Source organism: Coloeus monedula (genome assembly GCF_965178545.1).
Source record: "Coloeus monedula genome assembly, chromosome: 15".
NCBI lineage: Eukaryota > Metazoa > Chordata > Aves > Passeriformes > Corvidae > Coloeus > Coloeus monedula.
In genome coordinates this window covers 8,841,074-8,985,252 of record NC_138795.1, presented here as the reverse complement: position 1 = coordinate 8,985,252, position 144,179 = coordinate 8,841,074, and the positions used below count along the sequence as shown (strand labels likewise).

The following is a 144,179-nucleotide window of genomic DNA, read 5'->3' as shown; positions in this document are numbered from 1 at the left end:
GATAGTACAGAAATACTTCAATTGGTAGTATGAAGAATTGTTTATCTATAAGACTGTAGCAATCTGATTACTGTTGGGAGTGGTTGGGGTTTTTTTTTACCATTGTGGCCAACCATAACATTTTGAAACAATTCATCATGTCTGAATGTGTCGAGCTTTGAACTGCTGACCAACAGCCTTTCAATGAATTGAAGGCTGCTCAGATATCTCTTGTAACTCAGTGCTCCTGCAACAAAATGTAAATTTAGAAGTTCAGTGAACTTATTTTTAAAGATTGAAGGGAAGAAAACTTTACCCTTGTTTACCAAGATACTGCAGAAATAGAGGTTGAAAAGTGCTGTGCATATGTTAAATCTTTTTTGGACAGAGTGAGTACAAAACCCCTGAATCCCAGTTCTGCAATGACAAATGATTTCTTTAGTATAAAAGTGCAATGAAAATGTTGATACGACTTTATCTTGTCTGGGCTTCCTGCTTTGGGATTTAATTTTACCAGCAGACTGCCACCTACAGTATCACTCTGAAATTCTGTCATTTTCTCAGTCATAAGAGCTTTTTTCCTCTGAATGTGATAATCCAATCACTCAGGTAAAAAATTATTTTTTTAATTAATCTCTTGTTACTGTTTTATATCAGTGTCTCCTCTAGTGTTTTGATGGGTTTGCTTCCAAAACAATGATTGCCATGAAAATCCCCAGGAGATACACTGTAATAGTGTTACACAGATGATACAGTCTAGTTTGTGAGCAAGATCCAGATTAAGTTTCAGTGGCTTACTGGCTTTTCAGAAGCTTTGTGTGCATTTTTTTGAACAGCTTTATAAGTAAAAAGCAAGCAACCAAAATACCTTGATTATTAAAAAAGTTTTAAATAATTTTGTAGAAATGAAGGGGTTTTTTTTAAATCTTACTGGTCTTTCTGGGACATTTGGAGGTACAGTAACAACTCTGAAAAGTAACCTCTGAAATTTTTCATTCATGGGATTTTCACAGAGGGAAAAAACGCTTTGGGTGAAACACCTCTCTTCCACTCCCTCTCCAACCTACATTGTGTGTCAAATAAGTCAGAGACTATTTCTGTTCACTGCTATGTGAAAAGCAAGTATCTCACTGTCATTTAAAGTAAGGTGTCCCATACCCTGTGACAAGAGAGAGCTTTCTTGTCCTGGAGTGCAGAGCAGGTTTCTGCCAGGTCAGTCAGTTCCATATTTAATTGATGAACTCGCTGTTTGATTTGCCTGTGCTCTGCTGGAGGGAGAGCTGCAGGACAGAAGCAGTGGGCAGCACATCCAGAGGTGTCACGGGCAGCTGTGTCACTGTCATCACCTGGAGCCCCCTGCCTCAGGCAGGAGTTGGTTTTGGCTGCCACCAAAGGGATGCTGAGTTAGCAGAGACTGAGCTGCTGCTCTGCAGGTGGGAGTTGCACAAACAGGGACTATGCCATGGAAATGTTCCTGCTACAGGTGATGTGGGACTGCAAGGGCAAGGTAAAAGTCTCATAAAGGCAAAATGACAGGTGGTATTTATACACACCAGCAGATTAATGTGGAATCAATTTTTTTGTCAGACTTAAGTCTTGAAAATAAGCTTCTAACTTGTGTTCAGATATAAGTGTACTTAGATAACGTTTCCCCTCCCAAAGACAAACCCTGTAAATTTACTTCACTCCCACGGAGATGGGAGGTGAGGGGGTTGAAGGGTGAGGTTCTGGGGGGTGGAGCTGTTGGGTCATCTCCAGACATTCTGTATTCCTGCTTCCTACAGGACTCCTTTTTTCCATAAGACATTGGAAGAAAAACCCCACACTTCTTAAATTAGCAGCTTTTCTGTTCTAAGGCCAGTTTTAATTTGTTTATAAATACCTTTTTTCCTATTTTTTTTGAGGAATAACTTTGTTGTTTGCAATAACAGAATTTATTTCCAGGACTAAATTAGAAGTGCTGTGTAACCCAGTCACTCCTGCAAATTCTGATTTTCTGAAGTCTCTTAGAGAAACTGCTGACAGCAAACTCAGGAGCCACTTGAGACAGCTTTGTGCTGTGTGTGTGACTTTGACTTCAGACACAAAACAGACAAAATGGGCTCTGTTCTGTAAAAGCCAAATGCAGACTATTTTTTCGGAGATTTCAGGTCTCTAGCATTCTCACTGAAAGATTTTTATAGAAGGAATTCATAAGTTTCCTCGAAGAAATTAAGGTAAATACAATATATTAAACCTAGAAGTGCAAACTTAGGACTGAACAGGTTGTGTCCATGAATAGAATTCACCAGTGGTACTCTATGCAGATGCTTGGCCCTGCAGGGAGGAATTTGATGATACCAGGAGGGCAAAGAGGAGGGAAAAAAACTTGAAAAGATGTGACTGTGTACCTTGTTGCCTGGGAGACTTTCTGTATGGATTATTGGATATAAAGCAAATTTCTCTATTATACCTGTAGTTTCTGGAAGAAAGAACCTCCTAAAGACAAATGTGCTGTGAACACAATCCAGGTCTTTCTTCCTTTCACCGTCTCAGTCTGACATGTCTTAAATGTTTCAAATATCAGGTAGGTAAAGCTCCTTGCCCTCAAAATGGGCAGAGCAGCATTCAGTGGGGACACTGCCTTGCAGAGCTGAACTGAGCCTTTTGATCCGCTGGGATCGGGTCTGGCCAGACTCTGCTGTGTGGGAGCGAGGCAGCCGCTTGTCACCAGGAAATTGGGGCTTGCACCTGCTAGAGGAAATCTCCTGAAAGTGAGTTACAAATTGCTGTGGCTCCAGTGCTTTGATACAGGTTTGGAGTGTGATCATGCAATGCAGCCTTGCCATGCAGCACTGGGCTATTCACCAGGCTGAGACACCCCAAACAGACGTGGGATATTTAGCTCTTAGGGTTTATTCTTAGCCTTTTGTCTTGCTGTGCAGTTTGACTGACTTGTTAGTCCCATGGGTGAGCTCTTTCCAGGCAGAAGTTGTGATGGCCATGTGGCAAGGGGTATAGAAAACCCTTAGCTCCTGCTTTTTGTTTGGGGAAAGGGAAGTGCAGGAGGACAAATGCTCATGGGGAAGCCCACCTACAGCAGGAAATGTGAGAAGAAAAATGGGTCCTGCTGGGTCCCCAAAATGTTAACAAACCCAGTGTTCAGGCAGAGCAATGGGATGAGTGAGCTCCCAGTTATGGAATGCTCTCACAGAGGAGCACGGAGCTGGTGGTTTCTCCTTGGTTACTCAGTACAGTGCTGTGGCAAACTCCCCGTGGGCACTACCTGTGCCAACAGCTTGGGCAGCTGGATTCAAAACCATCCATGGACTAAGTGGTTGAAGCCAACAGAATGAAATATCACAATAATAATAATATTTATAATAATAATCTATCGAAAGGATGGCATCAGCTTCAAAGCATCTCACTGCTTCCAGGTGGAAGTGATAAGTTGTTTCCCTGGCCCAGAGGGAGAGTTAGAAGCTTGTTTAACACACAGCTCCTGATTGAGTGGAGCACTTAGCCACAGATGTGAAGCGTATGGCTGCTCCTCAGAGTGTTATGGGAGCTGCTCATCTTTTGAAAGCAAAGCCTATAATTAAGAATTCCTCTGAATGGGGACCAGTCTGCTTCTCACAGCCTCGTGCCCCAGATTCCTGGTGTTTCGCTCATCCTTCGTGTAGCAGTGTATTGACCTCCAGTCTGCCTTGAGGAAAAGCCGTCAGGAGGGGGGAGGCTGCTGCAGGGCTGTGTTCAGAGACTCTTTCAAAAGACACATTGAGAAAGTGGGATTTGGTAAAAGACACAGGGAATGGTGTGTTTGTGTCAGGGGCAGGACTGTGACTGGCAGAAGGTGATGGGAAGGAATGGAGAATCCATGTGGGACCCCACAGGTGTCGTACGTCTAATAGAGCAGTTCCAGCAAGGGAAGCAATGCCTATCAGTCCCTCTCTTGTGCTTGTGGTTGGAAAGTGGATTTTTTGGTCAGCTTGAATTCTGAGCCTGGTGAAACAGAATGTTTTCTTACATGCACTTTTCACACATTGGCTAAAATTGTGGTGGTGCCCCATCCCTGGAAGTGCTCAAAGCCAGATCGGAAGGGGCTTGGAGCAACCTGGCATTGAAAGAAGACCCTGCCCATGGCAGGGGGGGTGGTACTGGATGATCTTTAAGGTCCCTTCCAGCCCATATTGTTCTGCGATTTTGTGATTCTGAATATCATTAATACAACTTTCTTCTGCAATAGAAATGATCCTGAATATTGATGAGAGCAACACAGGGCATGCATAAAAGCTTTCCCAGAAAATCAGTTAACACCCTCAGCATGACAGGTTCTTCTGTAGTATTACTTCAACCAGGCTGCAGAGAAAAATAGGATTATTCCAGAGTTATTCTTGAATGTTTAAATAGAGAGTGCAACACAACATGTGCTCTGTCAGGTTCTGAGGCTTTTGCCAGCAGAAATTCTTAGACCCAACTCATTATGGCTGGTAGCTGAAAACAAGCTGTCATTACTTAAAAATAAATAAGAAATGCCTGATTTGATAAAACTTGATTTATTCAAAAAGGGCTGAGAGAAACACACTTGCATTTATTGTTGCTTTCTACATTAGAGTAACTACTTGGAATTACACCAGTTAAATTTGGTTCAGAGGAAATATTGGCCACATATCAAGGAATAAAATATTGAAATCTGTTAAGTAGTAGTTTAGCTTATTTGAGCAAAATAAAACATGGTAACAAAGACAACGACATGGAAGTGTTATCAACTGCGCAATTTTTGGGTTAAAAAAGAAAATGCTTGCAAACAGACTTCCATATATACACATTTTGTCTGTGTGCTCAAGTGCAAGCCTGTATGTGCGTGTAATTGCATTGTAAAATCTCCTCATTTGGATGAAAGAAGTTATGTACACATATATACACACAGTTCCTCTGTTGTACTCTGCTGGTCAAGAACGGGGTTAGGAGTACAGTGTCTGACTCCACTTTGAACCCCATTTCAGATGATCCAATACCCAAAACTGCAGCTAAAATACGATATGGGATGGGACTGGGTGTTTCTGGATAGCTGCAATTCTCCTGTATGTTGAGCCATTGGGGTTATAAAAAAAAAAAAAAAAAAAAAAAAAGCCCTTTGCCCACTGTTTGTGGGAATTATGGACACTCTTCCCGGGTTCATGCAGCTTGATCTGGAATTGTGCTGTAATTGCAAGTTTACAAAAAATCAGCACCACAAAATAGCTTCTCAGCTACCAGTGTTGAGCAGAAGCTTTTAGAACAAAATCAGACAGTTAATAATTTAAAATGGTGGGGGTACCAGTGACCAGTGTTGAATCAAGCCGTTGCCATATTGATAATTCATGCTTCTAATTGGGCTAGATTTAGATGAAGAGCAAGGAGTGGGGATACTGTGCAGTAAAGCAACTATTCCTATAAAGCTGTGTTTTATGGCTTTCAGAACTTATCTACTTTGTGTACTAAACTTGGAGCACTCTGCTCACCCCTTTCATTAGTTTACATAATATTAAATATATTCATTTCCTTTCCCCCCTTCTCCCCATCCTGATTATTTTGGTTTCATGCTGTGGCAAATAATTTCCTTTGTAGCTTATGAAAGCTGAAAACAAATTCCTTGTGTAATAAGTGTTTCACATAAGTAGTAACTTAAAACTTGATCGATGACACATTCAAACATCAAAAACACCCTTAACAGAATGACAATCTAAAGCCTAAATAAACATTTGTCATTTTCTCCTCCTGCCTGGTAGGCCTCCCACGGCATCACCATGCAGTTCCAGCAGCAGTTGGGAGAAATGGGTCTGGAAAGTAAACTCATCTCAGTGTGGAGCTGCTAGGTAAATACACAGGGTTTTTACATTTGATGCTTGGTTTCATAAACACGGGGGAACAAGCTCCACCAGATGCCCAAATCAGAGATTGTTGTTAATACAATTATCCTTATATGGACACTGAATGGGTGGATGATGACATTTGCATACACACAGAGCTTAATCTGGAATCACGGGGCAATTTTTTGCAAAAACTGTATGAATTTGCTAAAGCATTCTCTTCAGTTCATAACAGCTTTTTATTTACAGCTACTCAGATTGGCATACAGCATAATTTTCAGCAATCTCCTGCTGCCCATTACTCTAAACGGGGTCAAATCCATGCACTGGCACATGGCATTAACTCCTTATTGCACAGGGTTTCTGGTGCCTGCTCCTGCCGGAATGAGAAGTGTCAGACAGCTTGTGTCCTCCACGGGTTCCTCGCTTCCCTGAGCGATCTGTCGTAAGGAAGAGTAGCAAAAAAAGAATTTTTCAGCTGGCAGTTTATGAAGAACACAATGAATGTCACAGTCAAGAACAGAAAGAAAAACAGAATGATGTAAGTCACCAGGTCTGGCTTATTTATTTCCCCTTCTTTTAACACCCTGGCTGTCGACGTGTAAAGAGCGGAGGAGCTCACGGGTCTCGGAGTGCTGCTCAGGTAGGGCGTGTTGGTCTGAATGATTAGGTGAGCTTCAGTGGCACTGGTTGAATTGAGCAATTCACTATACATGTTCTTGCTTAAATTTCCTCCACAGTAGAAGTAAAGCAGGAGGGCAAATGCAGTCAGTCTTTGGCATAGGAAAGAAAAAATGTTCCTGCTTGTAAAAGGCTGCAAACCAGCCTCATGTTGTCTAAAACAAATTAATTCACTTGCATGGCTCAGTGACTTTCTTTTAAATCTTCTTGGTTCATATTAACAGCATTTATCCACAAATATTAATCAAAAATGATACGGGTACCTCGTGTCCTGGCCCTTGTTCCCCCAGCACGCCTCGTTTGGGGAAATGCGCTGGTTCATCTGCTGGTCAGCCGGGACGTGCTGGGAGCTCTGGGAATGTGCTGGGAGCTCTGGGGATGCGCTGGGAGCCCCGTGCCACCGCTCCACCTGCATGGGGTTGGAAAGAGCCACTTCCAGCCCCGGTGCTGGCACCAGGCACAGAGCAGCCACGGCTTGGGCTGGCAGCACTCACTGTCCGGGATGGGGAGGCACGATGGATTTCCAGCCGATTTTCAGAAGTGGGATGCACATAAATCCGGAGTTAAACGGCATCTGCATGGAGAGGCAGCTGCTGCCTTGAGATCCTGCTGGATTTGCCGTCGCGGTTCTCTGCCTCGGGAGTCTCCGTGCTGCTGAAATCCTGGTGCTGGGAAGCATTAGTGGACTTTCTTAATCCCAGTTAACGGCGCTCTGTGGAGCCAGTGTTAAGAGGCTGAGCTTTCTTCTTGAGCTTTCCAGGCACTCCTTTCATAGCTTTGAGAAAAATAAATTGAAAAAAGAAATTTAAAAAAAAGAGCAATGTCCCTTTGTTCAAGAAAGAAACACCAAAAAAGCCTCCCTGGGAATGGGAGAGGGTCAGTTCTTTGGAAACCTCCTCCCTGCGCTGGGCTCAGGCGAGCTGCGAGCTGGGACTGTGCAGGGTCTGTCAGACCTGACTTTCCTCTCGACAGCCTCTCCACTTGCTCCGTGGGAAGGGCAGAGCTGCGTGGTGGTGCCGACCAGCTCCGCAGCCCGTGGTGCAGCTGGCAGTGACACGATGCTAAAGAGGAAGAGATCTTCGGATAAATTCCCGTGAGTGCCTGAGGCTCTGGCTGGAGGTTTTGAGCTGGGGGAGGGTAGCAGAGAATGGGACAAAAAAGAAGAAAATTGCCTCAAAACCTTTCTTTCTTCCTCAGTCCTTTATTGTTTAAATCTAGAGTAATCAATGTCTTCTCTTCTCCTTTTTTTTTTTTTTTTTTTTTTTTTTTTTTTTTTTTACTTCTCTCTGATCCCCAGCACCCTCTCCAGCCTGACAATTAGCATGTTAATTCTTTTTTTTCAGCAAATTGCTTTATGCTGCTATTAGCTCCTGGCTGCTTGCCAGCTTGCTCTCACAATCTCCCATGCATCAGATAAGCACTGTTAATACTTTTATTTTAACGCATTGCAACTTGAAAAAGGGACAGGGGACAGAGCTGGAGGCGAAAGAAGCGGGGAAGAGAGGAGTCACTGGGCAGAGGAAAACACCATCTCCGGCCCCAGGGTGCTGATCCCAGCAAATGCTAAAGCTGCTTATGATGAGCTGTTGCAGCCAACAGTGCCAGTGGTTAAACATTTCACTTAGCATAATAAGTGTTTCTGCGGAGAGAGGGTGAATGAAGAGAAGAGAAATCTTCTGGTCAGTCAGATTTTAATAAAATCAAATCGCTGCAACACCCTCTGAGGCCCTGGTCAGTGTGTTCTCACCTCCTGCCAAGCTCCAGGTGCTCCAGTTAAACCCCTTGGTCCTCCAGCAGCTCTGCTGGGGTGGTAGAAAGCTGACACATCTCTGTCACATCCCTGTTCAAACCCTCCTGCAGCCATCCTCAGAAAAGCCATTACCTGTGTATTTACTTACAAGTCCTGGGGATCCTTTCATTCACAAGAAGATCTTCCTCTATGGAAAGTTTTCTTGATTTTTGTTCCTCTCTCTCTCTCTCTTTCTCCCCTTTTTCAGCCCGAGTGTTCTGACTGCCACATGCTGCTCTCCAGGATGGCAGCGGGGGCTTTTCCTGCCTGCCCCCAGTGCTCCTTCTGGGAACACATCTCCTGCCCACAGAGCCACAGGAGTGACACCTGTTTACTCTGTGTGGGTTCAAAGAACAGGACGCCGAGGCAGGCAGCCGTGGGGGTTGGAAAAATCAACAGAGCCACAGAGTTTGCAACTGTCATGTTGCAATGTCTCCTTTCATGTCTCCTTCAAAGCAGGGAGTCTGTGAGCAGCAGCACAGCAAGGCTGAACGGCTTCCCAGCACCATCCCATCCTCAGCTCTCTCCTCTCTGATCTGTTTTTGAGTTTAACCAAGCTTTACATCCTTTTTTATTTATTTCCTTTATTAATATGTAGGAAAAACAAGAAGGCATCTGGGGCTGAATCCTACAAATAGTGTGCACAGCCGTAATGTTTAACATACAGGTTCTCTGCAAATAAACTCTGTAATAGGGGGAAAACACTACAAAAGTTGCATAGGGATGTCATGGTCATTGTGTGTTTTCTTCCTGCACGGAAGTGTGGTGCAGAAGAAAGGGCTCTGCCAGGGGCTCCTTGGCATCTTTCACCTCCCTCCCTCCCTTGAGCCTGTGGGGAGCACTCCCCCACACCAACGGATGTGTCCCTGGAGGTGGATGGGACAGTCCCATGGGTGGGATGGTTCCCCCGCTGCTGGGACAGGGCAGAGGGGCTCTTTACTCTGCCAGGTCAGTGCCTCCAAACGGCCTCGTGGGGCTGTGTCCCTTCCCTGCAAACACGGGGTGCCCCTCTGAGCATCCTCTTTCCACCCCTCTTCACATGCAGGTTGCATGTAGACACAGAACCAGAATCTTTATTTTTCCCTTTTGCTCCTACAAAATGTTCTCTCTCATTCTCGGAAGATGCAGTAGTTCAGCTCCAGTGCCAGCACTGTGGGTTGAGGATTGTTTCCAGTGGTCACAGTCCAGCTGCCCAGCATGGGGATAAATCCTCGGGGTGTTTTACAGCCACTTTGTGTGCATGCAGGGAGTTCAGAACTTCTGCTTTTTGGCTGGCTGGTGCTTATATAGAAGCAAGCCTTGGGAGTAAATCAGATGTATTTTCTGCGGCACTGTATCCAGGCTTAATCTTAAAACAGCTGAATTGCCATAAATAACACCTTAATTGCAAAAATAAGAGGTGATCCTTTCCCTTTGTTCTCTTTAATTTGGAAGAGCATTTAAAGTCTTCAGTTCCTTGTAATTTTTCCTCATTAACTTATTCCTTATTTAGGAGTTTCAATAGGTTTGTTTCTTGGTTTTTGGGATTTTTTTAATTCTTTCCCAAGGCTGTCAGCATTTTGTGGCTTATTTTGTTAGTTTTTATGTGCACTGGCAGTAGCACTGCAAGGACAAACACAGAGCCTCTGACACTGGCTGGAGTTTAATGATAATAAACCTTAGAGTGTTGCAACTTCCTGTCCTGCTTAGAAACTGGGTCAGCATCACTGGCTCCGGTGGCATCATGGGGACAAGCATGGAGCTGGAAAGGCTTCTGCCTCCTCCTGTGTCACTCCCATCTCTAGGTTTGTCTGCCCTCAGCTACATTAAAGAGCAAGAAATGTGCTTCAGATGTGTTGGAGCTGGAGCCCCAGCAGACCTTAAGGAATTTGTTGATGGTTGTGGTGACTCGGTGACAGTTCTGGTCCAGTCTTGCCAAGGTGTGAAATAAATAATGACATAAACTGTCCAGAGATGGAAGGTGGGAGAGCAGAGCCTGTGACCCTCAGCCCCATCCACTGCCACTCTCCAGGCTGGCAGGATGATCCTATTTGCTTTAACAATCCTTCAGCCAAGCTCCCACCAAACACAGCACAAATCTTAGCAGGTGGGAATTGCTGGGCGTTCATCCACACTGTGAAGGCTGGAGCCTTTCCCCTGTTTCAGCCTGGTAAATAATGCATGATCTCTCTCTCATATGCTTACGCAACCCCTACCACGATAAATACCAACCCAGGGAAATGAAAGTGGAAAGAAACATTATCTTTCTCCGTAATGCAACCATTTACAATCTGCGTTACGATCCTTCTGCTCTGCAGAGTGAGCAGCAGTCAGGAGGATGTTTCTATTACCAGACCAGAATGCAACAAATCATGGGCTGTAACTTTCCAGTGCCTCATAAAAGCAGCTTAAAACCATATAAAGGAAAGAAAATAAAAATAATATACAGGGATTATTTCCTTTTTTGTTCAGTCCCAAGGCAAATACTTATTTTCAGGTGTCTGAGATTCATATATTTAGGAACATATTTTCAAGTTCAGGGCCATAAAACTTAGCACTAGACATCTAACGTGGGGATCTTGCCCTTGGTTCTTAAATAAGGGGCAGGATGCCTGAAGAAATTGGCTCAAGTGCAGAGAAGTCTTGAAAATGTTTTGCTTCAGAAGAGCCTCTGTGTATTATTTAAAACTACTTCTACCATTAGGTTTCTGAGGACACGTTTGCACCAGCTAAAGGAGGAGCATTTAGGAAGTTTCCAGAGAAGTCTGAGGCAATGGGGCTGGAACTGGATGATCTTAAGGTCCCTTCCAACCCAAACCATTCTATGATTCTATAAAGGGGAGCTTGTGTGCATTTGGTCAGTGCTGCATCCAGATGCTTTGTTCTTCTCTAGGTTGGGAGGAGCAATGTGACTCATCAAGGCATTGGGTGGGCAATAAGCACCACACACCTCCTGCAAGCCCAGTAAGCTTTGCCACTGCTCCAGTGGATGTAGGGAAAAGGCTCTGGCTGTTACCTGAATGGGAGGAGCATCCCAGCCTCCGTGCCCTGCCTTCACTGGTCCAGCATAGCAGGCAGCTCCACACGGCTTCCAGGGGGTTTCTCAGGGCAAAGAGCTTCACCCATAGTGAAAGGTTGGGTGTGGTCATGCATGGATTCCCCGTGTCCTGACAAAGATTGCCATTGTGCAGTAGCTTTCTTGGTGCATTCAGAAGGCAAAGCACAGCTTGATAGAGCTTCATACAGCCAGGAGCATGTGGGTGGGCATCCAGTGGCGCTCCTGGGGATGCAGCTTCCGTACATCCGCACGTGTAGAACATGAGCAGGAAGGGGTTCTGGAAGTAAAAGCAAAAGGTTTAATTGTAGAGAAAGGTTGTCTTTGGTACCTCCTTTACACTTGAACTGATCTCTAATCAAACAGCACTGGTTTGTCAGCTGAGCTGGGAACAAAAGGGGCTGTGGATGCTGCGCTGGGCTCCGCAGCAGCCCAGCTCTGGGCAGGAGAAAAGCTTCACCCAGGTCAGGGGTGTCAGCTCAGTCCTTGGCTGGACACAGGGGTGCTGCTCTCAGGGCTGCCTGCCTGCACATGTTGGCTCAGGACCATGTTAGTCCGGTCCCTGCAGCACAAGGACTCTCCCTGGGGCTATTTCTGGCCCAGCCTGTTGCTCTCTCAGACAGGGAGACATGTCCGAGAACAGGCATGTGCAGTCACAAGGCTGTGTGCTGTTCACAGGGGCCGTGTTCCCAGTGTTTAACCCCAATTATTGAGGGTTGAAGTTTAGTTTGAGAAAAGATGAAGGGTTACAACTCACTACAAGGTTTCAGTTTTGAATATTATTTGCTTCTGGTGTTAGCAGTCCCTTACCAGCTTGCAACATGAATAAAAGGCAGTATCAGTCCCATCCCGAATAGATCCTCTGGGGATCAGAAGTGGACTTGGGGAGGCTGTGGAAAACTGTGCTTTTCATCTCTCTCCTATTCATGCCTCTTCTCAAAAGGATTAAAAGGAGTCTTTCTCCAGGCTGCCGCACAAAAACATCCCACCTGTGTGTATAACCCTCCTCCTGCCCGTTCCACTGGTATACTGCAAAACTTCCTATTTAACTGTAATGTTAACTTTGTTGTAGGGAATTCAGATCAGGAGTGGCTGGGAGTCCCCATCATCTTTTGAAAAAGCGTTGAACTCTCGGGTACAAATCAGGTAGAAATTGCCCTCCTTCTTCCTACATTAATATTGCCAGCATCAGGTATTTGGGATGAGCCAAGGATTGTTCATGAAGCTATAGATCATCACAGGGTTCTTTTATTACCAGAATCTGTCTTTATTTATAGCTTCTTGCTGGTACAACTCACCTGTCTGGTGTCAGAAATTTTTCCTCCTCTCTTTCTGACCCCTGGGCAGGGTCTGTCAGTGGTGGGCAGCTGTGGCTGTGTCTGTCAGGCAGCAGGTGACAGGCTGGGGAGATGAGGTTCCTCTTTCTTCTCTGGTTATGGATTTTTGCTCTGTTTTTCTTAAGGTTGGTATTCATTATAAATTCCAAGAGGAGTCAACACCAAGTAATAAGGGGAGTTATTAAACCTGGGTGATGCCCTAGACATACAGATGGAAGGTTTTTTTACAGACTGGGGGTGTTCCTGCCTCCCTGCATGCATGCTAAGCCTGGATATCTCTGGTCATGTTCTGTGCAACAAGATGCCTATTTTGCAATATCTTTGTTTTCAAACTCCTCCTTAGTTTGAAAAACAGACTTGGTAATACTTCCTTGCCCTGCAGGGATCCAGAGGATTAATCAGTAAAGGTGGCAAGGTGCTCTGGTATGGTTAAAAAATTTAAAAAAACAGACTAAAGAACCATCTAAAATAGGGTGGAAGATGGAGCTGAACCCTGGGGGTGATGAAGCTGAAATATTAATAAGGTATTGACACTCTGGAAAGTTAAACCATCATCCCACTGAAATACCAATCCCTCAGTGTGGCTGGTTGCTGCTTTAACACATATTTTCATTTATGATTGTGAAAAAATTAAAGGAAAATTGAACACAGTGTTCTCCAGCAGACCAGGGGATTGGAGAATTTAATTGCTTGTGTGCTGCTCAATAAAGAAAAACAGTTTTGTGATTTCTAATTTGTCATTCAGAACAGAGTGAAGAAATCACATTGCTTGTTTTTAACTCCAGGGTCTTTCTGGTGTTGTGATAGAAACCTTCTCTAAATCACACAGAGCACCTCTGAAAACAGGGCCTGCCCATAGCAGGGGATGTTCTGTCCTCAGCAGACACAAGGTTTCCATCAGTTGAAATCTTGTTTGCGTCCAAACTGAAGTGAATTATCTGTAGGATGGCAGAACAAAAACTTTGTTTCGATTTCTTTGTATGAAATCCTTAATTGAGAAAAGCAACCTCTTCCCTATTTTTATGCTCTCTAAAAACACCTGCAGATGTACAAGGAAAGGGTAAATTTGTCATTTCCATTCCTACAGAAGAGCTGATCTGAAAGATTTGTACTGTTCACTGAAGATATTCACCCAAAAAGGGAGACAAAAGGCTCTTAGACCTGTACATCAGGTTTCTGTGTCTGTTTATTCCTTGTTCTGTGGAGTCTGAATCCCAGAGAAGGATTTGCATATTGTCAGCACTTTGTATTTCAGATATATTTTATTGTAGAGATGACAATGCATTGTCCCTGCCTGAGCAGACCCAGCCTTGAATCAGACGAATTTTTTCTGGTGATCAAGATTTCTCAGTCTCTCTGCAAACCTTGGAGCACCCTCTCCTCGTTTCTGTGGGCAGTTACTGGTCAGAGCTTTGGGGAGAGCCAGAAGAAAAGAAAGCCCAGGTGCCAGGGAGGGATGGAAAATGAGATCTGTGAGTGGGAAGCCCACCTGTCAATGTCTGCAGGAGGGGAATCCACCCTTACTCATCCCTGTGGCTGGCACAGCTTCTCCTTGTGAGTCCTCTGCGTCCTCTGCATCCCCTTCCCGGCTCTGACAGCTCCGTGCCTTTGGCTCTCATTGCCTGAGCCCGTAATTAGCAGTGATCAAGGCAAGGTGCCTGCCCACGGCTGTCAGAGGGGATGGGAGTGCAGCGTGCTGGAGCAGCCTGTGCTTTGGGAAGCCTTGGAGAAGAGCTTCATGGCAGGGCCATGTCTCAGCCACGAGCGTGTGGTGTCCTGGTGCTCGCTGGCCACCCCCAGGAAAGCTGGAAGATGCCCTCAGCAAAAATGGTCTGGAACTTGTGCTTATTGAATGTACCCTGAAATAAAATCTATCAGGGTGTGACAAGGGTTATTTTAATAATCTAAAATCTTATTGCTTCTGGAACATCTGCTCTTTCACAGAGCAAGCAAATTGGTTTTAATTTCATTGCCATAATTTCATGGAAATAAGTCTGAAAAACTCAAACCCCACTATCAGTTAGAAAAACAATATTATCTTTTTCACACCTCTAACAGTGCTCATAAAACTGCATGAAATAGAAAGCAAATAAAAATATTTGCAACTAATTTCCCCCATTAGTAAAAACTTCACCTGATTTTTAACTTTGCAGAGAAAAGCAGTTTTATCAAGAGATGGTTCTTTTGAGGTGATGGAAGAAGATGTTACTCAGTCATGTTCCTTGCCTACATAGAGGCAGATACGTTCCTGTTGTATTTTAATTAGTTCTAAACCTATGCAGGTGAGGAGTACAGTACAGCATTATTATTAAAATTCATGCTTTATAATCAGAACAGTTAGTACAGTCTCTGAGAACAGCAAACTAAAGAGCTTTTAGCTTTGGTTAATAGTGGAATTATCTAACTCCTGCTATCATTTAACCCATTGCTAAGTTTTTAAGTAGAGAGAAAGGTTGTGATCATAAAGTTAAATTGTTGCATTAAGATCATCAAGAGAAAATCTGTGATCGTTCTCAAAGGCTACATCAGGCCAGCCATTAATTATGAATGCTCATTAATTATAATGGATTTCTGCCACAAAATCTCTTTAACTGATCTCTTGAACGGAACTTCAGTAGGGCAGCTGTGACAGATGTAGGAGGATTGCCCCTTTTAAAAGGCTGGGAGTTTCTCTCTTGTGGCATCCATACTGAAACAGAAGCAAAACGACTAATGAAGAACCTCATTTTTTAGAAGATCAAAGTCATAAAATTCTGTTAATTCCCTTTGAGATGAAACTATCAATTATAGCAAAGAGATTGTTCCCTGTAACTTTTTATTGCATTTTAAAACTCCCTAATTGTTCCCCAAGACCATCTTCTTTTCTATTTTACTATAATCTAATTTGCTGAAGTGTCAGGAATCTAAAAAAAGTATCTCTAGGACAAAACATCACGTATTCTTTTTAACATATATTCTTCTTAAGAACAGAAGTAACACCCTATTCCTCTTCAGCAGAAGCCAGCACAGGCTGTCTGGTTATCAGAGAGCTCTGCTGGCGCTCGGCTACACAAGGTCCACATTCCTAGGAAAGGGGGAGTAAATTTGGTATTTTTGTTTAGTGTTTATAGTTCTCATCTTCTCCTCTCTGAGCTGCTTCCATCTTCTCTTTTTGGGGTTAAGGACTCTTTGCTGAATTTTTGTAGGGTAAATGTCAGCTGAACTTCTTCAAATCACCCCTCCCGAGTGTATTTTTGTGTCCCCATTCAGTTTTAATGAACCCTGGAAGGTAAGGAGGGACAGAGATGTTTAACTACATGGTGACAACACAACTAAATTTGGCTGTAGTTTTTACCTCTCTTTAACTGCAGTTTTTAACTCCTCCAGTGCCAGATTGTTCCTAGAGCTGCTGCCATGGCTTTCCGCTGTCTAGTGCTGCATTTGGCAGAAATACCCCAGATCTGTGTGGACCCTGCTCTGCAGCCTGCGGGTGCTCATCTCTTCAGTTACTGACAAATTTCTACAGAAGTGTTTTTCTCCTTTGATATTTTAGAAAAAAATCACAGGATAAAAATGTTGCATCAATATTTTTAATGGTTATTTAGAGAATGAGGTGTTGGACATGCTTGAGAATACTGCTGGGCATCTATTTGCATGTGTAGGTGCCTAAATATCTGAGAAAAACAACCATCTGGTGTCTCTGGGCTTGGATCCTCAGGAAACATGTAGGCTACCCAAACAAAGAGAATTTAGGCACATACATTTCTTTTGATGATTTGCTCAACTCTTAATGTTTCCTTCTCTAATGCGCAGAGGAAGAATACACAAAAGGCTTTGAAAGGCTCTGATGCCTTTGTACTGTCTGTATGTACAGATAACATTATGGAAAACTAGCAGGAAAAACCATATATTTTATAGAAGTATTCTGCCCTCCAATTTCAACATCCCTTAGAACTCTTACTTTATGAAATAAATAATTGCCTACCCGGTGCCTAGATAGCATTGCCAATTACTTCAAAGTCAATTAATTTCTGAAATAATTTTGAGCTACTTCAAATTGCTTCTCCTCCTTAAAGACTCATTTTCTTCCATCCTGTTCAAGCAGAATTCCAGATTTCATATTTTAATTTCTGTAGAACTCCTGGGTTGTCTATAAGAGAGGATTTGGCCTCAGCATGCCAGAACACAAAGAATACAAACCATTCTGCTGCCAGAAATCAGCCCTGTTTTGTGCACACCTTAACCTGGTACAGAAGACAGAAGCATGAACACCTGAGTGCAGAATATTTTCTGATCTGTGCATGGTGTCACTGCTGCAAAGCAATACAAAATCCTGTAATTCAGAGCAGAAGACCATATTTTGCCAGATTTGGGTGGAAGTTCTTGCTGACATCAAGGTAACTCCCAGTGGGTGACTGCCAGCAGAGTTTTGGGGGGTTTTATGTTTGGTCACTAGATTAAATGGACACTGAGAAACATTGGTTAAAAACCCCCACTCCTAAACATAGGAATTGCTCCAGCTTCCACAGGGCAAATCCTGGGACAGGGAATTAGTAAAATTATATTAATTTCAATGCTGATTCTTCAGATACAGGGCAACGTCTTGATTCTGAACCTGTTACATGACTTTCTTCCCTCAGTGTTGACAGTATTTAATGACAAAATTAATGAGATACTCATTGATGCTGGGCCAATTCCCTGACTTGCACATTGTCAATCAGGTAGAAATCCAAATGTTCACCCACTCTCTAAACCATTTTATGTCTCTGACTCCATTAGGAGCACATGACACATCTTGTGGATCATGTGGAATAAAATCAGATATTCTTTCTTTTTCACTCTGATGGAAAAGAAAGCACCCCACGATTCTCAACTGTATAATCGTTTCCTATAAAATAAATTACTTTATCTGTCTTAATACTGTCACACTTCTGTTCTCCAGTGATCTACTTCTTCCATCTGTGTGCATAACTGTAATCTTCTCTACACCTACTCTATGTATGCTCAAGTGTCAAAATCCAGCCTCAATCATTCCTGTCATCAGTCTCTTGTTCCTGGTGGGATAGTGGGTAAGACATTACTGCTCCTCAGGCTTCTTTGGGAGATTTCTGGGCTCACTTGGCAGAATTTACATGAGCTATCAGAAATACGGTGTGACAGAGCTTTGCTTTGCTTTTTGTCACTTGAAATTTTCCACTTATGGAACAACAGGGTATTTTCATTGCTGCGTGTGTCTTGTTTCCATCATGACTGATGCTGCAGTGAAGCATAACTTCAGGAGATATCCACATTACCCAAATCCTGTGAAAGTTGACTTGCTGTTTCTTATTGAGTAATTCTAAGTGACTCATCCTTTGTTCTCTGATACAATTTTTTTCACTCGTTTGCAGAATATTGTTCAGACAATTGAGCTTACTTACCCAAATCACCATCTTTTCTGGTGAGGCAGCGCAATCACTTTCCTCTTTCACAAAGCCCTTGTGAGGGAATGAGGTGACCCATAAGTTACCACCATCTTGTTTGCCTTAAAATACAGATTATACTCGGCTAAACGAAACAACTGCAGGAAAAAAGAAACCCTTTGGAAGCTGTGCATCGTCGTAGTTTGACGTGACAACGTGCCTCTCCCGCTGAGCCATGACCTACTTTGCTCACAAAATGCTCTCATTACCTTCCCCCAAACACGAGGCTGCGGGAGCCTCAGGAATTCTGCACCTCGGGATCCGAAGCGTCAGTCACTAACAGTCCTGCAATGGTGAATTTCCGTGAATCAGTGTGTCAGGGGCCGTGCTGCTTATCTCATGTAAATAAAATAACCCCTCTTCTCCTGCTGTTTGTATCATTTCCTGTCTCTGCTCCAGATTCCAGGCTGCCCTCAGCATCCACTCTTCAAACTCACAGCTGGATAAATTTTGCCATCTCATGAAAGATTTTGATACTTTTTGGACTGATTTATTTATCAGCCAGATTAAAATGTTTTGCTCTAGTAGTTCAAAATTTTCCTTTTTTTTTTTCCCTCCTCCGTTTCCTCTTTCATTATTGGAAAGGAATCCTTTCTCTTTACCCAGTCTATTGTGTGCATCAAAACTTGGTAGGATGCCTGCTCATGGAGAAACAAGAGGCAAGAGTTTAAGCATCAACAGCTGTAGGAATGACCTACAACACATGGGACATTTGGTAATTATCCAGTCTGTATTATGTAAGACATAAAATCATGTAGTTCTGCTAAAACTTGAAAGTGGAGAGAAGGAAAATGATGGCAAATGACTGATTGCAAAGATAAAGATTCTTAACTGTACATTCATATTGTTTGGATCTAAAAAAAAAATGCCTAAAGTTTGCTTGTTGAATTCAAGTTTGTCACAGAGCAAAGGCTCGGCTTTGAAGGATGTTTATTGATAAAAGAAGAGATGTTTGAATCATAAATATCCACAGCTGAGAATGATTTACAAATGTATGACTGCAGGGACTGGCTGTAAAAGAAAGCTTGTGCTGGGATTTTTCTGCTCCAGTTGGAGTAGGGAAAATCTCTGATGCATGTCAGAAGACAGAAGGGTAAGCTGTGGACTTTCAAAACCCTCCCACCCCCAGTGCGTGGTATTTGATGTCCAAATGAGGCAGGCATTTATACTTCCAGAGGGTGAAGTCATCAGAGCAGAACCAACTTACAGCAGGGGGAACTGTGAAGTTATGTGCTGAATAGATCTCAGTAATGAAAAATTAAGTCAGTCTGTCCTGCCAATTATGGATGTTGAGTTGGACACTACAGGGAAAGACTGTGTTGGAAAGGCTATCCACTCCTGTGATTTCTACAGGGAATTTTCACACCCCCACATTATTCAATGTTATTGAGCCTAGTAACATACTGGAAAACCAGCTCACACGCAGAGTGTTTAGGGACCCAAAATGAATTTACAAACTCTCTCCAGGAACTGGTCCAGTATGTAATTTCCTCCCTGACACTGGAACTTCGAGTAACATTAAGGAGTCTCACTGCATATTTATCAGCTTGAAATTTGGATACCACCATAATGTTGGGAAGTAGAACTGGTTTATAATAATATGTACCATTATTTTTGAAAATATGTTTCTTTGTAATTAAGATGTGTGCAGAAGTGGCAGAGTGAAGGCCATGGTATTTAGAGGTCCTGTGTTTGACACTACAGCCCAAATGATGAGTCCTGGAAATTCTGTTCCAGTAAGAAACACCTTCCATGTTTTTAATGCTCAGAAGTTGCCATTTGCAGTCGTTCTCAAACTCTTCACTTAGTACTTACAAATTCATTTTGTATTGTGTTTTGCCTGCTTATGGTGTTGCTTTACTTGGATTTACAGAGCCCACCCGTGCATATAGAAAGAAGCTGTTTGTGCTGTATCTTGCAAGAATAAATGCTGTAATCTGTGTATTTGGGTTAATACATCTTTTATTATTCACAATTCCAGACATTCTCCTGGTGAAGCTCAGCAGCTGTGCTTTCTGAAAGCAATGCCTGAATCAAGGATGAAAATTGTCCTCTGAGTTATGAGAAACACACACAGCCCAGCACTGCCCCTCCTCAAGAAACTCCCAAAGAGCTGTTGAACCATGGCTGTGCTGTCCCCTACCCTGTGCCACACACTGTGTTGAGAGAACTTTATAGGAAATAAGTGGCATAGAAAATAACTTCTCTCTGAGCTTGTAGGGGCCTCAGCAACTTCCATGGCAGCAGAGCCAAGGTGATGTCCTGTGCTGTTCTTACCAGCTGGCTGAGGTAAAAAATCTGCTGTGATATGCAAAAATAAAAGAAGGGGAGGACTCTGGTTTATAGCTGAAACCACAGTCTGCCACTGGAGGACATTTATCAGAAGTGGCTCAGACTCTGCTTGCCCTCCTCATTTTGAGTTGTCCCTTACTCTGGAGTGCATTGATTTCATCAGGGCTACTCGCACTCTTAAGTACAAACAGTTCGAAGTGAGGGTGAGAGAACTGTACCCTAATCCCCACACTGTGTTTCAGACCTCTTTGTCTACCCACTAAAATTTTTATGCCACCAGAGTGTAAAAAAATGATTTGCATCAAAAATCTTCATCTTAGATAAAAGATTTGAGTAGCTGTTTAAAAAAAATAAGTGACACTACCTCTCAAAATGCTGCAGATTCACCTTTCAGATATGCAATTTTCGTTCTATTGAATTTTTTGACATATGGTTATGTAAAACATCTAATAGCAAACTCCATCCGTTTACACCTTCCAGAAGGCAGCGACTTCAGGAGTTAATGTGGGATTATTTTTAGCATGTATTCAAGTTTATTCATGCTGAAAGGTAGTACTTATCTTTTGTAATTTTAGAGTAGTTATTTGAATAAAAACATGAGTATAGTTCTATTTTAACTGTCATGTGACATCTGGGAACTGGTTCAAACCTCCCTCTCTTGGAGAGGTGGAAATCTCAGCAGTTTTTCTTTCCAGCATCTCAGTGGTACACACAATACCTGTGTATGTGTTGAGACCTATGTCTGTAAATAATATGAGTAACAAAATATGAGTAATCTTCTATACACTGAGAGAACATTATAGCAGAAACAATGAAAGCACCCATCGACCAGAGAAAGTGCAATTTTCAGTGTTCTTTGTAGGAAAAGCTTGTTGAAGTTAAATTACCCCTTTGAATACAAATTCCATGTTAAACTGTCACTAGAGACACTGTTAGATGAAAATCTGTGGCTGAGTATTTTCCCTCGAGCTGGGTAAATATTTCTGTTAGCCAACTAAGTGAGCCCTTTTTCAAGTTCAGAGATGGTCTGTGCAGAGGTTGCAACTTTCTCACGTTTTGGGGTCACTCTTTATATAAATCTTATTCTGTTTCTACTCTCCAATGGAATAGTGAAAAACAAGGGGTCTGCAAATTCAGTGTGTAATTTTGGTGGAAGGAGTTGAACTGTTTGTCTGAGAGGACACACAGGGATTTGGCTGGGGCAGGCTGATGCAAAGGCAACAGCAGGAGGTCAGCAAAATTTTGCAAAGTTTTATTTGTTCCAAGTTTGATTTACAGGAAGGGGAATATAAACTCTTACTTAGAGATGACTGTGGGTCCAACAGTGGGAAAAGCTTTGCAATAAAAATAATAATTAAGTCACAATGATAATGAGGCTGTAGTTACTCAATGCCAAGTGATCTCTTTGCCTTTGCAGGCAATTCGTGATTGTACATTTTGATATTTGAGATAATCTGGGTTGCTCCTGCCTTGGGGCCTGCATTGATAGGTCTGTGCTTTATCATTCTGCAGAAGAAAATATACCAATATTCACAGAATAATGCCTTTCACAGTCTCTTTCACAAGCAAACAGGCCATAAAAGTATTAGTGACACTGGGTCTGTTGACAGCGACGTTTAAAGAGTCATTTTACAATGTAGTTCTTCTCCTGATCTGTATTTCTATTCAGCGCATTTTGAAAGCATTTTCCAGCTCTGAGTCTCAGTGAACCAGCCCTGAATATGCCACTTCCCTTGACGACAAACTCTGAACCCTCAGGCAGTGTTTGGGAGTTGATGTCACCTAGAGCAGGTTCATGGCAGTGCTTCACGATGTGACCAAGTCACAGAAACAAGAGAGTGTGCTCGACTTTCCCCTAACAGCAGCAGAGAAGTACAACAGACCCATTACTGTGGGACCCCACTGTTTTCTTAGATCATGAGCTGTGTGTGGGGTTGGGGCAGGCCCAGCAGAACTGTGCTCTGACAGGGGAGGTTGGACCCCAGCTCTGCCCAGCTCCTTCCCAAGGGCTGTACCCACCTCCAGCTGGGATCCCAGCCCCCACATGTGCCTTGAGATCTTCTCAGCATCTGGTCTGACCCCCCACAGATGGGCAGAGTGTGTGCCTCCTTCAGCTCCCATAAAACTTGAAACAGCCCTTAATTTCAGCTGGTTGAACCCCCTGCTGGCTGCAGCTTTGGTGGTAGGGTGGAGACGAGATCATAATTTCGTTCCTATGTGCTGCTAATTTTCACACCAAGTGTGTGTATCTTCTCCTAATCCTTTGCCTGAATGGAACATTTCTATCACTTGTTATTGCAACTGATTCCAGAAGACTGTAAAGAGGTCCTGAGCTGAGTGATCTATTGTAATTCACTGAGAAAAGACTCAGCAACCTACATGGATACAAAAAGAACTGAAGTAAATCCCCTTTGTCTCAGTTACAGGCCTCTTCTCTTGAGTTTGGAATTCCTTAGTGAGAAGAAGCTCCAGGAGATGTTCCCTCTCTCCTAGCACTGCTGCTGCATAAGAAATAAACTTCCGTAAAAGAGTTATTTAAATGAAGGAACCGTTTTGCATGGATCCCGTCAGCTTTGTTACCATTTTGATCAAACTGGTCTAGTGGAAGGTGTCCCTGCCCATGACAAGGGGTTGGAACAGGATGATCTTTAAGATCCCTTCCAACCCAAACCATTCTATGATTCTGTGTTCTTTAACACTTCTCTGACCTGCATCTCATTTGGAGAGTGGCCACTTGGGCAGGTTGTTCATGGGAGTGTCAGTATTCAGCCCTCCAAGTTTGGCAGGGATGTGATTTGCCAAGGAGCCTTGGACAAACAGAGGAAACACCTCTGTGCCCCGCTGTCTCATCCCTGCTGCCAAGTCAGGACAAGTGCTCCCCTGGCTATGGAGAGAAATCAGACCATATTTCTTCACCTGCTTTGGAAACACTAGTACAAAAATATTGTGGAGTCTAGTAATTCCTTGATGTGAGAAACAGTTGTTTTGTGTTGTGTCTGTCTTCCTCGGGAAGGTGTCAGTGCCATTACTCCTGCCCCTTCAGTGTCCAAAAATGCCCTTTCATCCTCAGACTGAAAGCATAAACAAGAGGGTCTGTCACTGGTCCACCCTCACCCCAGTGGTTTGGATAAACCAAGAGCCAGAGAAACATCCCAGTTTTTTGAAGAGCTGCACTTTTGATTCCTCCTTGATGGCATCTCTTCTCCTCTACAGCCACCCCTACCCAGCACCCACCTGTGCCTTGCTGAGAGCCCAGCAGCCCTGCAGGACCCGCCAGGGCTGCCACTTGATCCCAGCAGGAACAGCAGAGCTCACCAACAGCCAGAGCATTATTTCTTTACCCCTGAGCCTTCCTCATCTTGTTAATCCATTCACTGCATTAGTAATTGATTAATTGAGGCAATCTCCTTTCTTTTCTTTCCACCTGCATCCTTCTTTTCCCTCAAGGGCTGCATCACTGCTCCTGCATCACTACTCACAGAAGCTGCTCTGCTCCTACTGCTGGTCTCTCTCTTCAGCTTTTCTGCATTTCTGAAGCAGAGTTTTGAGTGGAATTGCCTAAATCTGGAGAAACACCCCCACGAATCAGACCCATTAGTTCCCTGATGTTTTATTCTTTTGTTTGACTTCTCTTTAAATATATTTGGTGGGAAGTGACATGGTGAGACAGATCCAAAAAGCCAGTATTGACATGTCCCCAGGTGAAGCCCTGCTGCAGCATGTGGCTTACACACACACTGGGCTCTGTCAACCCCTCCACTCCTTCCTGCTGACACTTTTAAGTCTGTCAGTAGTGAAAGCAAGGCAGGAGCTTGCTCCTGACCCTGCTACAAAAGTCTTAATACAAAAATTCCTCCTGGGTGGGCTCCAAGCACACGGCGATTGGCAGGAGCTGCTGGCAGCAGGTGGATGGCAGTCTCTTTTGGGGACCTGTGTTACACATTGCTTTGGGTTTTAGCTGCAAGCAAGCAAGAGAACAGCCCAACATCTGCTTTTGCAGGGAAAACGGTAGGAAGCTCCCAGCAGTGCCAGGATGTTTCTAAATTGATTCTTACTCCTTCTGCCTTCTTGTGTGAAATAAATTGGTATATTTTGTTTGTGAATTAACATAAGGTGGCTTTAGGGATACACAAGGTCTTTGCCAGGCTTAATCCGTTTACAGCTTGTGAGAAAATTATTTAATTAGTGGGAAATATTTATACTAAGGCTTTAGCCAGGATCTTATTCCAAGCTATGTGGCAGCCCTGGAGAGCCCAGAATGAGCTGGTACAGGATGAAGGGCCATGATGGGTGATGGCTCAGATCCTTCCTTGGACATTTTCACTCCAAATGAGACCTGGTGTCTGGTATGCCTGACATAGCTCCATATTTCAGAGGTCAAGGTGAAAAGTGATTTTTATCCATCTTTATGGCAGTGTCTGTTCTGCTCTGCAGGAATGACCTGTGAGGCCAGGCTGAGGGCCAGACTGCCTGTGTTGGCTTGTCCAAGGATGGGCAGAGCTGCTCAAGGGATGGCCCTGGCTGGAAGGAACGGGGGCTCTGTGGTTTGGACTGGCCTCAGTGGATCCCAGTCCGGTTTCCCAGGGGCCCTCGGAGCCTGGGCCATACTGGGACATGGAGTGGGCTGGTCCCAGTGCCCTGGGACACCCCAGCTCCATCCCCTCCAGCCTCTTGGCAAGACGGAACACAGTGGGATGTGGTAGGAGAGACCCAAAAGTAGCAAAGCAGATCTGAAGTGATCTTGCAGGTAGTGTCCTTTCTTATGTCTACAAAAGACTCAAAAACCTGAGAAGTTTTAGGGAAAATAGAGCTGTTTTCTTTACTCACTTGCCTCTTTGGTAAACTAAGAAAAATGAGGAAAAAAACTAGCTCTTGCTTTTTTTAATCTCTGTATCTGGCTTTATTTATACAATCCATCAAGAGGCATCTCAGGAACAACATTATTTAAGCTGAAATAGAAGACTCACTATTAGTCTTAAAAATTCATAAAATAAATGGGTTTTGACATTTAATTTGTTGTAGCCAGTGAAAGAATAAATCACAGAGCAAACATTATGCAGAAAATATTTAAGCAAAGAAGAAATCAGTGTTCTTTATATGGGAACTTAAACCAGAACCGTATATTTTGCGTGTTCTGTTTATTTTTGTGTTGGGTAAGATGAAGTGTGCAGTTTGCATTGTTTGCTTAGGGAATAATTTAAGCATGGCTAAGAATGGAGCATCTGTCGAACAACTCTTGGTCAGTAAACAGTATAAGATATTTTTTATTAAACATAGCCCAGCCCTCCCCTTTCCAGGGATGGATGAGAACAGCAGGCACATGAATTATCTCCAGCAGAAGGACCAGGCTGAGCAGTGGAGGAAGAAATGGCTGCTTTGTTTCAGAGCTATGCAGGCATCGAAATGATTTGTACTGTGAAGAAAAGAAATGAGGGGTAGAGCCAACACAGCTGGGCTCCAGAAAAAGTAATGAATGTCAAATAAGTGAATGCCTGAGGTACCATCCTCCAAAAGAAAGCAAAAGTGAGATTGTGCTGCTGGATGATAGGTTTTCCATTCGTTTACCCAGGCTCATCATTTCACTGAGTTGATTTTGTTACAAAAAGGACAATCATGTCTCGTTTAGAGATCTGCTGTGCACCACTACCTGCTGAAATCCATGAATGGCCAATGCAGACAGAGACCCTGCAGAACAAGATATTCCTCAGGGGGAAACACATGGACAAAACCCAGGTGTGGTATCAAAGGGCAGTTTGGGGCTGTTGGGACTTCACCCTGTTCATCAGACAGTGCTTGGAACGGCCCGACTCCAGTGCTGCCTCCTCCTGCCCTGGCCTCCTGCACTGGCTCTTGTGCCAGAAAACACCCTGGCCTCAGTATCTGTGATAAAACAAACATCGTGGTTATGAATTTAAAGGGATCTTCTTTAAAATTTACAAACTGTTGAGAAATTCTGTTATAAAAAACAGGTGAGGATGGAGGTAAACACACTGCTCTGATTATTTGCTTCTGTTTAAATTTCAATAGCTTTTTAAAATGTTAATAATGAAAACCATGCTCATATAAGTGTTATTCAAAGGAGTACATGGCATAAAACATGGAATTTTTGCCTATCTTTCCCTGTTTTGCTTTCCCATCCCTCCATTTATTCAGCTGCATGTCTCACCTTCTTCCGACCTGCAGAGATGAGCTCCCAGGGTGAGCTGGGGCTCCTGGCTTTGCTGCCCTGCAAATAATGAGAAGGCATAGTTAAAAGGTGTTTCCACACAGAGCAGAGCTATTTTGATTATTTCTAACAAAGCATGTGAAACTTCCAAGTTCAGGTACAAATTAATTAATACGTTCTGCATTTGATCTAATGGGAGCTGTGGTACAAACAAGAGAGATGAGGCTGGGACTGAGCAGCCTGTGCTGGGACCCCAGTATGGAACAGCAGATGCTGGAGGTTATGCTGAGAGATTGGATTCAATTTGCTCTTCTGCATCAAGTGCTATAAAATTGGGAGTGGGGTGAGCCAGATCAAAGCAAAGAGGTGGCAGATGGGATGAGGCCAAGATGATTAATAGAAATATACCAAGCAGCCTTGTATGAGCTCCTGCTGCGTGTTTGTGTGATATGTGTGAAATATTGTCTCCTGAAATGTGTGATTGTGAGGATCATCATCTGCTTTAGGGGTAAATCTGCTTCTCTGTGGTAGCAGTCCCATTTTGGCCTTCAGAAGCACTTGACTGTCCACACTGCTTACCAAGCTGGGAAGTGAAACAGGAAGAGAGAGGAAAAGAAAGGAAAAGAAGAAAAGGTTACACAGGAACAGTGTCTCCAATTCCCTGAAGCAGGCTGAAAAAGAGGGACAAGAAATGAGGAGCTGCAGCAGGAAAGCATTAAATAGAGAATCAGACAGGCATAATGATAGAGACAAACTTTTAGATCAGTAGGAAACTGTGAAGACAAGTCAGTTCAATAAAAAATCTGCCAACAGGGAACCACAGGGAGAGTATCCACTAAATGACATCATTTACCACTCTGCTTGTTATCACTCATTATGCTGTAGATCCTATTATGTGCTGCTTAATGGGAATCTGGCCCCTGCTGTGTCAGGCACAACACACAAAAAGAGGGGAAAAAATAATTTCTTGCCCCAAGGAGTTCATGGTGGAGAGTAAGGAGTATTTCTATGAAAGGTTGCATTATCAGTTCAGTGCTGGAGGTTCTGGAAGACAGTGACTGGTGGACAGTGTTTTTCTCAGAGTTCAGAGTTTTATAACAAAAACAAATTATATAAATGTAAAGTAGAAATTACAGTTGGCTGAGTGTACTACAAGAAAACCTTGGAGGTATGGCAGTTTCATTTTGTTGAAGGGAAATGATTCATTTTAGTGGCATAAGGATGCTGGAGATTTCATTAAATCTTAGAAGGCTACAATTTTCACTGTTCTAACTCCTGTGGGATTTGGGCTTTCATCTGGGACTCGACAATCCTTGGTAACCACTCTTGCTTTGATGTGGTTGCTGCTTCTAATAAAGAACCCAAAAGTTCAGCAAGTGATAAGTGCCAGCAAAGAGAAGAATTCAGGCAAAGTCTTGTAATCCAAAGCGATCTCTTTTTAAAGAGCTCCAGGAAGTCTTTATAGCACCACGGCAGCCTGAGTATAAGGGAGGAGCAGGAGTGAGCAAGAAGGATTGGCCAGGAGGAGGCTGTAGTCAGCCCAGCCCAGCAGTACCCACAGGTTGGCTGAACTTAGGATAAATAAGAAACTTGACTTGCTCTTGGTAGGGGGGAGCTTGAAGGTATGCTGTTGGTTTTAAGCAAAAATTGTTTGGCTTTCTTTTGGCAGGGAGCATAATTTTCAGTTATTAGAGGTGTATTTGGTAATAGCTGGGAAGTGAATTTGTGAAGGAATGATTGCTGGCAGATGGCTTGTAGCTACAGAAGGACACATCCCAAGCCTGAGGTGTCCTTAACTACCCCAAATGACAAAATTATCCTGAGACCCAAGAGAAAGGAGCTTTTTTTCTAAATTCATCTACTGTGGTAAGTGGGGTTGGGTGTTCTTTGCAAAAATGGCAGGGTAAGACATAATGTTCAACAAATTTCAGGGTATAAATTAAACTCCACAAAGCCCCACCAGGCTTCTCCATATGTAAATGTATGTTTAATTCATACATTTAATTGAACAAATTTAGGAATGTCTAACAGCACAGGACTAGGCCACCCTGGACTCTGCTACAAACTCCTGAAAGAAAATCCAAGCCTTAGGCTTTGCCATTTGCATGTTAAAATGTATGCTGGAGTCAACCACTGAATGGGTGTGAAAAGGGTGTAAATATTTCAGAGCAAAGGACTTCCATGGGAAATTCATATCAGCACCCTTGGGCCTAGCCAGAAGAAAACACCTGCTCAGGAGACAGAGGCTGAGGCCAGACTAAGCCCCAGTGCTTAGCTCAGTCACAGGGACGTAGCTCTGACTCAGTTTCTTCAATTTAGGGTTAATTGGATTTATTTTGAAGAACACGCCTTATTCCACAGAACTTACCATATTCCATTTATTTCCACAAGTCCCCATCAGCTGCAGAAATTTCCTCCTTTGTTTCACTGCATTTGACAATAGAAGAGAATTTTCCTCTCAGCTGGCAGATTAACCATTGTAGTTAGTGAAAAACACTGTCCAACAGGGTTAAGTCATCCCGCTTAGATGGCTTTGACTTTGCCATGCCAATTACTAATTTCCATTAAATTCAAAATATGTTTTATGGTGATAAAGCTTCTTAAAGCATTTTCTCTAAAGCTGTATTAAAGAAAGTGATGCTTACATAAGTCCTTTGGAATACCTAATGTGCTGTGACTTTTGCTATAAATATGTGCCAGTTCATTATTTTCACTAAAGTTCACAAGTGGGTAGGTATTGATTACTTTACAATTAAAAGGGAAAAATCTTGGATAATTGCACATGGTCTGGATAAGCTTGCAAAGCAATCTGCTGCCTTCAGTCTGGCCATGTGGGTGATTATTTTCCTAGATTTCCTACCTTCTGTTTCCTCCTGGGTTTTCATATTTTTATGCTGGACAGTAATTTGCTGCCTGTTAAAGGTGCTTTACTGATAGGATTCAACTAGAAAACTCTCTCCCCCAAGTCCAAATAGGTTTTTCACACCAGGGAAGAACCTTAAAATAAATGAGGATGGGAAGAGCTTTAGAAAAAATGTGAAGATAGGGTGGTGAGGGAATGTGAATCCTGGCAGCTGGCTGTGGGTAGAGCCGCCTAATCAAAGAGAGGGTAGAGCAAATCCCTCCTCTGCGGGATAGACAGGATTTAATGGATCTATCTGCACAACGGAGCAGCATCTCACACAATTTGCCCAAATTGGTCCTTGTCTCTGACTTCTACCTTAAAGCTCCTGTGGCCTCAGGGTGATGGGTTCCTGGTCCAGCACCCACAGTGGGCTGAGAGTCACTTTGGGGTGTTTGTCCACACTGTTACATACAATTTGATTAGCCTGTCTGCCAGTTGATTGCCTGCTCCTCTCACTAACAGGCCCAATAAAGCAAATGAAGGGCTGTCAGTCTGGTGTGTTTTAGGCACCTTGGAGCAAATACAGCGTGCCTGGCTGCTGATGAAACTGCTGGCAGCTGAAGGACATCATGCACAGTGCTCTGGGGACGAGCCATCAGCTCTGGGGCACTTTGGTTTGCTGCTTTGCTTTTCCCTGTCATTTTCTCACACAGAAATAATTTCCAAGGTCTTGTGTTCTATCATAAAAGTCTATAAAATCATCTTTCTCTGACAAAAATAATTCAACACTGTCCACGGTCTTCTCACCTCTTCCATGGTTCAGGAGATTCACAGCCATGCTGGATGTGACCTCCAGTTAATCCTGAAATTTCAGAGTGTAACATGTCCTTTATTTCTGAATATCAGAAAGGAATTTGCTAATTAGGGGGAAACCAAGGTCTCTCACATGGGGAACATTCTGAGAAATCAGAAGTGTCATTCTTCTGTGACAAATGACACTTAACAATGATAAAATAACACTTCATAGCAGCAGAGGTTATTTGCTGCTGATATTGCAGAAGTCAGAAACTTTGAAGGACTTGAAAAACTTGATCTGTGCTTCCAGCTTCATAAGACAGAAAGAGAGAAAAGTAAAACATGATTCCTTACTTAAAATAAGAGAGGGGGTAGGAACAGAAGGAAGATGACTTTCCTACCTCCAAAGGGAAAGATGTCCAAAGACCCATCTGGAATGTCTGAAGGAGCAGGCAGAGCTGATACTGCCACGTTGCAGCTTTTTACACTAACTTCTATCACCACACCTTCCCTCCACTCTGAAATTACCTTCAGGTCACTGAGCCCAGTTCACTGTGGGAACTGGGTTAGGCTGAATTGGGGGTTATTAATTTTAGGGGGCAGAAGGAGGACTTAAGGCAAATGCTTGTGGCACTGATAATTCCCATCCTGGTAATTCCCATCCTGGCTGTTTCACATTGGTTTCTCAGTGGAGGCAAGCCCTGAGGACGTGACTTTGATTATCTGAATCAGGCAGCTCCAGATTACCGTGATGTGGTGCTGACCTCATCTCACCTGGAGCGCTCGTGCTGAAAGGGTGATTAACCACGCAGTCATTAACCGAGCACAGCCGAGGGCAGCCGCGACCGGATCAGCTCCAGGGGCTTGGTGAAATCCTGCGAAATTGCCTGGTCTGGTTTGACACTGCACCAGAGCAGACTGGAACAGCAGCATCTGCTCTTGATGGATGAGCCCTAATTTATTTCCACTGCACGAGGTTTTGGTGACAAAGTTACCCTATAAATAAAGTTTAAATTGTAATTTTGTTAAATACCCTTCTGCTGTAGGAAAAAAAGAAAAATTGTTGCCTTCTTTGATTATTCCAGATATTCAGTAACCCATCCTCATGTCCAATGCTGTCAGTTATTTTATACAATATGTCTGTATTTTTGTATAATGTGTGAATCTATGTGTACGTGTATTTATATATATATATACACACCATATATGTATATGTATATAGATGTGTTATCAGGAGAAAGATAATTCATGGAGTGATGCTTGATCCACCTAAGATCTGCACAGGTCCATCAGAGCCATGGGCAGCCATCACAGCTATACCTGCTGCAAGGTGACACATGGCACCATCCCCGTGGGACAGCGTGTGCCATCTTCAGGAATGTGTCATCACAGCATTTGCTTCTAAGAGGATTTCCTCTGGCTCACAAGAAATGAGGAGATGCTTTCGTCCTGACAAGCCATGGACAGGAAGTGACTGAAATCAGACATCAGAGACACCAGTGTGGGGAAAGGGAGGCACAGCCCCGGGTGTGTGTCCCACTTTCCAGGGCAGGGTGGAAGCTCAGTGGCACTGTGATCCCTGTCTGAACCTTTTCCTAGAAAGCCTCAAATATGGTTCTGGTTTGCTGTGGAACAGAAGAAACATGGACAGATGACTTCCCATCCTGACTCCCTGATTTATTCTGATTCTCTTCACTGGGGCATAGGGCAAATTAAAAACTGGGGCTGCTGCTGACAGATCCGGTGGCATGTGCAGCACAGCGGCCGCTGTTTCCCAGCACTCTCTGTCATTTGTGTTCTCTCGGCGCTGGTGCTGGCTATGGCTTCATTAATAAGGAACTGACCTTTTCCGAGCAGCTTGTTAGCAGGAGAAGTTTCAGCTTGACAGCTTCTGGCTCCCAAACGTTACCTGGTGCCTGGCTGGGAGAAAGGCAAGCTGCAAACACAGCCTTGGAAAACCTCCTTCCCTGAGGGCATGTGGCAGAGCGGCTGCAAACTTTTCTCGGTTGATGCTTGAGCGTGATAGTTTCCCTGCAAGCAGCTGGGACCTGGCTGGTGTTTGGTTTAAAGGTTTGATTTTTAATAGAAATTTGGCACTTGATTTTGAGAACAGCTCACTCTAAAAAAACTGCATATATTTTAAAATAATTTTTCTACTATAGACCCTTGTTCTTTTTCTGTAGCCTTATTAGGGATGTGTCAGCCAGCAAAAGACCGGCTGATGTCTCAGGTCCAGGCGTTTTGTCTTTAAAAAATGAGAAATATTAACATAAAACCGGGATGTAACAGGTGTGTAATTTAAACAAACTTCGGGGGAAACAAACGGGTATTTGTTTAAATCTGTCTTCAATGCTTTAGCGGACAGCTTAGAAACTTTTCTGCCTGTGAGCAGGTTTGCTGGAGCATGATGTGAGCTTGCAGCAATCCTGCCAAAAGCAGCATCACCTGTTTTACGAGTGGGTGTATTGCAAACACTGTCTGGAAAAACTGCAATGGGTGTCATTGGAGGTGTTTCAGCCAGGATGACACCTGGGGCAGCACGGGCAGGTTTAGTGACACAACCCGGCTCATCCTGGACTCATCCCAGCCATGGCCGCAAGGAACAGCCCAGCCCCCGCTGCCCAGGGGGGTTGGCCCCATTACCAGCGCTCACACAGCACCTCCCCACGTTCGGGCCCTGCCAGGATGGAAGATAAATCTCCGGGGGTCATCTCCCCTCGGGGATTTTGGCAGCTGCAGCACATGGTGCCTTGCAGTGAAGCAAGTCTGTCTGCTTTTCCCAGCTCAGGGCTGTGTCTCCTCTTGGGTCAGATTCAGTCAATGAATCCTGTTTCCCCATCCCCTCAGAGACAAACACGAAGGGCTGGATGGAGATTGCCTGAGGAACACCAGGAACTGGCAGCAGCAATTGCTCAGCATCTCCTCTAGAAGCCTTACCCACTGCTTGGAGGATGTGGAGATGCATGTGGCATGACAAAGGTCACCAGTGGGTATGTGACATGGGGACAGTAAAAGTGAGGCACTCCAGATACCTACCCACCACTGGGATCTTACATTGGGGCATTTATCCAGGCAGAGGGGGAAGGAGTGTGCTGATATTTACAGCCAGTAACTCAATTCACAGTGCAAAATATTATTTACGTATTTACCTCAAAAAATCCCCTTCCAAACAATCTAAAAACCTTCATAGGGGAACCAAGGAATTTATAAGGGCATGTAGTGATGGGACAATGGGGAGTGGCTTCAAACAGAAAGGGAATAGGTCTAGATAAGGTATTAAGAAGAAATTCTTGCTTGTGAAGATGGTGAGGCCCTGGCACAGGTTGCCCAGAGAAGCTGTGACTGCCCTGTCCCTGGAAGTTTGGACAGGGCTCTGAGCAACCTGGGATAGTGGAAGGTGTCCCTGCCCATGGCAGGGGGGTGGGAATGACATGATCTTTCAGGTTCTTTCCAACCCAAATCTCTCTGTGATTCCACAATCCTGTAAAATAATCGAACTGAGAGAAGATGTTTGCAAAGGTCAAACAAGTGAGTTGTTCTGCCCTAGAGTCAGAGAAACTTCACTTGAGTCATAATTGATTTTTGTCCATGGAAGAAGTCTGAGACAGACCCTGACACAGACATTCTGTCTACCCAGACATCAGGGAAGGACTTCTTTCAGTCCCAGGGATGTGACTGCACAGGACTCAGGACTGAGGGCTTGAGCTCCCTGATTCGCTGCAGTTATCTAGTGGGAAGACTAATGTGAAAGGTGAGAAGGGTTCTCAATTATCAATTTACGGAGCTTAAAACTGCATTCCTGCCTCTCTGGAGCACTGCTGCTATGAGACACTCACCAAGGAGCAAAGTGCAGAAGGCTTGGTTCAGCAGGTCCCATCACTGCCAGGTTAGAAGCCTGGACAATCACAGGTTGCAGAAGCAGACTGCCTTAACCTTAACTACAGATGTGCTCCATAATTACAGTGCTGTTTATGTGCAGAGCCAAGTCTGCTGTGGGACACTGTTCTCAGCTGGAATTAATGAAAGAATCCAGCAGCCCCATTGACTGAGCAAATCAGGAGTCAGTTAAGTGCATTCTGTCAGCAGAAGGTGATTTTAATACTAGGTTGTGGTCTATCATTAATTAAAATAAACATCTATTATTTGGTTTTGAGATTTTTCCAAGAAGGAAAATACAGTTTGGAAAAGTTTTCAAAGCTGATTACTTTGCACAGCTAGGGCTGTGCTTGAGACAAGCACGAAGAGGATCTGGGAAAGGAAGACAAGGATCAGGAGGAACAAAAGGTGTTGAAATCAATGTCAGAAATTAGAGAAAGAACAGGCAGGGAGGGAACAGAAAAAGCAGCAGAATAAAACCAAAGAAGACAGATAAATGTGATTGATTGGGAGGGAGGGTGGCAAAAGACGGCTGAGTGAGTGGTGGGGGTGACAGCATAGATATGAAGCTGGGGAGGTGGGTCTGGAGACATTGTCCCTGGGGTCTCTAAGGACAGGCTGGGGAAGCATTTGCCAGGCATGATGTTGGCGTGGTCATTGCTCTCTGAGGTGGAGGTGGATGAGAGGACCCCAGAGGTCTCCTCCAGCTCTGGTTGTGCTCAGGCATCCCATGGAACCCTGTGCCTGCCCATCCCCTCACCCAGAGGGACTGCAGGTGGAGGCTTTACCTGTCAGATCTTCTCCCAGGTCTCTTGCCAGCCCACACAGGAGGTAGCCAGATGCAGGAAAGGCTTGGAGACTCCTGCCTGGCCAGCATCATCACCATCCTGAGCACACACACAGAGCCCAGGGCCAGCTGCAGCATGTGCTGCTCTTGTCCTGCTGTGGTTAACCGGCAGCAGATACCAGGTAAGCACAGCTTTCCTCTGGGAGTGGGGTAGAAATTCCTGGTACCTCCATAAAACATGTCCACAAAACATCTCTGTGTGCAGGGGGTGTCAGGGGAGTGCTCCAACCCCAAACCCACATTCCTCAGAGGCTTCCTTCACTGAGCAGACGAGCTTTTGTGGTGGCTGCTTGTCCTGCAGGGACCTTGAGTCCTCTGTCCTGTGGCTACAGGAGAGGCAAGCCTGCACTTAGCCATAGTTTATACTCTCTGTTTAATTCCCAGCAGAACAGGGCGCTGTTATTTTATGGGAGGCGTGAGGCAGATCTAAGGGCAGAAGGAGGAAAACGTAATAGAGCTTCACACCATCTCTGTAGACAAAAAAAAATAACAGCAACTCCCTAAAATCAGAGGGTTTTTTATTGCTTGATGCTACACCTATAGAAATCAGAGGAGAATCTACGATTGAAACCAGATTAAATGCTGATATTGTCATTTTGCGTTTTATATTGACCAATAATATGTTGACTGTCATTGAGAGTAGACAATATGCAGAGACTGCAAGGTCTGTAGGCAGAGAGAAATTTTTTTTAATTGATCTAGTGTTACTGGAAAGTTAGGAGGGCTTTTCACAATCCAAGTGCTTGTAAGTAGGAATAGCAACCTTCAAAATGAAATAGGAATTGAGAACAGTTGTTAAGAGCTTACCTGGATGTCTGTCCCTCCCATGATGGGAGGGAAAGAAGCAGGTGTAGTACTGATCAGCAATGAGAGCAGCATCTCCTCATCAAGGGCTCCATGTCTTGTGTGCTTTTCTGAAGGTGTCTCAGGCTCCTCTGCCTGCTGCTGCCTGGGAGAGACAGGCAAGGAGGGAAATGGGAAATTCAGGCTCAACCTCAGCTGCCTCTGGACAGTTGAAATAACCCAGAGGGGGATATTCCAGTTAATGGGATGGGCATGGGATTGTGCATTGCATGACTCAGTGGGCACAGGCTGCAGCCTGGACAGTTACGTCCCCCCTGGAGCTGGGTACAAGGTGTCCTGAGAGAGTGCAGGGCTTGGGATGCTCAGATGGTTGGGAGTCTGGAGATCCTGTAGCCAGGTGCAGATTTCAAGGACCTACAACCCCAAAACATCAGGATATTTCATGCCTTTCAACTTCCACCTGCTCATTGTCGTTCCTGAACCCCCATGGACCTTCATGTCCGGGGAATCCCATGTTGTGCACGCATCCATGTCACAACTGAGCACGTTTCCATCGTTTTCCACTGCTGCAGAAAAGCCCTCAGGGATGCCTTGGGATTCCTGGGTGAGTATAGACACAGATGCAGCCTGAGCTGTGTGGCCCACATGCCATTTGATAAATTCTTAGATGAACTCCTTAATAGTATTTAACTCCCATGGGGTTTTTAGTCTTTAATGTTAAAGCTAATGGTCAACAGTAGCAGAGTTGCCACAATATCAAATGTGAGATCAGAGATGTGGCATTGCTTATGTGCTCTACACTAGTGACTACTTTCAGAGCATTTGCTCAGACATCCTGTTGATGGGGGAATGTTTTCCTTCTTCCTGTAACTATTTCACACTTTAGAGAAATCAAAACCTGCTTTCCAAACAGCTACAGACACTGCCTGTTTTCAATAAGGTATTTATGGAAAGATGCTCAGCACTTCCTACGTGGTTCTCTGCTCCCCTTGAGCAACAGCACCGTGCAGGATGAGGCCCCGTGTTGGCATCAATTCCTGAGTAAACTGCCTCTACAGAAATGGAGCATCTGTTTCTATTAGCAACAGCTGCTTCTGCATGTAAGGGTGTGCTAGTGCATTTAAACACCTCATTATTAAATTGTGTTTGTTTGTGGGTTTGGGAAGTTTGGGGGCTAGACGGTGAGGAAGGGGCTGCTACAGGAGAGCAGGTTACTGTCAGTGGGGGAGATGGGAGAGCACGATTCCTACATTCACCTGCGCAAGAGCCAGGCATCCCTCCAAACCCCCTATAAAACCTCCTGTAAAACAGGGTGTTTTGTCAGCCAGGGATGTGCCTGATGGCCAGAGAGGAGCAGAGGTGAGTGTGGCTGAGCCCCGTGCCCAGGGCCTTGCTGTGTGTCCTGCTCCTCCCAGCCAGCCAGGACAGACGGACACGGCAGATAGCAAAGGGGTGAGGTAACATGGGAAAGAATTTGTGGGGCAGTTCTCGTTCAGAATAACAGGATGCTGCCAGCATGTTCCTGTAGCTATTCCCGGTAGGTACAGGGAGACGGAAATGCCTTCTGCCGTGATGACTAAAGCAGCACGAGAAGAGCCGTCGGCTTTACCTTTCCCTGTCACAAGTGCCGGGTTCAGCATCGGCGGGAGGGGTGGGATGGGACCGAAGCCAAGCTGCTCGTTCGCTCAGTGGGCTGGGGGATGAAGCCCAGCATCTGCTGCACCTTCCCGGTATCCGCACGTCTGCAGCCCGCATCCACCGCAGGAAAAGAAATAAACACTACGGAGAGGCTGGATGTGGGAGGCTGGGACGCTGCAAAACAGGAGCAGCTTCAGGTACGAGCAGCTCTTGTTCACAGTGCGACCAGCCCAGCTAAAGGAAAGGCTGGAGAGCAGCCACAAAGCAGCCGTGAACGTTTTTTCCTATTCAGCTGCAGGGATTTTGTTGCATGTCTGAAGGAGACTTTTTCATTTCCTTTGGAAAATAGGCTGCAATCACGCAGAGAAATGGCGTGACAAGATTAGGGCAGGAATCACCAGTGAGATGAACATCCAAAGTGAGCCACAGGCTACATGAGCATGTTTCACTAAAGGTGTGAATATTTTGTTCTGCTGCGCTAAAACTTGTATCTATTGAAGTATCGGCATTTCCGCATCGAAGAAAACAAACCCATGAAACTCAGAGTGCACAAGGTGAAAATTACATTGAAGTTCCTCTCAGGCTCTGACTTCCTTTCATACAAGCTTTGTCCAAGTGGAACTTACCGTTCGTTTTCTGCCATGGAAACGCTAAATTCTTCTGACTCAAAAAGTTGTGCTGGAATGACTAAACAAATCAGACAGGCTTGTTTGGAAGGTTAATGCAAACCTTAAAAGCTGGGCCAAGCTTATAGCAAATTCAGCTAAGCAGATTAACATGTATGAATCTTGCAAGCTGCCAATCCCTTGCACAGGATTTGTATTGGGCACTTTGGACACTCTTGGCGAGTCCCTCCCGGCTGACGCCGCCTGCTCACTCCAGATTCACTGAGCAGGCAAACTTTTCTGTTCTTCTTGGGCTTTTGTACTTCAGCTAGTTTCCCTGAGAAGGGGGAAGGGAAACACATTTACGTATTGCCATGGTTGCAAAACCTGGCATTCCAAAGGCAAATCAGCTCCCTTTGTGTGTTATTGGGTCAGCTGTGATGAAATGAGGGGCAAAGAATGTGTCTGAGCCCTTCAGCTTTTGAATGCTCAATGAGAGAAGCATTTAAAGGGCACCAGCAGGTCGGCTGTGATTTTGCTGCAGCAGCTGCAGAAAACATCTCCACTTGATGCTCACAACTCCTCAGCTGATAATAACCACTGTCACAGCCAAAGTTGACAAAAATTGCATAAAGGCTACTGTTTCTGCACAAAATCAGCTGGTTTATTTTGACAACCTTCATTTGTACAATTAGTGACCAACCCCTGTGAGCTGAGCTAGGATGGGGGGGGGGTGGGAGGGGGAAGGTGTGCAGGCAGCGTCTGCATCTCCAGGTAACAGCAAACAGCCCGAGGGTTGGGGTGGAAGGAGGGCATGCATACAACTTCTTAAATGCCTCCAGGCAAGTTTCCTGGCACAACACGGATGCTTTTAAGGTGTTTAAGTCATCTTTTAAAAACAGCACAATGGTGAATACCTGAAAAGAGCAGCACCTCTGCTGTTTGGGAAGCAGGTGGCAGCTGACTCCTGTGGGTTTCCTGGATCTCCGAGGTTTGCTCAGCAGACAGCTTAGGGAATACTTTCTAGTAGGGCTGCTGAAAGACCTTGCTTTTGCATGATGTTAAAAAAAAAAAAAGAAAAATAGGAAATGCTGCTGAGACTGCTCATTGCACCTCTCACTTACTCTGGCCTCGTTGCTGTTTAAAACTGAGTATTTGCTGGTTTTCTCCTCCAGTGCTAATCTTGTGCCTTATTGCTGCCAGTACGTGATTTTTATCAACCCTCTGATGGATACCGTTGATGCTCTGCCCAGTACAGCAGACGGTAGCCAGGAAAACACATTCCTGTGAGACCCTGCTCCAGAAAAATACATGCCGGGGCTGTATGAATTCCCTGGGTCAGCACTGGAGGTGCTGCCCTCTCTGCTGGCTGTTCACAACCTCCACTGAGGTTGGAAGACAGGGGTTCAGGCTGGGATCATTCCTCCCAGGTATCCATCTCCAATCACCCTCACCTTCCGCAGTAGGAAGGAACTAATGTTGAAACCTATTTGCCTGGAAATGAGCTTTTCCTGAGCAGGCTCATGATTGGCTTCCTAGGTGAATTCCTATAAATGTGTTTATAATTATTTACCTAATTGCAAGTACTTTCACCAATGCTGTTGTTAGCGCTTACTGGGACTAAAGTAAGCTCTGAAGTTATAGTAATGAAAATGTAATGCTACATGAGAGCATGATAACACCACCAAAAGGACTGGTCTGAGTGGGAGTAACATCTCGAGATCCCAGCTGTGGGTGGGTAGTTAGGAGCTCCCAATGCAAGGAGCTGCTCTAAAGTGTGGACAGGCAAGGGGCATGGGGAGAAGGGAGATGGTAGGGATGTAGAAAAGAGGAGAATGTAGGACACCAGGAGACAAGGATCCTTTTTTAGAAGCATTGTCAGGCTATAGGGGTCATGGGCACCAACAGAAAGAAATAATTTTTTTTCAATTGAAAAGTTTGGTTGGTTTGGTTTGGTTTGGATTTTTTGTTTGTTTTTTTTAAAGTGACTGGGGCTCTGAATATGGCATCCTGGTTTTCATTGTCTTTTTCTTCTACAATGATGTGAGAATTGCAGGGTGGTCTTTATTGCTGAAAAAAGACAGTTTCAGTCTAGAATACAGAGCCCATAGAGGGGAGTTCTGTGGAGAAGGTACAGAGGAACCTGTACTGAGTGTGTGCTGAGTATTCAGCATCACTGGTGCAGGGCACAGCCCTTTGCCGACGCCCCTCCCCCGCAGGTAAGACGGATCCAGAGGGACCCCGCAAGGTGCAGAGGTGACATTACCCAGGCCATGAGGACACTTGGCCTCTGCCCGGGAGTACTTTTGTTTATAAATCAGTATCCACTTCCCAGGAAAATATTTTTGATGTTGACTTCAGACATCCTCTCTGGGAGACGGCCCAGCCTCCTGGCTTGCCCAAGAGACAATAGAAGGAAAACAAGCACAATAGGTGCATGTGCTAAACACTTTAATGAGCACTTCCACACCATTCTCCTGCATTTCCCCACATCCCCATGAGTCAATAAGCACCTCATGCAGCTTTCTAGATAGTGTGCAATAAACTGATGCAGCCACAGACCAGCCCGAACATCAGCTCTCATTCACTGAATAATTGATGGAGATGTGAACTGATTTTATGCCGTGTGTATTGTCTCAGTGACTATTCACAGTAATCTCTGTGCCTGTGTAGGCCTCCTACAATGAGATTATGCTTAAAATATTTCAGATACAATTATACTCATTTGTGCAAGAGGGACTGAGACAATTTTTGCACATGCACAAATGCCCAGTTGATTGATCTGCACCTGCAAACAGAAAAGGGCCCTTGAATTTGTTGCCCTGTGGCTCTGGAGGATGTGTGTCTCTTGTTTTCTCTGGTTCATTTTGAATGGTAAGTTAATGATAGAGCACAAATCCCCAGTGATTATGCTCTGGTCTCCATTGTTACCCAACATAATGTCCTCCTCCTGTGGCTCTTTGTGATGATGCTCTGTGATGCGCAGAACAATCAATAAGTGCTGTAAGTTCAGTATTAGAAACTCAGCATTTATAGTAGTTAGTTGGGGCAATTTTATCTCCTGGAGACAGGGCTTTTAAATTATGACTAATACATGGTATCTGGGAGTCTTTCATCTCCAGCTCTCTCTCAGATATTTAGCCCAGATATACTTACATTACTCCCAAACCACTCAGCCTTTCTCTTCCAATGCACACAAGAGAAATTTTTATGATTTATGTAAATGGGAAATTATCAGGCTTCAGAAAATTTATTTATTTTTTAATATTGTTTACATACAACCAGTAAGAGGATCTGGACTGAGGGATGTGGATAACTGAGCTTTGCAAAGAGAAAAGAGATGTGAGCAGAGAGGACTTAATTCTCATTCATTTAGACATAAATTAATAATAAATATGCTGGTTTGGGATGAAATTCTGCCTTCATGTCCACCAAGACCAGCTATTTTAATAAAGTTGGTTTGGCTCTGAGCTCTATGTTGGTTGCACCAGCTCAGGACCTGTTCTGATCATTCCTGCCTCTCTGCTGATTCTCTTTGAAAGTTTACCAACAGCTTTTCAATTATCTGAGCCTGTGAAAGCTCATATAAGTATCTGATTTCATTTAGTGTTTTTCCATCATGCTCTAGGCTACACTCAGTGCTCATTATCTTTGCATTTAGTAGGTGTGTGACTACAAATATAACTTAGTGTGAGTATTCAGAATTGGGGACTGTTGGGAACTTTTCAATGAAATATCTTTGCAGAAGAAAAAGAGTTCTCAAACTGGCAGTGCAGCACTAAACCCAACTACTGTACTAGGAAAGGTGATTGCTCAGGGTATTGGAGAACAGGATCCTTTTTTCATGCTGCCTTCAGTAAATGCTGTAACTCGACCTTTGCACATCTGGGTTGGTATCTGAATCAGCTGAACTTATTGGAACAATTTTAATATCGAAACAGGGATTTTAGCATTAATCTCTCAGACTGTACCCACACTAATATAATCAGCACCCCACTCCAGCAATATACTTTCTCCTCTCCTCTGAGTGTTTGTCTTCTTGCAAAGGCAACCCAAGACTGAGGCAAGAGTTCTTCTGCCCTCAGTGAGTGCATATCACTGAGGGAGTGATGTATGTGCACTCTCAGCCATGTCCCACAGCCTGCTGGCCTGGCCTTGTTCCTCCTGACACAGAGACCTTCCATTAATTTCGGTTGGGGAAAAAGAAAAAAACCCCACATTTTTAGGAAGTTCTTCATTTCATCCCTCTGCCAAATCAGACCTTTCTGAGATCTTTTGATGGCCAGAAGACTGGCAGAATGAGGCTGTTCCTCACTGCCCTTTATAGCTTTAATCACTGTTTTCCCTGTTGTTCATATGATGAACTCCAAACCATAGCTTGGTTGGCAGCTCAGTATCTCTTTAAATCACTACTGGTTTCTCCTATGTCATTAATATTTTATTTATGTTGTATTAAATTTCGCATCAGTCTCCATGCCAACAGTTCATGCCAGCAGCAATGTCTGACAGAATAATTTAAATCCTCAGAGATATGAGCAATTTCTTTTTGAAAAGCATCACAAAGTTGGATTCATTTTGTCCTTGTTTTGCAGTGTCAAGAGTTAGGCCTGGACACAGAGGGGTTTGGGCTGGAAGGGACCTTAAAGCTCATCTCGTTCCAACCCCCTGCCATGGGCAGGGACACCTTTCACTACCCCAGGTTACTCCAAGCCCCATCGAACCTGGCCTTGAACACTTCCAGGGACACTTCCAAGGACAGGGCAGCCACAGCTTCTCTGGGCAATCTGTGCCAGGGCCTCCCCACCCTCACAGGGAAGAATTTATTTGTAATATCCAATCTAAACCTGCTCTTTTTCAGTTTGAAGCCATTCCCCCTTGTCCTAGCACTACAAGCCCTTGTAAACAGCCTCTCTCCAGATTTCCTGTAGCCCCTTCAGATGCTCAAAGGCCACAGAAAGGCCACCCCAGAGCCTTCTCTCTCCCCACTGAACAATCCCAATTCCCTCAGCCCTACGTGTTCCTCCTCTGGCCTGTGTCTGTGGGGACACCAACAGGGGCACCTCTTCACACAGAGAGAGCTGATGACTAACACTCAACCTGGCATCAAATGTCATCTACGACTGACACCAAATCCTTAGGGAAAGGCAGAGCCTTTTGCTAGACCAGATGATAATTCTGGGAAAACAGAAGGTTTTGAATAGAAAGTCCCTTCCTCAGGACACTTACAAACTCTTGCTTGTGGATTGCACCATTCTGGCTACACCTCTGTTACTGCTCTCATTCTCATGGTAAGTGCAATCCATGTAATTATTGTTTCCCTGTTTATATCATTTATCTGAACTGTAGGTTCCTATCTGCTTGGCTGCTGTCAAGCAAATCTCTTTGACACTGGTCTAGAGATAAACACACTGAGAGGGAAAACCAGCAGCCAGCTTAACTCCCCCTTAACCACATACGGTATGGTCTTAATTTGAATTTATTCATTTATTTATTGTTATTCCAGCCCTTAGTAGATCTCCAGTAAAGAACAAGGAATGGTACTTTGTCCCAGAGGTTCAGCAAGAAGGGACAGCTCTACTGGGACTGCATGGCATCCATCCTGTCATCTCTGGGATGTCACACCAGCACCAGAGAAATGCAAAAACCAATAATAAAACAGTGAAAAGTTGAGTAGAAATAAAAAAGGAGAGTAAACTCTTCAGATTCAAATAAGAGAAGAATACGCAAGAGAGTACAGCCAAAAATGGATGGAGTCTCAGGGGAAAGAGCAGCAAAAAAAGCTTGAGTGTGTTTCTTCATATTTAACAAAAAATGCATTCAAGGGACCCCTAAAGAATCGCTATTTGAATGTGAAATCTGGATAAAATAATGTGTAAATGGGGATAATCTAATGCCACACAGGGAAGATTCGACACTTAAAACACTTTAGTCTCCTGGGGCCCAACAAATTCAAATTTTCTCCCACCATATTCTCCAAATCCCAAATCTGCAAGACTTGGGGAATGCCATTAATCACAGGTGTAGCCAGAGGCAGAGATCCAGGAATCACAACTGCCTTCGTAAGCCTCTGCAGCAGAGGGGATTAGGGAGAAATGAGTTTACTCGAGGAACTGTGGAGTTAGCACATATCATCCTGAGGAGCAATTTGTCAATATACAGCAACTCTGAGTGGAGGGGAAGGAAAGAAAGATCCAGGCAACAACTGCAGCTTATCCACATGGCTGTATTGATTTTCCATGCCAATTAATGCCAGCAAAGAATACATCCCTGGAGACCACACAGCACGAACTGTAGGTAAAATTGCCTCTCTTGAGACTGCAACTGCCTTTGCAGCCTCATGGTACCAACCCTCCTTGTTTGCTTCTGCTTCTTTTATTAAAAATCCACAGTGGGAAAGAGGCTGGTGCACCTTCCTGCCCTTGAAATGTAGTTGAGGGAATATCCATCTGTTTCAACGAGCCAAATCTATCCTCTATCTTGTTATTGTTGTGTTTTGCTTTGTTCTTTGTGAAATATAATGAATGGTCTTGCTTCTTTCTCCCAACTAGCAATTACTTTAGAGATCAAATCACAAGCAGCCCTACAACCTTCTGACCGGGCAGGATTGTGAAAGACCTGCAGAAGTGTCATGCAGACTCTGCTGTGAAATCTGACAGTTTAGGAGGTTCCATCTTGGTCTAGGCAGTGATGATTTTTGATACCCTTTTAAAACATCCTGCCTTTTTTTTCTGCTCTGACAGGTATTGGAGAAATAAATGAAATCTGCAATCCTTTCTGCAGATGGGAGGGCATTTGACGATTCACTGGCCTGGAGGGTGCTAACAGCCATCCTTTACATGTCTTGTCTTGGTTTAATAGGTAGTTTGCAGCTGTGGGATCATTGCTATATTTCACACTTTTGTTCTATTATTAGGTATTGGGGGAATATGAGACCATGGACAGTGTTGTGTTAAACTACTGGTTCCTGTATTCATTGGCACCACCTGGGGATTAAAACAGCTGCTGTCACTCTGCAGAGTTATCTTCAAAGCAGGGGAGATATCATGAATACATGATCAAAGCACCCTCACTTTGTCCCATTGTGCAGTAATTACAGATGGAAATGTTCTCTAAAAAGGCAGCGTTGGCTCAGGGGAAACAGCAGACAGAAGCTTTGCCCTGACATGGGAAAGCAAAGCCAGTCATAGAATCATGGAATATCCTGAGCTGGGAAGGACCCACATCGAGTCCATCTCCTGGCCTTGCACAGGACAGCCCCAAAGATCTCACCCTGTGCCTGGCAGGGTTGTCCAAGCACTCACTGAGCTCTGTCAGGCTTGGTGCTGTGACCACTGCCCTGAGGAGCCTGTTCCAATGCCCAGCCACCCTCTGGGTGAAGATACCCAACCAAAACCTTCCCTGACACAGCTTCATGCCAGTCCATGAGAGCTTCAGTGGTTCAAACACAGGAAACACTCAATGGTTGTTTTGGGTCCCTTTGAAGAGGAAGCCACAGCAGGAGAGTCCAGCGGTGCCCTCCAGGGCATGTGAATACCCGGGGGTAGCAAGATGGCTCCTTATTCACAGTGACCAGAACCACACTTATAACAAAAACTCTTTCCATGGCCTTTTGTGATAATTTCAGCTCATTCTGCCATGGTTCCTGGGCTAGATCCTGCCTCTCCAGAAGTTGGTTGGAATCTTTTCACCCAAGGAGAACTCTGCACCCACGGGAAAACATATTTAACTTGAAAATAGCCTGGTAATCTGTCCTTTAGAGGATAATAGGAAGGAAATCTTGGAGCTGGGATGGTGTATGAAACCGGTGGCAGAGCCACTGGCATGTTCCTTGCATGGGCAAAAGGAACTCAATAAATAATGCAGCAAATGCACAATAAATAATTTAGGTACCATGAGGCTTGGATGAGATACACAAGAACCCCTCCTAAATTTAAAGTGGCTCTCCCTTTCTGCATGGCAGGATGGCATCAGCCTCTGGGACCCGTGTTGGTGGCATCCTGAGTGTGCCACTGCCCATCACGGCTCCAGTTCAGCAAGTGACACACACTGAAAGGCAGCAGTTCCAGCAAAGGCCTGAGTGAGTAATTTGAACATTAATTTGCATTTATGTAAAGTGCAGCTCTGTCACATGACTGCAGCCCTGTGCCAGGTGATGTGCTGGAGGTGTGTGGTGGCTCTGGGTCAGTGAGTTTGTGGTGAGTCCTTTCTGGGACCTGCACGGTGTTGCAGTTCAAAGTTTGGTGATAAGAGGGTGTTGTGGTTAATGATAAATGTGATCTTCCTCCTTCAAAAACTGTGGGAACTACTGAGGGGAATGTGAAGCTGGAGGCCAGTGAGAGAAAGGCAGGAGCTGGATCCTGACAGCCCTGTGTTCTAATGGAGCCCTCGGAATAATTATGAATAAAGCACTGTTCTTCCAAATCACTTTCTAAAATAAACCATCCAGATGGCTGTAGGGGAAGACCTAGTCATCAGTCTGAGTAATGCTTATTTTGAGTACATTAACCATGAAATGTGTACAGTTGTGCTGGATTGTGCATAATGAGGCTCAAACGGATGCAGAAGCAGGAATATCCCAAGTGCCAAACAGTGGTGGCCCACGCTGTCATTCTGGGCTTGGTCTGTGGGACAATCCTGAGAGCTGTTTCAGAGTCTCTCACATGTAATGTGTAGAGAGGAATGTCTTTTCTTTCCTACAGCTTTATTGGCTCTTGGATCACTCAGAAATATATATATGAGGAGATATTCAGTGCTAAGAAAAGGTAAATGTTCTTTCTTTCCTTTTTGGGAGAGGTGGAGAGGATAGAGACATTTTCTGATAGTCTGTGTGAACAAGGTTATTTGGCTTTTCAGTCAGTGCTGGGATTCTTGCCCCTCCTTGCTCCAGAGTGTCCAATTCAAACTTGATAAAAATGAAATCTGAAAAGCAACACTCGCACAGAAAGGCAAAACCCTGGTGCTCTGATAGGGCTGCCTGTGTCTGCTGCAGCATAGTAGAGTGAACTAGAAATTCACAGAGGTGTTTTCCAGCTGCTGAGCCCAAGCTAACACCTTGTTTAGTGCTTGTACTGCACTTCCTGGTACGTGCAGAGCCGTGCTTGACTGCTTTTTATGGGGGCACTCAGCAGGATGGCTTCCAGCAGCATTCGTGCATAAGTGGTGAGGTATTGTCACTAGGTCAGCTGGAATTGTCACCAGGCTGAGGAATATTGGAAGGGTCTTGTTGGCTTCTGCCATGCCTCAAACCTTGAGTGAAAAGCTCTCCACAGGGAACACCCCCATCTGGCTGCTGGAAAGTGCTCCCCCAGTGCCAGGACAGGTGGAGGGGCCTTGCAGAGCCCCCACCCCACTGGGTCCCTTTCATTGGGCCCACCTGCACATGGCAGAGCTTCAGCTGAGAAAAATACCTCCTGAAACTCAGTTTGGCCACCACACACTAATTTGCATCACCAGACTTTGTGCTAAAATACAGCCTTAGTAATAGCAACTGCTTTATCTATTTAATTTTCCTGAATGCAATTTTTATTAGCTGTGAAATCAAGCCCTTTCTGGAAGTATGTGAGCAGCCTTCATGTATAGGAAGATTATAATGGTATAGCAAAAAAATCAAACCACTGGAAGCTCCTGAGGCATAAATTCAAACCCTCATTAATCTCTGTGGGCTGCATCTCAAATCTGAATTTTTATAGAACGTGGGTGGTGTTTTCAAAGTGAGTTGCTGGAATTGGTTGGCTGAGAGGATTGACTTAGATAACAATACGTTTCTGAACTGCAGCCTGCTGCCTGAACAAGATGCAGGCTGTGGTTCAGGCTGAGCACGTCATGTACAGGGGGGTGCCTGTGGCGGGGGGTTGGCTCCAGGTCCCCACAGTTCAGGGCTGTGGGAAGCACGGGGAGCAGTGGGACTGACACACAGAGCTGTTGATAGACTCGTTTTGATGTTTCTGATGTTCACTAATTCAGTTACAGCACGCTTTTATGTCTGCTTTATTCTTTTTTACAAGAAACAGTTGAACTTCTTTATCTGGGCCAGCTCAGCTTTTTTACTGTGAATACCCAATTTAAAGTGAGGTGTGGTGGATGTGTCATCCCCATAATTCTGTATCACTCCTGCCTTTCACCCCACCCCCACAGGAGTCCCTTACTACTGACAGAACATCTCAGGTACTGCTGGAGACCTGAACACCAGGAATGAGTGAATGCTGGCTTTGGAGAGCTGCACTTGGCTCCTGAGCTTTCACCTGTCTCTTGTGCTTCTGGGAGCACCAAGGTCGTTGGTTTAAGCATGAAGATTTCTGGCTCGCTTCTGCAAGAAGACTAGCAAGAAATAAACTAGTGCACTTATGGAACTTTAGGTTATGGCTGAAATGCTCTCTTTAGTCAAGGACAGGCTTTGTGCCTAGAAAGGGGAACAAGAAAGAGGCTTAAGGCTCAATTCCAGCTCCAGGAAGGATGAATGTCGGAGGGAATCCCCATCAAATTTTGGAAAAACCTGTCAGTCATTCTGCTATCACAAACATCTTGGTACCTCAGATGTAAGAATTGTCCACATTTTGTTAGAAATACTCCTAAAATTGGAAGAATGGATTAAGGAAACCCTGCATGTGAGATGATAGCAGAAACATGATTTTATTTTCTAATTTAAAGCAGTGTGGTGTTGGCTTATGTAGGTACAGATTGGAAGAGAACCTAACCTTTATATTTTTAAATAAGTTTAAATAGTAGAATCTCTAATTTAGGGAAGCAGCAGTTCTGGCCACAGTGGGTCCTACACACAAAATTCAGCGGAAGAGGGAATTTTCTTCTGGAGCTCTATGTCTATATTTTGTGTAGGTATGAATGAGAGAGAGATATTGAAAGGTGTTGTCCCCTGGGAGCCAGCAGACACTTAAAAAAAAAAAAAAAAAAGAGTAACACAGCAAAAAGCAGAAGACTTCTTTGAGTTCATCAGAGTCAGCTGAAGAAGTATTGACTTTCTAACAAGAAAGCATCAGCTCAACATTTCTTTTTTTTAATAACAGAGTTTAATAAGTGCCAGATCCTTGTGGCTTTATGGGCTGTTAAAACATGCAGGCAGGCTGCTGTAATGAGCTGGAGAAAAACCCTGCAGGAAGAGGAATGTTTTTTTCCTGTAGCTTTGCTTTTACTCCGGAGCATCCCAGAGGCAGAGCTGTGGATTTCTTGTTCATGAGCACAACCTGCTGGCTTCCACCACAATCAGCAGCGAGAGGCACGGGTCCATCTCCCTCCTCTCCCATCCACAGCAGTTTGTGTTTGGGAATGCTCTGGACTGTGTTTTCCCCTCGTGAATGCCCACTGAAATCCCTATGAGACATCCACAGCTTATTCTAAATCATGGAGAAAATATTAAAAAGCCAGGAAAAAGCGCCTGAAAAAAACCCAATCAAACAAACAACAAACAGTTTCTCTCCTCTCAGAACACCAGGTACTTGGGGGTCTTGGGCACTGAGGGCTTACTGCAGGCTGGGGCATCAGCTGACATTACCATGCACAATTATCCCTTACGATGCTCTCTCTGAGTCACAGCCAGTGTCACAGAATCACAGAATGAACTGGGCTGGAAGAGACCTTTGACATCATCAAGTCCAACCTATGACCTAACACCTCCTCATCAACTAAACCATGGCACTGGGGGCCATGTCCAGTCTTTTTCTAAGCATGTCCAGGGATGGTGACTCCACCCCCTCCCTGGGCAGACAATTCTGGTGCCCAATCACTCTTTCAGTGAAGAATTTTTTCCTGATGTCGAACCTAAACTTCCTCTGGCACAGCTTAAGACTGTGTCCTCTCATTTTGTCAGTTGTTACCTGGGAGAAGAGACCAACCCCCACCTGGCTACAACCACCTTTCAGGGAGTTGTAGAGAGTGATAAGGTCTCCCCTGAGCCTCCTTTTTCCCAGGCTAAACAACCCCAGCTCCCTCAGCCATTTTTCACAGGGCTTGTGTTCCAGGCCCTTCACCAGCTTTGTTGCCCTCCTCTGGACACGTTTGAGCATCTCAACATCCTTCCTAAACTGAGGGGCCCAGGATTGGCTTTTGGCAGACTCTGTAGGTGTATCCATGCTCTGTTTATCCCCAGGGGTTAGCTCTGAGCCAGCACAGCTTGGGTAAAGGTGTTCACAAGCAGCAGTTAGTGCTGGTGGCTGTAACTCCAGTTGAGAAAGGGCTATTATTTTCTCCTATGCCTGCTGACACCCACTTTCTCCCCTCACTTAATTATACTTTTAGTTGCACCTTTCCTCCCTCATCATTTTCACTTTAGGCTGGGTGCAGAACATGAGCCCCCACCTTCCCCAATATTCTTCTAAACATTTAAAGAAACCCAGCAGTAAAACTCAGAGACCATGGCCTGTAATTCACCCCAAAGGGTGATGAGGCACAGGCAGGTGATGCACAGCTCAGCCTCCATGCCACAGCTCAGTTGCCACAAGTGCAAATTTCCTCCTTCATTCCCATGCCTCTCCTGCCTGCAGACACCTGCTCCCACTCTGTTCTGCTCTGAAAGCAAAACCTGCTGTAAGTTTGTGGCTCAAGTCTGTAATATCATTGCTTCCCTCCTGCCCTGGAGGAAAGTGGTAGCAGTTTTACCCCCAGACCCTGTTGCTCTCTGCAGCTTCTGTGCCTGTGCCATCACACCCCTCCACTGTATTTCCCACACTGATTCCTGTCACAGCAGGAATGCTGGCTCAGGAGCATCACGACAAAGGTGGCTCTGGTGCGATGCCTAGATGGCAGCAGGGACCGAGCCAGGTGTTACCAGGTACATAATATACACTTAGGAGTGTTTAATAAGCACAAAAGTCTCCCTCTAGTTGTGTCTTATCACTCTGCAGTGAATGCAGAGTGTCTGATGAGGTGTCTGTTATTCATTCCCTGTTGTACTTCCATCTCACTAATGCTTTGCCTGAAAGTTGGGAGCTCTCAGGTGTGCTTAGAGGCTGCCCCTCGAACAAGCCTGCTGGCCTCTTGTCACCTGAAGGCTTGCCTGAGATCTGTGACAAAAATAAAAATCCCTAAGCTGTGGGCTCACTTGGCTGGCTGCAAATGCACAGTTGGGAGGAGGAGTGTGGTCTTCTGAGTATCTTGCTGAAGCCCTGTCTGTCTGTCCCGGCTGGCTGCAGGAATGACTGACAAAACCAGTCAGCGCTGTTTCTAAACACATGAGCCCAACAAGTTTCTTTTCAGGATGAGCTCAATTTTTTAATTGCGTTTGGGAATCATGAGGAAGATTTGGCCCAAAGCATATTATTGTACAGAGAACACTTTTGCATCAAACCAGCTTTTTAATTTCATGGAAGCTTTCATCTTCGAATGAAAACCTTGGAGTGAGTTATTGCAATCCCTGCTGCAGAGCCCTTGCCATCAGAAGGGATGCTGGGTACCAGAGCAATGGGACTGGGAGTCCTGCTCCAAGGGGAGAGCAGTGCAGGATGCTCTCAGCTGACAGGGGACAGGGACAGGTTTCTATCAGCTTGTTTTCAAAAGCAAATTGCTATGGAGTCTGTGTGCCACCCACTTGGATGTGGGAACAACCTTCATCCTACAGAAGATCTCAGCCATCAGTCTGCTCCCTCACCACATGGATGTGCTGTGGTGTCAAAGCTGTGCTCACCACAGGGGCAGTTACTGGAGAAGAGCCTGGAGTCAGGGCAGTGACTCTGCACAGAAATTCATCTCCTCACCAGATCCCCCATGCTCCTGCTGTGTACGCCTAATTAAAACTTTGCAGCACAATAATTAATCATTAGTAAGGGAATTAAATATTAGTCTGTATTATTGTAAACATTAGCTGTATATTAACGGGATCATTAGCTATTCATTAACTCTTTAAGCTCTTCAAAATCCCCTCTGTCACACTGCAGGTTTGTGTTAAATGTCTGTCTCAAATGACCTGAAGCGAGTGCCCTTTCACCTGCTGTTAGAGGCATCACAAATTCCAGAAGCAGTTTAGTTATTTTGCTCCTTTCATTATAATCCATTTGAATTTATTTAAATTCAACTATAGTGAAGACATATCATTGATATAGAGCCACTAAAACGTCCCAGAGATCAAAGGGAATGACTCCCCAAAATTATATATGGCCACTGAGGCAATCATTCTTTTTTTCTTCCCGTTGCTCTTGTGCTGCTGGCATCAGGCATTGGCAGATCTTATCCCTCACTGAGGAGTATATGCCCTACAAAGATGCAGAACAGGGACTAAGAGAGGGCAAAGCTAATGATTATATTTTCATTCTAATAAGATTCAGAACCACAGTCCCATTTTTGGCCCCTTCCTTTCAGGTCGTTAAGGCAAATCACTGAATTTCTCTGCACCTGCCTTCCTTCACTGGAAGCTAAGGTTATTTCATTTTCCCTGTGCAATCTCTATCCTTTCTCAATAAAAATGTAAGTTTTTAAGGCTGTAGTTTGTGCAGGCTGCTGTCCAGCACCAGGTGTGGTACCTGCAGGGTTTACAGCCCAGTCACAGCCAAGGTGAAATGGGAGTAATGGGACCTGCTGCCTGTAGCATCTAACATGGAGTGCGGAGGCCAAAGCAAGGGCAGCACTGTTTTGCAGGTCACAAGGAAAGTATTTATAGTGTCTGGATAGAGGAAACACCTACCCTTCCCATCTGAAAGCCACCCAGCCTTGGCTATGAAGTCATGGCTTTCATTCCCCTGCCAGTTGGTTAGCTGGGGAAGCAAACACAAGCCAACTGAGGAATGAAATTCCCTGTTTGTCAGGTTCTTGTTTGCCAGGCTTGTGCCTGGGAGGCAGCAGAGCTGTTCTGTGGCAGGGTGCTGCCCACCATGCAGGACTGGTCCTGTCTCATCCCTCCCATCTGCAGCCCAGGGCTGCAGCCCAGACCTGGCCATGGCTCAGCAGAGATCTGCTCTCAGCTGGAGATGTGTTTGGAACCCCGTCCACACTGCTCAAGTCTCCTGCCTTTGTGGTGATGGACTGTGTCCTGGCTTGTCCTTACTGAGTGATCATTCATTTCTTGCATCTTTTAATCAGGGCAATTTCTTTTGGCCTGCTGCAAATGCTTTCCTCATGTAGATTAATTAAAAATAAAGCCTAGCTCTGACAATTTAATATGAGCCCTGGTCAGGATGCAGGCAGCCTTTTAAGCCATTATTCATTACACCATTCATATTCTTATTCATATATACTTTTAAACCATGTTTTTGGGAGCTGAGGACAGTATTTGTTAGTCATTCTCCATAAAGTTTCAGGCAGAATTAGTCCAGCTGGAGAGCAAAGATGTGCACGAAGCATCACATCTGCCTTGTGGCTGCACAGCCCATCTCTTGCTGCTGAAAGCAGGGGCATGATGCCAGCTGCCCTTGGACAGCTCCTTTGGTCTGGGGCTTGCACGTCTGGGCAACAGGGCTTAAAACCAGGCTTAAAACCAGGCAGCTCAGCCCCATGAAATATCAAGTGCTGTTAATGCTTACTGCTGTTTGTTCCTCTCTGTTAGCAGCAGCTGACTGCTTTGGCCTTTGCAAGGTGTGAAACAACTGTCTAGAGACTTGGGCAGTCAATAAATCAATACTGGCTAGTGAATGATTTCGTTCTGATTTCCTCAGGGTGTCTATTTAAGTTCTAGTTTGATTGGCCTGGGGGATTTGCAGAATTATGACGATCCCTTGGAGAATATTCACCTTTCTGTGGACGACTTCAGGTTAGTTTCATTTTTGTATGACCTCTCTTATTTCCCATAAAAAGATATAATTCTATCTCTACAAATAATTGGGGTAAAGTTCCATCCCTTCACAGTATGAATTTGTCCAAGGAACATTAAAACCTGTATTACAAAGCCAAAGGTAAGAGGTGTTACAGACTGGACCAAATGCAACTCAGCGGGTGGTTGATGTGCCACTGCACTGCCAGGAGGTCCCCCTGGTGATGGGAAATGGGACAGGGGACCCACATGTCTCAGGTCTAATCCAATCTGGGACTCACCTACCTTGATTCTTCCTCTTCAAACTCTTTAAGTTCTCCAAGGGATCTTTCAGTGAAGCTTCTTAATTTTAACTTCTTATAAACTGACCTTGGAGAATCAACTTTGCTCCTGCTGGCAGCCCAGTAATACACAGGGAGCAGCTCCTTTGGGTGTGCTACTGGGACCAGATGAGGAAAGTGCTCTGAGGAAGTGGGATTTTGCTTGTCATGAATATTTATATAAAGTCTCCATACTTTGATACTTTCAAAAATGTAAATGCAAAAGGGGAGGAAGCAGATTTTTTTAACAGTATTTTTAATACACCTTTTAGTCTACTTTTGAAGTCCTAGAGAATATTGTGCTCTTCCATGGCAGATTCCTGAGTGAGAGCAGAATGCCATTGCACTGCTTCACCTGTACAGATGCTGGAAGGACAGGAGGTGATGGGCACAGCTGTACCTCCACCTGGGACCCAAAAATTCAGCAAAGTTATTCACAGTACAGTGTTATTTGTGCTGACCAGACCATGCATTGATTACAATATTTAGCAGCAGAAGAATATTCCCGTAGGTGTTGCTGTACTGTAGATCAGGCATTTTGCTGAGCTGCATTTAAATATACAAAATATAAGTGCATCATAGCATTTCCACTAATCCTTTTTGCAGGACTTGCATTCAATGTCATGAGAAATTTAAATTATGGTGGTTGTTGTAAGTTCTACCAAGAACAATTTTCCTTAAATCCCTAAAACACTAAATGGGAAGGGTAAAGCAATACTTCGATCAGGAGCCATGTGTAGAGCTGTAATCTGATTAAATTTTAAAACAGTGCCATGACAACAGGGCCATTTTTTCAAATGGAAAAAAAATTTTACACAGTGGCTGGAAAGGTGGGGAGGGGGAAAGCAGTATTGCCATAAAATATATTCCCTCTTCTTATGGGGAAAACTGAACATATATTGGCAGTACTTACTGTGGGAGACAGCCCAAAGTGATGAGTAAATGCTGTTATCTGCAGTGTCTGATTTCTCACACTGATGCTGGGTGTTTCATGCCAACACCACATTGCAGGAACTGTCACACAACAGGACAGATTTCCCACAGCTGCAACAAGGGGTTTGGGGGAGCAAAGCCCCCCTCACCCAGATGGGGTGATCAGGGCAGATGCCCCTTCACTTGTCCTGCCAGCTAAAGTCTATAAAACCTTTGTGACTTGCTTGACTTTAGTTTGCTCACTCAGTACCACCACTATGTTTGCTGAAGCCAGCAGAGCTGAATTTCTCTTTTTAGGTGTTGATTTTACAAATGATACAATAATTTCAAATTAAGCACAAATGAGGAGTCATTTTTGTGGACTGTAGTTGTTCACACAGCCTTTAATTCCCTAGTTTTGTTCATTTAAAATGTATTTTAGTTTAAGTGTTGCATTTTGGCTCTTTCAGGCTTCTTATGCCAGAATTCTTATGGCAAATTTGCTTCATATAATGATTTTATTGTTAACAAACACAGAAAAACAACAACAAAAAAAAGGCCATGTAATAGGTAGTCAAAAGATCAAGCAAATATTTCACTCAGTGTACAACAAAATATTATGAGGTAATTTTATTTTTTTTTCCATTTTTAGGTAAAAATATTACAGTATACAAGATAGTCTTATTAAAGGTAAAAATACAGTATTTTTTTGTCTAAACAGATCTACGTACAGTACACTTTTTTATTTTGTTTTCTTTTATTTTTGTACAAATATAACTATTATTCTATTAGGCTATATGTATTCTCATCTGGCACTTAAGAACTGATCACAGGTCACCTTCTGGCTCTGCTTGTCTCAGCTGAAACCTAAATGTCATGTTCATTTTATAAGTGTCTCTTGTAAACAAACAGTCCAGTTCCACGGTTCCCAAGTAGTAAGGTGTGCTTTAAGAAGTTGAGATCATGTACCCAACCATGAAAACCCAAGCCATCCACTTCTGCAGTTGTGTTGCACAGACTCACAACTTCACTGTTGAAAAAGTGTGATCCTTGTATTACCACAGCCTTAGAACAGTTTGAATCCCTTTCTCACCCTCTGTAAGAGCCAAAAACATTACAATTTCTACAATGATTTTTCCTTTATTTCCTTTTTTTTTTTTTTTTTGGTCACAATGTTCGATTGAAGCCTTTTTGTATTAATTTCAAGGTTGGAAACTACTGGGCAATGTTCTTCATGATTGATCTCTCCTTATGGCTTGCAGTTTGACCTCTGGAATCTGAAAGCTGAGCTCAGTTGCATCGCTGTCTCTGGATTAATGCTGTTCTTTGAACTGAACACTTTAGCACAGGGTGTTTTACCTCTGGGTATTCCTGGGAAGTGAGCTTCACATCATTACGAATATTTCAGTACACTGTTGTCGGAGATGGGATTGACTAAGGATAAAAGAGAGGCTAAGTGCATATAAAGAGACCATATCCATCAGCAGACTAGCTAATACAGCTGGAAAAGGTGGAGAGGAGTGTTTGGCTGGAAATCCTTTCATCAGGTTAAAGGATAATTTACCCCACAAGCTTGATTACATTTTTCCAGTGCTGCCAGTGTCTACTTGTTATTCACTGCCTTGGTCACTTCAACAGATGATTTCTCATTAGTTTTTCACTAGCCACAGTGCTGTTCAAAGTCAGGGTTGCCAATGTAAACATAAAAGGAGCGTACACACCCAAGAATAGGAATTTAAAAAATTTTGCAGGGAATATGCTTGGCATATTATTTCTTCAGACTTCACCCAGTTCTGGTCAGTACAGACTCTGTTGGTATTAATGAGCACAGTTACATTGTCTTCTCTGGCATCAGATGAATGAAGATCTGGCTTTTTTTGCCTTTAATTGGAGGTGCCTTCTGTGTGGTGCATCTATTTCTGATGTCAAGGGGCATAGATTTTTACCATTAAGTCACTTTTGTATCAGAAAAGATTTAACTGGTCTCTCACCAAGTGCAGGAGTAACGCAAAGTGCTCCTACCAACATTTGCTTGTCAGCAAAAGCTGAGTGTGCAGTACCCATCTTTCCCATGGTTTTTGCCCTCCTAAGATGCTGGTTGAGAATGAGCAATGTCCTAAGAACAAGTTGTCTTTCTCTGTATTCACCATCAAATGTCCTTATTTAAGGTCTTCCCAAACTTGTCACTCAGCTGCTGTATTAGTTTTGCCAGCTCACCAGTAGCTTGGGACTTTTCCTCTAAGAGTTCATAGCGGAGACTGGAAATGTCTTGTTTGATTTCTTTAAGTTCTCCTGAAAGAGGAAAATGTTCTTATTAGCAGTACTGAACCAAGTCAGTAATCCCTATGATTTCAAGACCCGAGAGAGCAGTAATTCCAGTGTGTTTGGTCAGGAATGTGTGTGGAGCTGCATTTGATCTCCCTACACTATGCACTTGATACCTGTAGTTATAAAGAATAACCTGTACTCGCAGTAGTGGTACCAATAGCAACAGCAAATATGTGTGGAGAGTTCATGATTTTTCCTCAAGTTTGTTCTCTCTCCACATGTTGATCTCCACCTGCACAGGGTATTTGCAGGAGGGTAGCAGTTAAGAGGTGTTGGAGCCTCTTTTCCATCTGCACACAAATGCCATATGCCAGCATGGCAATATGGATCTGGATCCCGCTCAAAGCAGTGTCCTTGGGGCAGGCCTGGGCAGCACAGTCAGAAAATGCTTTACTTAGACACCAAGGTCAGGTTGGGTGTTGGCAATACCCTGGCTGTTGTAAGGGAAGGAGAGTTAGAGCTACAGGGGTTAGAAGGGCTGTGGAAGATCCTGTGACATGTGTGCTCCACTAAGGAAAAACAAGGACCTGGAGTTTCAAGGGTACAAGGGTGGCTCAGAGTCAGCACTGCTCACCTGAGTGTGAGCACGGGCAAGATCTCTCTACAGAGGATCTTAACTGAGATCAACCCTCGTACTGGCCAGGTCAGCAGCAATAACAGCACATGCTCGTTAGGTGTATCAATTATAAAATTCCACTTGCCTTCATTGACCTCATCATTTTCTCGGTCAACCTGAGCCTTCAGCACATAGCGCTTAATCAGACGCTTCATTATCTTCTGAAAGGAGAACAGAACCACTCCTTTAGTGGGAGACTCCACATTGCCTTCATTCCAGACTTACTATGAGCAATTCAAACATCTGGCTTCACTAGGGGTATTATTGTTATTACTATTATTATTATTATTATTTCTCCTTTATTTTATATTTATATTGTGGACATTGTACTACAGTAGTTGATTGACAGCCATTCGATCATGACCCCACATATGAAGCACTTTGGGGTATTTTGTGGGATGTGTGTGAATGTAGAGCATGTCACACAGACAGAACGAAAACACAGCTGATCCAATAGAAAGCTAAGGAATGGGTTCCAAAGACTTCTTTTGGCATGTCACTGTCTAATAGTAATTTACAGGAAAAAATAAGTGGTTAATTAATAATGTTAGCAAACTCACTCACGATGCAGCTGACCTGAGGTTCACAGAAAGACTGTCAGCCTTGTGACTGGGTTTTTAAGAGAAAATAATTTTAGATGAGGACAGAGAAAAGAGAGTTTGAACAGAGGTGGGAAACTTGGCTTAAGAGAGAAAAGTTCTTTAGGGAAATGGCAGATTTTAAGAGACATATACAGTGAAAAATACAGAGCCACGTAGACTTACAAAATGGAAGATGATTGTTAGTGAGGAAGGGTATGTATGGAAATAGATTATGGTTATGGATATGAGCTTGCAATGTGCTATTGTTCCAAAAATGTCTACGTTCTTTTTATCTAGAAGGAAAGTAACTTTGGCAGTCTTGGGCTGCACACTGGGGTACAGGTGATAGCCTCGTCTTCAATGCAGAAAAGATACTCAGTGGGGAAAAAAATCTCATAATAAAAAGCTATAAGGGGAAAAAAAGGAATAAAAACATCTAAACATAAAAAGAATTGCTCTCTAAGAGACAGAGATTTAGGTACATTCTCTGCAAACATAGGAGAGCTCAGTGCCTTTGATTGACCAGATGTCCAGTGTTAAGGGAGAAGCCTCTCCCAGCATGGACTCACTTCTTAACAGAGCAATCACATCTCTGCTTGGAACATCACTGAAAAATGCTGCAAAGGGTCTGAAATACAGATTAAGAAAACAGTACACCTGCTCTTTTTTTCTGAGCAGCCAAATAAGGCTTATAGCAGTGCAAAAGGCTTGTGAAGATCAAAGAAGGATCCAGTCATTTGTATATGCCATGCAGCCATGGAATATGGGATGTCTAAGACTGTCCTTGTATCTCAGAGGCATCTGGCTAAGCAGGGGAGTCAGTAAGGCAACAGAGATGAGGCACAGTGCACGTACGCTGTGTTGGAGATGGCCAAGGTAGAGGAATCCAGAGGGAGGTAGGGTTGTCACCTGAGAAAACATAAATGGAGTAATGTTTGGGGAAAGTAGGGAAAACCTGGATACAAAAATAATTTTTTTTTCCACAGCAGAAGTCAGAGGAAATTTAGACTAAAACAAGGAGTCAGAACACAGGCTCTTATTACGTGGAAAAAAAAAAAGATAACATACCCTCTCTCTACTCCAGTTCCCATATCCTCTTTAATAAAGGTATCGTTTTTCCTAGACTAGTTTATTCCCAGATCATGGCAGTTGGGTTGACTTGTTCCTCATGTTTTTCGAATTATTGCATGTTCAAATTCTGTATATTTTTGTTATCCCTCCAGAGTACTGTCCATATGTAGTCTTAAGTACACAGACTGCAGGGACTGCAGATGCATCACTCAATAAGCACTGCTAAAGAAAACAGTTCAGCAAAAAGCAACTGCTTCAAAGGTTTTCCCAGTTGTAGAAGAAAAGCTTGCCAGCCAGATTATCACACTGTTCCTTCTTCTTTATTTTTAGATAATGAAGACTATTACACTCTCCTTATATTATTTGGGCAATTTCTTCCTGCAGCAACTGAAATGTTCTAAGATAATTTGAAGACAAACCTAGAATTATTAAAACAAAATAACAGGTACTTATCCTTTTCTATCTATTTTTCACAGTCACCTCTGGCTTTTTCAATATTGGAAATAAGGGTCTAATTTACCATAACTGTTAGGTGGTCTCATGGAGAAATAATAGCTACAGGAAGAGAACCAGTCCAGCACAGGCTGACACATCACCTGTGGGTTTGGATGGGAGGGAAAGTGTCAAAAGTGTTGAAATGCCACTTTGAGCAGGACACAATCTCTCATCCCTTTACCTTTGATGGAATCAAGCCAACTAACTCCAGGTGCCCGAGTGAATGTATCCCATTTCTGACTTAATTTTTAGATACCCCTCCTATTGTGGCAGAAAAGCCTGACAAGTTTTTTAAACCAGTAGAAATTTCTTACTGGTCAGCTGAACAGCTTGGGAGCCATTGCGCTGGATGCTGTACCAACACAAGACAAATCACTTTTAGAGTGGGCATTGCACATTTTAGTCAATTTAACTATTATTTTCCTCATCTGTCTTCAATGTCAGTCCCTTCAGACATATCACTTGCCATCAGATTCCTTTTCACTATATGTTAAAGAAGAAGGCAAAAATCCTGTGGGACACATTCTGTTTATTGTATTGCCCTAGGGACACACTTGTACAAGAAATAACACTTCTGCTGGCACAACACTCTTGCTGGACAGACAGCTGTGGTACCCTGTGCCACCTCTGCAGCCACAAGGAGGTTTCTGAACCATAGCACATTGCAGGTTTAGCTTGCCAGGATGAGCCACTGCCAGAGGAAGCACATGCAAATGTTAATGCAGCAGCCGGAGAGATGACTCTGTGCCGTGGGAAATGAAATGCTGTCAATACAAGATGGGAGGAGCAAAGGTTGGATGACATCTCGTGTATTAAGTTAAACACCCTCGAGTGCAATTAATCAGCATGACAAATGCTAACACCATGCATATTTCCATGGGTGACAGGCAGCCTTTGTCTCCAAAACACCCCAGCCCAGCCCTGTGCCAGTGCCCCAGCCTGGCACATCCCAGGATGGCATCGACTGGGAGAATGCAAACATCACCCCTGCAGGTAAGAGCTGTCCATCGGCAGACCTCTGCCCTGGCTCTTGCTTTCATGCTGTGATTACCTGGTATCTTGTGGGCTTGTTATAAGCGTTCTTCCCAGAAAAACTCTCAGTGTTTTGAATGCTAGAGTGAAAACGAACTTTCTGAAATTATAAAACATCATGATATGATTAAATCAATGATAGCTTCTCATATCCAGACAGCCCCAAACTAAGCAGAGCTTTAGAAAAACAGTAGGAAACGCTTCTACGTACAGTAGAGCAAAAGCCAGAACATTCAGGGCAAACAAGTAAATTTTTGGAAGACAGAAAAGAGAAAAAAAAATATAAATTAATGGAAAAATCTGAATTCTAAATTATCTAGACAGAAATGGTATTCACACACAAGTTTCAGACAAGGTGTTAAGAGGCACAAAATACTTTTATCTTAATGAGGCTGATGCTTATCAATTTAGAACACAACTTGAGAAAGATAACTACTTATATCTGGAAAGAACAAGACTGTGCTATAAAACCTAATTCTGAAACACAATTGATTTTCACTGGTCCTTTTAAAACAGAAGCACATTTTGCTACTTCTTTTGGCTCAAGAAAAATATGTATTTTTTAAATAAACCATTTTATTTTTATCAGAGGCATCCCAACTCTAGAAGCTTCCAAGGAGAATTTTCTGGACTCCACACACAGTATTTGTTAGAGATTTCTCTGACTGTAATCCACCTCTGAGGTTTTTGGTCCAAGTACTAACAAAAAAAAAAAATCACTTATTCAGAGGAATAAATATCATAGACTTCTGCACCTATGTCCAATTGCATGTAGAGGGAAGGCCCTGGATAAAGGTTTTTCTTCCCTGGTTGAACCAGAGATCCTGATTTTTTTTTTTTTTTTTTTTTTTTTCAAATCAGGATGCTTATAATGATTAGATTAAAAATCTGAAGTAATAATGTAATTTTTAAAAAAATTCTTTCTTATTCATCAGGTGTGTCATGAGGTTAAAGAGACTCTTGAAGATGATATGTGAACAAAATCAATAGGCAAGCAAGAAATGACTGATACTCTTAATTGTTTATGCTAAAGCCATGGAAAATATGAATTTTGCATGAGTTCCATGAAAAAGGGCAAGCCAGACACTTTCACCCATGTGGCCTGGGGAAGAAGAGGCTTAGAGAAAATTGTATTACTTTGTTTTAGGCTTTGAAGCAGAAATTAAATTTCAAACAAAGTGAGCTTAATGGGGTTTGATTCAAATAACATTTTAAAAGCATATTTTTAAATCATTATTTGAGGTAGTTGAAGGAGAAACACTTCTTTCATTTTGATACTCCACTGTTCTAGTGGTTCTTTCAGTAACAAACAGCAGTGTTAAATGAATTTGTAGACATGCTTGTCTATCTTTGCAATGCTCACTATGTTGGTAGTTAAATTATTTGGTAATATGGACTAAACCCCATGGATAGACTTCCCCCTTTAATTTAGGGGCTGGCAGAGACTGGGTGAACACCAGACCCGAGCAGTTCTCTCAAACTCCGGAGAGAACCATCCTTTTTGGAGGCTGTGGGCTTTGCCTGGAGCTGGATGGCTCACCCTGGGCTGGATGGCTCACCCTGAGCTGGATGGCTCACCCCCTGAGCTGGATGGCTCACCATGGGCTGGATGGCTCACCCCCTGAGCTGGATGGCTCACCATGGGCTGGATGGCTCACCCCCTGAGCTGGATGGCTCACCATGGGCTGGATGGCTCACCCTGGGCTGGATGGCTCACCCCCTGAGCTGGATGGCTCATCCTGAGCTGGATGGCTTGGCTGTTTGCTCCTCCAAGGAGAGCCAAGAGATCCAGGTAGACCTAAAGCAGTCTACATGTCCCAAAGGCAAATTTTGCAAAGCCTCCTCCAACTTCCCTTTCCTTCTCCTCAGTCTCTCTTTCAAGGTTACAGCTGAGGGCAGGCTGCACACGTCTCAGCTGGAGAGTCCCAGTGTCACTCTGTTCTCCCCTCCCTGGGCAGAGTCACAGAGCTCAGCTGGGAGAGCCTGGACCAATGGGCCTGAGCCAGACAAGCTGTGAGCCTGTCTGTGCCTCTGCTTCTGCCCCTCTCTTTGACCTTGTTTATTTGGCCTTGGAGTGCCTGCTTTTCCAAAAGTTATAAAAGTGCCTGTTCTTATAAAGGTTGCCCTTTCCCTGGTGTGAGGATGGTGCCCAGGACAGTGAGGCCACACCTCTGGGAGGACCCTCTGCTTGCAATGTGATACAAACAACATGCAGTGATGAGGTCCTGTGAGAGGCTGTGCTGTCCCTGATGTCCCTGTGTACCATGCAAGCCCCTCCAGAAGGTCCCTGGCAGGAATCCTTTCCACAAAGAAGCTGAAAAGGGAAGAAAAAACATACCCGTTTTTTGGAATTCAGCATCCCCATCTCAAGGTCATTTTCACAGTTTTTGGCCTTAGATTTGCAGAGTTTTATGAGGCACATTTTTATTCTCAGTATGAGATAATAAAATGATTTAGGGCTTGGCACTAGATTAAAAGGAGCAGGTAAAGTCCTTCCTTCATCAAAGTAGGATAGCCAGAGCTTGGCACGCGCAAACTTCCACTCCACATCCGCATCCTCCTTGGGAAGGGAAGAAGGAAAAACAAATAAACACCCAAATTAATAAATAGGAAGGAGTTTAGCTATGACTAGGACAAACATACAGGTAGGAGTTAACTAGAACCAGATTCTGCCTGCCAGAACAAGGCCCCTGCACAAAATGTGTATTTGTAGGCTTCTCTGTGGTAATCTCAAAACAAGGAAAATTTAAACAAAGTGGTGCATAAACAGAACATATGTGTCTTCCAAATATTAGACTATTTCCCTGTATATCAAAGGGGTTGTCTCAGTAACAATCTGGTGGTTTTGCTATGATGATGAATGAATGTGTCAGAATATAGAGACATGGAAAGCAGGAGAAACTTTTATGAGCACAACAGCAGCAAAGACTGTTGCGATGAACTGCAGTGCTCTGTGTCATCTGTTACCACTGCACTGGCCAGGAATCCCCCATCGGGAGGCTCAGACACTGCATTCTTCTGTCATCCGCTGATTTCCTCATGGATCCTGCCTGCATTCACCACCATGTATCCCTATACACCTTAATCCTCCTACTATTCACCTCCTGCCACTGATGAAGGTGGAGAAAAACTCCATCCTTCAGTGTCTGTGGATCTCCTTTATAAATTGCCAAGGTGGGCCATGATCACTTCCAAGTAATAAGGGCATGGTTAGCAAATATTTTATGGAGGAAACCGTTCACTTGGCATTGATACACGAGGATGGTCAGGGCCATGTACCAGAACCATTTATCAGGCAGAAGAAAGGATGAGATACAGCTGCTGTACAGCTGTGTTCATTGTGGTGTACATGGAGGGCAGAAGCAGCAGTAGAGGTGTGGATCTGCCAGCTCCCCGTACTCGTGTACATCTGTGTTCTGCTGGAATTCATAACCTCTGATTACCCTGTACCTCTGAAACCCGGTCAGGAACTGGGCATGACACAATGGAGATTAATTCTGCCACAGTTACAGCAATGTGTCTTCACCAGAGCAGCAGCATTCACTTTTGCCATTTGCTCTTCTCATGGTTTGGGGTTGCACCTCACAGAATCCTTAAGGTGAATTACAGAATAAACCACTAGTAAGCAGTTCTAATGCCTTTCTGTTAAAGCAGTTAAAAGTACTACTGATGGGAGTAGTTCTGTTTTATGGCTGGCAAAAGGATTTCTTTCCATAAATGCAAATTTGTCAGGAAGCACCAATACTTGAGGCATAAACAGAAGAAAACCTGAAGTAGATGAAGAGGGATATTAAATGGAAGGCTGGAGAACATGGTCTTGTCACTCCAGCTAATGGTAAACCACCTGCCCACTGACCAGAATGGAATTTAATTCCTCAGTAATGTCCATCCTAGGACACTACTGACGTTGCTCTCATCAGACAAACACTTTGGCAGTAGGGACTTTTGCTGCAGTCAGTCACCAACCCTGGGGATATTGAAAGATGTGCAGATGTGGCACTTGGGGACATGGTTTGGCACAGCCTTGGCAAAGCTGAATGAATGGTTGGAGTCCATGATCTCACAGGTTTTTTCCAACCTACGTGACTCTGATTTTACAACTATCTTTAATCTCACTGCTAGTGAGGACTGCAATTAATTAGTATGAGAAGAACTAGTTTTTCCTCAATTAGGAGGATCTGGGCCAAACAGTTCACACTTGTTTTGCTTGCTGATACTTAAAAGTAATCTTTAACAAAATTTTGAAAATTTCCATACAATCAAGAAGAATGACAAAGCATTTTGCCAAGAAAATGGCCATCAGAAAGTTCAGACTGCAAAGTTAATATAGGGCACCTCTTCAGATAGTTTCAGAGATCTTTTTTCTCTCAAAAACTTTCAAGAGCATCTCTGTCTACTACAATAAACTAGAAAATGCAGTAAGAGGCTGAGACCCCTTCTGAAGCAGAGTTTGTTTCAGGTGAATAGAATTCAGGAAATTGCTTGATCTTAAGTGATTACAAACATTTGGAGAAATGACTCTGCTTTCTGCAAGCCTGGAAGATTCTGGGACAGAGAGCATATGTAAGGTCTCTCTGACATTTAGACTCTGTTACAGCATGCACAGGATAGAGTTATACTTGTACTACAGCACATGGATGAATCAGACATTACAGTGAGAAAATATTTTCAGCCCTGGCCATTTTCAATGTCAGGTTCTGAGGGGAGATTAGGACAAGTAATTAATACAAACTGCAGAAGTTTGACATTTAACAAATCAGAAGTAAGAGGTGACTCAACATTAACATTATCCAAATAATGGGGGTTTTTTTTCTGCCTTTATTTAGATTAGCAGGGAGTTGTTTATGTCCAAAGCATTTAGCAAATACACTCTGTAACAGCCATACTACTGAGCAGGGCTGGGTAAACCCTGCAAATTCCTTTCTGCAGAAACCTATTCATATTCCTTGAGGGCTCTGTTTATATGCTTTAAAAGATGGTTTTTGTAAATGTCCACGAAGTCATGTTTTGCACATGCTAGAGACTCCTCAAAAAAAAAAAAAAGTATCAAATTTTATGCCTGGTGATTGGAAAATACAGTATTTCTGAATATTTTCATGGATGCACATGAGCTTCAGATCTACATGGGCTGGAATGTTTAAGCAGTAGAGAACAGGGCAAAAAGTCAGAAGAAATATTACTCTGTCATAAGCAAACAATGCAGCTAAGGCAACACACATTGATAAATTATCATAACCAACACAGGGAATAAAAAATATCACAAGCCACTTTCATTAAATATATGTAAAGGAAATTGGGTTTACTCACAGAGGGTCATTAAAGACAAGGAATCCAAAATTGTTCTAGAAATGATTCACTGTTGATTATTAATTCAGTCATAATCTGGGAACAGACTCAGCCTTAACTCATAATGTGTAAGATCTGTTTTCAGCATTCTAACCTTGGATGTGGAATAAGCTACACTCTCTTTGGGTTTTTACCATTTGCATTATCAGTTACAATTAAGTGCATTGAGTTTATAATCTGATTTCTTATCTTACCTCAATTTCCTGATAGGAGTTGTTGATCATGGCTATTAGCATATTAAGCAGCACAACCACCATAGTCACGTTATATACTCCATAGAGTACATATCCAATATTCTCAATGAATTTATGGTCGTACTTCAGCACCACAGATATCACTTCAGATAAGCCAAATATTGACCAGAATAAGGTTTTAAAACTTTCTTCTACCCTAAAAATAAAACAAACAATCACTTTATAGAGTTGACACCAGGTTAGCCAGGCCACATCCTACTAATAAAAGCAGCAACACACAAATATAAATATGTCTTGGCACAGTTGTTGTAAACCATTATCCATGACCCAGGGAGGTGCCAAATCATATTTCCTAATTTGATAAAGAAATATGATTTCTGGTTAATAGTACAAAGTTCCAGTGTGCCCTGATTTGCTCCATCTGTTATCAGGTGCATTACTTGTCACTTGGATTTTGTGTCCCTAATAGGGATGACAAATCCATGGGCAACTTGCAGTTTGAAACTTTTTATGTAGCGCTTTTCGCTTCTACTCACTCACTCTTTTTTCATCCTGTGAAGATAGAACCAGGTCTGACCTCATTCTATGCAGTTTCCAGGGCAGAAGAGAAGCCTTTTACCCAGGAGAAGGGATTGAAAAGTTCTGCCTTGTGGCATTAATATAAAGAACACAGAGTGCAAATATAGTCACACCATAGTCTGATTCTCTTCCCATACTGCTTTGGGACTGCAAACATGTCAGACACCCAAGCATTTGCAGGAAAAAACTGGGCTTAAGGAGTGGTAGAAGATGTTGCAGAGAGGCATTTTGATTTGTTTATTATCCTTGCTTAAAAGTAGAAAGTAGAAAGGAACAAGTGGAAAATTAAAAGGTTAAAAGATGGGAAAAAGGGGAATAAGCCAATGACAAAGAGAAGTGGGGCTGGAAAGAATGTGGCTGGACTAACATGTCAAAAGGAGAGACTGATCCAAGGAGTCGGGGCTGTAATAGGCGGAAGGGGAGCAGCCACAAGCCACAGCTGAAAAGGATGGAAGGAGGAGGAGGAGGGATGCTGGCACATTTTTAAAGCATTTTGCCTAATAAGTAATTTAGAAGGCATTTTGCCTTTGCCGAGCAATCCTTAGCCATTAGCAGTAAATTTCCTCCTTTCTCCTCTAGTTTTAATTCCCATCATAATTTGTGTTACACCATGTTTCATTTACAAGTAAAACTGCAGTAAATAGAATAGTTACAACGTACTCTTGTGGGGAGTAACCTGGAGCGATGTTTCAAATAAATGTTGCACAGCTTTATTGATCTAGAGCCCCTGACACCACAATCACTGACCCCTGATGCTCTGCGCAACTGCAAAGATACCCTTGTGGGATGATCTCTGCCTGTGCTACACTCAGGTACCAGCACTTTTCCACTTGCTCCACATTTCATGTCCTGTAACACTCTGCTCTTTTCTCCTGCCCTCGTCTGCAGCTGAGCTGACCTAGCATTAATGTGTCAGATTCCCTCCACTGTACAGCAGCAATCTGGCCAGTGCTTCTTCAATAAATGTTGTACTTTCCAGTTAAGGAACACATATTACACCAACGATCTCTGGCATTGAAACCCACCACCTAAGTGATTTCACAAACTAATAAAATCCATAACCCCCAGCCTTGAGCCCAGCTGCGCCCGGCTATTAACTTCCCTTTTAATTTGGAAAGGTTCCCTAAGTTTTCCACCCTGCTGGCAGATTTTAATACAATGTGTCAGCTCTGCTCCTTTTCTGCAGCTTAAACATTAACCTCTACACTTGAGCAGTGCCGAATTCTCCTTGAAAAGTTAAATGAGATCTGCAAGCAGCCTTGACCACCCTGAGCCCCAGAGGTAAGGGCGGGGGTGCTGGGCTCCTCTGTACTGTCCATAAACCTTATTTCCAGTGTTAGGTAAGGGACCAATGCCCGTGGTGGTGGGACTGGGAGGGTGGTGGAGATGTTGACCTAACCTGTAGCGCCAAAGTGATGCTTAGCAGTGTCCCCAGGCAGATACAGTTCTCCCTCTGTCAGAGGAAATGGTTTAAGGAGACCTTGTACTAGTCCATCCCTACCCTTCAAAAAGGCTGGATGACCCCTTCCTTCTCCATTTTAGATTACTGCCAAACTGCACGAGATCTGGCACAGGTTGCAGGGAACATCACTTGGGCTTTTTTTTTAAGAACATGTCACTAAAATGTGAGAGGAGGACCTCAGGAGCCAAGTTCTAAAATACTCCAAGATGCCAATGTGTCTCCTTGTTGCCAGCTAAGCAATTTACCCCCTTCCTGCAAGGTCAGCAGGTGTTTTATCCTTCTCAAAGGCAAACAAATGAAGTCATGGAGGAAGTCAGGAGCCCTGCACAGACTGATAGCTCCTGGCAGCAGGAGGGTCTGGCAGTGACAGATTGGCTGATGCTCCTTGCGGAGGTGGGTACACAGCAATCACCTTCTTTACTGAGTGTTGCAGTGGGGAGACCACAGAGATTTTTTTTTGTTTTTGTTTCATTACACATATTACAGATTATTATTATATTATAATCTGTATATTATGTTAAAGATTTTGCATCGAGGAAGATGATGCTTCCAAACAGACCACAGCCAATCATCTAGTTGCAGATTTTTCTCGCTTTTATAAAGAGCAGTGTGCTGTTCATCAAAAAGGATCATGGCAAGTGTTAAAATTGAACTGATTTAAGTTGGTTTTCATAGCTGAGAGAATAGTTAAGGGTTCTCTGTTAATTGTTAATGAGTTAACCACTTAGTATTGGCTTTGCCAGTTGATTGTTAATTGTTAGGAAATTTGCTGATTAACAATTGTTACAGGGAAGTAGTGTTAGGAGCATTTTCTGTATTAGTGCTAGGATGGTGAGGAGTGTTGCAAGTTGGTAAAGAGGGAAAGTTCTAGAAGCTGTGAGGGTCTGTGCCAGTCATGTCTCCTTAGCATAAGGGGATCAATACCACCTGCTGATAGGACCGAGACCAGCAAATCGCTCGATGCCCAAGAATCACCCCACAGATGAGAACCTATGTCCTAGAGGTGACATCTAAACGAGCCAATTGGACTATGGAAGGTGCAGGGGCCTGGGGTGTAAGAGGGTGGTGCCTCCCTGGGGAATAAAAGGCAGCGTCCCTCAGGGGATGGGGATTTCTCTGCCCGCACACGGCCATGAGTGGGGCTTCCAGTGCGCATCCTTTCCCTCTGACTGTTGGGCTGATTTGCCAAAGAGATTCTTAATCGTCTCAGCTTAAACAGTGAACTCTAAAAAAGGACAACTGGCTGCTGTGGTCACTTCTCTCAGCAAGGCTATGATTTCATATCAGTCTTGTGCCCTCTTCAAGAAAGCTTAAGGCATCTGTTCAGATTTCTTTAAATGAGTTTGAGAACTAACTCTGCCAAAAAAGTAATGCAGTCAATATAATTACAAAATGATCACATTTTGACAAAACAAGTAGAAAAAAGCCTTCAAGCCTCAAAGTAGCTGTGGCACTGAAGAGTGAGTCACATTTCCCTTTGGGAGAGTGAGACAGAAAAGCTTCCCTTGTAGCCTTCAGCCTGATTTCTGATGCAGAAAGCAAGATGAACACAATCAGCCTTGCCTCCATTTCGATTTTGTTTGCATAGCATGTTCTTAATTACAGGCTGTTTCAAGAGCTGTGTGCTGTACACAGCATATGATAAACAGATAAACATAGCTGGCGTAGTGGCAACTGCTGAGGAAATGATCTGCTCTTCAGCATTGAAGAACTTCCAAAAAATTTTGAAAGTATCCCATGGTTAGTTAAATAATCTCAATATTTAACTGTGTGGAGTAAAGACAACTGCATCTTTATTTCCTTTGCTTCCAGAACATCAAAATGAAAGAAATGTCACAAACTTCGTATACTAACTCAAATCAGAGGCCACTGGGGTGCTATGTGCTTGCTTTGTAGATGACAACAGAGGAGAAATTGAGCACACACTTTCAAAAGTACAGTAGCAAGGGAGGGTGAAAGTTAAACTAAACATTCACTAACCATTATCATTAGAACGAAGCAAGCAATTCCATCAGCATACACTCTTTTTTTCTGATTACATGCTGCCCTGGAAAGGTGTGCTTTTCTTAAATGTGTAATTTGGAGTTGTTTTAGTGAGCAGCTGTTTGTCTAAGGGCTCCCACTGAGGTATCCAGGGAGCTGTCAATGCTTTTTGGAACTGGCCACAGTCAATTAAGTACAAATCCAATGGGTCTTTTTCTGTCACAACTGTCCAAGTGACCTCTGAGAATCAGGCCCCACAGTTAAATAGTCATATTTTGGACTACAAAACAGTGTAAAATTTCACCCATTCTCATTAGAATTCACAAACATGCCCCCCAGGAAATGCCTTCTGTGATGTTGCTGAAGTCACAGAAGGGTTAGGAGGACACCAAAGTAAGTATTACCCCTTTTTGGCCCAATGGTTTTTCAGTGAAGGAACAGCTGAGTTCCTTATTCACCTCTAATACTGAAATCTTCCTCCTTTCCATGAGTAAGTTAATGGCAGCAGGAGACCACCACCTACAGCAAGGCCAACAAGCAGCCACAAAAAATAGAGCAGGAAGCATTGCTAGAACTGGTGACTGCCCATCTGCCAAAATAACCTTGTCATTAGCTTATTAAAATTGTTTGAGACTGTCTACCTCAGGGCTTCTAGTTTGCTGAAAGGAATGTCTAAGAAGGATTTTTTGGAATGAATGTAAATCTATTCTCTTTGTTTCACATGATGAAAGCGCTTTTTTTTACTGATCATCATTTGCCACTCTTGTGTGTTTAAATAATCAGAAGAAAGTAAGTATTTTTGAAGTCTTTTCTGAATTCTTAAAAGGAAAATTTATGCTCTTGGAAAATTTGCTTTATAACAACATGAAGTCCCTCCAGGATAAGTAATCAGCAGTCTGAAGTTAAGGAGGATCTCTCCCCAGTCCAAATATACCTGGGGCATTTAAACAATCTTTACTCCAGTGAGCAGTCATCATTTTAGTGAATGTTTGATCATTATTTCAATCAAAGGACAGTAACTGCTGGAAGATCCACTTAGATAATGAGTGCTAATAAGAGAGTTACTGCGCTGAATTGCACCAGCAACTGGAATTTGTCAATGACATTCTCCAGGGATGTGCCTGGGGGATGCTGTAAGTGAGGGCTGCTGTGCCACCAGGCAGTCAGGGATGGTACTGACTTGATTCTCATTACGTCTTGTGCTTCAAGGGCATCTTCTTCTTTTCAAATATGAAGCAAGTCACATCCCACTTACTCAGCTCTCTTCTCCCTGACTACTGAGCACAGATAGATGTAAATGCATCTGGTCTCACAAATCCTTCCATTAAAATGCACCCTGAGGCTACAGGAGAGGTTTAGAAGGCACATTTGGCTCAACAAGGGAAAGTAAACATTATGTTACAGGTTACATGTTGCACAAGAGGGTGTGTGGTAAAACTGGAAGGCAACAGCCCCTTGCAGGACAGAAATGATGCTGAAAAGGTCATTTCTCCAAGAAGAGTGATGAGCTAAGCCCCAGGCTCGCTGTGTAACATGTTCCAGAATTGACACATCAAATGCAGCATCAAGTGTCTGCTGTGCACACTGTAACCACTGTGAGCTCAGGCACTGTGGTTGTGGAGTGGTTTTCTGGAAGTCAGCTCACAGCAAGGGGAAAACACCATGCCAAGCTTCCCACACACACAGGTGTGTGGGAAGGAAAGCCCCCCCTGTGTCCCTAAGGCAGTCAAGGTGGATTTGTGAGACTCAAAACTGACTGTCCCAGTGGTGTGCTGGTGCCACATCGCAGTGCAAGGGAGGAGGCTTTCTCCTGGATGCATGGGACGCATCCCTCATAGTCAGCAGGACTGTCCCCTGCTCTGAAAACTCCTTTAGGACCTCAGCTGTCCCTCACAGGATTGGGACTTGTGCTCCTGGAGTCCTGCAGAATTGAGACTGCATTTTGTCCTGCCACCAAAGGGCTGTAAGTTCAAAAGCAGCCTCACTCTGAACTTCATTCCATTGGTGTTTTTCAACCTCTTTCTCTTCCCAACATCCCTGACAAGGAGGGGGGGGGGACACCTAGCACAGACAGCTGTGCAGGGCTGTGGGTGCTGGCAGGTGAGCATGGCCCAGGCAGACCCACTGTGGAGAAGAGCCTGGTGTGATGCTCTGTGCAGCTTTCAGATGGCTTCTACTGGAAAGTTCCCAGTCAGGACTTAAACCCCACATCCCAGGCACCTTGGTTGGTCTTGCTCTGTTTTGAGCACTATGACCAGCAGCTGGCTCTGCAGAAGGGCACCCAGTAATTACACCTGCACTCAGATGATGTCCTAAAACAGATCACACAATCAGAATATTCTGAGTTGGAAGGAACCCACAAGGATCATCAAAATGAATTATGGCCTCTAATTTTAAATGAATGGCCCCTATTTGTTGGGTTCAGTTCCCCCAACGTTGGCTCTCAGAGAAGCAGAATCCTTTCTTATTTTACATACATTTCATCCTACAGGTTTAGGAACAATAATCTTAGGTTTAACTTATTCTCCACTGCTTCTCTTCACACACTGAACTGAACATCTCACAAAACATGTCCCTGATCTGCTGTTTTGATTTCCAGAGATAACCATTTCTGAACTGTTCCTCTCCCTACCCTCAGGCCTAGAGCTGGCTGCCAGGGCTGCAGGCTGTGGTACAGGTTTCCCTGTCAAAACCTGGGTGTGATTTGCCCACACAGCTGCAGCAGAAGGTACCTGAGCAGACCTTGCATCGGCAGCAGGCTGGAAGGGGCTGAGCCCTGCGAGAGCAGCCTCTTTCCCCCAGGTACTCACGTTGTAAATGCGGGGTTGTACTTTGCACCAAGGTAGTAGGAGTAAAGGTTGAACATCCCAATCATGAAGGCTAGGAACACCATGATGAAGATGACCATGAACTTGAAGATATCCTTCACAGTCCTCCCCAGAGAGATCTGCAGGGGGCCGAAGCTTTCGTTGGCTGGAAGAATGTAAGCAATGCGGGAGAAGCTGAGTACCACAGCTATGGCATACAGGCCTTCTGAAATGATCTGAGGATCCGAGGGGAGCCACTTGTTCCTGGCTAAAACAATACATGTACACTAGGTGTTAGTAACAGAAAGGGTTAGATGGAAGCTACTATGATAAATGACCCTTTTCCAGACTCAGCCTTGCATTTGGCTAGGAGTTGAGAAAAAACAGCTTTGGGGCAATTGTTCACTGGACCTCAGCATGCTGTACAAATAGGGGTGAATTAGTTGTATTTTTCACATGGTAAAGATGGGAAATGACCAAGTCACTGGGATTTACTGAAGCCAGACAGTGAAAACAACCAGCATGGGTTTAAACAAACTCAGTATTTTCTGTTTCCTAGTTGAATATCAACTGGGTTATGCCTTTTCCATTTGAAGCTCTTAAGATGGAGAACCACAACCACAACACAGTGGAGTGTAGCTGTAGATTTGCATACAGGGCACTGTGTCAGTATTTGGAACGGAAGCATTATGGAGACCAAGATCTCTCTCCTCACCATTAGATAAGAAAGTTAGGATTTGTTCGAATAAAGCAAGTATAAACATTAAGTATACCATTTTCATGTTAACTCTAAATTAAAACCAGTTTCTGAAGTCTAGTAACTGTAATATTTTTATTTTAGAAAACTCCAGATATGCATCATTTACCTAATATTCTGAAAATTTAAACATTTATATTAATATGGCTTATAAGTGTCCTTGCATCAACTGAGGTTCTTGGTGGAAAGATTGTGATTCACAGCTAAAACATGCGACATCTTCAGGGCCACAGCAGTAAACTTAGGCATTATTTGCAGTAATGTGAACCAAAGGAAAAGCAGCAGATGGAGGGATTCACAGGATCTCATTGGGATATTCTGTTCTGGACCCTTTGCACCTTTGTATCATGAACTCACTTTAAATGGGTGAGCAGCAAGCCAGAGAGGGAAAAGCCACATTTTCTGTGGCCTCTTGCTTGCGTGGGCAGAGAGGGATGCAAGAGACTGAGCTGGTGGGGCCACGCAGATCCTGTGGCTCTGTGCCCTGCTGTGGGTCAGGCCCGTGGCTCTGGGGCTGTGTGGAGTATGTCTACAAGGGAGGAGGTGCTGCCTCAGCTCTCCGCTGCAGCCCAGCACTACAACAACCACCTCACAGCTCTAGGGAGCAAGTGATGTTCTTGGTGCCCAGCTCTGGAGCTCCTGCAGCCCCTCTGTGAGCAGAAATCCCCATGGATTTTGCCCAGGGTGACATCTAGAGTTTGCAGAGGTGTGCAGTGGATCCAGTCCCCACATGGGTGTGAAGCTCTATTCATTTCCGTAAGCAAAGGAAAACCATTTCAGCCATCCAAAATAACATTTTCAAGGCACTGCTGCTCCTTGCATTTCCAAGTATCAGCACTTATAGGCGATACAGGCTTTACAAAAATGCAGGTTTTGAGGAGCAGCAGCTATTTTTATTTATTTTTATAGAGGTGTTGGATGTAGCAGAAGTACAAACTTACTGCAGCCTCAGTTTACACATCTCCCTCCTCTCACATCTGGAAAATGAAGCAGATTAATTCATCTGTAATTTAAATTATATTCTGCTCACTCCCAGTTCCTGATTATCTGTTGCTCAAGCTACTTTTCCAGGATGTGATTGATCTGAATGGCACAAGAGCAGAGGCTGCATGAGGCTTGGATCCTTTCTTACTGGCTGGGAAGATGGCTGGAATGGGTAGATCTAGGGAAAATAATTCGGTTTAATTAGGAAAAAAACCTATATAAATTCACAAGAAAAAAGCTGCTTTCAGTACTGCCACACATTAACCTAAAAGAACAGGAAGTATTAGATAACAAAAAGCATCTTACCGTAGGTAAAGTAAGCAACTTCAGGGGGAAGGGTGACATTATTGAGGTCATCATCTTGAACGTACTGGTCTACGTACTGTTGTGCCTCAGAGGCTTTGAGAAAAGCCATGAACCTGGCAGTGAATGATGCCACGAAGATGGACAGCATCCCGAAGTCCAGCAGGTTCCAGAGATGCACCACGTATTCACGTGGACCCTCTTCCCAGATCTCCTTGCACTCTGACCATATCATACCTGTGGAGGGATCAGAGCATCTTTAACTGGCAAACACAGAAGGTGTTTTTGTATCCAGACAGATCTGTTTCCTGTTTTCAGTGGCTTCTAAGACCAAAGCAAAAGACTCTTTAATTAAACGACTTTATGGGGAATGGGTCATGTAATCTTTTCTTAAGAATTAATTCAACCTTTTAGTTTGTATGTCCTTTTGTGCTTACAAAGTAGAAATCTCAAAATGTCACTGTTTAAGTCAATGGTAAAGCTGATTTCTGATGATGACAGAAAAAGCACAGTTCAGAAATTCTGATGACATGACAAAATCCTACTGCTGATGTGTTTGGAAAAAATGTAGATTTCCTTTCTTGTCCCCAAAATGACCTTCCTACACTGTGCCACTGAAAATGGCACTGCTTGCTCTGCTGCTCTTTTCCTCCTTCCCTAAGATAGTGGGTGTGTCCATTTTGAGAATGCAAACAGAGCTGTTCAAGAGTAAGTTTAGTATGATTAAAAAAGGGTAGGATAGAAGTTCTGTCCTTCCAATTTCATAAAGCTTTCTGTATTAAATAATGAATTTCCATATATCAAAGGCTGATCTATCACTTTGAAAACACTGAGTTTAGCCCAAATTTAGGATTTCTGAAAACAGGCTTAAAAATAAACCTTAATGCCAAACCCAGTGAATTCAAATATTTAACATCCGTGTCCTACTGGGAAGGACTGGGGTAGACAAGTGAATTCAGTGGGCAAAGAGCTCAGGTCAGATTCACTAATTTGCCCAACTTTCAATCCCAGCAGGGCTCCAGGGCCGAAATCTTGGTCCTGAATAGCTAAAGTGTTGGAATATTTAACCCACTGATAAATATTTCCTGCACTCTATCCAGTCCTGTTTCCATAGCAGCAGCAAAATTCACATTTAATCAAGAAGGAGAGGTGCCTGACAATTTCCATGTGACCTCCTGCAATCTTCTCCTTTCTGTGAACTCCTTTCATTCTCTCTGCTGGAAGCTCTCGTCGTGTGGCATGTAAATGCATTTGCTTGGCTACTTCTGAGACTCCTGGAAGCACAGGGTGTCCCCAGAGCTGCACTCAGAAGCTGGGTTACAGGGAGGGAAACAGGTCAGTGGGAATGTAGCCTGGGGGTAGAGGAGTGGAGAACTGCTGCTGTCAGTCCATGTGCATGGAGAAGGATTTAAAGAGAAAAAGGAAAGCTGAGCTATCCATAGCACCATCAGTCAAGGTCACAGCGAGCCCATGAGCTCCACATCCCTTGAATCTCCCTGGAGATGTACCCTGATATAGGTTATGCCCTGTGTAGATCTGTCTTGGGAGAGAGCCTGAGATCTGCAGAGCACTGAGCAGAGGCAGAGGGAGGGCAGGGGAGGAGCCTCCCAGCTCTCCTCCTCCAGTCTGCAGGTGCTTGGCTGGGTTAAAAGCAGGAGCTTCATCCTGCACTGGCACTCACCGTGAGTGAGATTTAATAATAAATAGCCTAAGGGAGAAGGTGGAAGAATTGGTTTCTCAGGACTTTTCCTGGAGTGAGGATGAAATATTAAAGAAACATTTCTACCTTGAAAAAAAAGCATCCCAGAAGTGATGGATAGGAGCCATTAGCCCTGTGCATTACACACGTGTGCTGTATAAACGTGCTAAAGCACTCAAGGAAATACCACATGCGTGGTAGCATTGCCCAACAAAGCACTTGTTCATTGATCACCAGAAATGACTCCCATCCAAATTTATTTCTAATCTTGCTCACTTAATATACCTAAGTCACAGATTAATGAACAAAGAAGTGTCTAAAACTGAGGAGTCTGACCAAAATTAGAATCGCTATGTGAAAGTAATGTGCCTATAATTTGCACTGGTTTTTTCCCCAACTTTGTGGCAATCATTTTTAAAAAATGTCTATTCAGGACAAGTAGAAAAGTTCCAGTAATTACTTGGTCAGCACTGCTGGGTAATTGTAGATACATTGTGAGATAGTAATTCAAAGCTTCTCCTTAGTAAAAGTATTGAGAAGAGAAAAATCAGCTAAAATTCAGGGGATGGGACATAAGAGGAGGTGTAAGAAATAAGGAAAAAGCAAATAGGCAAAGCAGCTCTGCCAGGATGTAATCACATTTCCGTGTGGTGTTTCTGAGACCCCCAATGGCTCTGACAGGGGGTATTTCCCTGAGTTTGATGTTCAGAGATGTGGGATATGAGCAGCTCCTATGCTCCAGCTTCTGCATGTCTCTTGTTCCCACAGCAGGGATGATCAGAAATGTCACCTTGATGGGCAATTCTGGTTTCAGCAGGGGAAGGAGAGTCAAGATATAGGCAGAGCCCATCTGGAAGAAAAATGGGAGTGTGAAAGAAGTGCTGTTCACCACCTGTGCACACAAAGGAACAGTTTGTCAGATTTTTATATCCTCTGGCCTGGTACATTAATCAAGAGCATCAGCAGATGTTGCAGAGCTGCCTTTGAGCCTTTCTGGGTCCACCAAAGGCTGTTGGACTAAGAGATTAAGACTGCTCAGATTGCATCCACCCAGAGTTTAACTGCTACCCTGGTTGCTCTTGCAGTGGGGATTTTGAAATAAACCCCCCCTGCTTTCAGTGCATGCTTCTGTCCATACTGATCACAAGGAAAATCCCAGCCTTCCTCATTTGAAGGCGAGAGATAGGAAGACCTGGCCACAGGGAAGAGGCATGCAATGAGCCCTGGATGCATGAGCCAAAATTGCTGTGCCCAATGTACAAGGGGATGTTGGTCTTGTTTAACCTCATGGGATCCCCATGGTTCCATTTCTTAAACTTGTCTGGATGATGCATGCCATCCTTCAGGTGTGTCAGCCTCAGGACTCACCATCTGCTGGCTTGCTGAGGGTGCTCTCGAGCCTCCGTCTATGTCATTAATGGTGGTATTAAATAACACTGGTATTAAAAAAAAAATATGCCCTAGGGTATATTATCATGTCCTGCAGCCGTAGGGAGGAGGAGAGAAGATCCAGCAGGCAGGAATTGTGCAGCAAGATTGATTTATTTAATTATTTTACAAACTCTTTTATAGACTTTTTTCTTCATAGTTTAATTGGACAAGGATCAGCCACCCCTTGGGGGTGATTGGCTAAAATCCTAAAACATCCATTGTCAAAATATTTGTCTACTATACTATAAACAAGACTTCTCCAGGTTGCAGGTATTTCATTGTTTACATAACTCTGCTACCTCTTCTGTGAGAGAGAAAAGTCTCTCACGGGCTTAGAAAATAGCAAGAAAATCCTTGCTAGCAGCATTTTTGTATCCACACACTGGTCCCAGTACAGACCCCTGGGGGACACCACTTGTCACTGATGTCCATCACTGGACTCTGAGCCTCTGACCAAGCAACCCTCCAACAGCTTTCTTATCCATCTATCAGTCCACCCATCAAATCTGTCTGTGCTTTAGAGAGAAGGATGTTGTGGGGGTCCATGTCAAAGGCTTTACAGAAGTCTGGTTAAGTGGCATCTGCAGCCCGTCCCTTGTGCACTTACACAGTCACTCCATCAGAGAAGGCCACTAGGTAGGTCTATGTTAGCCACTTTAACTATATTTGTACTTAAAGATATATATTTATAATACCTATAAATTTTAGCACCAAAAGTTGCCACCCTTGGTGCTTTCAGAGTCCTTAAAGTTCAGGGTCACACATGGGGCTCAAGAAGTGCAGGTGTCTGCAGGCCATGTGCACCAAACTTTCACCTCAGTATTGCTGAAACATTATTTGAAGCTTTATGGAGGCAGGCAGGTAAAATGGCCAGAGAAGATTGTCAGTGCAGATGTAGGCAATCATTAGAAAATCTCATTATATTCAGGAGTCTGTACAATGAATCACCTTTCTTATCCCAGAAAAGTGAAAACCTTCAGTTTAAATGAAATGTTTTCTTCTTCATCTCTCAGGAACTCAACAAGCAGACCGATACCTACTGCCTACAAGAAAAGAATGCCTAGTTTAAAATCTAATCATCTTGTCCAACTGCTTTAATATAATTTTAAAAATATATCTTACAGTCTTATTCTATCCAGTCTGGCATCTATTCAGTATTTTCTAGCTTAATATCCTGTATGGGATTCTGATTATCATGGGAACAGGGAACAAAGAAACACTGGACAGGAAGTCATCAGATAGAGCAGCCATATCCTATTTTTTAGGGGAATTTAATGCCATCAGTACTTCTGGAGTAGTAGGAATTATTTGCTGCAAGAAAAGAATCAAAATCATGGTGGTGAGCAAAAATAGATACAGAAGAAGTAGACAAAGATTCTGCAGAGTTGATAAGCTCAATTTCCCAATAAATCTTCCCAAGCTTGTTTAGATTAGTGGTTCAAGCTAAGTGACCTGCCAGGAGTAAATGATGCCTGTAGGAAAAGTGAGACATCTGATTTTGTCTAAAACTCCTTAGAAATTTAACTTGTGCATGTGGCACACTTCTGCACTCAAAGGGTTCACCCACATGAATCTTTACTTTGTAATTGTTGAATAACTTAAATTCCTTTAAAAGATTTGAGCACTGCACTGTCCTCTCACCAGTAAAAATTTCATACTACGAATTTCATAAAATCCAGTGCTTACTTGCCTAGCAGGTTTCATCACTAGATCTTGGAGTGCATTACAAAAAAAGCACATGACATTATACTCATTTTGCAGACTAAGAAACTGAGGTTCAGTGAATTATAGTAGGATCCCATGGCAGGGTAATAAATCAGGCAGACTCACCACATTTCTTTCTGCTCACTTTGTCCTAGAGTGAAGCCACAAGACCTTCTTTAAGATGCAGTGATCAAACCAAGAGAAGTAAATAGGCAACATCTATAGCATTTACCATGGAAAGTGGAAAATCAGGTAAGCGAGAATTTGCTAAGCATCATTCAATGTTTTCAAAAGTGGTGACCATGATCAAAGTCTTCTTTGCTCGTCTTTTAATTAAAACTCTTGACATCAACCTCTAGACTCATAGTGAGTTGTTTAAGTTTCGGGAAGTTGTCTTGGTTTGCGTTTTTTGTTTGTTTAGCTTGGTTTTGGGGTTTTTTTGTTAGTTGGTTGGGTTTTGGGTTTTTTTAAATTTTTCCTTTGTCTTGTCACTGGGTATGATGCTATTCCTAATGAGGTTGAGTTCCCACGGAGAAGTTGTAGACATTTTGGTTTTACTTACCCAATACCCACTTCATGATCAGCAATTCTGTCCATGAGAACTGAGTTGTTTTGACTCTGAATATTTGTTTTGGATGATCCGTGATGGTCTCGTTGGGGAGATTTTTGACTCCTTCAAAGCGGTCTGAAGCGTTCACTACTAACAGTCCAAGGAAGATTGTGAAAGAAACTGCATGAGCCACAAACTTCATGAAAGGACTTCGAAGGGTACGTCCCAGCTGCAATGGAACATACACAATCATAAAGTTTTTATTTACCCACCTCCTAGAAGTTTTTTCACTATAAAAAACCTTTTGAAAGCTTTTGCCCATGGTAAAAAGGATTCAATAATTGATTCTGGATCATTAGCTAAATAGGGTTTAGATTTGTTCAAGTTGTTATTTGCTATTACGAGACATTTTGCATCGGGTAATTTTTATGCGTGCCAATGTCTTACAATGCCCCTTTAAACCCACATGTAATATCTAATTGTCCTGGCCATATGGTGAGTGGAAAATGAAGAGACAGGACATTTAGATGAAAGACATGTTTGTTTGTGTATGTGTTATATGAGTGCACTCTTGTGTCAATATAAATCCTAGTGATGGACACAATTGTCATCCTTAAATCATTGTTATATGTCAGAATCTTTTACTAATGGTGAATTCTTGGTTTGTTATCAATGTGTAAGAAAGAGCCTTCTGTTTAAATATTCTGTGACAATGCTTTTCATATGCTTTGCTATGATAGTCTTCTCTCATAATTAGTACAAAAGCTGGAGAATCACTCCCTGAACACAAGGATTTATTTGAAGACATTAAGCCAAGAACCAGAGCAGCAGGTCTCTTCACTACAGATAATATTTGTTCTGCTCTTCTTGAAAAGCTTTCTTTGTTAATGAATTTAAATATCACTCTTTTAATTTTACATTTTCTGTGAACAAAGAGAACATTACTCCAGAAAGATAGAAAGAGTAGAAGCATTTTCAGGAGCACTAGGGCTGAAGCCTGTAGTGTTGGACACAACAGGGAGCAATGGAAGAGCTGGCCTGGATGGGGCCTTTCCAAACCCCCCACAAAGCAACTTACATATATTTGTTTTTTGGTATATTACTCATTGATTCATTCCCCTTGATGCCAAGGTATCATCCATTTTTTTTTAATATCTATTGATTTGATCATAAAACTTCATAGGAAAAAGGACATTAAAAGGAAAATCCTTGTTTCTTATTTATCTCCAATAGCAGATTAATTCCAAGGAGCCTTGGTCTCTGCTCATGGCAGAACAGGAAATATTTCAAAAGTGGAGGTCTCTAGGTCTAGCAGAAATTCAAAGGAAGTCCTAGGATTCTGGGTTTTATTTCTTTTTCTTAACAGAGTTTTTTAAATGTCAATTAAATCTTTTATAAAGTTGACAGAATAGGAAATCCTACTGGAAAATTTGCATGTTTTTAAATATGGAGAGACTTTCCATTAAAGAAAATGAAAATGTCTGCTCTTTCCCCAGGTCCTGGCTAACATTCCCTGAGGTCAATAAGGACATGTTTAATCGGGTAGATATTGCACTGACTTGAAAGCCAAGTTTCTTTAATCTTGTCTAGGAATAATATGGCAGATGTAGGAGTGGATGAAGTGTGTTAAAAATAGTCTCAACACTTGCAGTTCTGATTCACCCTCAGTGCTGTCACCCTTGGTGTAGTGCTAGTTCTCAACAGTTTTTTATGGTTGGTGTTGTGTAGATTTATGCTTTGTAGTAGAAGTTACAATTCCAGTACTGATGGGATGATGGGATAGGCCTGAAAAATGTCCCACACAGTAATAATCTCAGATGTTTTCCTCCTGTGACCTGAGAGAGTTCAGATTGCAAGAGTAAAGTGGAAAAACAGCCATGGATCCTTAGCAAGAAGTTTTTAAGAAAGTGGATTTGCAATCTGTATGAGATTCATTTCTACCCTGAATTCACTGAAAGAGAAAAATTCAATCTACCTATTGAATCACGAGTCCTCTCCAGATAATGAGAATTTTTCTGCTGTCTATAGAAATGTAAAAAAAGAAAGACCTTAGATTAAAGCAGCATAGTCTCAGTTATGAGAGAAATAATCCCGTGTATTACAGAACGAAATGAATTCTATGGGTAATTTCACTTACTTCTCTCATGATTAAACAGAAATTTGTATTTAGTTAGTGTTACATCAGCCTTTTGTCCCATTTATTACTGCAGAAAGTTTACAATTATTTTCTTGAGCTGAAGCTTTTTCATCTCTTCTCAGAAATCTGATTTTAAGTAAGAGCTACAGAAGATGTTGACTAAAATATCCTGTAAAAAATTAATGAAGTGTCAATTCCTCCAGCCAGTCTAACACTTTATGACTAAAAGATTTTTCAAGCAACATGATACCATTAAACTCAAGGTGTGTAACTGCATGAGGGTATCAATTTCTTGATTTTCTAGAAAATAAAAATACCACTTTCATCAAGCCAGGATTGCAGGGTAGTGTCTGGCTGTACTGCTAAGATAGAAACACTAACAGTGGATGAATACAAAGGTTCATTCTGAAGAGAATAGATCAGTGCATGACTTTAGTATCCTGTCTCTATGATAGGAAAATAATGAAGCATACAGACATGTCAGAACAAAAATATATAGTGTGATATCATTACAAAATTTTGTGAATGCTCAGGCAGGAACAAAAAAGGATAGAAACATCATAAAGAAAAAATCCATTACTGTGCTCTGTGCTATGCTCACAGCAGAAGCATGAAGGATACTGTTGTAGTGATTTCATGTATTTCAGGGTAAAAAGGTACAGATACAGCTTAGGCAGAGTGAGCCATTAAAGTTCCAGTGCTTAAACAATGCAGAGTCCATTGCAGTGGGAGCTGCAGTCCACAATCCCCAGCATGGTTACAGGAAAATGAGACAACAGCCATTGAGGGCTGTGTATGAATGATCTCTCAGTGTTGCAAAGTTTGGCCGTGCACATCAACCAACCCGAGGAGAAAGAGAACACTTCTTGAAGCTCTACAGACAATCCAAACAGTCCCTCTTGCTCTTGTCATTACATTTTTGGGCAACAGACTGTGCAATTTTTCTATCCAATCTCTTTTCTCTTTTGATCACCAATGAAAAAAAAACTTTGGAGACCAACATATAAAGCAATAGTTTATTGCAGATTCATGGCCTCCAGGAGATGGATGAGTGAGCATGGATATTTCAGGATAGGATAGGCTTAAACTTCATGGGTTGTGTCAACAGTCTGTGCATCCAGAAATGAATGAATGACTGACTGACAGTAAAACTGCTTCTAATAAAGGCAGCTTTGTGCAACTGAGTGGAAAAGAATACATAAGGTTGAGGTGCAAACTCCAGGCAATACTATGTACCAAATTTTTGTGGGTAGTATTTGGTATGGTACATTCTAACCTCACAGAGCTTTATTAAAGAAAATTTTCTCTTGGGGAGGATAGGCTCCAAAGTATGTTCCTAGCTAAGATACATCAGTATCTTTGAAGTAATTTTGAATATGAATTCCTTTACTATCCTATGTGAAACTGCAGAATGTGATCAGCATAAGAATATGATACACAGTAGTGTTGATTGGACAGCTCCTATTGCAATATTTCACATTAGAAATTTCCTCCATTTTTATCACTGCCTTGGTCAAGAAATGAGTCCCTGACTCATTCCTGGGCACCTGTGTGTCTTGTAAGACAGGCCTGATTTAAGTTAGATATCATAACTGGTTGTTGCTATGGAAAAAATATTTCATTGCCCAGTTGTGTAATATCAATATTGCTTCCATCAGTAAAAACCAAATAAAACATTCATAAAGTTGACCAGGACAAAACTGGACTGCTCAGAGTGGAAACGCTGCCTATGTAGAATTTTCTGCAGTAACACTGTGAGAGGACACAAGGCTCTTGGATCAACCTGCAGCCCTTGAAATTGAGGCCAGTGATTTTGGGCAAGGTACAAATTTGTGGGGGAAAAATGCATTTGTTATTCAGTTATTTCTATCACAGGCCCCAATCAAAAATCAAGACTACATTGTTCTGATCAAGGCAAATCCGTGCATTAAAAGACAAAACCTGCCTGAAAGAAATTTCAATTGGACTTTGTGCTAGAGGATTACACGTGGTTTTTCACAGTCTAAAGTGGGGTGAAAAGAAAGGAACATTGAAAAATGAGAATGCATGAAAGGTTTAGTGTAATGAAATCAAAGCTGATGAAAAGTTAAGTATCCCCCCCTCCCCCCTTTTTAAATTTTAATACATCAACTTCAAGAAATTAAAACCAAGTAACTTTCTCAATCGTTTCTTACTTCTGCTGTAAAACTGTTTTAGTTTTAGGGGGGTTTTGCCTCAGTTTCTTTCCCCTTAGTTTTTATGCTTTTCTTTTAAATTGTCTGCTTATTTCTAGTCTAATTGTTCTCCCTACCTATTGCTATATTCAAATGTGGCATCTGTAATTCTGAGACTGCACCACAAACGTTGCTGTTGGATGGTGTGCCAACTCCCAACACATTCAACAGAGGTGAAGGAAATTAAACAGCTTCATAAATCCCTGCTAGACTGGGGTCTGACATGAGGGAATCGAGGTGGTAATTCCACACTAATTCCCTCTATGATCCAGCCAAAACCACCTGCAGCACAGCCTGGCTTTCACATGCACTTCTCTGTGAGCACCTCTGGAGTCCTGTCTGGTACCCATGGAAGATGAGGGGCTCTGTGTTGACACAGACCTCGAGGAGATGAAGTTACATCCTCATATACTCTAACACCAAGTACTCCTCTTGGAGCTATTTTGGAGGAGACCAAGGCTCGAGTGTGTTTTATTATCTCAGACATACTGAAGGACTGTTTTTCTGATTGTATTAATGTACGTTTCAAATTTTAATCTCTCCTCAATACTAATTGATGGATCTATAACTACTTGGGTTTGATAAATTTAGAAGGGATTCCTCACTGGTTTTTAGAGGAAATGGGAGAAGATACTTTCAAGACTGAATACTGTACAAAATCACCAGGGGTGATTTTGATCAAATTTAAGTACCTGTGATAAGCCTCCTGCAGAAGACATCTACCTTGGAAGGGATGATGTTGCTGGCTATTGCTGAATGTGAAATGATCTTTTCCCCTGCCACCCATTTTTCTGTGGCAAGAGCAGTGACAAAACTGTTTATCACTCAGCCATACACCTATTTATCTCCCCTTGTTTGAGCAGACTCTTTCAGGATGAACCCTCTACAATTTCATACCACAAACAACTCGAGATTTTACCTAGGCTAATGGTTGGCTCTGGTCCTTTGCCCTTTAGGTCTCAACAAATTCTCCTCCTCCATCTGATCTATATTTAGGTATACAGCAGTATTCCAAGTTTCATCATCTTTTCCCTCAAAACCATAAATATTTTATGATTAAGTCTAGTCTTTGCTGCAACACTAAGGAGTTTCCTGGGGCTTGCCAGAGTATCAGGCCCACGTGTCATAATAATGCTCCACTAACTAAAACCACAATAATGCTCCACTAACTGAAACCACAATAATGCTCCACTAATTAAAACCACAATAATGCTCCACTAACTAAAACCACAATAAAGCTCCACTAATTAAAACCACAAGCTCGGAAAGAAGGAGGAGAGGTAACAAAGGAGCCATGAAGAAGGGAGGAACCCACAATAAAAAGTGCATGAAAGGAACAAGAGTTTATCAGAGTTAACTAAAGAATCTTGTCTTTAGTTTAATTTCCAGTTTTGGTGGCTCTTCTGTTCTTGCTTCACTCCACTCCCATGTTGTTATCTCCTATAAATTTCTTGTTCCTTTCTTGTCACCCACTCTTCACCCTCTTTCCCCACCACCCCACTTTTTTCTCTGTCAAGATGAATCTCAAACCATGCCAGTTTGTTCCATTTGTGCTGTCAAGCGACACCTCCAGCTTGCTCTCCCCCGGGGCAATACTAGAGGGTGCCATTAATCATTTCCCAACAGCATTATGGAAAAATCTGGGGCTTCATTCCAGGCCCTGGGTAGAAATGCCCATAGACCCCACGCACCGTCAGGAGTTTGTACCTTGCTGCAGGGAGCGATCCAGTAGGCTATTGCAAGGAAGGGCAGGCCGATGGAGACTCCAAAGACAGCCAAGAACTTCACAGCTATGGATTGCTGCCTTAAGCCTGAGAGGTTTTCATACCACATGGTGAGCAATTGCTGCTGGCAGTTGGGGTGAGCAACAAACTGTGAGAAAAGCAGAAATAGAGACATCAGTAGCATTGTCTAAGGAGGATGAGATTTCAGGGAATAACCTTCTGAGCTTGCCCATGGAACGTGACAGGTCGTGTCTTTGTCGTCTGACAAACAAACAGAAAACTGCAAAGCAGGCACACAAGACCCCCAGGTACTGGCAGAATGTGCATCACTTCTGCTCCTTGTCTTCCCTAGGGTAGAGCTACCTTTATGTGATTAAAAAGCAGAATGTCAGAGCCAAACCCCAAAATCCATGTGGTCAGCACTGACAAAATGCCTCTGAGCAAGTTACCTCTTGGGGTAAGACAGTCTGCCTGGGATTCAGAAAAGACACAGATGTACTTGGAAGTCAAGCTGAAAAACACCATCATGACTTTGCTAGAGACGGAGGCCCTTGACCCAGCAGCTTAACATGGCACTAATATTATAGTGTTCTATTCACTGTGTAAAGACCAAAAGGGAGCCATTCTGCAGGGCTCTCCTGCAAATTATGAGATCTGGCTGGTATTTTGCTACTTTAAATGCTTTATCTCAGAGTACCTTTCAAAATATGACAGCTCATTCTTTACTGATCAGACAAAAAGACAAATTCAAAAGCAGAAGGAAAAGCTGTGGTGCTCTGGTACAGAAAGTACCTGTTTTGTACCCTGTAACTGAGACTCTTCTGCAGTTTACTGTTCAGAGGTAAAAAAAAAAGAGATAAAAGGAAAGGCGAGCAGCAGAGAAGTGAAAAGGACAATTTCTTAATGGTAAAATTACAGCACCACCAGATCCCACCTAACGGTTTTATAATAAAAGATTAAACTTCTTTATTTCATATTGTTCTTTGAGGTGATTGAATTTAGAATGTGGCTACCTTTAATCACAAAGAAGGATAATTAAAAGGCAAAATAACAGAAAGAAAACATGAAAAATAAATATGTTGCTGATGCAGTTAATTGCATTAGCAGAACTAAGGGTTTCATTTATTAGTTCAGTGGCTGAATGAATGTTCCTAGGAGGGAAATATAAAATGCTCTACTATTTCAATGAGCAGAACTTTCTGGAGGTGAAGGGGAGGATGAAGTGGGTCAAGAAAAAAAGAGAGGAGGAAAGCAGAGGCTGCTGGAGCTTGGTGGCCACTGCTGCTCTGCTTGCCTGGACATGGACCAGGTCTGGCAGCCACTCCTTGCCCTGGATCAGCCCTTTAAGCTGAAAGATTTCAGCCGTTGTCTGTAGTTTTCTTGGGACTGAAAAGCAGCGAAAATGCTAACTCTGCTTTCATCTTCACTATCTGTGAACCATGATCGAATTGGGAACTTAATGGAGTCTTTTTGAGATGTTTGCATAACAAAACTGTTACTGTTCAGAAGGAAATACAGTTGCACAGTAATTAGGATTGCTGTGGAATAGCACTTTTCCTTCATTAAAAGCACATTAGCAGATGTTTAAAATGTGCTCTTGAGATGAATTTGGCTTTTCTCAAAAAGAAAAAAAAAAAAGAAAATGAGACTTTACCCCTTCCACTGAATAAATCAATCAGAACAAAGTAATTTGTAGGTACTTTTAACCTCCTTTGTCTTTAGAATTTTTTCCTGGAAATATTAGCATTTTAATATGCTTTCTTTTAAGCTGCTTTCAAAAAAAAGCAAGATTTTAAAAAAGATAATTATAAATCATGAGTCCTAGTCCTTCTGAGCATTTAAAGTTTGAGGTGATGACAGCAGTATTACACGGAGGCATTTCCTAATGCCCAGTGTTTATGTTTGTACTAATGCTGCTTGGGCTTGTTATCTTTCTGGCAAATTGACAGAAAAATCAAGTGGAAGGAAGCTCGGTAGAGAATTGATCCCTTTTCCAAAATTTATTTTCAGATATCATGAATTCAACAACAATTGTAGAGGCTCATGGAAAGGGAAACTACACTGGTGAATGTGCAGACTTCTGGGATGAAGGGCCCAAGCAACATCCAGACTTCCTCCTCCTCTTGCAATTGCTCACTGCATTATGAGAATTGATTCAAACAAAGAAATTCAGTTGTCCTTGGCAATGAGACAGTCAAAGACTTCTGGTTGGCATTTCAGAGACTTCATCAGACATTTTAATCTGTCCATTTTTTCACTTTGTCTGGGAGCAGCTACAATGAAAATACAAATATAGGAAAATTGAGAAGGAATTGCCATAAAACCCAGTTCAGTGGAACAGTTTATTTTGTACAAGGCAATAAAGACAGGTGGAGTGGCATAGAGCCTTGATGGTGTTCATCTTACTCTGATTATTACAAAAATGAGGGGAAAATAGCTTAAGGATCAGAAAGATCAGTGCATGAATGAGTTTTGATCTGTTATTTGCTTATAGCAAGCAGTACAGTTTTCATTGTTTTCTCTATCAGACATTAATGAAACACACAGTGACCCCTGGGCACTGCCAGCCCTCTCTCTATCAACATTTCAGAAACTCATCTTAGATCTCCTCAGAGATGTTACAGAGCCATTTAACTTTCTCTGTCCCCTGGGAATGGGCACTCACACCAAGTTAAAGATTACACTAATGCTTTGCTTAGTGACTTAGGCACGGAGAAGAACAGAGCTTGAGACAAAAGCTTCAAGGCAGAATGCTTCAAAGCATTATGACAAATGGTGATGTGTGATATTGAATTTCAGAGGACTGAATGCCGCAGTGCTTTTTCAATGTTCCCATTAAATGCTATTTTCCTTTCTTCAGTGCCGGAAAATGAGGCGAGGAGGCTTTTAGGGACAAACTGTGGATGCTCCTGTGCTGCAGACAAGAAAGAGTGGTGTGACCAGGGCTGTGCAGAAGGGCAGGATATCTCTGATTGAAATGGAAGCACTGGCAGTGGAGGGGATTGCCTGGCTCCAAAACCAGCCACTTAAAAGCATTGAGTGCTTTATCTCCTGGGCAGAGGCAGTAAGGTAATGCATCAGGACCTGCGAGCTAAAGCAAAATGTTTTCCAGTGCTTGTGCATTCAGAAACCACGGTGGAAGCTTTTCTGGTCCCATGGCCCTGGGATCCCAGTAGATGGCAGTGCTTTTTGCTGGTACCGTGCATACCTTTTGATATAGAAAGGAAACTGTACTTCCCTCCAGCCTATCAGTCACCCAGCTTTTTAAGTTAAAAAAATGGTAAAATAATTATAATAAAATCACACATCAATCAGCTCAAATAATGAAGCTGCCAAAGCAGCATTTTTGAGAGGCAGTGAAAGACTCAGGAAAGTATTGACAGCTCCAAAAGCCCCTGTCCTGTGCTACAGGGGATTAAATGAGAGAGATTAGTATTTGTCTGGAATATGGAAAAAATTCCTCAGAGACTTCAGTGGGAATTGAAAGGACCTAAAGAAACAGTTTTACATATAGGAATAAAGGGGGTGTTTCAGAGATCACTGTGGATACCACATTGAGTGATAACTTCTCCACATTTCTATCTAATTCGATGTGTGACAGCTCTTTCTGCTAGCTCAGCGTGTATATGCATTGTGGGGAAACACTTTCCAGCCCTTACGACAGAGTGAGAGTCTTTTCCTCAGCATAGCTGTTCAAAACAGGAGTTTCAGTCCACAGATGATAAAGTACCTTTATATTTCTGTGAACATATAGAAAGTTACTTCTGATAGAAAACACTGTAATAGAGAGACTTTTATTTTTTATTTTCTACTATATTGAACAGAGAAAGAGCCTGTGAGAGGAGAGGAGAGGAGAGGAGAGGAGAGGAGAGGAGAGGAGAGGAGAGGAGAGGAGAGGAGAGGAGAGGAGAGGAGAGGAGAGGAGAGGAGAGGAGAGGAGAGGAGAGGAGAGGAGAGGAGAGGAGAGGAGAGGAGAGGAGAGGAGAGGAGAGGAGAGGAGAGGAGAGGAGAGGAGAGGAGAGGAGAGGAGAGGAGAGGAGAAAAATCTCTGTCTTGGACAGAAAAATGGTGTCAGCAGAAATAAGGAAACTTATGGCAAGACAGCTAAAAGACAGAGGTCAGCCTCAGATCATTGGAATTAATCGTGCAGAAACAAACCAGTCTCTCTTTTATTACTGAAATAATTCTATTTCCCTTAAAAGTACAGGCAAAAGAATTAACCACCCAGACAGGATCATCTCACTTTTCTAATGTACCCTACACAGAATAGCCAGGAGCTGTGGTAGGGAGGAAAAACTCATCAGTGAAGCAGTGGAAGCAGTTTAAAACCCTGCATATCAGAACTAACAACATGAACCTGGGACTGTAGAGTCCTGAGGTGCTCCTCTCATGTTCTCTCAGCTTGTCCCTTCTTGTCAGCCTTATGGCAAACCTCAGTGTGTTTAATCACTGAGTGTGAGCTAAAATGGAGCTGCATAAATAGACTTTCAGTAGAACACTGGGGATGTCAAGAGACACTGGCAGGGGCAGGGATGAGCAATTTCTCTTTCCATCATGTAGCTGCATTCATGTCCTTGGAACAACCTTTCTGGGTTCATTATTAAGCATTTATCTTTTGATGTAGCTCTTTGCTTCTGCAAACCTACATTTATTAACACATTTTAGGCTGCAGCACCTGCTCACAGGAACCCTGGGCTGGGTGTGTAAGGCATCAAATGCCAGAGATCTGAGGGAAAATGCTGACTCAAATGAGTCATCCAAAGGGTTTCAATTGTCACCTCGTGCCTCTAAATTACAAGTGAAAAAGAAGGGGACAGCAAATGGGTTGCATACATGGCTTTTCCCATTTTGCCAGCATCCCTGCCCATGGCAGGAGGGTTGGACCTGGGTGATCTTTAAGGTCCCTTCCAACCCAAACCATTCTGTGATTCTGTGTTGCCAGGAACAGAGGAGCAGTGCTCCTTCCGGGATCCACACATTGGAAAAACCGGGTGGGATCTGAACCCCACACACTGTGTGCTCTGGAAAGTTAAAAGTACGTCAGAATTATCACGAAGATTTCCTGACACCTCACAGACAAACACAGCCTGAGCTGATTGAGCTTGCTGTGCTTGTGTTCCCAGCAGGACCAAAGCCAGTGCTGGTCTGGAAAGGTGAGTTGGGGTTTCCTTGGCAGCTTTGCTGTGCTTGAGCAAAACCAGAGGGAGGGAGGGAGGGAAAGCTGAGCTTGCTGCATAGGCAGTGCCGTGTTTCTCCCAGTGAAGCATTCACCAAAGGAGAAGTGAAATCATCCTTTTTCAGCAGGTTGCTGAAGGCTATGGGAGTATCAGCAAACATTGGCAGGGGTGGAAGAAACTCAGGGAAAGGTCAAAGCAGAATATTACTGCTCTTCCCCTGAAGGGTGAAAAATACACTGCCATTTCACCAAAGAGGATCAGATGAATTAAGGGGTATACATATGCCCACATGCAAATGACAGGGGAAAAAAAATCAATGAACGTATTAAAACAAAACATAATTTCTTTGCTTTTATAACACTTTTCCCTTTTGAAGATTCTTTTGATATTTTAAGCATTTTTAAGACTTGAAGCCTAAATAAAGGGTCTGCATTTATACTGAATAAAATACTTTTCTTTGACTGAAAGATACATTTTTGGAGGCTGGAGAAAAGGTGGAAAATGCATCAAAACATTTTTTTTATCCAGTAAAAGACCCATTGCAGAGTCATTTCACCTGATGCAGAGCAGAAGATGACAGAGCTCAGGGGGAATTACTGAAGTTTGCTGGAAAACACACAGTGCAGGGAAAGACCAGCACAAGCAGAAGCCTTTTCTTATCTCCACATTGTACTCTGCTCTGTGAACCTCCAAGTGAACAAAGAGCCCTTTGTTTTGTAGAAACTATTCTGAGACCTTAGCAGAAGCAGGTGGGGTATTCTATATGATACTATGGATTTATTTCATGCTCTGGAGTGTGAAAAGAATTTGCCTTTAGCAAATGCTTCTGCTGTTAAATTCTGATAGGTGAAGTTGTCAGAGGGTAAATATGGCTGGAACTTGGTTCCCTCTTTGCTGTTGTGGCTGCAAGAGAGGCAAATAAAACTGCAGAAAGTTTAAGAAATAAATAGAAAAGTACATGCCCTACTGTTAATGAATTAAAAATAACAAGTGAAGTTCAATTCCAAAGACCCATGCTGTGACACCAGGACCTTTTCACAAAAGAGACTTGCTCTAATTATATTTAAATTCTATCCATGGCCACAGGCCCAGTTTTAAAAACACTTTGCACCAGACTAACCTTATAAGAGAGAGTAAAAGCAGGTCCAAATTCCTTTGTCCAGATGCAAAAGTAAGATTTTCATGGACGAAAGAAAATTCAACTGATCAAGACAAATTTCAATGGGATCTGACCACGGCACAAAAGGAAACACTACGTGACAAAAGATATATATCTGAGATGTTGCTGCAGACACCCAGACAATAAGGAAATGTCCCTGCCCTGAGGATTGCTGCAGCTTTCCCTCTGTCCCTGGGGTTCATTTGACTGTCTAATGGCAGCACACAAATATTCATGAAGATCTTGCTCATCCTGCAGATGAGCTTTGTGACAGGCTTGGTGAATAGTCAGACCTGCTATCTGGAGTCTAACTTCAGTGGTTTTAAACCTGCAGCAAAGGGAAGAGGTTTATATTTGTAAGCAGGGCCCAGATGAGCCAGAATTATCAGGAAAAAAAGCCCCAACTAATTGTGCAACTTCACACTCTGAGTTACTTTTAAGGTGTAAGCCCACAAGTATTTAGTATTAGTAATTAATTGCACCTTTCACAAAACCTTTCACATTGTTTCCTTCTGAACCAAAATCTTTCTTGTTAGAGCCATTTGGCAGAGGGCAAATACATAAAATCCCAGGATACTCATACATTCCCCAGTTTTATTGAAATCCAATACCTGGATCCACTTGCTGGTTGACCTGAGTTATCCAGTACAAAATCATAATTTTGAACAGTTGAAACCTTCACATAGCTCCAGCTTACAAGCCCATCTCCTTCCTGTGACTCATTCTGCTCTATAAAAACAAGAGTGTTTGGGGCAGATCTGCTCCCTGCTAAATCAGTGAGTACGTTAGCAGGACTGGGATCTCACTTTGCAAAGGTGACAAAGGACAGAAGCAGGGCATTGAAGATCATCCCGGTGCTTGTGTGATTGTCCCAAAGGCCCCCTGTGGCTCAGCTCCGTAAAGGCCATGGCACGATCCTGGCAGGATGAGCAACGTGGGTAGAAACAGGCTTTGACCAGACACCATTTAAAACCCAATAAAAACAAATTAGTCTAATAGAAGACAAAAATGATGGGGTAAATAAAACTGCCAAGACCATTGCAAATGCAATTTGCCCATTGACACTAATGCTTTTCAGTGCTGACTGGAAAAGCAAAATTAATAATAATAGTGGAAGGGACTTCTGTTGTTCTCCTGTTAATTTTATACCATATGAAATGAAAAGGTAAGCCTGATATATTTGAGATGTGTAACTAGAAAATGTAGAGTTTACACAAATTCTTTGGTTCAGTTTAAGCCTTGTTTTGCCTTCAATTTCTTTATAATTTGACTTTCCTGAGACAAAGATAGGGCTTTTTCAGGCTCAGCATTCTTCTCTAGGGTAGGGAATAAGGCGGTTGGCTCTTTGGAAAACGTCAGTTTCTTGTTCTAGTGGGCTGCATGTTTGCTGAAGAGATTTATTGTTACTGTCTGATTTCTCCTCTTTTTACATATATGAATAAATATTATCATTGAATTATTTATCTGAAAACAAGAAACTGAATTGCAAGTCCCAGCCTTTAACATTCCAGGATTTTCATATCTGTACAAAATCAAAACCACTTGAAAATCCTTATTATTGAATTATTCATCTGAAAACATGCCATAGTAAAAAACTACCAAGCAACAGTGTCCCTTTGGTATCTCAAAAAACAGCCACAGAGGGCACAGAAGAGATTTAAAACGCCATAGCCTCTTCCTCCCCCAGGAGAGCCAGGAACTATTTTCCCTTGGCCACATGGTGAAGAAACTGGGCTGGTGCTCGAGCTCAGCTGCCTCTAGTGTAGATGGATTTATTCCCAGCAGGGCTGGTGGGGAGACAGACTCGCCCATAGGATGAGACTCCTCTCTCCATCAGGTATAGAGTCCCAAAAATATGCTCAAATGCAGACATCTACAGGAGTGTGACAAGAAGCTCATGCAGGAGAGCCTCACCCTGGGACAGTATCCATGCAGATCCACATTTAAATATCACTTGGGAAAAGACCCTCAATAACTTGAAATACTGGTTTATTTATATTTATTTTAAGGGTTCTATTAATCCATATCTGACTTTTCATCCCAAATGCACCTTTACAGGTCTATTGCCTATGGGGAAATAGGCAAAGTCAAAATTGAAGTCATGTAAGGTCAGATTTGTAGCAAACCATATCAATTGCTCTTTCCTGTGGGAATTTTATTTATTTATTAAAGGTAATTTAAGTCCTTTCATTTGTGAGGTACATCCATGCAATGATTTTGATGTGTTCCTCTGCTCACTTGTCTGTATCTTGATGGACATTTAAGACCCTGACACTTTGCAAATGAAAATAATTAAGTCTGCATATTACAGTAAATTTGGAATATTGCAAACAATATTCAGGATGGAGAAATGATTCATTGAAACCTTAAGAGGATGGATGTATGGGCAGGAAATAACAAAATGAGATTTGTCAAAGAAAAGAAATTAAAACATCTGGGAAAAAGGAAATAATCAGAGTCACAGATTTCAGTGGGAGGAAGGAACCTTGCTAATGAAATACTCAGATATAGAAATGCATTCTGTGGGGAAGGGAAGTAACTCCTTCCCTTTCCAATCTCTGTCAAAACATCTGCAACATGCAATTAAAAGTGTAAAAAGAAAAATTACATGGATAAGCTTTAGAGTCCAGAATGACCACAGCGTTTCCACTGTTCACTTAGATATTAAATTACATTTTACAGTATTCACTGGCTCTCCCCTGATGGAAACAAGAGATACTTTTCTTCCCACCACCACTGTCCAAGACATCAATGACTTCACAAGGCCTCAGTTAAATATTCCTGAAACTAAAAAGTGGGAAAAAAAATTAACGAGGGATTGCAGGAACAAAAATACAACTTCCTGAAAGCCCTTTTGACTGAGGAGTTCTCCTCCTTGAGGCTTCTCATTTGGTGGTAAAACATAGCCCTGTCCTGTTCCAAGCTGTATCTGTGCATGTTACAACCACTGGGGCACTGAAAGATCAATGTTCATCCTATGAGAAATTCCTAAAGTTGTGCATCTGAATAATTTCATTTGTGTTACCAAAATGTAGTTTTCCATTGGTGTTAAGGCTGGTGTGCAGGCTGTGGGCAGTGCCCTGGTGTGCCCTCTCCCCTTTCCCCTGCAGCAGTCCCTCCCCAGGGCACTCCCCACAGGATTCTGCAGGATAACTGCAAATTGAGAGCACTCAGATGTCACCCACCATGGCACGTGGCACAGATACACTCCTTGCTCTCCAAGGGGAGAAGTGTCAGAACTTCTTGTCAGTTTTGGGTTTCTCCTGCCCTCTGTTCTCCACCTTATTTTCCTGTGCTTCCCATGCAAAACCCAAGCTTTCCCAGGTAACCTTCCTAAGGATGCTCTACAGGAGCTGTCCCCCAGCCTGTGGCTGGGACAGTGTCTGTTACTGCATGTTTTGGGGTCAAAACTCTCTCTTCAGCACAGGCAGGGCTGGTTCTTTTGCCCATTCAGGGACTAACCTTCTCCAGCTCCCACTCAGGCTGTGGCAGCAGTTAATGAGAGCTGGGACATCTTATGCCCTCAAGCATCGGAGTCGCGTGACCAACGCAGTGCAAAGTCATAATCTAATGCAGCCACGAGTATTCTGTTCAGATCATCCTCCATATGTTAATTATTAATAATATAGTTATGAAAAAAGTTCCTGTTCCAGCTCTCTCTTAAATAGGATTTACACAGCCATCTGGTGTTCTGTTTAATTTTTTTTTTTCCAACCCAATTTGTGTGTCTTACTGTTAATTAAATTAAAACTCATTAAAGAGAAAGGTGCTCTGGCTTTATGGTGGTTATGAACGGAGCTGCTGAGAAGACAGAGGTGGGCACTCAACATTTGCAATTAAAAGAATAGAGCAATGATAATTCTGCCATTGGGAAAGAAGGAAAATGAATATCACCTCCTACAGAAGAGCAACAGCTTTACACCTACAGAGAAGCAACAGCTTTACACCTAAAGGTAAATGTCAACACAAGTCCCCTGCCAACATTAAAGAGAGGCAAGAAAGGATCATATTGGTACAGACTAAAATGAGAATATAAAATATGAAGGCATCTGTGCAGCTGATATACAGCAGCAAAATGGTTTTGTTGTGAGACATCAAAACTTTAATTTTCTCATCATTGGCTGTCCAAAGGTATTTCCAGCCTCTGCTTCTCAAAAGCAGAAATCATGTGCTGGCTTAATTAAAAATGAGTTCACACACAGAAAAAATGTGTGCTACTCTTACTCTTCAAGTATCTGAGTGAAAACAAATTTGTTTGAATGTTTCAAGAAAAGAAAAAAAAAACATTACTATAAAAATTTCAGTCAAGAACACAGTAAGCTTTCAGATGTTGTAAACCTGCCTGAGGAGCAGCTGAGGGTATCCATGGCCCACAGAGCTCATCGTCCTCGGGATCAGAACTTCCACTAGGCAACTGAAGCCACTTCTGGTTATAATCCACCAAAACCACCTGTTCCACCTTAATGCTGCTTTTTATTTTGCCACTTCTATGAGCAGCTGCTGGACTCCACAGTTTGCTCTCACCATGAGACTTCCCAGCCTGTGCTCCAGTGTCCAGGTTAACACCTGCACAGCCTAGCTGCAGCATCATCAGAGTGCTTGGCTGCTCTTCCTGCACCCAACCTCCCTGTCCCTGAGACCCTGCATGGCTGGAAGAGCAAGAAATCTCTTATTGGCTGAAGTGTGCAAGTGCAAAGCATCACTAAATAAACCAGGGGAGACAATGGTAAATTTGCAGCCATCCCATAACATGGCTAAAAGTCTAGTTCTTGGAAAGAATCCAGGACTCAGTAAATGCTTAAGTGTTTGAAAATTGTTTGTTTTGCTCTTGACAAACTGTTCCCATTTTAATAATTTTCAGGGAATCATTAAGACAGCTGATCTAAACAGAAAAATGCCTCTGAAAAACTTGAGCAGAGGACATTTGAGTGAATTTTTTCCAAAAATCCTGGGGTACAGAGTGATTATTTAGTTCTTTCAAAAAGTGGTAAGAATAACAGCAATACAGCATTTTTATAAACAACTTTGTAAACTACTGTAATTTTGGGTTACTCTTTGGTGCAAAATATGAAAAAGCAGAATTTCCTAATTCTTCAAATATCTTTTATGGAAAGTCCTTTAATTAGAGCCTTAAGCTTCTCACCATCATCTCATATGTGCTAGTAGCATGCTTTGCAAAAGAAAAAAAGGAAAAAAAGGAAAAAAAAGACCAACAAGTGAAGCCTGTAATTTTTGATGCTTTCTTGAATGATTTTACAAGATTCATCTCAAACTTTGTAAATTAGGAAGAAAGATACTGATCAATAAAGCTGTGTCCTTTCACTTGACCAGAGAATTGCTTTTCTGAAGTTGAAAATGAATGAAGTAACAGGGGACTTTAATGGGAAGCAAAAAAGGAAAAATGCAGAGACAGATCATTTAGGGCATGGACAAAAACCTCCTATAGGTACCAGTTACAGGTTTCCTGAGCAGGGAAGGTGTGAAGGCTTCAGCCCTGGTGTGAACACAAGATTTTCCTTAGGCACTGTGGCTGCAGTGACTGCACTGTATGAGGACAGTGAAGGAACAAAGAAATTTAAAAGAACAAGGGAGATTTTAAAAGACCTGATGAAACTCTGGTGAACAATTGCTCTTCTGTCTGAGGGTGGGAGTCCTTGACATCTTTCCCAGACTCTGGAAATAAAAGCGTGATGAAATACAGACTGCATCAGCAGCTGTAAAAGTAAAATAATGGATATTAAATAATAATTTTCAATGTGTTTCATTGTTCTCTGCAATTTTTCATCAAAGAAAGCCTATTGTAGGCACTGAGTGTTAATATGGAAATGTGAATTAGGAAGCTAATGGTAGAAATAGATTTTTTAAACATCAAATATTTCTTAAAATTTCACATGCAAATGCAAATATTTAGTCTGCATATGAACTTAATGAAAAAATAACTCATAACCTCTAACTCCTTTTTTTGGATTTTTTTTTTTTTTTTTCAGACCGTTCTGAAGTCCCTAAAGTTGTCTTGTATAAAACTCCTGTGCAAGCAGGGTCATCCCAGAGCACACGGCACAGGATTATGTTTGGACAGTTCTTGAATATCCCCAGTGAGGGAGACTCCACACGCTCTGGGCAATCTGTTCCAGTACTCGGTCACATGAACAGTAAAGAAATTCTTCCCATATCCAGGTGGAACTTCCTGGGCATCAGTTTCTGTCCGATGCCTCTTGTCCTGTTACCTGGAGCACTGAGCAGAGCCTGGTCCATCCTCTCGACACCTTCCCTGCAGACACTGACAGACATTGATGAACTCTCCTCTCAGTTTTCTTTTCTCAGCTCTGAGCAGGCCCAGCTCCCTCAGCCTTTCCTCATAAGAGAGATGCTCTGGTCCCCTAATTGCCTTTGTTCTCTGCTGGACCCATTACAGGAGCTGCACATATCAGACTCAGGAGCCCAGGACTGGACATGGTTTAGTCATGATGAGCCATTAGCTTTGAAAAAGTGACTTGAAATTTACAGAATCTGTCGAAAAATTGGTCTGTTAAATATCCATAATACTTCACCCTCCCTCTCACCTCTCTCTATTACAGGATTTCCTTAAAATGGAAATGGATTTCAAACCACTGGATTTGTACACATAAACCTAAATATCTCTCAACTGAATAAAAAGCTTGCACCTGAAATGCATTGCCTCTTAAGGAAATAATTACTGTGTTACCATAACACAATGTCTTTGTTCAGCAACTGTGACCAAAACCAGTCTATTATCATGTCACTGCCAAAGCCCAAAACCATTTATCTAAATGTGTCTGTGTCCCACAGATTCAAGATAGCTGCTAAGTACTCATCTTACACATAGACACACACCAGATGCTGAAAAGATTGTGCTGACCTGAGAGTCATCACCAGACTGCTGAATGCTCATGGTCATATCCTGCAATTAGTTTAATGGTTTTTATCAGTGTGCAACAAGTTGCTGTGATCCAGAAAGGATGAAAAGATCAAGTGTACATGACCTCCCACAGGTGCTTTAGGTCAGCATTCATGCACTGTGAAAAGTTCTATGTATAGACAGGGTAAGAAATGGGGGAATGTCCCTCTGGAACCAGGCAAGCCAGGATGGAAGTGCTCAGAGCAGCACAGCAGCTTCAGCTCATGGTCTTGGTATCGAGAGGAGGACACAAATGTTTAGAAGGATAAGTGAGCAAAGTAGCACAGGAGAATTCACACACTGAAAAGGCTCGAGGTTCTGACCAAGGTCCTTTGCAACTCAGAATGTTCCCTGCTTCTGTGACTGATGATTCTCAGGCCATGGATCACTGGGCACTTGTTCCTTGATGAGGTACTATCTGTGTCGTTTAGATTAGTTCATTTTCTGAAAGACCATCAGAGCAAGTTTGCCTGCCTGTTACCAAAGCAACAGCTTCAACAACTAAACTTGACCCAGCTTGTTGAACATCTGACTAAGAGTGAAGTGGGATATTCCACTTGGTTTTGGTGATGGAACAAAGCAGAGACACAACATCCTAGGAGAAAATATTTGGCTCCATACTACATGCTAGTGCATGAAAGCATTTAATTTCAAATATGTTTTAAGATTCTCTTTAATTAATGGCTTTCATAGCAGGAAAGGACTTTCTCCAGCCAGCACAGCAGCGCAGTCAAGAGGCAGAAGGAAGCAGGTGGTGGGTTTGGGAGGGGAAAGAGAGAGCAGATGTTAGCTGGAAAATTTGGAACGCTCTTCGAGTCCTGTAGCAGGAGCCCAGTTTCCATCAATGCATATTGTAGGAGCAATTAGTTGGGACCACCCAGGCCTAGAATTTGCCAGAATAACATTTTCCATTCACACAACACCCTTCTGTAAGGCTGAATCATTGTTTTAAATACTTGTAGAAGAATTTATTTTTCACTTCGCAAATAACCTTCTTCAAATTAAAAGATGTGAGAAAATGCAAATCAAGCCACAAGCTGCTAAAGTTCTAGGGATAGTCCTGGTCCCATTGAAATCTATCTTTTGTTTATTTTTCAGGGGACATCAACGAAGCATAATTAAATGCGACGACATATTCACCAGGGACCCAAAGGGACTTCACATGTACAGGAAACTTATTTTAAGTTTCAAATAGTAAAGAAAATCAATAGAAGTAATAAAAAAGGTTGAGAGTGGACTGATTCTTACCTTTTTGACCTCATATTTAATAGCAAGTTTAATCCTGCTCAGACTTGGCCGGTGGTGCTCAGGGCACAAATGGATGTTCACATCTCCATTCAGAATAGCCTCCACTTCTTCAGTGTCTCTGCACAGGTCCAGCACCCCCACGACAAAGTCCTTGCATTGCATAGATAACTTCCGATAGTCGTTCTGAGGGAGAACAGAAAAAAAGGTCTTTATTTGTGCTGCAAACAGGGAAACGAAAAAAGAAGAGACAGCAATTGTGAGCACGGTTACTTCTGCAAAACTACTGCCTGGAAGACTAAGAAAGCATTTGATTCCACACAGCATGTTGATGGCTTTTCATGAAAGTACAGGAACTCCTCCAGACTTAATTAGCAATGTCTATATCAGCAGCATAGTTTGCATGACAATAGAACAAGTTTTACAGAACAAGTAAATAATTTCTAGAGAAATTTTGATTTTAAGCTATTAGTTGACCTCTCCTCTCTGTGTGGCATATTTCTAGGAATGTAAAAATTTGTCCAAAAAAAAGGTCCTGCTAACTGTATTAAAATAATACAGCAAATTTTTCAGTTTAGGTTCTTTCCTCGTAATTCTTTCTTTAATAACTTTCAAGAAGTTTCAGACTGGTACAACAAGCTGGAGCATCATGCACAGATGTGTTCAAATGAATTATATAGTTGTAATACCAACTTCAGCCTCAAACCTTAGAATTTAGTTAACCATTCCCAAAAGAGCATCCAGATGATCATTGTCATAACACCTCTCCAAGAAATGGGACTTCAGAAACTCAGTATGACTTCCTGTGAAATAATTGGACTTTGCAAACCCAAATTACACTTACAGGAAAAGAGATAGCCTATAGCTGACTTGACAGAGGGGTAGAAGAGCAATTTCCCTGCCTTAAATTAAACTGTGATTGATTTTCACATGCTGACACTTAAGGAAAGTGCCACCTGAGTAAATGTTGTAATTTAGAACACAATTAAGGCTACCATTAATATCATAACAAAATGGTGATATTAAAGGCTCAATGCAACAAATAGAATAATAACCGTAAGACAAGCTCTTACTGACTTGAGAGATCTTTTCAAATTAGGTTTGATGAGTTAATTAAATTCAGTACCTTATGTAATTAAGCCAGCAGCCAAAAGAAGAAGATAGTTAAACCTGGCTTTGCAGAAATGATAAGGGCAACCTGACTTTGTGCTTCTATATTTTCTAAATTATCAATTCTATCATTTACTCATAGCAACATATTAGCCTTCCTTGTTAGACAAAGATCTCAAAGCGCTGTGCAAACATTCATTAATTAAGTAGAACGGCCCTGTCTAAAATATGATGTCATTAGAGGTGGCTTAACTTCTTTGGTCAGTTTTTACCCTTCAGGACCGCGATGATAAGGAGTTTCTAACATCAGGGGGTTTAATGACTTCGTTATAGGTTTGAGGTTGTTTTTACTGTGCATGTGTGTGTGTGTGTGTGTGTGTCCCAACTTTGCTTTCCATGCATGGAAGAGCTGGGAAGAGCACAGAATAATTGAAGAATCACAGGGAACTAGAAAGCCCCTCAGGAGTGGAAGTGGGGCGTTCTCACAGGAAAGGGAAGATGCAGTTTCTGATCTGTGTTTAGGAGAAAGGGCTGAAGACAGCTGGGGAATAGCAGGGATTTTACTGCTGACACCTTCTGCAAGGTGAAACTTGTATGGTTACATCCTCTTAGCTATCAAAAAGGTTTAAATCTGAGTTCCTCTTTTTGTCCTTGAGTGCTGTAATCAGACCGGATGTTCTCATTGTGTTGTTAATAGAGAGGAACAAGAACTTCAAATCTTCATTAAGAGGAGACATAGGAGTCCAACAAGCAGATCTTTATCTGGGTGAATGCCCCATTGCAGAAGCTGGGGCACCAAGACTTCCACAAATGTGCCAAGCTGGAGCACTAAGATTTAAGATGTCCTCATGGCTCAGGCAGAAAACGATGGTCCAATTATATCTAAATCTAGTACCTGAGCATTTTGTGGAGATAGATAGGATCTGTGGAATAAATGTTTTCAAATACAGGGTGAGGTAAGGTCTGAAATGTAAATGAAAGACAGATTGTTCTTTATGGCTTCAAAGTGCTCCTCTCAAATCAGTTCTGTGCTTTTATCTTCCCCACACCAAGATGAATTTCAATAAACAGAAAGCTTGCCTCTTCACTGAGAGAATAGATGGCCAAACAAAAATATCAGCCTCAAAATAACTACAGAAACAGTGAAGGACAGCAAATATAGATAGATTTGAAAGTAGATGTAGAGTGGGAATGAAATGCCTTGCTGCCACAGGTAATGGAGATACTTTATTAGCTCTGCAGCTTTAAAATAACAAGACTGAGAACTCTGCTGAACTTCAATATCATTCTCTATGTACTGTTTGCAAAGTTCACAAGGTTATCTCTTAACCAGCACATTTTAGGAAATTCTCATCACCACTTCCACATCGTCTGAGCAACTAGATTAGGTTTTTTCCCCTCTTCTCTTTTCTTTAAGGAAAGAGTTTAGTTAGCAACTAGAAAAGTGCTTCCAAAACATCTGCAAATGGCAGGTTCCCAGCTGGAAAACGCTATCACGACCCAACTTTATTCACATCTCCAAGCTTAATGTTTTTACTGGTTCTGTACATTTGTAGAGACTATGGACGATTTCCCCATTCAAAGTTTTTTACTCTGATTTTTAAGTAGACACAAGCAGCCATACACCCTATCCAAGATACAGACTGTAGAAAGAACATATAACATAACATACCATATCATACCATACCATAACATAACATAACATAACATGAAGTAAAGTGCCCTCCAGCAATTCTGCAGCCAGGCAAGAGAGCAGATTACATCTCTCAGGAGACTGCTCATCTGTTAAGACATGTCTCAAAGATAACTGAACCTGCTGTGTCTTCTGATGATCCCTTTTATAAACCATTTGTCATTGTTCTGGCTTCCTTAATGCTCACAGACTTCACAGAAAATCCTGATCACCCTGATGGGGAGAACACAGTCAATGACTCTCCTGTCAGTGTATTTCTCTCAAGCACACATTATTCTTTACTTAAAAACTGAGATTAACAGAGGTCTGACAGCCAAGCTTCTCCTGATCCTGGCTTGCAAAGCACAGTTCTGGTGATGCAAGTAGAAATTCTGTACCTGCATCTAAAATCCTGAATTGCGAGTTCTGACGCACAGGAAAAATCCCAAGGAAGCCAAGAAGATTTATTTACAAGCAGCATCCAAGCTCTATCAGTGTTTGTGCCAGCACTGGGTATTTCACACATTTGCCTATATTTCACACATTTGGAAGCATCCAAGATCCTGCTTTCCCTGCAGGAAGGAGTGTGGGACAGTGGATGGAAGGCTGCACCCCAGGGCAAGGATCAGTGAGAGGCGGGAGGAAGAGGTGAAGGAGAGCAAGCACATATTTCCAGATACTCCCAGACACTGGTGAGCAGTGACAGGACCTGAGAGAATGGCCTGAAGTTGTGTCAGGGGAGGTTCAGGTTGGATATTAGAAAAAAGTTCTTCACCCAGAGGGTGGTTGGGCACTGGAAAAAGCTCCCCAGGGCAGTGGTCACAGCACCAATCTGACAGAGCTAAACAAGTGTTTGGACAAGGCTCTCTGGAATATGGTGGGATTCTTGGGGCTGTTCTGTGCAGGGTCAGGAGCTGGACTTTGATGATCCTTGGGGCTCCTTTCGAACTCAGAGTATTCTGTGATTCTCTGTGATACTTGTTACACCAAGGTTTAGAAGATCATAGCCCTGAGGACACCCGTGACTCTGCCAGAACACTGAGGGGCACATGGCCACTGTGTCTTGGGGTGCAAAGGGACAGTTACCACTTCACCACTGCCCTGCCAGCGAGGTTCAACCCCTAAACCAGGCACCTCATGGCCCTCCTGTCTAAATAAGTTTTGTGGAGAACTATCCTGGCTGCAAGCCTGGGCAGGCAGTGGGCGGCAATTGGGGTCAGACTTGTACCACAACAAGAAACTCAGGGCTGGAGACACAAAATCCAGCTCAGTCCTCCTGGCAGTGCAGCAAAAGCAGACACAGGCAATGAAAATAACCCAAACCTTCCCAAGCATCCCAATCAGGTGCCATATTATAGAAGTCTGAGGATTATGAGGTTCATAAACCAGATGGATTTTTACAGTAATGAAAACTGCAAATCACACATGAGAGATGCAGGGGCCTCATCCTGACAGGCTGAGAGCTGTCAAGCCTCAGGGAAGAAGATGAGGGATACAAGTAAGTAGTTAACAGAGCCAGTCTGTTTCAAATAACACATGTAACAGAATTTTATTTCCAATAGAGGCAGTGAGCAGAGAAGGGTCAGGATAATGCCTGAGAATGTTACAATATCATTTTTTAAAAACTAGAATGTAATAAAAGGATTCCAAATTAGTCATTTCCTGCTTCTTGTAACACTGTTGTGCATGTGGAGTTAAAAATGTCTAATTTTGCTGTTTTGAAAAGGCTGATGGTACTTGTCATTCACTGCAATTTCTCCAAGTACCCTATTATTATCTGTTGATTATGTTCTAAATGAACTCTGTCATGTCTCCACATCTGTTCAAAAACAACCAGATTTTTTCAGAAAGGAGCTGTTTCAGGTCAGAGGGATGGAGTTTGAGTAAAAAGTTAAGTGAAATGAGAAAAACTAAAACCAAGAACCTATCTGGAATTACTGGGTAGCATTAAATTTGCTGTGCAAATGAAAGCTGTAGGCACATTGCACAGAGCCTCTTTTCATGTTTCCATGAGCTCTTGGCTCTTTGTATTTAATCTACATCACACATGCACATATATCAAGGGGAGAAATATTGCATTGGTTAGATTAGCATTTTGAGAAGAGGCAGCAGAAAAAAACATGGAGAGGTAATTCTGTAAATATGAACAGAAAACTCCCCCAAGTAAAAATTATTGTGGAAAGAAAACAAAGCTGAGAGAAAGGAGGGGGACAAAAAGCAGAAATATTTCATGCAATATTTGAAATGAAATTGTTAAATAAGCCATCATATCAAATATTCAAAATGCTTATAAATATTTACTGATTAGATATCATATGAAATATGCACAAGCCGGTACAGAAAAGCTGTGGGACAGATTTCCTTCTGGGTATTTACAGTGTTGTTGACTGGCCATACATTTGGGAGTGAAAAGAAGCACAAGGCCTGTGGGAGGGAAGGCAATGAGAGAAGATGCTAAGGAAGGGCTCTGCACTGATCCTGACCATGTAACCTCGTTATCCTCTGAAATGCACTGAGCACCTCTCCCAAAGAGCTTTGCCAGCTGCTGACACTTTTGAATACAGTTGAGTGCATTCCTATTGTTTCCAGACTAAATGCCTACATGCACAGTCTATGTATGCCAAGGCTGTACAGTTAATTTTCCAGAAAGCACATCCAGTTGGTCTATGTTCTCTTGCTTCTTAAGTGGCAGCAGAGAATTATTGGTGCTCTGGGCATACTGTGCCATACCCAGTGGGCATGTCTCTGAGTATAAAGCCAAGTGCTCGTTTAAAACATTTCACTACTCAGGTGCAGGTTACTAAATGTTTCTAGAGGTAGGAACAGATGCTCTGGTTCATTTTTAAAATCATCCAGACCTTGACTTCTTAATCTCCAGCGAGCATAATATAATCAACAATCTGTTCATATACAAGAGTTTGACATTTCAGAAGTGTGACTCTGTTGGTTTCCAAGCAATTTGGACCCTTCTAAATGGATCCAAGAGAAACATGGCCATGGTTTGTCCTCTGAACAGTGCTGCAGCATGGCAGAGCAGAGGGGCCTCCAGGCAAAGGGGGATTAGATCTGTCATGAGACACAAAGAGATGCAGCCAATGTAAGAGCCCAAGGACAAACCACAGTGCTGTCTGTGTTGACATTATTCTTCTCCAAAGAAGCCCAGAAAACAACAGGATGATTTGATAGAGACAAAAAATTTTCTGACTTCCAACAAGCCATGGAAATAACATCCCTTGCATCACTACAGGGATTTCAATGGCAGTTGCACTGGCTGATTTACCGTAAGACTATTTTTTTGTGTGTGTCTTTATTCTCCTCAGCATTCTAGCTGCAATTCATCTCTTCACATGCACTGCAGAAACTCATCTCTAAGAGAGCATATCCCTCCACCAAGGGGATAGAGCAGTAAGGAATCAATCAAACCACTGACTTTGGAATTCACCTTATACCTATTTTCTGGTAGATATATCAAATCCTTAAAGAAGCTCGAGAAGATGGTGGTAGTGATTCCAGATGTGGAGTTGAAAAGCCTTTAAAATTTGTCACCATGCTTTTGCAGCATCATTTGCAGGTGCAGGTATATGTTTAATCTTCAGCAATAACATGCCAAGAACTTTAAAGTGCAAACTGTCAAAGGCAGCAGAAAGGACAGGTTTGCACCTCCCTGTTTTATTTCTACTCTTTTGCACTTTAGCTCTTTTCTGCTCTAGCTCTTACGAATCTACTAACTCTACCAATAATTTCTTCTGGGAAATTATTCATGTTTTTGATAAATGTAGCTTCTGTGTGACCAAAACTAATGAATAAATTTTGGAAGCTATTTTTCCATCAATAAAAACATTAGAAAATGAAAAATACTTTGACTTGCCCTTGGAACAATTCCTTTAAAAGGTGTTTGGTTGTTTTGGTTTTTTTAAATCTAAAATTAATGGATGGATTATTTGGGGAAGCAAAGGCAGGAACTGAACATAATCCTTGAAGAAAATTAAGGATTGAGACTGAGCAGAATTCCTAACTCTTCAACCAAAGTTTTAGATTCCCTAGCATAAGAAATTTCAGAATCAGTCCACTCTCAACCTTTTTTATTACTTCTATTGATTTTCTTTACTATTTGAAACTTAAAATAAGTTTCCTGTACATGTGAACTCCCTCTACACTGAAATTAAAGGATGACTTGACTTATCCAAAGTTCTCACCCTGAACAGAATACAATCTTTCTTTTTTCATACTTAAGGAGTTGCCGGAAAAGCACCTCCATCTCCTCTATTCCTTTCTCCCAAAGTCACCTTCAGCCTGACAGGTGCCATTACTGAGCATCCCTGTGCACGAGTATCAGTGCTATTCAGCAGAGAACTAACAGTCCATTCCAAGTCTCTGAAAATATTTATTTAACCTAGAACAGAAATTATGCTGGTTGACAATTTTTTTTAAATGAGAGAATTTAAAGTCCCAAGGTTGGCATAGCAGCTTTTCAACATAAGATGGCATTTGATGCTTGGTGTACTTCTCTTTCATATCACCACAGCTCGTTTTCAAACACACATCACAAATAAGCCACACGCTTTTGATTCCTCAAGTAAGTGAAAGGTGGTTTTTTTCTTGCAGATTTTCCCGAGCTCATTTGAATTTTTATGCTGAAACACCTGTTTTCTGAAGATAAACTACCAAGTCCCTGGACGTCACAAAAACAGGACAGGCTGTACAGAGGTATTAGTGAAATGTGCATGCCAAATGTAGGGAACACACAAATTCGGCCAAGGAAAGGGTCTGTCTCCTGTGCCCTGTCAACAGCTTCTCCTTAAATGCAATCTATGCATTTCAAAGGAATACTCTGATAATTTTCTTGTTGAAAAAGAGTATAGGATCTGTTCACATTAACAGTAAAGTCAAGAAGCTCATGCTGATGCAGTGCCATGCTCCAAATTCCTCTCCATGACATTCAAATACTTGTTTGCTCCTTGTGTGGGGATATGACACTGAGAATCACTGGTTACCTGGGAGAAAAGGCCAACCCCCCACCCCACCACAACCTCCTTTCAGGTCATTCTGCAGCTCTGACGTGAGAGACGTAATCAAAATACAAAGTTATCTCTGGGTCAAGCTTCTCATTCCTCATGCCATGCATACCTTTTCTCTCTCACATTTTCCCATGTTTATTACATTCTTGATCTCTCTGTGGCAAGCTTCACTGGGGAAGATTTCTATTTTCTATACAATTTGAGAGGAAATAGTTTCCTTGCACTAAAAGAATTAGCTGCTCTCTCTCCCTCAATTGTGTGGCTCTTTTCAGCTCAGCTGCTTGAAATCTCTGTTTCCTGAAAATCAGATGGGAAAAAACTAGGAGAAAATGATGGATTTAAATTCAAAGCAACTATTTGCTCAACACAGCTTCATTTATCCCTTAGGCTGAGGTAAGTGTGGCAGCTTCAACTCACTTAAGGAACACACTTATATGTTCAAAGGTGCTATGAGTCCCTCCTCTCATGGGAATTTTGGCTACAAGCAGCACGTGCATATCAGGACAAAGACTCCTCCTAAATGCATCCTGCAAGTGAATGTTGGTTTAACTGCGAGCCACGGTGCAAATAATATCAATAATTAAAATAACCATATGTCTTCCAGGTCTCAAACAGCCAGCTACCACAGTTCTCAATGTCCGGGAAGAACAACTCCTTATAAAACTGGTCACAAGCATCAATGTGGGTGAAATTCTGGTTCCCACAGCACATAAGCAGCAACCAAGCACTTTGGAAAAATGTGATCCTAGCTGCAGAGTCCTGGCACAGAGCACTCTTGACCATATGGAAATTGTCCTCTCTGTAAAAAGAGCAGACTTAGAAGTCATGCTGCAGAACCTTCTTGAGCAGAAATATGAATATAAAAAGTGCATAATTATATCTCTTTGTTCTGAAATGAGTTCAGATCCTGGGGTTTGGACAGTGAGAATGAAATAACACTCAGTGGGCAATGAGCTCTTTCCATGCTGCACTGGTGACAATTTCCCTGCAACAAATTATATTCCAGAAAAATTCCATTTTTCATCATGTAAATACCAAAACCCCATAGATACTATGGTACCTAGCACCATTTTAAAGCAATATAAAATTGTTTGTATACCATTACTGTTTATCCACAATTGTCTGAATAGTCTGCCTGGGCTCAGTGAGGATAAGTTCATCATAATTATCTACAATAACAACAATTAACAACATAATGAGGGATAAACTAAATCACTTCCCATCTGCATCCTATTTAATGTCAGACTTGAGATCCTCAGAATGTGTTACTTCGTTTACATTCATTAATACGATATTGATTCCCTACTGTGCCTTGGATAAATGTACCTGGCTCCATTCTCCCATCTGCTGATCTAACATCATTATTCTATTCGGAGCAATCGTCCTAATTATGCTCATTTGTAGTTCCAGTAGATATCCCTTCCCAACGTGAACAATGAGCAGCACTCTTTGGAAACCAGTCATCTTGCTCATAATAAACCTCCCGGCTCCTAACTATCCCCAAACCCCCAGTGCTGATACCAGCTGAATGGTTGGCCATTTGGTGTTACTGATTAAATGCAAAGCTTACCAATGTTGTATTGGACTGATATTACAGTAGTGATCACAGCCTTTTCTGTCTGTTTTCCTCAACAAGAATTGGATTTTGGCTTTCTGAAAAACATCTCTGGTGGTCTAAGGTGGACCCCTCTTGGTTCCACTCATTGCTGATGGGAGGAGGACAATAATTGACAATAAATGACATTGCTGTGTCATTTTATATCAGTAAATGCACTGAGAAAATTCTCTTAGATGAATGGTGAGTGTGTAAGGGCAAGGTGAAAGTCAGAGGAGCTCTGTACTCACTGCAGAGGATCCAGTGACTGGCAGGGAAAGAGCCAATAAGTCTTTCCTTTCAAACAGCCAGCTCTGGGCAGCAGGAACCCTCCTTGCTGCACTGCCATCAAGTGCATGCACCAGTTTGATTACCAGGACTCATTTTGTCTTCCACGCTCAGTGGGCAAGAAAGGAAAACACTCTGTCACTGTTAACTAAACACAGGCAACTGGCCAAATCATTCTCCCTACTGATTGGAGCTCTCTGAGCAGCTGGCAGCAGACCTGGCAGTGAAATGCAGGATGCTCTGCTCTGGAGCAGCAGTGAGGGCTCTGGTTGAGCACCACAGCAAGGGCCTGGCACTTGGGCCAGGCAGCCAAAGGAAGAGCAGGAGATGGCACAGAGGAGTTTATCTCACCTTTACTGCTTAGAGACTGGAGAGACCAAGGTACATTCTATGGGAGAATCCAGATCATTGAGAGAGGTTGTGGTAGACATAGATCCCACCTACTGATACACCAGCCTATATCACACCTTGCTGTGATAGATGGCTTGATCTGAGATGTGATACATTATTCCTCATTTGTATAAAGAGAGGAATCCATGAGCAGGGGGCAGCCTCGGATCAGACCCACTGGTCACCCCACTGCTTCACTGCACATGATTCTTTCAAAGGGTGAGGATGAAATCATGGCTTCAACAAATCTGAAGGTGACTCAATGGTCAAATGGGTCATGATTTTGCCAGCTACTGAGCTTTTCTCCCATGTTAAAGCTGTTATAATGATCAAAATGTGACAATAATAAGATTGTAGTAAGCTGAACTTTTTACACTTAAATTTTGAAAGTATCTCTAAACTATTTGTTGCTTCTCTGCTGGGTTTGTGACAGTCATTGTATCTGTTAGATTCAACCTTCTAAGCATCTGTACTCAGAAAGTTGTTTCAGAGTAGTGCTTGCACACAAAAGACACAATGCAGGCAGGTCATCTTCATTCCTAAACTCAAAATAATCTCTAAATCCAAAGAACTTTCTTAACACCTTGTCTCTGAGGAGCAGAAGCAGGCTGAGGAGCAGGTATCAGCCTCACTTCTGCTACAAGAGCTCCCATTAGCCAGTTAAATGCCACTTAAATCTTCACAGCAGTTACCTTACTCTCCCTTGCTCAGCCATGTGTGGTGTATATGACTCCACAACACATGTGAACATTATATTCATTTAATTTGACCTTATTTCACTTGCTTTATATCATAGTAGCACTAATTAATATAACTGTATTTAACCTTGCCTTCCCACAAATCCCCTTAAACACAACAAATTATCTCAAAATGTCAGGTGTTTATTTTCCTTCTATTTAGTCAAAACACTTTACATTCCTGATTAACATTACAAGCTTTATTGTACTTCACCCTGGCTACAAAACATTCAGCAACTGCTTGTATCAAAGGTAAATGACTCTTGTATTCACTAACAGAAGTTTAGGTTTAAGAAGGATGAAAAGGAGATCCCTCAACTCTAAACTCCTTCTAAACATATTCAATATGCTCCATGTTATGTATATAAGATGGCACATACACAAATATATTTCCTGAAAGTAATGGTTCAGTAAAATTACTTGCCAGAAGGCCATGGTGCCTCAGAAGGGTTTACAGAAATCATGTCACATAACAAAAATTAATTTCCAAATTGCTCATCACATCCAGAATTTTAAGAACTATGTGGAAAATCTGGATTTAATATAATCATTACAACAGGCTACAAAAGGAAAAAGTAGAAGTCACCGGCCATGTATACAGAGAGAAGCATGCTGACAGTCCCAGTCCAACCCATTTTCTGGGAGGTTGAAGCTTCAGGTTCAGAAATTTAATATCAGATATTTCTGGCAGGGGAGAAAAAAAAAAATGCAGTGCTGGATTTCCCCCCTTTTTTTTGTTACACTTTCATCCCAGGATTATTTATGTGTAAGAGAGTTCACTCTGCTCACCACCCTTAGCAGCTGCTGCCTTTCAGGTCCCTTAAAAATGTATCTGTTAATAGGGGTTTTCCAGCTCCACAGAAATGTGCTCTTGTTGGAGGATGGGCTGCTTATTTGTAAGGAAACACTGAAATCCCAGGAGGAAAATTACCTTAAAGCAATTTCAACTGGTTCCAGATTTTACATTTATTTCTCTACCTGGCTAAAGCATCACAGTGATTGGCTTAAAAGTTTTATGCATGAAAATGCTTCTAAATTGCTCTTCAGTGGTGAGACAACTGCTGTGCTACTTCCTTATGTGACACTTTTCTATTGCTGTCTACTTTCCACCTAGCTGGTGAACCCACCTGTTGTCTCCTATTAAAGATTTAAGAGGATTCCATGTTATTTTATATTTTTATGATAATGTCTGTTGCTCACCTAAACTAGAATTCTGCTCCAGGGACGTGTTCAGTCAAGCTGGGAGCAGTAAGCTGTAAGTGCTGCAGTTGCAATGTTGCTCATCCTTAACTGAGTAGGACTAAAAATGACTTCCCAGGGAGCTGTAAAGGGTAATAAACATTGCAGTGATGGCGTGCACACTGGCATTGCCAAGAATCTCACTTGCAGTAGCATCACAGGAAACAAAAGTACACCAGCTATACTCTGGGAGAGTCAAATATTTCCAGGGTTGCAGCTGTCTTGCCATCCTCAAATGTTGAAAGTTTCCTTCAATTTTTAGTTTTTTTTTTTTAGGGGAGCAGAACCCTTGAGGCATTAATTCAAACACTACATTTTCTTGCACTAATGCAAGATTATGATCTATGCACTTGCACTAATCTTGCACTATGATCTTGCACTAATCCAAGATTATGGTCTGTGATTTGATGTGTAGAAAGAGTCTTTTTTCCCCTTTCACTCTTTCAAAAGAGAGAATGGACTGGTTCCCCAGGAAAGTGAAGAAAACATTTTCCTGCATAAAGTGTTTTGGCAACATTTAAAGAGGTTTTCTTTTAGCTGGGACGTTTTAACAATGTCACTCATAAAGTAGGTGAAATACCCTCGTGGGCAGTGGACATTATCCAATTTTATGTGACTGCTCAGTGGCTTGTGCTGCCAACACAGTTACAACTTCCATAAATAATGGTCTTAATTTTTCCAGGTACAGGTGTGGGTTGTAGATGACTGAGTGTTACCCTTCACTATGAATCACAGCATCCACTACTCTGCTTGACTGTGAACAGACACAGACAGATGCTAACACACCTTCACACACACAGATACAAATCTGGATTTCTCAACACAGCTCCAGACATCACAGCTTTGGCATCAGTTCTACACCCCTCTGAAAAGCTTTGAATTTTCTTCTCATGCAACATTTTAAAACCATTTTTCTTGGGCAATGTGCCAGGCACAAAATGATTTAATCACAGAACCTAAAAAGAGCACTTACAATAACAACTCTCAACATATAAAGGATATTTCCTAATTTATAAATATTTAAAGCGAGCAACACGAGTCACAAATTTGGTGGGTTTTAAGGGCAGAAAGACTATATATATCCTTTTTCCACAGTCTTTGCTACATACCCATGGAAAAATGTAACTGCAATTAATTAATTTAGCTCTCAAGACAAAGCTGGTGTTGCATCTATTATTAGTGAATTTGTCTCTGAAAAAGAACAGCATAGAGAATGAGTTCCTTCTGCACAGAGCAAGTCCCACTCAGAGAGCCAAACACTAATTTCACTACAAGGCTTAAATATATTCTCCTTCTCCCCGGCTATTTCCATTATAGTTTGTAATTTCCTCTCTTATTTTAATACCTCATTTGTTCCAACAAGAAGTTAAACTTCTAACAATAGGAAATTTGTTTCCCTGCTTTACTGGGACTTGATTCTTTCCTGTATTATGAGTTGGATAATTGGTTGTACCTGCTTATGCATTTGCTTTGCACAAGTGAAAATTGAAATAAAAAAATCATAGGTTCCAAATGTGCATGTTCTCATGGCAGTGGGGAAAATTGGCTTATAGGTGAGAGGGGAAAAAAAGATCACTTCTTTTTAAAGGTTAAAAACCACCAAACCACATCCCTGACTCCACCCCTAAGAAAAAAAATAATATTCTCACTAAAGACTGACCTGGAAAAGTTCATACCAAAAAAAAAAATCACTTGGGAGTAGTGACTGTTCATATACTCATAAGTATTTATATTGGTGATGCTTGATTTTCAAAACAGGCACTAGGTTAGACTGAGAGCTGTGCAGCAGAAAATAAAAACAGAAGAAAAAGGCAATGAATACATTCTGCATACCAGACCAAATTTCTGAAGTTCCCTTCTGCCTTCTCTTCTTAAAACCCAGCAAAGTGAAACATGAGAAAAAAATGAAAGCTGCTTGAGTAAAAATACATCTCTTTAAAATATGTAAATCCTGTCTGGAAGAAAAATACAGAAAAGAACAGAATTTCTGAAAAATTAAGTGAAAACCTAAACAAATGCCATATAAACACACTAAAGCCTGTAAGAGCAGCTTGCTGAAATATTAAACATGAGTCATAAAAAGCATTCCCAAACATAACAGAAGCAGGATGTCTACCAGAGAATGTGCTGAGGCCAGAAATTAAGAAAAGATTAAAGGATCACTCAAGGAAGAACAGGTCAGAGCAGAAATATTAAGTGAGAGATTTACAAGAATGTTCATGAGGCTAATTAGGGAGGTTCCCATGCCAGTTTCTGGTTTCAGTGGGAGAGGAGTTGCAGGCACCTGCTCCCATCAGTCAGTCCTGAGAGCAAACAAATCCTAGAGTCTGTGCAGCCTGGGTAGGAAGCAGAGTTTAAAATTGCAGCCTTGCTGGTTTACAGTCTGATGGTTTTCAAGTACTCTCTTTCCAAGTTCACTGCTATCCTCCATTCTCACAAATCCACTTCCTACTATTTTACTCTTCAGTGTTTTCTGCCATTTTCTGGTTTTTATCACTCATTTCAAAAAACCAAGAGTCCAATAATGATTTTCTTAACACCATGCAGCATGGAGCCAGAAATACCAAGAAAATTGTCAAAGTAACTTCCCTTAAGGTGTTTAAGTTAAGCGTATCCTGTGAAGTTAACAATTTGTAGTTATGCAGAAGAAAAGTTGGAGCTGACTTTCTGAGGCAAGAGGAATGCCAGATCATCCCTAACAGCTACAAGCCATTGAATCTCAAGGGCTGTTTTGTTCTTCTTTGAACACCATGAGAATGCAGGGATTTGGGCCTCAGCTGCTTTGCATCACTGCAGCCCCAGTGGAACAAGAGGCAGCTCCCAGCAGGCACATCCCTGCGGGCATCCACACGCTTGACTTGCTGCCCTGCCAGCCACCCATCCCACAGCCACTTGCAGTCCCTCAGCCAGCTGAGCCTGGACGTGATGCTCACCTGCACATGAGAGCAGGTTCACTGCCAGGACCTGCTTTTGGATCCCAGCAGCTTTTAGAGAAAAGACAACAGTGAGCGGAAAAGCGACAGCAAAGATGCATGGGAATGAGAAACAAAACATTACACTGTAGTAAATACCCTGACAATGTTGGTGGGAGCAGTAAACGAAGACCACACACCATATGTCTTCCAGGTGGTGATTTTGATCTTGCTTTTAGTAACATTTTAATCAAGAGGAGCTGAGATCTGATTTACTGCTTATGGTTGGTGAGATCTTTCCTAAGCCTCCTTTGCAAGTCTCTAATTTGATTTGTCCGAATTGCCTGATTTACTTCATCACAAGGATGTTTCCTGACATACACAAGTACGTGGTCTAATTTGAGAGCATGCAATGCTGTAAAACAGTCCTGGCTGTAGAGGGGGATCTCGCCAGAGAAAGGAGTACACAGCCAGGAGTACACTGCTTTAGGAAAAGTAAACAGAACTATTATTCTGGGTTTCACTCAGTTTCCTAAATGTGAACAGTAATATTAAGCCTGATGCTGCTATTAAAGACACTTTCAAGGGCATTTTCTGCAGGCTGGTTGCTAGAAATTCAATCTCCTAAGGCTTTTGATGGACATATAAAAACGATTCTGTTGACTCTGCTTTTAATATTCCAGTCTTCAAAATGAGTCACCTGGCTGTGAACAGCTGGCAACTGTGCAGACATCTGCATATGCTTTCACACCAGGCTGACATGAGGGAGATTGATTTCTCTGGACCAAGGAGGAGAGCAATTCTCATCAGCCTGGCTCAGGGGTGATCACTGGTTCAGATGGACAAATCCTGGCTGTGTTATTCATACTACAAGTGACATAAGGGTTATTTATATGAGCAGAACAAACAGAATCCTCTGGTAGATGGCAGAAGGATTATTTGCTTTATGACTGAGGTCCAAGATCTGCAAGCTTTTAAAGAAATTGGAATGTACAGCAATGGGGGTTTTGAGTAAAAAAGGGAGAATGAGAGAGGAGAATTCTTCCAGTGTGGACTAGAGGGATCCTAGCTCTGCTAGGCTGACAATAAATGCTTTTCCCCTCAAAACAGATTCACATATTAATCACTAGCCTAATGTCTGTTTTTCACCCTTTGTGGAAAACTACAAACCACATTAACTTTGTTCTATATTTCTGTCTTAATTGTACTTTTGATTTTTTAATTGATGTGCCCCTCAGTTTCCTACCCAGTTGTTCGTACACTCTGCAGAAGCATGGTCACTTGGAACCCTTCAATCCACACAGGATCCTCTCTTTCCGTGTTTTTCCAAGAGCAATACAGATGAAGGGACCCATCCTGTGGACTAAATGAGGCCCCCGATCTCTACTGCCTTTGCTCTAGTGGATGCTTTTTTGGTTTTTAAAACACAAAATGAAAACTAGAAACAGAGAGACAGTCATGAACTGGTTCTTAATTCTCAACTTTCAAGTGGGATATACAAAACTGAAAAAGTGCTTCATTAAGGTTATTTTTTCAACTTGGGCTGCCTCCACTACAGGAGAATATCCTTGCATAAAGATCTGCAAACATACACAGGGACTCTGATGTTCACTTCTCCCTTTTCTGAAGTCCATCTCCTAGGGGTGTCCCACCCACCCCATTCCTACATGTATTTTCATAGAAACAATTGGTTCCTTATTTTTCATTTTACTTTGGGGAAAGGGCCTTACTTATTTCTGGATTAATGGACTACATATTTCACAGCATTTTTTTTCTCCAATTAATATGAAAACTTTTCTGGGGAATGTTTTGCAAAGCTGTTTCATCAGATCTGCAGCATATTACTGAATCTTAGCAATTTAGGGTGAGAAAAAATCTATTCAGCTTCTGCCATTGTAAAAAACCAAAAGAATGGATACACTGGCCAACCACAGGTAACACAAGTTTTCTCCTTTAAAGTGGTTCATGTGGCTGTTTTGTTTCACATTTCTCTGTACAAAGAGGCAACTTGCTTAAAAAAATTCATGTTCTCTAAAAACATAGCACATGTATTGGCTTCTCATTTTGATGTGCTGAAAGGTGCTATTGCATAAGAGATTTGGGGCAGCAAGCAGCAGGCAAGAGGCACTGCATTTATATTTTAATTAGCTCATGGTAGGAGTTTCTTTAGAGGTTACTAAATTACTATTTGTCCACCTACATTATTAAAATTTTGTGTCTTTCCGTTTCAAGGACTCTTTGTACCTCCTGAAAACTGTATTGCTGCAATTGCATATCATTTTTAAATAATGTTCTTAAATAATCCAAAGTGATCATTTTATAAATCTGTTGAGCCAATTTTAATTATAGAACTTTAGGAATCAAACAAGTTAAGATTCTGGGAAAGTACTATTTTAGTCACAAAGAAAGCCCTCTACAACTTGTCTAATTTCATAAATCTTCTTAATTTGTGGGCTTCTTAAATACATTTTCAGCAATTGTGTTCTTTCCTCAAAATAAATTCTTAAATTGTCATGTTCTGTGAAAAAAACCCCACTGTTTTATTAATACCCTATTTCACATCACACTGATTATGTTAATAAGAATAAATATTTTTACATAAATACATACCTCTGGGGTTTTTTTGCTACAGTGAGAATACATTAGAATCCTGAGAAATTTCTAATTTCTGGAAGAATTAATACACTAAAGGAATGTGAAATCTTTGAAGTAAACTAATGGTAGGGGTAGGTACTTCACTAACATGTATGGATGTGTTGCACAGAACCTTCCAATAAGACAATGAACATGGAAAACCTGGAAATGCAGTCATTTGGCAAATGGTTTCTAATGTGCTGGGGGTTTTTCTGGTATTGATTTATTCCCGTCCATTTGCCAGTGCAGAGATATAACCACCACGAAACTCTTCAGCATTTGATTGCTGGTTTGCTCCTGGAGGATTTGTGTACCTGCCAGTGCCAGTATTGATGCTGCTGGCAGCTCCAGGAACAAAAGGAAGGATTCTGGTAGAAACATTTACTCTTCTGTGGCAAGACACTTATCAGGACTGACAGGCATGCAATGCTGAGGCTGCTCATGCTCCACTCAATACATAGTTTTCTATGAGAAGAAGCTGGAGCATTAATGAGATATTAATGTTGTTAAGTGTGGGCATGAGCCTAATGGCTTCACACTGGAGGAAGCAGTTGGATTCACTGAGTCCAGTGAGGTTGCTTCACTGAGACTGAATCCAAATAAAACTTCCCCTTCAAGTTATTGTGTCCTTGCATTCTGATAGAAATGAGGAAAAAGAGTTTGCAAAATCTTACCCTGATTTTATTGCCCAGAGATCTCAGTGGTTTGGGAATTTTTTCCTGTTAGAGGGTTACTAAAGTGTTTTAAAGCCTGAGAATATGTTTTCTTCTTACTTTCAATTGGAGAGCATAGATTCATAGAACCATTTAGGTTGGAAAAGCCCTCTAAGATCCAGCTGTAAACCCAGCACTGCCAAGGGCACCACTAAGCCAGGTCCCCAGGTGACACATCTACACATCTCTTAAATCCCTTCAGGATTGGTGACTCAGACACTTCTGTGGGGAACCTCTCCCAGGGCTTGACCCCCTTCTCTGTGAAGAGATTTTTCCTAATATCCCATCTAAACCTCCCCTGGGCACAACTTGAGGCTGTTTCTCCTCTTGCTTGTTACCTGGGAGAAAAGACCAACCCCCACCTGGCTCCCCTCAGGGAGCTGTAGAGAGTGAGAAGGTGCCCTCTGAGCCTCCTTTTCTCAAGGTTCAGCCCCCTCAGTTGCTCCTCATCAGACTTCTGTTCCAGACCCTTCCCCAGCTCCCTTGCCCTTTTCTGGACCTGCTGTAGAACCTCAATGTCTTTCCTGGAGTGAGGGGCCCAAAACCAACCCAGGATTCAAGGCGGCCTCCCCAGTGCCCAGTGCAGGGGGATGGTCTCCTCCCTAGGTCTTCGTAGTATAGAGCCATAAATCCTGAAATAGATGCTTTAACACATGAATAGTTTTCCAAATTGGAAATCATGGATTCCTGGTGAGCATCCTACCCCAGTGTACTCAAAACGTGGACTTTATTACCCCAGAGCCACTGATCATGATTGTAGCTGCACAATAGCCATAAGTCAGAGAACAGCCTTATGTTGATGGTTGAGCCACTGAAAATGATGGGTTTAATGACTAGTTTATTTTAGAAAGGAAGAAAATGCCCTTTATGTCATGTAAATGACTTAGAGAAATACTGCAAATGGCATTGGACATTTACAAACTCATTATGATAATGGAAATCTCAAATAACTTGTAAGAGAGTTCCACAACCCACACTGCTGTATTTGGCATGATGATAAACTTTATAACAATTTATTGATTGTTTCTCTTTTCCTGTTTTTCGTGAAATTCATCATGTATAGTTGCAGCAGCAAAGCATTAAGAGGCAATGCAGTTTAAATTATTTTACAGAGGACCAAAATGTCTTGATTTATACCTTTTATCATTGTAGCAGAACTAGATGTACTGGATTCTTAAAACAGCCTCTAGAACTCTGCCTCTGAAATAGATTGCTCAATTAAAAAGACTTACCTTTTTTACAAAAAATGAGTCTCCATTTTTGGAATAATCTAATTTTTATTCCTGCTGCCAACTAGAGATTCTCAGCAATCCCAGTGTGCAACACAGAAACTTAAGCTTCTGCTGTAATATGCAATGTTCAGTTCCAAGCATTTATTAACTGGAGAATGACAGTGATCTGACTCTGTTCATAGCTAACACACCTGGCAGTCTCTGCCAGTCTCTCTTACTCCCCCACCCCTCAAACAGCAACCCAAAATTTGATCAAACGTAAACCACACAATAGCCTGAACACTCTCAGCCCAAGGAAAAAGGCACAGTGGTGAGTTACCTTAAATTCAGTTTCAATGTTGGCTAGTCTGGCCAATTCATTGCTAAGCTCTAGAGCAGTAAGGACAGGGTCTTCACTGGACAGAGACAAATAAGCAGCACTGGCTAATCCTTTGTAGGCATTCATTCTTGAGCGAGAGTGACTAAAGGAGTCTTTCTTCTGCTTTTCCATACATTCATTGCACTTGCAAAAATAGTCATGTGGCCTTTCAATCCGTGCACCTTTTAGAAGTAAGATGTGAACAATTTCATACTCCTGGCAGTGGGCAGCAAGTATTATGGGGGTAATGTCATGGGAGAACCGAGTTCCATCTTCATCATAAGCATAAAAATCATCATCCCTCAGTTCCTGCTCGAGAGGGCTGAGTGTGAGACGCTGTCCTTGTGCGAAGGCTGGGTGGTTCAATATTGCTTCGACAATGCGCACGTATCCTTTGCTGATGGCTAACAAAAGTGCGTCCCCGACTCGAGCAAGATTCTCCTTCTTGAGGAGCAGCTCTGTCACTTCCAGATGCTCATTCCCCACCGCTAACTGGAGGGCATTTTGTCCCATGTAATCGACACAATTGAAGTTCAAGGTTTTGGATTCCTCCAGCATTTTTCGCACAACAGGAATGTTGCCATATTCTGCAGAATCGAGGAAATGTTCCTCCTCTGCAGTGAGGCTGGTGCCTTTCTCGTTGAACATGTAGGCAGGGCCACGGATGGCCTGGCGCCGGCCCTTCTCCCGAAGGGTCGCGTGCCTCCGATGCATGTCTTTAGAATTGCTGTGTCTCAACCTGCAGAAAACCAGAAAGGAATGTTGGTTATACTCTGGCAGAGTCATAATTTCACAGAACCTGAAATAAGGTTGGAAATGTGTCATTGTGACCAGATCTGGCCTGAGCCAGTTACTTATAATCATTTAGGACACATGTGGAATGAAGATTAGCTTCTGAACAAAAGACAAGCTCTCCTGTGATTTGTTCACCCTTTCCGATTGCAACAAGGATACTCAGCATATTCTTGACTTGATAAATAGAAAAAGAAATGCTTGAACACATAATTTTCCATTTGTATTGTTTAGAATTTCATTACATCATATCTAGGATTCATATACACAGGACATTATTTCCCTGAATTACTCTTCTTGAATTTTGTCCTTGAGGGCACAAGCCCTAAAGAAAGTTAGCAGGACTCTCTCCTGTCAATAGACCTTGGATCAGGCCAATAAACTATGTTCCATAAAGTTAAAAACCATGTTTCTAATTTTAAACATGTGGTAACAAGGATAATTATATTGCATATTCTGCTAAGATTCAGCTGGTACAAGCAAGCCACTTATTCATTCCCTGCTTTTTTTCATGGTACATAATACCATGTTTCTGTTTCCTGATCTAGAGCAGTTTAATAATGATCTATCTAATTTCTTAGTGAAATACAGTTGGAAGCTATGCCAAATACAAGTACCCAGATTCAGGGGAGAGTCTAGAAAAACACAGGAATAACTCTTGATGTAGTGTCACATCAGTCCCCAGTAAGCACCTTTTTGAGAGCTACTGCAGAAAGACAAGATACAGATCTCTCACCACAAACAGAGGGCAGGAGAAAAGGGTCATTAATTTCCCCACTGATTACATGGCTGAAATGCCCTTCACTTGGAGCTGGTGAGATGAAGACAAACTATTCTTATTCCACCTTCTCTGGAAGTCCCAAAGAAAGCTATGCTATGTGCAATTGGGCTCATGGGTGAGAAAACACACTGTTGTATGAAATTAACTGAGATCCTAAAGGTATTTGTGCCTTTAAAACATTCACACTTTGCATTCAGTGCTCTCAATGTTGCTCTTCTTTAAAATTTTATTGCAGCAGAATTTCAGCAAATTCATAGTGTCTTTTAGAGTCTAAGCATGCAGGGTTAATTGCCATCCAAAGCCCATAGAATGTCCAGCCTGAGTAAAAATGTGAAAACTCTTTTCACAGACAGCATTTGCACTCAGGCCAATAGCAAGTCCTAAATCACTTGGGTAAAATCTTCAGGAGCCTCTGAGCTGCAGTGGACAGATGTAACAAATAAGCAGGTGTTAATGCTCAGTGGGTGGCAAAGGTTCATCCTTCCACGCTCCATCTGTTCTCCAAGTCGGTTATGACCTTCAGTCAATGAAAAGTTCATGTGTTGCTCTGAAGAAATACTACAGAAGTTGGAAAATGCTGCAGTGAGTGATGAGAGGGAACTGTGCCAGGAGACAAAGTGGAGTAGATGCATTGCCTTCAAGAACAGGTAACAAAGGAGTAAAGGAAGCAGCAAGAACCTGGTAAAACACAGGATTATCAGAAACCCAAAATACCTAAAGATCTGAGACACAGAAATTCTCAAGGTAGCTGTTCTTATGGAACTAACATATACACAGGTATCTATCATTTTAATTCATTGCTTTTGTACTGATGTGGAACAGAAAGCTAGTACTGAAGAGTTTCAAGCAAATTTTACAGCAATTTTTTAGAAGTTACATTAAAATGTAAACAAATCCTAAGAAATCAAATTTGTGACCACACAAGGTTGAGAAAGAGGTTCGTAATTGAGAATCTCTCCTCCTAAGCTTTGATGCATCAGTGTAACAACTTAATAAAAGCTAGTAGGAACTGAACATAACATCTTAGGCTCCACAGAGAGATAAAGTGCTGTATGAATCTTAAAACTATTTCCTTCCAACATGGTTTGAAGTTGAAGAAGCACACAGAAATGAGGGATACAAGAATAATGAAGGAGATATGGTTAAGTGAATTAATTCCCTAGACTGCATGAAGTTCACTATAAGAGAAAACAATAACATCTAAATAAATAAAGTATGCAATTAACATCTGACAGAGATACAGAGTTTCCTAAAGCAGAAAAATGCCTGGGGTAAATTTGGGGGCCCTTTGAAGTCAAAATTTTAAGTTTCATTGGTTTCAGTGGAGTCCAAATTTTGGAAACATATATGCATACACACATATATTTTCCTCAGCAATTAGCTTTCATCTCAGAAGCAGTTCCAGTGATGCCAGGAGGAGCAACATGTGGTTAAAATGAAGTTTTTAACCATATGCACAAGTGCTTCTTTAAACTGGAGCTCCTGTCCTTAGCTATTCAGGACAGCATTTAAGTTTTAAACATGTAGTGAAACCTTGCTGAGTTCAAGCAAGGACTATACATGCAAATAAACACTTCTCAACTGTGACTTTGTTAAATGGGGAGTTACAGAACCAGAAAGCACTTTGCACATTTACAGCCTTGGGAGCTCCTGAATGTTGAATTAAATCTTTTAAAATGTTAAGCAACTTGAAAGGATGAGCTGGTGATGACTTAAGCCATCATTTCTGGGATCACGTGGAAACCAGTCCAGCTCTGGTAGGTGCTCAGTGATCACCCTTGAGTGCAGGAGCATTGCACATGCATGAATATTTTAGGACAATTAATTTTATTAGCTGCTTCAAGCTGGAGGAATTCCACTGGGCTTTTCTGATATCCAAACCCATGCACAGTAAGATATTTGGCAACCTTATGTTTGTTGTTATACTTAAGTGTCAATACTGGAAGAATCAACAGTGATGAATCTATTAGATATTTTCCCTGATGTAGAAGAACAGTTCTTGATACTTTATTCTCTTTTTTTGTTAGAAAAACTTTTCTCTTTAGGTATGTTATTACCTCTGAAGGACAACCCAGATAGATGGGACAGATAACCTTATAATCACACCCAAAGTAAACATAAACCCACATAAAATTTTGCTGTTGGCCTAGTTCTAAGATTTTTGCCTGCAAAAGAGGTTAGAGTTTGGCCTAGAGCTAATTCACACCTGTTTGTTGTATATGTAATAACGTGCCAAAAACAAAGGACCTTCATTTCACTTTCTTCAATTCAGAGAGAACACTGGTTTCATACACAGTTTCTAAAAACAGAAATTGCATCAGAAAAAGAGGAAACAGGAAAGCACGCCTGCTCTTCAAAGAGATAATGACTATCCAATATTTATCCTGAAATAAATGTTCTGCAGGGATTTCCCTACAGCACAGAGTTGATCTACACTCCCTGCAGGTAAGGGCAAGAGCACCATCATTCAGAGGGCTTCACCTCAGATGAATTATGACCCCCCCCCCCCCCATCTTGGCCATCAGCAGAGGAGATCAATATCTCAGCTATTATACTTTACCATCTTTATAGAGATGTAGAGATGAATAAAAAATTACACTTTTAACTTTGAATAATTTCATTAGAAATGCTCAGCTATCAAACCCTGTTCTGAAAAAAAGTTACAATTATGCTCGACCTGAGCACTGAATCATGACAAGAGAAGCAGTAGTGCAAAGAGTGAAGTATGCAGCAGCTGAAGCTCTTGGAAACTGAACCCTACTGCAATGTCACAACTGCACTCAGCACCTTGTTCTGTTCTGCTTTTCAGTTACACACAGGCAGATTTAGAACTAATCATATTTACTGAGCGTGTGTAATGTGCTTTCTTAATAAAAGTAATTGTAACTTGATTGCATTTATCTTACCATTTTTCTTCAAAGGTGCTTTGGATTGAAATGACTGTATTTGCATATTTTATTGAGACAACTAGTGATCAAACTCATCAGGCACTGCAGTTAAATACTGTGTTTTCTAGGAAAGGATGCCAATGCATGCAGTGCTGTTGGAGAGAAAATGGTCTGGGAAATGAAAATAAAAAATTTCAGGGCCTGAGTACCGCCTGCAGCAAAGCACATCCAGCTTTCCATGGCTGTGGGAGCCACAAGATGTCTGGACTCCTGTGGGGAGTGGAGAAGAACAGCTCTTTCTGAAAGGTGATTTAGCTCATAACAAATCTTCCTGTGGGAGTGTTTCAGTTTCTAATTAAAGTGACTAAGAGCAGGTCCTTGCAATTGGCTCTGACAGTACTTGGTGCTGAGACACTCAGTGTCTGAGAGGGGAACATGGCATAACATGACATTTGTTCTTAACGTGGTGGCATTGGAAACACACCGAAGCTGAAACTCTGCTTTTTTTTCTCAACCACACTCTCTTAACTGGTCTGAGTGCTGATGTGTAGGACAGGGTGGACATAGGAAAGAAGTTGAACTGCTTCATTTCAAGCTTATTCCAGCAAATGGCCTCTCCCTGACCCTCCTTTCCACAGTGCTCCCGACTCTGCCATTCAAGACCTTCTGCTGCCTCTCTAGTCCCACACAAAAACCTATGGAAGGGCAGGGCTACCACCTGGAGCTGGGGCTTGGAGAAAATATTCAAAGGCCCAAGTGCCTTAAAAGGCTGAATTGGAGTTCTTACAGATGACTTTGAACCAGAGTTTTAAAAGTGTATAGGAGAGGCTGAATAGTACCTGCTTGAGTTTTTAAAACATCTGAAGTCTATAAAAGATACTGAAATCAATAGGTATTAGGAACTGCAGCAATTCTGGAATTCTCAAGTGATGTCAATCTTTACTTGTCTTTAAGCCTAAAAATTGAGCAGGACATTTACAAAGGCAGCTTTAGGAACTTATGGTCTCTGACTACACTTTGGGTTTGCTTTCCCTAAGTGGAGAGAGGTTGGCAGGAGTCTCCCTGTGCCCTTTCAATGGCCCTTTTTGTCCAGAAACTACAGAAGAGTCTTCAGATATGTAACCATTACTATGCTCTATAAGCTCTGTAAGCACCCATCAGAGCAGGCTTTGATGAGACATTGCCTCTGCCTTGTTGAAAAGAAAATTTCAGTTTCTGAAAGCCATTTTGAAAGCACTGCCCTCGGTTCCTGCAGAGCCTCAGAAACTGTCAAATTGACACTTTACTTATTATTTTTCTTTCTACTTACATCAATACTTCTGAAAAGAATCAGGGCACATAAAGGCTGCAGACTCCCTGAGGCCTCTTTGGAATTGACACAGCTCTTACACATCAAATGGACCATTTTCTCTGTTAACCCTTAGTTCCACACAGAAAACCTGGCCAGCCAAGACATGCTATAAAAACGAACAAAAACCAAGGAAGTTGGGTTCTAAAAGCAAACACAAATTGATATAGAAATCAATCCATTTAAAAGAGTAATTCAAATTGTTCGGAGTAAAAACAGTAGGATGTTTAATCTTTTAATTAAAAATTACAACTTATTTTGAAGTATACTCCAGACTTCAGACAAGGAGCGCAGACTGAACACAACTGCATACATTTATTATCCTGTATGCAATAGGCTACTCTGGCTATTCCAAATGCTGCACAGGCTTGTATTACCTGAGTCCTCCGATACCCCCTTTTTCTCCAATATCTTGATCAGCCTTCTAAGTCTTACCTTAAGTCAAGGTTTTTTTCCTGTAAGACAAGACTTTTAAGTATCCTTTTTCCCATATTGCTGATTTAGTATGTAAACAGACTCACTATAATTTGGGATGGCTGCCTTGATGGACAGCAGCTTTTTCTGAAGTTTTCTATGCTTTGAAAAGCTGAAGTGCCACTTCATTTATTCTTGGATTGTGGCCAACATTGAAAACCCCAATTCAATACTGTCAGCAATGTGACCATTCTCCTACATGAAAAGTTGAGTACATGTCTAGGATGTACTATTAGATTTTTTTTTATAATAGATTTTTAGATGTAATTACTAGAATTTTTTAGCCTATGCAGGTAGATATCCATTCATTTGCAGCATAGCCCTACAAACCAGTAGCAGGAAGCAATATCCCCTCCCCATCATTCCCACTGCTCATACAGATAAAACAAAAATTTGGAAACAGATCTTTCTCCTTGTAGAATTACAGGAGCAGTCAGCAAAACCACACCTTTTCAAATCCCTTTAGGGCATGGCAGCATGAGAATGTTCAGAAAGACAAACCAGACCTCTCATGCCATTAAAAAATGCTGATCAATGACACACACAAACACTTTCAACATCTTTATGTCATGAAGCACAAGGTCTGAGGACAACAGCCAAGAAACATTTAGGACAGACCACCAAATCTTTACCAGTATCTACATTTTCAAATCCTCCCGGATCTCTTTTAGAAAGGAGGCTCTGTCTTGTGGTTTGAAAAAAAAAAGGAAGTGGAATTTGGCTTTCTACCAGCTATCTTGCAGAAAAAAACATCCACTGCTTTTCAGCTGTCTCGCCCTCCTCTTTCTTATACACTAATCATCAGCATTTTCTTTCCCATCCCAAAGCAATGTCATGGACCAACAGAAGACTTTTACAGCAGGAGCGACTGAAAAATAGTCACCTTTGTTCTTTTATTCAAGTTCTTCTTGTGTTATAAAATAAATACTAGGTTACTTTTTTTTCCTTCCGTCCTTCCTTGTTTCCCCTTAATCTATAGTTGTGAAGTTGGCTAGTTATTGCAAATTTATCACAGAACACGTAAGATAGGTGTACCAAAAATAAGGCTATTTTTACATTCTCTCCCATTGTTCATTCATTAATATGTTTGACCACCAAATGAACTGTCATGAAAAGAATGAGTTCTACTTTTCCTTTCTTTCAATCTGGCTTTGGGAACTAGGAATAATTCAGTCTCACTGTTGAAGTGCTTCAAAACTCAGGCTCAGATCATAGTGAGAACACAACAGAGAAATACCTGTTCATTCATAAATTTTTACTAGTGATGAGAGCAACGAAAAATCTGTAATTGTTCAAGCAGGGGGCAGTGTAACGCTGATTTTCAACAAGCAGTTCTATTAAAAAGAGAAAGAAAAGCTTTGAAAAGAACTAGTAATCTCTGTTCTGGCTGTATTTCGTTTTTCCCTACTGATGCACCCTTTTCAATGCTCACTTCATAGGTATCTCTAGACAGGAAACAACGTGGACAGAAGGACTCCTGACAACCATTAGACCCTGCAAGCTGCAACAGGCATGATACAGTGTCCCCGTTCACTTTTTTTTTCTAAATTTTTTTCACCTTGCCCCCACTATTTTCACGAAAAAAAACCCCTTACAGATCTCACCCAACTACAAAAGAAGACAACAGCGTGGCTCCAAACCATGCGGCTGGTAACAACAAGCCCTTTGCGTTACACTGAAACCAAGCACAGATTCCAAGAGTAAAAAGCCAAACCACTGCCACACGCAGCCAACCCGCCTCACTCTCGCCAGCCCATCCTCAGGCTCGCAGGAGACTGAGTAGCCCCGACACGTCTCTAACCCCCACAAAACTTCCCAGCGCCTAAGTAAAGAGCGGCATTAGAGCCAGGGCGCTTCTTAAAGGAGCTGAGAGGAGAACGGCTCGGGCAGGGCACCACCCCCGGTCAGCATCTTACATGTGCGCGTCGGGGCCGGCTCCGCTTCAGTGCCGGGGCGCCAGGCGGGCGCGGCCGCCCATGTCCGCGGGGCCGCTGTCCGCGGTGCTGAAGCGCTCAGCGCGGCCGCACGGGCCGGCCGCTGTCCGCGGTGCTGAAGCGCTCAGCGCGGCCGCACGGGCCGGCCGCTGTCCGCGGTGCTGAAGCGCTCAGCGCGGCCGCACGGGCCGGCCGCTGTCCGCGGTGCTGCAGCCGCCGCCGGCGCGGGCGAGGAGGCGTCTCATCCTTATCCCCTCGGCGCTGCTGGGGCAGAGCTCCCCGGGAGCTCCCGGGATTCGCTTCCTGCAGGAAGAGCCGGCTGCGAGGTTGGCATGAGAGTTGCGTTGTTCTCCCCGTCTTCCCTCCCCCTCTTCCCACGCCGTTGTCCTCCTGTAGGTGTGGATTCGATTCTGTTTTGGGAGCGCCCCCTTCTCAGCCGGAGGTGGACGAGTACCCAAGGGCTGCCCCAGAGCAGGCGTGGCGAGAGAACCTTCCTGGAGAGGGCAGGGCTGCCTGCAGGCTGCCCAACGGGTGGGGGGCTCCGTCGGGGGTTTTCCCCCTCACATGCCACACTCCTGCCTCATCCGGCTGTGCCGCCCCTCTGCTGGGAGTGGTTGGAGCCGCTTCTCCCCATCTGCCGTGCCCAGGTTGAGATTGTCTGGTGCCTTACCTAGGAGATTTTGTCTTTTAGGAGGTAGCAGAGAAGGCGTGTGTGTATGTGTGTGCCAGGAGTGGAGGGAAAGGGAGAGTGAAACCGACATGCAAAATAATCAGTCAATTCAATGAATCCCCTCCCTTCCGTGGCAGAGGAGAGCTGCCAGAACAACTTCAAGCTGCATCCAGGAGCACTGGGGCATGATTCTGCACCCCATTCCAAGTGGTAAGAGCAGGTGTTCTTCTCCTGATCACCCCCCAGGATGCTCCCACTGCCTCCCATGAAGCTCCAGTCACACAGGGCTCTACAAGTCCATGACCTTCTGTGTCCTTCCCCACTGGTGCAACTCCCCTGCTCACCTGCTTTACCTTACCTGTGTGCAGGGATCCCCACCTCATCATACACCCCATTTCAATTACCATATAATGCCACCCTGTCTCACCTGCCGTGCCTCTGGGAGTTTAAGCCCAGAGGAAACTCTTTGCCTGGAGAGATGATGGCGGGAGATGGCCCAGAGGTCTCTGAACAGCACACATGGGAGGATGGCACAATGATGATTTGCCCCAAGTTCGCCTTCTGCCATCCCCTCACAGCACTTCACGAAGTGAGAACACTGATTAAGAGGAGATTTTTCACCATCTTTCAGTCTCAGATCTGTGTAATCAGCTGAGGATGTTATTTGATTGAAGCACCTGAGGGTGCTGACCGTTTTGGCAAGGGCCACGGAGAGCTTGGTGTGGCTTCTGCAGTGGCACTAGAAAAGCATCCCAGGTGATGCCTTTCAGAAACCTTTACAGGTGGCTGATGCAGGACTTTCATCCCACATCCTTGGGCAATGAAGTTAGTTTCACCAGCCTGAGCTGTACTCACAGCTGTGAGGAGGGTACTGAGGGTGCCTTTCCCACTGAGAGGTTTTGTCTTGAATAAGGGGGAGAGAGTATTAACCTCTAATGACCACGGGCAGCAGCCAGACCTGCAGGGTTCACTGCACTCTGCTTTGACACTGTCAGTACCTCCTGCTCTGTAAAACACAGCGATTACTTTGGTCTTGCCCTATTTAGGGCTTCTTGAAGTTCACTTAGAAATTAATGAGGGCCCGTATTGGCCAACATATGAGAAGGATGTGGATGTTACCAGGCTCAGGGGAGAACAGTACTGTGTGGGAAGAGACAACCTGTGCAGACTGGAAAATAAAATATAATAAAACAAAAGAAAAACTCCACAGCAACATACTCACTTAAGCTGTTGAGATAATTTTGAAATGATATGATGATGCAAAGACACAAATGTCTGCTTTGGGTAGCAAACACAGCTTGGGGTAAGATCTATACCTCTCTTGCTTTTGGACAAATCTTTCCCAAAGCAAAAAAAAAAAAAAAAATAGCCCTCATAGTATCTTGGTACTCATCTGGGTTCTGGTTTTCGCTGGGGTAATTTTCTTCACAGTACGAGGGTGTGTTTTCTGTTTGGGCTGGAAACTGTCGATAATTAGGGGATGGTTTTTGTTACTGCTGAGCAGTGCTTACAGAGTCCAGCCCTTTCCAGCTTCCCGCTGTGCACCCCTAGTGAGGGGGCTGGGGGTGCATAAGAAACTGGGAAGGGGCACAATCAGGACAGGTGACCCAAGGGACATTCCATACCATGTGACATCATTCTCAGCATAGAAAACTGGAGGAAGAAGGAGGAAGTGGGAGATGTTTGGAGTGGAGTTTGTCCTCCCGAGTCATGGTAATGTGGGATGGAGCTCTTCTTTCATGGACATGGCTGAACAGCTACCTGCCTATGGGAAGTGGTAAATAAATTCCTGGTTTTTGGGGTTGTTTTCATGTGTGGTTCTTGCTTTACCTATTGAACTGTCTTTATCTGCACCCATGAATTTTCTCTGTTTTACCCTCCTGATTCTCTCCCCCACCCCCCTGGACGGGAGTGAATGAGCAGCTGTGTGGGGATGAGTTGTCACCCAGGGTTAAACCATGACAGTGAAAGTCTTCTTCAGGGTTCCTTTTTCTGCCATTGACTTGTCTGTCACCAAAACAAACTAATTAAGAATCAGATGTGTTTATAGGCTCTTACATTAAAACTGTTCATTTATATTTCATTTCTAAGGCTTGGGAATACTTGCAAAAGGTCAATTTTTTCACTTCTTTGGGTTTTTAACAGGGTAGATGGAAAATCGAGGTTAGACAAAACCAGCCTTTTTTTCATTTATCTTAGTCATACACAGTTTTGCTAGGTCATCTGAAAAATATTAATTTTAGGATTGAGCATGGAATTGATTTGACCAAATATATGTAATCTTTCTCCTGCATATATCCTGGAAAATATTAAGGTATGTAATCGATGTACTGTATCGCTGCACCATGTGCCTGCACAGTTGCAATTACATGTCCTGATCCTTTAGAGCTGTAGCTTCACTGGAAAACATTCACCATTTCTATTTTTGTGCTCATATCTTTTTTTTCCCCTTTACTAAAAAAACCAAACAGCAAGAACCAACCGTAAACCCCTAAAGCCCCAGCAATGTCTAGCACTCAGTTATCAGGAGGACCTTCTTAATAATCTTAATAATCAACAGCTTACCCACTCCATAAATCTGCAGCTGATAAAATACTGACAGCACTCCCAATTGCAATTAATTATGCCAGATTAACATGCGAAGCAAAAAAAGTGAGAGGGAAAAAGGGGACTGAGAAGTCCATAGTTTGTTATTATCGAGGCACATTAAAAGTGTACAAAGCACTCTTGTAGGTTTCTGGTATGCACAGCTCAGAATCAGTGGAAACCCACAGCTTCAGAATCATGAGATCTTACACTTGGTTCTTTTAAAAGGCATTTAGCAGAAGGTTCTGAACTTCTGCAAGTTGCCTTTCATCGTGATTAACTTTGCATTTTGCTATTGCAACGTTTTCCTATGAAAAGAGTGTGCTGAGAAATCTATTTCTAATATTATACAAAACTCTTCTGACTACAGTCATATTGACTAAAAAATTATAGAGAATTTGTGGGTTTTTTCCTTGAAATCATCAAATATTTGCACTTTTGTAGAGTATACCAAAAATGTTCTTGCCTCACTGGGGGCAAGAACAATTATTGTATGAAAGAATCAAGTTGTTATTTTCTTCATCTCACCCGTGCCTTTGACCAAAGAAAACACATGGTAACTGTTGCATCCCAGGAAAACCAAGCAAGTGCGTATTTCTCTGCAGAATGAAAAACATGGAAACAATTAAGCAATTTTAGAAGTCGTGGAATTGTATAGTTATGTCATGACATTGAATGAATATTGAGACTTCAAACTTTCTCTCAAGGTTTGTAGTTTTGAAAGTTTTTCAATTCTTTTTGGGCTCAGTATTCTTTATCCTCAAATATTACTGTATTCCCAGACATATTGAAGGAAGAGAATTGCAACACATTCATCTTAAACAAAAGTCTACTTTCGTTTGCTTATGTCTGGTGTTTCAGTTACACGTGCATCACCACAAAAAGTCTGAAGAAAGATTATTGGGGAGAAAGCTTAAATTAAATGGGAAAAAAAAGTTAGAAATCGTGATAGTAAAGATTTTATTGATTTAGGAGTAGTTAATTGCCCAGTTACTCATCAGAGTAATTTCTCCTGTCGCTTAATCATTTCCACCCCTTAACTGCTGTCCCAACCAGCTCAAACAAGAAGACAAAAGGAAGTTCAATGATTTGTTGGAAGAATTTTTGCTTCTATTGATAAACATTTTGTCATGACCATTGATAAATCATTTTGTCCAGACACTACTGTATTGTTTAGTCACTGATAAACTTGATTTGGTCCTTCCTTCAAAAATATGCATGTGTTAAGCACCAACATTTCAACCCACTTCAGCTAAAATATAACCAATAAAGAAAAAAGCATTAAGAGTACGAACAAGCTTGGTAGGATTCCATCTCTTTTTTCCCAGTTTTTTGCACTGCTCCCTGCTCCTGTTCCCCAGACCTGAAACAACAACCAAAGGACCAGGAAAGAAGCAGCGGAGTTCTGCTGTGCTTTTGGAGACGCCAATGAAGAAAGGCGGGGAAGGAGGAAGGGCTCAAACTCGTCAGTACCTGTAACTCATTAAAGACATGGGCAACCAAAAGCACATTGAATTTTCTACCAAGCCCACACAGAACCAGTTGTACCAACATCCCACTACTACTGTCCCTCTAGATGTTTGTACATAGCCTCATCCTGTGTAAGCTTTGACAATTCAAGAAGATCATTCCAATATCTATGATATGTATTCCTAATTACTTCTGGAATGGTACCCATCTGAACCAGCTTTGAACTGGGGATGAAGGGCAAAATATTGCTTGGCATCTTTATATTATTTCCACTATCTCATGAATTTTCCACTCTCCAGAGCTATTGGCTGTGATGACTGGCAGCTTACAAGGATATCTATGAATAGTAACCCTGTTGGCTGTACAATCTCATCTAATATCTTTCCACATAAAAATGTGAAATAAATGCCAAAGTCTCCTCACATTAGAAAACATAATAAGCAGAATACATTTTTATTACTCACTCTCTGTCTAGCTGTGAACCTTTATATTGAAGACAGTTTTATTCACTTCAGTGCCTTTTTTTCTCTTGAAACTTCTTTTACTGACCTAACTGCTTCAGGATAACTTTACTAAGACTAGCAGCAGTTTACCCTCAACAAAGAAAAAAGTGATCATGAAGAGTGACAACCCTCAGATAAAAGGAGCAGCAGGGGAATAAAATGATGGGTTCATTTAAGATACTAACAGCAATATGATTGGTCTGACAAGAACTTATTTCTTTTAATCCACTTTATTTCAAGAACAATTTATATGGTAATCAGATCTGGTGCAATTTTTTCTCATTATAAGGGCATGATCCTTACATGTGAAAAAAATGGGGTTTTGTTAATAAATTGGACAGTTAACTCCTGAATCAGAAGAAACTCTAGAATACAAGTAAATATGTTTCATTTCTCATAGAACTGCATTGCCATGATAAAGTTACAAATACAGAAAAAAAAGTATTTACAGTTTATAAAGCTGGAGTTTAAACTGGAAATATAGAAATTCTGTTATTTTCTTTTAATAAATGTAACAGTTCCCTTCCTTATATTAAAGACTGCTTTCCTTCTAAAAGTTATGAGTAGGTTTTGTCAAGGCCAAAGACAGTGATGTTTCTAATCATGTCTTCTGTACATATCTCGGCTGCACAGTACTGTAAATGTATTTTTTAATGCTCATTTTAACAGCAGTGTCAGTTCTTTATTCTCTGTATGAGACTTTACTGGCTGTGTACTCTTTGCTGTTTATAGAAGTGCATGTGCAGGTGTTTGAGGTTTTGCTGCTGTTTCCCACCAAACTGTCAGATGATGAACTGTTGCCAACCTCAGATATTTATTAAAAAGAAAAAGAGCTTCAAGTAGCCTTTCTGCTCTCCTCAAGTTTTAATGCTCCTTCACAAGCTTTGCCAAAGCTTTCTAGAGCTTTTATAATTTTCTTTATCCCATTTCTCTCTTTCAAGTATTTCATTATTTTTGCTTATCTTTTCTGCATCTAAGCCATCGTTTCCTTTCTCCTGAGGGTACAGGTTAGGGATGAGTTGCCAGATGGCCAATCTAACACTTGAGCTTATTAATTAGCCCTAAACTCTTCCCATTTCCCTTCTGAGGCCTTTCCCTCTGCTGTCTTTTGTAATCAGATTTTATGCAACACTTCCTGCATGCTTCCCAAACATGTTTGGTTGCAGACTCCATTCACTTTCTGAATCCCACTCTAATTGCATTTAGATGTCAGAGCATGCTGTCATGGTGCTGTCCATCCAACCTTAACATTTCTACTGATGTAGTCTGAGCTACTTGTATTTCAATTAACTATTACTCCCTCTAGAAGTATCATAGAACAGAACAGATCTGGGGGGATTTAGTCAAGTGAAGTTTTTCTGGAAGGAGGAAGATATAGAAACGGAGGAGTAATATGAAATCTCTCACCAGTATTAAAAAAAAAATAAATGATTCTGTGTACAGGTAGAGCTTAGTGTGTGTTTCGTTAATTTTTTTCTCTCTCAGACCTTCTCAGGACTTTTTAAAATGTTCAGCTCTTTTTTTTTTTTTGTTCCTCTCTTCACAATATTGCAAATTGGCAGAATTTCAAGGAAAAAGAATTTTATTCTAATTGCACAGTAGAGAACATTTACATCTGTTAATGCCAAATCTTCCTTTACGCTGAAATGAAATAACTACTTAAGGGAAAAGAAACTTGCAAGGTACAAAATTGCATACAATTATGTGATTACTAGAGAAAATTCACAGACTTGTGATTGTTCAATATTTTCATTTCTTCACAAGTATTCCCATGGACAACATTATCGATAAAACTCTTCACTAAAACATTGTACATACAGAAAAAACGACATAAGACCTACTGCTAATTCATTTTCATGGGAATCAATGCACAGGAACACCTGAAATAAGAGCCCCAAAAAAGACTAATATGTTTTTTGTTGTTTGGAATGAAAAAATCTCTATGTAATAAATACTTGAGAATGTGAGAAAGACATAAAATAAACCAAAATATTCCACTTAAGAATCAGAACACAATGGGAAATTCTCTTTTCAGTATTTTTTGGGGGGCAAAACAAACCCGGAAAATTACAAAATTACAAATGATTTTTTCATTACAGTAGTTATAAGTCAAACAGACTTTTTTGCTTTTTCATAGTAAGATATTTCATACCTATTTTCACTGATTCTAATCTGTTAACATGGCATCATTTTAAAGTAAAAAAATGCAAAATATTGGTGTTTTAACATGTTTTTAAAGCGAGTGTTTAACCACATATTAGAGAAATGGCCACTTCATAGAAAATGTTATGTTAACAGTAAGTTCCGTGTTTTAGTAGAAATTTTAAGCACAAAAACCTTTTTCACTTTTCACCCTTCAGAAATATGCACTGTTCCTGGCCCTTTCAAGACCCTGTTTGTGTATGATAGGGAATGAACACAAGCTCTGCCAATGACAGTCCGAACCCTCAGCTGTGCCATGCTTATCCTATAGGTTTTCAAAATAATCGGATTAATAATACTGTCAGTGATAATATCAGTGCTGGTTTTCTCTCACCCACTTTTCATGAGAGATAATTTAGAGCAGTTAAATGCTTTAGGATACTCAAGAGTAGCTCTGATTTGCCAGGGGACCTTCACCAAGGCCTTCTGGCCAGTGTGATCCTGATGAGCCTCTTGAGCAGCAGCAAGGTCCCAAGAGTCCAGCTACACTTCCCAATTCCTCTCCTTCACAGCAGAAAATTCCTCTCTTTCACAGCAGAAATTAGATAACACTTAAAGATAACTTTTCAATTTCTTCAAGCATTTGAAGAAGCCAAGAAGCAGAACTCAGATTGTGTTGTTCTAAAAGAAGGTTTTCCACCCAAATGTTTGTGCACTGGAAACCATACATAACATGGCACAGATGATGATCTGCTTTATTCAATTTCACTCTAATTCAGAAGAACTTTAAGTACAAGCTACAAAATTAAAAGCATAGCCTTTAAATCAGGGTTTCCATTAAATTTGCACTTGAGTCCTGGCAAACACGGAGAGCTCAGACTCTGCTGGTAGCAGCAACCTTGGTGTCAGCACCAATGCTGTGAATTTTTGTGGTTAGCAGCCTGTCTGTCCTAAAGCATCCTGCTATGTGTCCTGGGCCTGAAAGTCAGCATCTCAAAACATTGTTCTGAATCTGACTTGGTTTTGGCCTTCCTTCCTCTCTGAAGCATTTTTGTAAACACTGTTGTCACTGGACCAAGCTTGTCTAAAGCCTATCTGCTTACGGATGCTGATGTGATGCCGGTGCTCTTGGAGTTACCAGCTAAAGCAAACTGGCTGAAGGTGAACTTTCCAGCAGTACTTAAAAAACTTTAAATCTCAAAAAAAAAAAAAAAATCAGAACTAGCCATTTAAGATATTTCAAAACCAAGAATGTTGTTGGAAACCATTCACAAGCAGTTGCTCTTGGAAATAGCACAGTGTGATCAACATATCTGAGAGTAAGGCCACACAATGGCCTTTTTTTTTGCTTTGAAACAGTGACAGTGATGAAGGATTGGCTCAAGCACAGATCAATCTTTCCATCTGAAGGAAACAAGTCCTGAAATGACTTAAAGTTTCATACTGGAGAATAAAGTCCCTCTCAGCAGCATCTAGAGTCAACAGGAGGAGGTAAAACAATCCAGATTAACCACCAAAAGCTGATGAATGAAAGGTTTATTAACTGCACCAAATTTAGCCTGGAGGAATCCCATGAATTATTTTGACATAATATTACAGATACACATTGATTGAACAAAAGAGAAAATTAATGGAGATGACAGCTTAGTTCACAAAACCACTAGTAAATTCCTTGTCCACAGGATATTGAATGAAATCAACAGACTCCAGACACTGTATTTAATTAATTTGTTCTTTCTGTCTTTGATCTTCCATCCCAAACACTTTAATCCCTAACAGTTTTTCTTTCCTAAAATAAAATCCAGAAGAGAAAGGCTATTCTGTATGACACTGGACTGTGTTCATCACGCAGCTTAGATTTGTGGGTACCTCATATTATTCTGTATTTTCAGCACAGAAGAAAAGATGAAGAAAAAACATCTCTAACAACCAAATATCTTTGTGTGTGTGTGTGTGTGACTTAGGGCCTTTTAGCAAAATCTGTGTGCATGTCATCTCTGCTGTGCAATGAAATGTGATTGGCACAGCAGAATTTAAAAAAAACCAAACCAGACCCAAGAAACTAAAACTAGATCTCAACAGCACTTCAAAGAGTGCCCCAATTTGACACTTGTGTAAAATGAACATAATAGTAGAAAACACAGATGCCAAAGAGGAACCTGCCTAGGACCAGTAAAGTCCTCTGAGTATCTTCCAAGTAACCAATGGTCAAAAACTGTTTGCATAAAGAAGACAATTGCTAAGCCTTCAGAAATACTTTAATAAAGAATATTCATGTCATGCCAACCAGACTGTGAGCTTCAGATGTGTCTAACAAAGTCCTTACTTTCAGTGATTAAAGAAGCAGCCTGAGCAACACGTAACATAGATAGGCATCTTTCTGGGCATATTCTCTAGTTCAGTAAAGTCTGGTTTTCTTCCGAGGACAAGTTTATTTCTTCAGTAAGATAACCTCATATCTGTTCAAAAAATACCCACAGAATGAAGGTATTACATAAACATTCATCTGGAGACTAATTGAAATAGTTATCAGTATTAGATATGTGATACCTGGCTTCCAACATTAAATTCTATTATATGCTGTAAGTAGAATATGATAGATAATAAACCCACATCAGATCCTTTTTGAAGGCCAGCAGTCAATTACGTGCCCTTTTCAAATGCCTATTTCCAGTTTGGCAGCTGCCTTTTATGACGGTATCCCACAGTGGTAGGGAGGAGAAGAGAGATTCAACAGGCAGGAATTGTGTAGCAAGATTGATTGATTTATTTAATTATTTTACAACTCTTTTATAGACTTGTTTCTTCGTAGTCTAATTGGTCAAAGGATCAGCCACCCCTTGGGGTGACTGGCTAAAATCCTAAAACATCCATTGTCAAAATATTTTCCTACTGTACTATAAACAAAGCTTTGCAAGGTCGCAGGTGTTCATAGTTTATAGAACTCTACTAATATCTTCTGTGAGAGAAAAAAATATCTCACGGGACTGGAAAGAAGCAAGAGAAATTCTTGCTAGCTGCATATTTGTATCCACAGCCTTTTCTCCCTCTTGGATAAGAAAAACTCAAGAAAAAAGCAGAGCTTTTATTCCTTTACCTCATCTTTTGTACTGTACACCAATACTTCAATTATATGAGATTCCTCTTAGCACTCTCAGTGTAGTCCCTGGCATACGAAGTGAGCTCAGAGATAGGAGTTTTAAACTGACCATGAGTTTTGATGTTTGGATTAAGAAGTTGCAGTCTTAATTAGAACATCTTTCCTCCAGCCTTTGCAAACCAGGCCTGCACCCAGCAATGCCATGCCCTGCAGTATTGATATGAGCATCTCTATTTCTCATTGCTGAAGGATTCAGCACAGGCAATGTGCAGGATGGACTTGGAGCACAAAGCCCAGTAAGGCACAGGACAACAGCAGAGATGGAAAGTGTCAGACTCAGCACAGGGAGTTAAATAACTCAACCATAGCATAACAGTTCAGAAACTGTATGGAGCTTCTCTAGTCAGGAGTATTAGGTGTGGCATTTTACAGTTCTAAAAAGCCAGGATCAGCTACACACTGGTATTTTCACTGGGATTGTTGCTTGGTACCCAAGCAAATCAAAGATATAGCAGCCTCCTAGTGTCTGTTTAAGAACCTTGTGACTGAGGGGTTCAACACTGCAAATTCCCTCAACATCAGTTCAAAAGGGGAGAGATGTAACCCAAGTACTATTGCAGTAAATCAGTGTGTGCCAATTGTCTTCAAACACCTTTCTATTCCATTGCATCAAACTACCCCTGACCTACTTTGTTTTCTTCATGTGCCTAGAGCACGTATTTCTTGCTCTTTACTATACTGGAAAATGAGTTTTTTGAATTACTCCCTCAGAGCATTTGATATGCACTTCATTTTAAAGGCAGCAGCATTTGAGCATTCTTGAAACCACGTACTTGTTTCATGATGAAAACAAAATGTCAACAGTGTCACCTTTGAAAGGCAGGGAAATAGGTCTTTCATTCCACCTTGTTGAGTACACCTGTAAGTCACTTAAAGTTACACTTGACATGCTCCTATTTTGCAAGGAAGGTCACGAGAAAACAGGATTTATGAACAATAGATACATGATACATTATCACAAGAAAGCAGTAAAAACTTAACATACCTTTCAAACAATGTTGAAAGACTTGGAAATCTCTCCTGCCATTTACATGGCTCAGACTGAACACTTGCCACAGGATGATTGTCCTGCATGCATCCATCCAGCAAAGTGATCCTGAATTTGGACAGTTAACAACTGACTAACATTAGAAATAAATTTATTCACCAGGTGTAGACGTCTTTTATCTTCCATAACTTCAGAACACAATATTTACAATTTACATTCTGAATTTCATGTCAAATCTTTGTGAATCTAACTGGTATGATAAATACCTCATGTTTATATTCTGATTTTAATTTATGTAGTAATTAACTGTGGCATTTAAGAAATGAGGTGATTTGATTACTCAAATTTTGAGTAATTTGGTCTCCTTTGTTAAAAAAAACCACAAATATCTGAGCAAAAGAGGATCAACTATCACACTAAAATTTTTTTCAAACATCATTACTAAAGTGTATTGCATTCTGCATATAAGGCAGTATAAAATAGTATGCACTGAACCCAGAATGCCAGTTTCTTTCCAGAACACGTCTGTGGATATTTAATATCTCTGCTCCACATAACCTTCCCCACCCTTCAGAAAGGGATGGTGCTGGGTAAAGGACATTGGGAAGAGAACATTCTTTTCTTTTTTTGATTAGAAATTTACTTGGGAAGAAAAAATGTGATCATTGATACAGTGGTGGAAAGTAGGTTTGCTCTTTTCTTCTTTCCTATGCTGTTCAGCTTGGACTCAGGGATGAGATAACTATTTATTCTTCAAACACTGCCACAACTACCCAAGTAGGTTACAGGATGGATCCATATGTGGTAAGAGCAGGAAAAAGTGAAAGAAGATTCCTTTTACTCAAACACAGGTTGGGCAGATGACAGTCTGACAAACTATGCACCAGTTTGCCAGTGAAAACTTTTGAAATTATATTTTTTTAAAAATGTCAGTCATTGCTTTTAGCCAGTTTGGTTTATATTCTTCTAACCTACTTTTTTTTGATTATGTTTGAGCCTTCTCATTAGACCCCAGGATTTAATTTCTCCCCAAATTAAAGCTAAGCTCAAAGAGTGGAATTAATAACATCACACATACCCCACAGTCACAGTGCTCTCCCCAAACCAGCCTCAGTATGCCAGCCTGGGAGCATCTTTATGCTGTTTATTCTTTTTAAAACCCTTCAGATCACATTTTAGGCATAATTTTTGTCTTCACTTTGTGCTTTAAAACAAAAACTCTCCTGAACAGGCCTTTGCTAATTGCTGAGGAGAGCAGTCGTGGTAAGAATCCCCCTTTCCTCCCCAGCCTGATGCCACTGCAGTTACTGCACAGTTCACGCTCATTAATGTGAACAGCCCACTTACCTGTCAGTCTGTGCTATTTGCCTCCCTCCTCTATTTACTGTTCAAGAGAAGCAATCAAGGGAAGCTATGAATGATGAGGTTTAATTAAGCTGCAACTCCATTAACTGAGATCCCCCAGGAATTACCCAGCAATTATTCACCTGCAGAAGGTCATCCTTTCGTCTGTTGTTTCCACCCAGTGAAGGTTTCCATTGATTCCCCACAACTCAGCCTGAGCTTTGCCTTTCCACAGGTTTCCTTCTGCATGAGAGGCTTGTTGCTGTAGCAAATCTCTGCCTCCTTTCTGTACCTCCTGGGGGTGGGATTCATCTTACCTGATGTTAGGGGTTTACAGAGAGAGGATGCAATGGCAATCTGAACTGGACATACACTCTTTTTGCTGTCAAAGGAAAGAATTAAGCACTTTAGGGTGAGATGTGCTTTGTTTAGATGCCTTAAATCTACTCCCAGCAACCTCTTTTCCTCCTAAGACCTTAATGTAGACAATGATTTAAGGTACAGTTACAGACATCTGAGTCAAAAAGGACAAATCCCACTTTTAAAGAACCAAGTTACTATTTATAAAATACCTAACTTGTAGTAGGTGAGGCTCAGACTGAACACTTGCCACAGGATGATTGTCCTGCATGCATCCATCCAGCAAAGTGATCCTGAATTTGGACAGTTAACAACTGACTAACATTAGAAATAAATTTATTCACCAGGTGTAGACATCTTTCATCTTCCATAACTTCAGAACACAATATTTAGGGAGTTTGCATAATTTCTAAATTTCTTTCAAAAAAAAGGACTAGATAACTTACAGTCTACCGATCCTATTGTCTTCTTGACCTAAATCAACCCTGAGAGCTCCTGTTTGCTTTGGCTTCTCTTCCAAAACCCTAGATCTGTTTAGAAGCCTTTCCCTGAAATACGGTACTCATATTATCATCCTAAATCGTTCTCTGTCCTGATACTTCACTTTAAACCTCAAACTGATTTCAGTCCTTCTTATTGAAGCCAGCAGTCAATGACCCATCACTTTTAAATTCTTCTTTCAAGCTCAGCCAAAAAATTTTCAGTCTCAGCTCTAGAAAAGTGAGACCAAACTGCATGAGCATGAAACCTGATTGTTCTAACTCTCCTTTAATGCCAACCAGCAACAAGTCAGTATTTTGAAAGTATTGTCTGGGTAGATGTCTGCTGTGTGAAATATTTCCCGAAAAATTACCCAAGTGTAATTACTGTGGATTCTGCACTTGCAGTTGAGCTTGCACGGCTTAATGAATAACACAGGGTTGCTGATGCTTTATCTATTATTGTGATTTCACAGGGGGTAATTGGAATAAAGATTATTAAATGAAAATCCTCTTTATAATGATTATTAAACAAACAGGCAGATCAGATTTTCCTGATCTTTACCAGGCTTGTTTGTGCTTTGTCTGGAATTAATAGGAGTTTTGTGACAAAATCCCTGAGATTCAGTAAAGTTTCAGATGAAGCCAGATTAATTTTTTTTATCTTCTGATAATCACACACCAACTGAGCATTTATTGGGGTGACACACATAACCTGATGGTGTAACACAGTTTTCAGCCTAGCACACCCTGACACACCACTGTACAGAAAAGAGCCTATGCTTCCTGGAGGAAACGAAATTAATCTGTGTTGCTCTTGGAGTCATCTTCGTAGACCTGCCCTGAACCATCACTGGAAAACAATGTCAACCATGTCAGCAACATCACTACAAAATGCTGATTTCATCAGCAGTGTAATTTTCAACTCATCTCAATCTTAAGAGGTGCTTTATTGGATTAAGACAAAGCTTGTGGCCAAGACTAATA

General features: G+C 42.1%; 1 protein-coding gene across 2 annotated transcripts; it reads right to left on the bottom strand.

The window, feature by feature from the left end:
* Positions 1 to 57,029: 57,029 nt before the first annotated feature.
* Positions 57,030 to 121,987, bottom strand: TRPC7 (transient receptor potential cation channel subfamily C member 7; the record flags this gene model as incomplete). 2 transcript variants are annotated; one of them, XM_082291529.1, is made up of 12 exons in its annotated part: positions 57,030 to 57,172; positions 57,910 to 57,985; positions 59,261 to 59,314; positions 61,023 to 61,103; positions 63,342 to 63,563; positions 66,544 to 66,739; positions 73,378 to 73,642; positions 75,422 to 75,655; positions 80,815 to 81,031; positions 86,860 to 87,024; positions 101,380 to 101,562; positions 121,235 to 121,987. In XM_082291529.1, 12 exons carry the CDS (start codon positions 121,985 to 121,987, stop codon positions 57,030 to 57,032), a joined length of 2,589 nt encoding a protein of 862 aa, XP_082147655.1. The 2 variants fall into 2 exon arrangements, with proteins under 2 accessions (XP_082147655.1, XP_082147656.1); XM_082291530.1 differs by lacking the exon at positions 59,261 to 59,314.
* Between the last annotated feature and the right edge of the window lie 22,192 nt (positions 121,988 to 144,179).